Source organism: Aphis gossypii, chromosome 1 (genome assembly GCF_020184175.1).
Source record: "Aphis gossypii isolate Hap1 chromosome 1, ASM2018417v2, whole genome shotgun sequence".
In the NCBI taxonomy this organism is placed as follows: domain Eukaryota; kingdom Metazoa; phylum Arthropoda; class Insecta; order Hemiptera; family Aphididae; genus Aphis; species Aphis gossypii.
The window spans coordinates 38382768-38526946 of record NC_065530.1 but is presented as its reverse complement, the minus strand read 5'-3'; the positions used below and the strand labels follow the sequence as shown (position 1 = coordinate 38526946).

Genomic DNA, 144179 nt, shown 5'->3' with positions numbered 1-144179 from the left:
ATCAAACTATTACAGTATATTTAGAACATTTATTTAGAATTAAACGCAATATATCAATATTGATAATACATGCACCTTAAATAATTGCATTTGTTTGAAATTGAATAATATTTTTAATTTTAATAATAAACCATTAAAATCTTCTAAAATTCACTGTTTAACCCCATGATTTGTTCCTGTGTACAGGGATACAAAAAAACTGTTTGCATCAATTGGTGCAGTTTGACAAGTCTGACCTTTCGCTGCAATTACAATTTATTATTATTCTATTATACATATTTTTTATACTTAATATAATATCTATTTGAATAAAATGACATTTATATTTTAATAATTTTGCACTTTTATGATTAAATTTGCACCCAATAAATCAAAATTGAAAATTCATATCATATTTTATTTCCAACATTGCATTTGATTTTTTTTATAATCTGTTATGATATATATATATTATATTATGCTTTCCTATGATTAAACCTACGTAACATCACTTATATAATATTATTTACTTATATTTATATGGTATTTACAAACTATATTTGTAAAATACAAATAAATATATTACATAAACTATTTAGTTAAAATTTATATTTTTATGTTTTATTATAGAAATTTTATTTACGTTTAACAATTAAAATTTTGTGAAAAATGTTATTATAAAAGTATCTTTTTTTGATTAAATAATACTTTTATTTTCTACTTTACACTAGATAATTCACACGAGAAAACAAGCTCATTCTTTGCAGATAGGTTCAATAACACTTCAATAATTGTTTATTCTTCGCATAGTTACAATTTTTAGATATAACCAATGAAATAAATGCTTTATATTTTTGGCATGTATTTCTAATATTAATCATTGTTATGTTAAAATTAGATTGCTGCTAAGTATTAAGTGACTCATTGTTAGTGACAATATTCTATTGAAGTTTTACTTGTTACTGTTATTAATAATAATTTTGGTAATTTATTTTAATGCTCAACATTTATTCTACTATAAGAAAATATTGTCAGTATTTATAAATGATGCCTTGCTTGAATAATACAATATGTATTTTTTGTACTTACGGACCTTTGTATTGCATATATTCAAAGAACATTTTATTTTTTTATAAAGATTGTATAGTTTGCTGTCTCACAAACACAGCATGTTATTGAATAATTTAATTCACAGAAATAGTCATTTTTTATATTGTTGAAATGTATATAAATTTAAGTCTTTATAAATGTATTGTTTAGATTGTTATATAATTGATGAAATATATATATATTTATTTATTGATAATTTACATTTATCTTATTCACATACATATACTGTGACAAATTTAAAACTTTAAAGTTTAAAAACTCACAGATCAAATAACTATATACTATGTTTTAAGCAATGTGGAACATATTATATAAAAATTGGATTTATGTTTTAAGTATAGTTAATAATTAATTTAAAAAATGATTATTATTCTTACTTTATGTCTTTTAAATCAAATTATTTATTATAGATATTTAAATATTTTCTCTGAGAAATTATTCACATAATGTTATAAAACGTTCAAAATTTAGTTATTCACATAAAAAAATGTGAATTAAACATTGACTATCGTGATTAGAATATATCAATTACCTATATCTTAAAAACATTCTTTAAATAATTTAAATTAGGAACATTCCAGGTACTGTAGTTACTAGTAAAGAACATTATGTGATAATTTTGTGTACAAAATATTGATATGTGACTTACTGTTAAATGTTTATTTCTAAAATATTCATTAAACACTTATCATGGTAATGAATAATGATAGGTTACACATTGTTACAAAAATAATGAATTTACACACTTTTAATGTTCAATTACTTTTCCTCAATGACATAGCTAATTGTCAATACATAAACAATACCTTTAAATACCTTGTAAAATATCACAGTATAAAATTTACATAACAGCTTCATAAATTGAAATTGTAATTAAACTGAAAGATTAAAAAATAAACTAACATTTAAAAGTAATTAAAGTGGTTACAAATTATATATTTAATCCTATTTAATCCCAATTTGGTTTGCTTGAATCTTTTAAACATTATAAACCTCTCACTTAAAAATATCTTATTATTTTTATATGACACTGTTCACTTATACCATTATACTAGGTATGTAAAATAATTGAAAAAGTATTTAGTATCATTAATTCCAATTTAAAATATATTTGTTAACTTAATTGTATTTACTATAACTTATAAAAGTAATATTATTAGGATAGTAAAACCAATGATTATAGAATAATTTATTGTATAGAATGGTAGAACCTAACAGATATCTTTAAATTTTACGACCCATCCATTTTTTATATTGTATTAAAATTTAAAACAAAAGTTTATTATAATAAACTAACAGTAACATTTTGGTAATTCCCTTATTATAAAATAGCAATTTATTTGTTTATTTCATTTATTGGTATTTAGTATTAACTATTAAGTATTAAGTTATAACTGAGAATTAAATTTATAATACGTAAGTGTCATAATTTAAAAGAATTTTTATTTTTTTAACTTAATTTATAAACAAATAAGTTTGAAGTTAGGTATAGTAAGATTAGTGTTTATGAAACTAAACCAAACAACCAAAATCGATTTTTCTAAAAAAAAAAAAAAAATGCCGTGACTATAACAGCTCAGTTCACATTTCGCCACTTGACTTGTCTTTTAATCAATATAATAGCTCGAAGTCAAACGTCTATAAAATATAATACGATTAATACCTAACCATAGAACATATTATGTTCTATGCTATTATAGTAATTAACATTATACAAAATATGATGTTTTCATAGAAAATTATTAAAGAGGACGCCACACCCACATGTGTTGTCTGTCTTATACTTGCGTAACATAATTAAAAACTATTTTGCGTGGATGACTTTACTCCCTCGATATTTATATCAAAATCACCAATATTATAAATCGTACTGGAGAAGAATTTTATCTGTGTCGTAGCGTTTTGATTTTTTTGATAGTATAGGTAGTAACCAATAATTTTTATTTTTTAATAATTAAATGAAAAAACCTAAAGTTCTCAAACCGATAACTTTAATTGCATTCATGTTATCAAAAAAATATTAAAACGCTACGGCACAGGTAAAGTTTTTCCCTATGCGATTTATAATTTTGATAATTTTGGTATAAATATCAAGGGAGTAAAGTCATCCCTCGAAAACAGTTTTTTAACTATGTTATGCGTGTATGACAGAGCAACACATGCAGATGTGGCGTCATCTTAACTACTATAATAATAAAATTATATAATATTATATCTATACTTAGCAATTTAGGCTAATAGGCCACCTCCTCTAAGAATCGTTTTTCGTATTTCGTATATAATGGTTAATTAACGAAAATAACCATTGAATTGAAAGTTAACACATCTGTATAAGCGTAACAATGACCCACTTATACTTGAGGTATTTATACCGAAAATCGACACCTAAAATACTGTACAGTAAACCGTTTATCTAGGTACAGGGGCGTATTTAAGGGGGACATGGGTCCCATGCCCTCTTCCTATTAATCCTATTTTATACATTTTTAATTTTTATTTTATTTGAGAATATTAACCTCTTTTACGCTTCACGTACTAGCACACGGTTAGTTTAGTTTGAATTTTTTGTTTGTACACCATCCTCCCACTAATAAACATTTCTAAACACACCCCTGCCTATAGGTACCAATACTTGCTACCCATTTGCTTTGCTATGATCATTGATCATCTATACTTAAAAAATATAGATACTTAAACTATTCATACAAAATTTGATTTTTCACATCCATTCTCAGGAAAGTATTTTAGCTAGATAGGTATATGAAATTAAAAATCCATGTTATTATTCATTCAAAAAGAAAAAACTTTTTAAAACAAAACAAATGGTTAAAAAATAAATAGACGTATAGTTATATACTTCCAAAGATGTTATTTATATTATTTTGTAATGAATTCAAACGTTTGAAGTATAATAATATTCCAAAACGTTTATAGTGTTCGAAATGAGGATTACCGACACTTAAGATAATCACCCTGTATATTCATTACAAACGTATCCGTTGTCTATCGCGCATCAATCATACCGACGCGTAAACCTACTATTATAATATTACATTAGGCATTGTATTATATTCCACAAAGCGTGTGTACACACACGTGAACGATGTACCTACCTATACACCAGCTATACACAATACAAGTGTCTGTTTGACCGCATATGATAATACACAACGCACAAGTGTTGTGCTCGTATAATACGTACTTATAGAAATGCGTATAGGTTTACTGTGGGTACTTGTCTGTAAGCAGCACTGCTTGAATGGCGAATTTGCATTTTCACGTGACACACATCGTGTCTCGTTCATATCGGCAGCGTTCCATTACTTATCTATAATATATTACCTAGGTAGGCACTATAGGCACTTATTATACCACCTAATATATAGATAATATACCAGCGGCGTGCGGAATATAGGTCTAAAATGTGTCCTCAGATATTGGATAACAACTAACGAATGCGAAAAAAGGTTTGTCTAATATTTATGAAATTCGGTATTGGCGTATCAAATTTGTGGGATGTAAGTATACCCAACTGTGGGTGGTGGGCCGCAAGGCCGGATTAACACTATTTGGCACTGTAGACAATTGCCTTGAGCGCCAAATATTATTATTGTCCATTATATCAATTGAAGCATTGTGTCATCTTTTTTTTTCTTTTTTTGGTTAACTGTGTCAATTTAATCAATACGAGTAGGTACGTGATAGGTCATAGCTATAGATGAGCGTTGGCGTGTGTACCTATGTGATGTATGTACCTATACATCGCATGTTTGAAAAAAAAAGAGGAATTTAGTGTATGGATTGCAGTGATGGAGTCTAAAAACTGAGGTTACCTGGGACGTCAAGAGGACGTCGTACCCGCATATGTTGTCTTCGTCTTACACACGTACGACATAGCAAATTTTCATTCTCCATTTTCAAAAATATGCTGTTAGTTTTGATATTAGAGAGAATGAAAATTTGTTATGTCGTACGTGTGTAAAACGTTAGTAGTTAGGCCAATTCAAATTAATTTGAATTTAGAAAAAATTGAACTATACTTCACTGCAGTCACAGTAAAGTTTTTCGTTGAAATTGCGCTCCAGACACTCCAGTGCATGTTGAATATATTATGATGAATTTGAGATATGCACTACAATCAAGATATTAAAAAAAAAAGCAATCGCCTTCGAGTGGCTGAAATGAGACGATCAAATTCGGTAAATTAATATTTTTGTAAATTAGTTATATGGCTTAAAATAATATGATGATAAAAGTATTAAATAAATATTTCTCTTTGGCCGACGGCCGTATAGTAACAAAGTCAGTAATCACTCATCACTTTTTCATTACACGGTTGTTGTTTTTTTTTTTTTGACGAGATTTACAAACGGAAAATAAAATCATAGGAACTAGGACAATTTGCCGTGGCCGTTTCGACTTGGCTATTAAATATTTACCGCAATAATATGATTATTAAATGTTCTAGATTTATATACTTTTTCTATTTTTTACTTTGGCTACTTCAGACAATGGAACAATACACATGTTAATCGCTTAGCTTCATATCTTCGCAGTAGCTTTTCTTTTTAAATTCGTCACTGCAACATCTGCTTCGATTTTTGACGCTTCTGAGTCGTGACAATATTCATTAATAGTTTTTACAATACAATATAACAGTGCAGTTCTCATTTATTCCCGTATATGAATTCGCGCTTTGCAAAAAATTCGAATACGGCAACGCCAAAACCGTCTATAGTATTAACTTGATCATAAACGCACATAAAATCATTTTACACACAATAATATTATTACAGCGTGAATTTAAAGTCATTTAAGTGACGTACTATATAGGCGTCCAATTTTTCGACCGAGGCAAAATTTCCCGTACTGAAAATTACAAAACAGCCGCGGTTATCTCTTATCTGTACCGTTTCGAAAATCATTTGCGGAATACAAAGTGCGACCGTTATAATCATAATAATAATAACGATAATGATAATGTTATCATTGCGGTTGAACGACCCCCCCGGGCCATTGCTGTCACTCGTCAATAATGGGAAAAATATTAAAGCTCCGTATCGGTCTATCGCCATTTATACAATACACACATACATACGCATTATATAAACACGAGTGCACGACGCACGTGACGTGCGATGACTGCGCACGCCGCCATGATGTCTATATATCATATTATATTATTCTCACGTCATATATTATGTTCTAACGAGCATAATAATAATAATATTCATTATTAGGTATGTATTAATATTATATTATTGTATATAATAGGTACCTATATTATAGTTATTGCAATGTACTTCTACATCCTTAACCCTGTATATACAGCGTACTCATGTTATATAGGTAGGTACATTAATATTAAAGGTACTATATACTTACGCAGTTACGCCTGTCTATCTCAGTGGGCCAAGTGATAAATTCTTAAGACTAGTAGGAGTATGCCATTTATGAGTAATGTTTTGATGAGTACAGTATTTGAGTAGAATATAAATTACTTAAAAAAATTTTTTTTACTCGAATAGTCGTATCTTGCAGTGTGTATAGCATAAAAAAAAAACCGTTAAACAAATTATACGAGCACTCAAAAATGAAATCACATTACACATTAAAAACGTAGAAATAAGCACACTCGTTTTTTAACCATACATTTTTTGTATTTTTTTTTTTTTTAGCGTCTCGTAATCATTAAACAAATATAAAACAACATGGTTTCGGGTTTGTAATTTATAGCTTATTACTATAAAGTGTTGTTATTTAGATGTGAATTTGATAGAGATTTGGTTTTAACTTTCTTAGGAGATTAAGTTAGGCAATTATTTTTAAAAATTTTACGTGTGCGTGTAAAAGTAATCGTGTGCTAAATTGATTTTTTTTTTCGTAAACGTAACAACTATTGTGGGCAAATCTGTTAATGTTTCAAATTATTATTAAACAACTTAAAACACTTAACAAATAAAATGATTTTAATTTATGATATGCGATTACCGATTTGTAAAAATGTGGGGAGCTTAATATATTAAATGACTACAAGCTAGCAGGCTAGTCATCATAGGTACTTGTCTAAACCAGTACCTACCTACTTATATAGACATAGAAACGTAAAACTACTGTTTTCTGTTAACATTTGCGTTTACATTTGGCAAAAAATTCGTTCTGATGGTCATCACGTGGTAATATAATTTAATATTTATATTTGGCCCATGTCCATTGCGGAAAATCCGTATTCAGTTTTAACTACTATGCTAATGCATAATTAAGCTGTTTAAAATGCCAAAACGTTTCATAACTTTAAACTTTATGGGGCAGTGATCGTAAACAATAAAAACATCATAAAATACGTACATAGAGTTAAGTTGAATAATACATTATTATTTTTTATATCAGTCTTAGTGTGTTCTTTGTTAAAACGACTTTAATAAGAAGTAGATGTAGATATATGATTATATATGATGTTTTCTTGTGTTATTTGGTTATTTGTTTATCTTGTATAAAATCAATTTATCATGAAATTTTTTTGAAAAAATTTTACAATTATTATTATCATCAATGAAACCAATTAATATTACAGGTATGTATTGTAATTAAACTTAAATATTATTATAAACCTAATATATTATTTGACTTATAATGAATCGATTAATGGCTGTATGACAAATGATTATGTTTATAATTAAAAGAAAATTATATTTAACATACTTTTTAGACTAACGTTTCACCATTATCTGCGCACAAGGGTTATGATATCTATTTAAAAAAAATTCCCGAGCACAAATGAAAAATGTAGAAACGCCAGATTGAAAGTGTTGTATGACTAAAGTCGTTATATATTCGTACGAATTGCATATCTCTACTATAAATAGTATTATATGCACATAATTATATTACACTATATGTTTCCTGCAGTACAACATCTATACGACTATACCTACCTACAAAAGGGTTTGGCGAAATCTAACGAAACTAAATTCGTAAAAATTGTAATTTCCGTCGTATGCAAATGCAAGTGCACGTGCACTCATATATACAGCTACTAAATATTAACAGCGAAAACAATACGGCGAGAACGCGATGTGGGTGGGCCGATGAAACGCGAATCCTACGTCAATTTGTCATGCCATCAGTCGGCCGTCACGGACGTTATAATATACGATATACCTATCTATATACCAGCTATATTTTGCTTGACACGTAAAATTATGTGTTAACGGTAAAGATTTGAATCGCTATAATATGTACCGAGGCTGAATTCCACGTAGGTATATTGTGACGTATACAACTGTATCGTCGATAGACCTGTCATAAATCCGAGGCAACCGGAAAAACGATCGATAATTGTTTGTAATGAATTGTCTAATGATTCACGTGACCGGTTTAGGAGAATGTCAAATGAAATCGTTCCGATGTAACGCGCGCGCAAAAACATTTCGAGATTGAGTGTTTAATTCTCGTGTCGCGGTTGAAAGTCGGCGCGCGTTTGACATACGCACGTATTTTGGAACATTTTTTGATAAAAACCCGTGATTAGCGCTTATCAATAAGTACACGAAATAACACTGTATAGAGTTGTAAGTGAATTAAAAAAATGTGAAAAACATTGTTCATTATTATACATTTATACACATTAATATATATATATATATGTATAAGTATGTATATTGTATAATGTATTCGGTATTTAAAAAAAAAAAGCAAAACTTTAATAAATATAATGTAATTTCACCTCGGGGTTTTTTAACGATTAAAAATACACCATAAATGTATAAAATAAATCTTTTAATTTACAACGTGAATATTTTTGTTTTAATATGGACTTTGAATATAACATCATCACTGTTGAATTATTGACAATAATAGCAGTGATCAAAACATTTCACTTAAACCTATTCATATTATGATTTATTATGATGTATCATATTAATATTATATCATGTCGACATTTTTAAAACAAATATTATTATAATTTAAATATTATATATAATTTATGGATTTATCATGATGGCGTCACGATTCCTACACAACTATACAGCTTAATATATTGAAACAAACAAGGAGCAAAGTTACAAATTAGTAATTACTAATTAATTATAACAAAAAAAAAATGAATATTATCTTTAATTAAATTTACAAAAGATGTGTTTTTTCAAAACAATTTTAATTTTATAGCTATTAATTTATTCCTTTGAGCAATAGTTAATTGATTAGATATATAGGTGGGTACTTAAAATTTATCAACCTATCTTTAGAAATATCTATAGGTATGTAATTATCTTCATTAATTACCCATTGTACTTATCTATAGCTATATAGTATGTAATTAATTATCTGTAGACATTTTACATTAATTATAAGACCTATTTTATACTCAATAAATAAATATAATACCTACCTAGTATATGCATAAATGCATAATACATATTATATGTATATTGTGTATATCGTGTCAAGTATAACATAAACACACACGCGCGCGCACATATATTTACATTAGTAAAAAAATAACGAGGATCAATTGAAAAACATGTAATTTAATCGTATTTTAAGTATTTAGTTAGTGTTTAATTGATAAATAGTAACTATTAACTAATAATTTAAATAATTATTGACGTATATAGATACCTATATAAGTTTGTTAATGATTTTTATTTCGGCATAGAATATCAAATACGATAAATATAAATTATAACATTTTTTTTTTGTTTTACAATAACTTATTAGTAAGTTTATTTAATAATAAAGAATAATGATATATATTACGGTTTATAACATTCTATATGTACAGTGTACACTGTATGTTAGATTTCTAAATAAAACATTTTATATTATACTATTATGGTTGTATGTGATCAGACATAAATAAACTAGTCGCCTAGGTATCTGTTGGTGTTAAAAAAGACAATTTTGGTTAAGATCGTTGATATTTAAAAATGCCGCTTTCAAAAGATACTCTGGCGATTGGCAATCGGCTCTATTGACTAGAGTAAACTCTAGGTCGAATGTTGTTGTTACCAATTTGTTAATAAGCATGCGGAATTCAAGTCCAATCTAGGCTTTTATATAGTATTATATGATGATTAATGTTAACTGTTTTATATTCGAAAAACTGATACTTATGGCAGTCAATATTTAATCATTACCTATTTATATAATTATATTACATTAAAAAAAAAAAATACTATTTGACGATATATAATTACAATATTTATTGAATGTGAAAGGATATTTTTTATTGTAGTAAACAGATAAACCTAATACAGGTTCAATGTATACATATTATAGGTACGATGTACTCCATATAATTTTTTTACTCGAGTACAATCAACTGAATCAACGACCGTTACCTATATTATGTAAATACACTGAACGAAAAGCAGACTAAATATTAACCAAAGAAAACTATAAAATAAATGGTACGACGCATTATTGATGACGCATGTGGTCGACAAGCAGTTGATGAACGAATATATACACAGCGAATGGAAGTGTTTTTGTTCACACAGACTTGGTAAGGCTATACTATATCCGCAGATTCCACCAACTAAAAAAAATTTAAAAAACACGCCCGTGTGAACTGTCCAAACTATCTGCGGTTTATACGTGCATTGTGATTTGTGTTTATATTATTATTACAACTGTACACCATATGGATGCAAGCATATACAGCACATCACAATTCACAGACAGCTCGTCACTCGAGCCCCCCTTTACATGACATTATTACAATATATTATAATGTATAGTGGACGGTATATATTCAAAACTTCGGAATAATGTTGACTTTTACTCGTTATAAGCACAGCCGTTCTAATTGGCAAGCGAAAGGGAGGAAAAATGAGCAAGTATATTCTACATAAGCCACCACACATTTTAGGGGTGCCCATTTGAAAGATATAATATGATATTTATTATTACTAGTAGAGCTCTAAAATTACAGGAGTTAAAAAAGGTTAATAATTTATATAGACGGCAATATTTGAATTATTTATTATGATATAAAAATTTCAGGGTAAGAAGTTGTTATTGCAGACTCTGTAAAAACTAATATTTGATCAATATATCAAATATTAGTATGATACGTGCGTCAACGGTGTTCATAGACTAGACAAATCTTGAAGATTAGCTAAACGTCGGCGTAATTCATAATTAAGTAATATAATAAATCACGATGAAAGGAAATCAATGTAAGAAAATATCAAATAATATTTCTTAAATTTAGTGAAATTTTTTTTTCAATATAGGACTGTTGATTATTGTGTATTTCAATTAAATATAATAATAATAAAATACAATAATTTTCATAATTATAGTATGAATGATTTCAATTGTGTGTTGTATAGTAATATTTATAAAATTTTAATTTATAACAGTTTATAACAATTTGAGTTTAAAAATTGTTATTTAATTATAGTTAGGTAACCTTTGGTAATCTACAGGTTTGAAGTAAATTTATTAGTATAATATATTTAATTTTATATTAAGGATTAACGTAAAAAGTCATATTATTATTAATCCATAGTTCTCAATAATCAGTTGTAGCCTATAGATTATAATTTATAATAATATATTATAGTATGAACTTATACTAAAATACCTTATATAGTTTTTTTTATCAGTTTTCAATTTATTATCGTGATAAACATAACCTAGGGTTAATTTCTGATTTTCATAAGAAAAATATCAAACATTGTAATTTGTAATCAAGTTTTCAACTATCGTTTTTGTATTCTATTGATTATAATATAATACAGTGTTTATTGTGAAAACATTATAATATGAACGGTTCAGAGTTGTTATAATAATAATATGACATACGTTTACAATGGGCACTCTTTATGGTCTTATGTTGTTTTTTTTTTGGCATGTTATATTAGTCCAGCGGCGACGGTTGTTTATTCATTGAAATCAACTAACAAATTAAATTCTATTAACCATTCGAAAACATTTCATATAATTAATACAATATCGGATGTATGTATAAACGGAGACTGTTATGTTATTAAACAATCGTTTTACAAACTAATCTATTTTACACAATAGCATAGGCATATTTATATGTATCAATCGAATATAAATTAGGGTTAATTAAATACTGTTTTTACGATTATATTTAATTTAAATAAATTGATATTTTTTTATTATTATTATTATATTATACATAATAGGGCACGGCGCCAAGGGGGGGCAAGGTGGGGCTCTAGCCCCCCCAGAAAACAGATCAGCCCCTTCGCCAGCCCCCCCACTAAAAAATATGTACGATATTGTGTAAAATATCAATATTTAGCTTATATAATATATTTGTCACAACTAAAAAAATTGAGGAATAAATTAAATTTATTATTTGTCTAATAAGGAAAAAATTTACTACAATTTCAATAAAATGTGTTTTGAAATTTGTAAAATAAGAAAAAATCTTTTATTTATTTTTTATTACCTTTATTGAGTACTAATTACTAGATGAAAATGAACAAATAAACGTATCCCAAATCATTGCATTAAAAATGATTGAAACAAATTGTTCATTACTAAACACAATTACTTTAATTTATATTTATGAAATGTAGGTAAGTAAAAGAAACATAATTATTCATTCACAAAGGTATGTAATATTTAAGTCATAAAGAACTTATCATTTTTGTGTATCATGTCATCATTATGAATATAGTTGTTGAAGGTCTGTGATTAGACATTTTATTACATAAGGTACAAAAAAAAATATTTGACATTATTCTTAAAACATTTTTAACTATTCAAAAGTTTGTATATATTATCAGTTTAGACTCTTAGAGCATACAATATAAAACGTATGTACTATATAGATAATAGCTATATTATGTTATATGATACGAAAATATTTATATTTCATTAAAATAACCTCAGTATTTGTTGAAAAATTTTAGCCCACGTAAAAAAAATATTTGCCCCACTCTGCCTCCCCTGGAAAAAAATTCTAGTGCCGTGCCTGTACATAATTAATTATGTATTTTATAACTAGATTTTCACAATAGGCACAACGGGTATAGATATTACAGCTAGTATACTTATACTATATAGGTAGTTAATATTATTAACATTTTTCAATTACTAATTTTTATTGTTTCTATTATTGTATTTATATTAGTTTTAGCTTTTCAAACATCCGATTGTATTAGGTTTTTAGTATATTGTATAAAGTTAAAGTAAAATAGTAGGTATCTAAATAATAAGATAACGTTTTTACCATTAAATAATAATTTCAAAATAAATTATGTCAAACGTCAATGCATTACCTATTTGTTTTCTCTCTCTAACCCATATGCACATTAAAAATTTGCGCTCAAAAAAACCAATCTTTTATAGTTAGTTTTAATATTAGAGAGAATTTATGCATTATTAAACTCAAAGTTAAAAGCATTATTTGTGTTAGTTCGTCGGTATTTTAATATTTAAATTTTTCTACATTTTATGATAACATTTTTAAATTGTAATACTTTACATACCCGTTCATAACTTGCATAATTTTGAAATATCGTAAAAAAAGCCAACGAAAACACACAGTACAGTTCCTAATTTAAGTTTGGTTTTACGTAAATTGATTCACTATTTAGTATTCAAGCTAACAACATAATATATAAGCTTAGTTCTGCTAATCGTAAATTGCCATGTTGCGCATTGAACATAGAGGGAAGACATATTATTCTTCATTAATATCCTTTTGATAAACACAATTCTACTAATAAAATAATTATATTTGTATTTACCTACGAACAAATCACTCAGTGCAGCGCTAATCTATAAGTTCCGGCAAAAATATTATAATTGAATAATCGAGGAAAAATAATTTACAACACTACACGAATCAATATTACTAATATTTATTATTCATTGGCAAATTTGTATGTAAAATAAATTATTAAAATAATTATTTATGGCATTTAAATGGTTGAAAGTAATGTAAGTTGTGTTGCATATTGTGCACGCCTACTGACCAATCAGAAAATAAATCCAGTTAAATTTAACATAATATTTAATTAGTTCATTTATCTGTTTAAAACATTCTACTACGTGCTAGAAATCTCAACTATTCTCAACTCGCTATTCAATATATTAAACAGTAAACTAGTAAATATAATATCATTAATATCAATATAATAGTGTGTGTTTAAACCTACCTACCGTATAGTTATTTATGCGTTATATAATACACTCCACACAGACTACAGATTGTGATTCACGAAGCGAAGGCGAACCAGCGGCGATTTTAATTTCTGAAAAAGCGGAGTTTAGTTATAGATTTTTATTGTGTTTATAAACTGTGTACGGAATACCTATTATTCTATTATTATGGCCATTTCCCATTGTGTCCGTCGTGACTTTCGCCGCCACCACGATTATCACCGCAGCCACAGTTGGTTGTACATAAAAAAATTGTTTAACGATATATTTATTCGTTTAAACATTCAACGCTCTTTCTTCAACGGATATGGTCGACTTTCATTGGTTCATCGACACGGAATCAACTGAAATAATACTATTATTTTGGACAACGTCTATCATTTATTTAGTTTATATCTATAGTCTATCAATACATTAGTATATTATTTATTATTACATAAAATATTATACATGATATTTCATAGATTAAACGCGGTGTTGTTATACATGTTGTTTTTGTACGTACTCGTATGTGATTACCGTTTTGTAGTAAGGTCATTTCGGACACATTCATTATTTGATTGGTTATGAATCACATTTCATAAACTAAACGAGTATACGTAGTTACTAATTATCGTAAACGAACCAGGAAGTAAATGTGATCGCCGGTTATAATTTTAATCGCCGATTTATTTTATTTCTATAGGTATACATAGACACTTAATAAATATATTTTTTTAAGTTCAAAATAAAGCCAGTTAAAAAAATGTGTATATAAATTTTATATTGAAAAAAATGTGGTGGTTACTGGTTATAATAATATACGATCTGACAAAAATAAAAAGCGAATTTACAGATTTCACTTTAATATAATATAGCCAACATTAAAGATAACAATAATTTATGAAATGGGTACATGGTTATCTCCTATACCTTAATACCTAAATGATTATTATATACGTTTGTTCGGTACAACTTATATAAGTCGTCTTTCCCATAAACGAAGTAGTAAAAAATAAATTTGTTTTATAAAATTGTGATCGGTATCGTTTTCTAATCTGGTAGTTTCCAAGAAATTCATACTAGAATTTTATAAAATCTATAGAAAGTCGATTAATTGGTGCTCATTGATAGATCTTACTGCTGTTATTGTTGCAAACTTTCTGAGTTTACCATATATGGGTTCAAACAAAATCATCACTTTTGGTTTACAAATAAAAATATTTATAATCACATTATATTATATATGTATTAGTTTACTGATCGTAAATCAAAATGTATAATAAAATAAAATGTATATGTATACCAACTTAAATATATATATTTTTAAATACATTTTGTTAGAATACATTTAAAAATCAAGAGAGAAAACAATATTATATAATATAGTTTAAAAACATTTTATTAAAAATTACTAAAGTAATAAACAGGCACAACAATTTTAAAATGCATAAATATTATAATTTATAAATAAATAATACCAATAGTTTGTTTAAAAGAAATGTTAATATTTTATTATATAGATGTATCTATATTTATATTGATATTTAATATTATAATCAACTGCAGATATTAAAATAAAAAAAATGTAGTATAGTATTATGTCCATTAATGTTCACGAACTATGCGCTGGATACAGTTAAACTATAATTATATATTGTATACTTTTTATTAAATCTATAATTACATAATTTATAAAATATTAAACCGATTGAGATGAAAAGATGACTACTAGCAACTATGGTATACCTATAATCTATATATTAAGTTTAATAATCACTTTTAAAGGTATAGTAATAGTATTAGGTACTACATTCAAAATTTATAATATAAGTACCAATTGATTTGCACATTTATTTTTGATTTATAAAAATAGCACACCTAATTAAATTTGTTATATGTATTACATTTTTTAATGTATCTTCTGCGACGACCTGAAAATTGTATCGTTGATTATATTATTATATATTACAAGATGTTATTTGAGCATTTTTTTAAAAATTTTAAACTTTTAAATAACTTTAAAATCATAGATATAATTAAGTATCATTGATTTTTATTAAATAAATTTCGTTCTAAACACACTTAATGTTATAATGAATTAATTTTATTTTAGAATATGAAAACAACAACACACGCACTCATCTTAACTTTCATACCCGTGATAAATCTATTTAGTCTGCATAACTGGTACAAACAATATATTCGTACAAATGATATAGGCACTGCTTTTATCCATTTTTTAAATTAATTATATTATGCTCAATAGTCAATGCAATGGGTTTAAAATAGTTAAAATTTGTTATAGATTTTTGGACAAAGCTATACTCCATTATAGTTTAAACCATAGGTATCCAACCTTTATGGTTCGCTAACCACATGTGGTCCGAGAACCATACCTACAAAATTTAAAAATATATTTTATATTATGTAATTATATTAATTTAATATCTTTTTGAGTAAAGGTAATGCAAGTTCAAAAATCACATTAACTTGTTAATTTTAATTTTAATTTACCTTTCATAAAAATAATAATATGATATATAATATATAGGTACATTTTTTTGTAATAGTAATTTGTTTTAAATTGTTAATAAATGTAAAACTTTTACTTTAACTTGAACAATAATAAACATTATTATATGACAGCTATAACAAATTTCACTGTATTTTATTTATTCATAAGCTAAATTCTAAAATATGTGAAAAATTGATTTTTGATTATAAGAAAAAATAAGGTCTAAAAATTAAAATTGATAGTGGTCCGTAACGTATCAAAATGGTTGGGAACCACTGGTTTAACTATACACAAATACTCAGATAACATCATTATACGGTATTCTATTATAATATTAATTTTTTATACAATACATAGTATTATTTATTATTTCGGAAAATAAAAATTAATTATAATATACAATATTTAATATTAATTTTTAGATCTATTCATCCAATTAAAACTGGAGTTCATTAAAAAGTTTATAGAAATACTAATTAGAAGCCCATGTCTCGCAGAATAAACTACCGGGAAATAATATAACATTTTAATGATTTATGATTTATCTACCTAATGTGTATTATAAATACATTGCAACTGTTAGTCAATTGTTAGTAGTATTGTTTTATAATATTACAATCTGTTATCGGCGTTACATGCTTATAATATGACTATATGAATTAGTAATATTATAAAAAAACAGTTTTATTTTTAAATCATTCCTTTGATTTACCGTTCTTATCAATCAATATAAAATGAAATTAAAAGAAAATAAATGTTCAAAGGTTATTAGGCGAGCCAGGCGAGGTAATGTTTATCTAGATCGTATATTAATATTCACATCATGAAAAAGTATTAGTAAATATTACCAGTAAATAAATGTTGTGATTTAAAAATTGATACGAGTAATGAGTATAAACCATTAAGCGATCTCAAGAAAATAACGGTCGTAATACCTACATTTATAAATTTATAATATAATACATTTATATTTATTAAACGATTCTAATTATAGTGATGCTCTTGAATATTTAAGTGCAGAAAAATATTAAACTTACCCACCGTATAATTAAACAGCAAGTTGATTTACATTTTTCAGTTGGTATAAAATACTTTGCGAAAATTGTATTTTTGTAATGTAAGTGCTCTTCTTACATTTATTGGTGTAATATATAACCACAATTTTTTTCGTATAAAAGTAATTTATAAGAAAAATAATACATAATTTAACTTCCGTTATTAATTATTATAAATCTGAATTGATAGAAATTAATTATAAACATGTTTTGTTTTTAGCGAAAGGTAATTATTATCATTATTACTTATCATAAAAAAGAAATTAAATTGAAACGATAAATATTTCAATGATTTCGATATTACACTATACGCCGCTAATTAAACATCTTGATAAGCAACACTAGTTTTATAGATATGTATAATTGTACTTATGAACGTGCATTATTTAATTTGACATGATAATTACTCATAATAAATTAAACGTTTCAATTTTTTAGTTTTTAATAAATAATTAACTTGTCGAGTTATCTCTTCATATTCTGAAGAGATATTTTATTCTTTTATTTATTTGTAACTGTATAATATATGTATGTATGTAATATGTTTATATTATACAGCATCTTAGCATCTATACTATAGATAGTAGCACATAGTATAACATAGTAGCACCCATGAATCCATTTATAGCAGAATTCTAAGAAAAATCGCTCAAACATAGTGTTTCACTCGTTCATAAATTATAATTGGTAGTTATGAATTTTGTTAGAACTTATTTTTACCCAATTTAAAATAGAATCATTTCGTATTACTTTATATAAATTATAAAAAAAAGCTTATTTTGTTGAAACGAAGTATTTTTCTCATTGTAGGTATTATGAAAATAACTATAATATATACATTGATAAATTATATATTGCAACTATATAATATAACAGCGTAAATAAATATCGTAATTTGTATTAAATCTATAGTGTTTAGTGTTTACAGTATTTTTCTGTAAAGATCCAAAAATAATCTCTTCTGCAAAATAACAACTTCGTTCAATTTCTGACGTGTGGGACGGGTGGACGTAACTACATAAAAATTTTATTCTTTCTCTAAAATAAGTGTAAATACTTAATATGCTGTCTACGCACACACAAAATAACGTAATAAAAAAATACACATGCACACACAATCAATGTAGATACAAATAAATTCACGTAGATACGTAAAGTAGTATAGTACCATTAAAAATCTATAAACGTAATAATTTTATAACATTGATAAGTATTCTGATTTTATAAATGTCTTATTTATGTTCAAAAAAATTATTTGAAACGTATTATTATATTACTTGTGGTACTTTATGTAATATAATATTATACAACTTGAAGTCTATACTTACGTAAATTATACATAAATTAGTTAAGTGTTACCGTTGATCAAACTTTAAGAAGACTGCGAAGATTGAAGAATATGTGTGTTAATATAAAGTAGGTACTTACTTAAATGTTGATCATATAATTTATAACATATATCATATGAATAAACATTAAACGTTATTTAAAGTATACTATGCAATTTAACTTAAAATAATTTCTGTGAACAGATGCTAGCTTAATTTAACTTTTAATGGAACAAGTTTAAACTTAATTTCCTCGCTGAAAGTATAGTTTATAAACGTTAGTAAACATGGATGGTAATCAGTGTTGAAAATCCGTGTATAAATGTTATCTTTTTATTTTTGCGTGTATATTACACGCAATAATATATGTGGTTACTGGTTATGTACTTTCTCTTTTGTATATTTAGAAATAATCCTAAATCATACTTATAATGTTTGAACTATATATTTTTTAAATGTTAAATTCAATAATGAGTACGATATTCTATTTAAATTATTAGGTAGATTTCAATATTATACCTACAATAAATTAAAAATTCTCCTAAGTACCTATAAAGTTATTTTCAGTAATATACTCACTACTCAGTATACCTACACGTTATTAAATTAGATACGATTTTATACTAATACAATTATGTAAAGTATTTAAAAAAGAAATATTATTGTATATATTATATTATATTATAATATTTTGTATTTATGCAATATATAAATAAATATTATATATATATATACTATAGTATATCCATTAGAATTTAAAATTTGAACTCTTTAATTACTCTGCGTTTTTACATTCAATACGAATTTAAAATCTATTTTGACATTAGGAAAATCTAATAATATTTTAAATAAATTAATAAATTATAAATATGTATAATATATAAAGTATTATAGCATTACGTAAGTTAGTTTGAAACTTAGTTGGAAAGTTTATAAAACCCGCGCGTTATCATTACTGGCCATTAATGAATTTTAAAATAAAATATATAAAGTAACGGATTTTAAATGAATTAAAAATACGTATATTATAATATGGAATTTTAAGTTTTCGGAATCGCATAAAAAACTACGATAATATTATAATATTGTGATATACGAAATAAACCTTAATTTCTTTATTATTTTCTCTATAACTATCGTTAATAATTTACTTATCGTTGAGAAGGGATGTCAAGTTCAAAGTTCCGTCGTGGTAAAGCATATACAGACTTCCGAGTTCCAACCAACTACTGTGAAACTTTCAACGACTAGTCGACTACTTCCGGGTGTAAACAGTGAATGTTGCAGTATTGTCACATAAATTGGTAGTAACGTCTTTACCTTTTTATGCTTACAAGTTACAGATACAATTTTACATATCCAAACGATCGTCAATATACAATGTGAACCCGGAACTGAGAAAAGATTGGACGTGACTTCACTGCAAGACAATTCTCTAAAAAGAAAATCAGCCGTATGTCCGAGTATCATCAAGTATTGTTGGACGTGTAAACGATAAAATATTTCTACATTTACCATAATACTAGTAGGTGACCAATGACCATACTTAACACCTTCTACATCAAGTAATGGATATTTATTCTTTGAAACTTGTGAGAATGAGTGTGTACTGCAGGATACTCGACATACTAAACAATGCAATTAATTACATTGTTTCGTAGAAAACAATTGGTCTTAGCAATTAAAAAATAACAAAGCAATTTTGTCTATTACTTAACAGTTGACACTTTTTAATAGATAAAATTGTTGTTTAAAAATTCAAGTCATTGGTTTTTAAACTTATTTTGGCGAAACGAGAATCCAATTTTTATAATATTTTGAATGGAATTTTATAGGGATATTTTTATTTGTGAATATATAAGTATATGTAGGTACCATTTATTATATAAATGTTTTCCACTCCCGTTCAAAATGCGAAAACCTGAGGTGCAGTTTGTTCTATAATACATAGTTAGGTACTTATACCTATTTTATCGTTTACTAGACTTGTAGCAGCTATAGGTATATTCCTACATACAAATAATTTATAATACCTAAGTAATAACTACGCGTAGTATACGGCATTGGCGGTACGAAGCAGGACGCACAGAAGACCGTCGGCCAATTACTATTGTTAGTCGTACATCTAGATTCTAGGCGGTGAAACAATAGTCGAATAGCTATGTGTTATAATATAATATTATTACGAATGTGATTTCGTTTTTTTTTCTTCTATTTTAAGCCGACTTATTAGTGAAGCTTCCCATTCACTTTGTATTAGTATTATTTCTATTATTGTTGTTATTTGTTGCTGTATTATTATTATCATTATTATTACTATTACTATTATTATTATTATTATTATTATAATGTAAGGAATACATTTCGGTTTCATCGCCGTACATATGACGTACTCGTGCATATGCCGACAAAGAGATGTACCTCTGTGTGCTGAACTTGAACTCCTTTCAATTATGATATAGTTACCCTGTGAACAGTACGATCTCTATATAGCCTGAATATTATATTTACCATACGTCAGCAATATATCATATAATATTGTGTAAAAAAAAAACTAACGATTGCTATAGTGGTCTATCATATCATATTAACGTGAATGATGAATATTATGAATATAATAAAATATATAACATAATATACAATATTCGTAACATACGTGGGTTGTGGGTGAACGAAAAAACAAATAACATATTATTATAATAATATTCTAAACGATAATAATTGTACAAATACTATAAACAATACAATATTTTATACACAGACGACAAACTATTTATGTATGTTAAATAATTATACGCAAAATGACCGATGAATATCCGAAAAGAGTTCGTTATGTAGTACGAGTAAACTATTTCCCGTTTTATATAGATCCATGGTTAGATATAGAAACAATAATACAAGCGTTATAAATTCTTTATTATTATTTATCTACCAATATGGTATGCTACAATTATTTTAATAATAATTATTAATTTCTATTTATATGATTTGTTTTTAGTTCTTTTTGCAAAGTAACATTATGAAAAATTGGTAAAGGCACCTCTTTCAAAGTCTGTGACCTCTAAAGTAGTAAATGGTAAACCGAAGTTGTCACTATTCTGGGGCCACAATTTTTGATTAAATACTTAAACTTCAATTATAAAAACAATTTTATGAAAGGTATCAATACAAAATATATTATACATCGCGTAAAGCGTAATCTAGTTTGACTCGCACTTACATTTTAAGATAATCATGTTTATATTTATATTTTATTACTTTTCTGAAACAAAATACTATATAAAAACTATAATACTCTCAATACTTCTCCTTTATTAGGTTCCCTAAAGAGTTTAATGGAATTGATAGTACGAATTTTATTGTTTTCATCAATAACAGCTTTTTTATAAACTAATTTTCAAAACCCACCACTTCAAACAGATCCTTATTGATTCTCCTTGTTTATTGATCACGTTGTCACTTCCTTCTCTATCAGCATGTTCTTAACCATGTTGATGAAAACAATCCTTTTTAGATTTAATTTCTAAATATGGAAGGTCTCCTTAACGGTGTCTTGAGGGTTAATACATTGCATGTATGTGTGAGCTCTTATAGCCTTTTCCATTCGATGTAAATAGTACTGGAAGCACTTAAGTCAGTCCAATATTATCAACGACTGTGTGAAGTGTGATGTAAGCTAATAGAGAGAGAAGGTTTGTCCAATCACTTTTTAGTATTCAAAAATTCATACCTTTTTGATAAATATTAAATTTTTCATATATTTTTTTCATTTTCTTGACAAAATATTATTTAAATTTTTAGAATTTTTAGGAGCATTAACTTGATTCTTTTTCTATAAAAAAAGTTATATATAAATATTTTATTTCAGTTTAGATAAAAATATAATTTGAAAGTTTGATTCACCTCAAAAACAACGTATTTATATTACTATTGATAACAACAAAAATACATTAGGATGATCCCCTTAATTTTAACCAAAATGTATCAATTTTTTGTCAATAATACTGATTTTAATGCGATTTTACTTTTGAAAATTAATTTAAATTTTTTATTATGTCTATTTGAGATCGATTAGACTACTATTTTGTTCCATAATTCTTATTAGTTTAAGAATATTTAAGATTTATGAAATTTTAAATGTCGTTTATTCGAAATTTTAAAAGGTGGTCTGATCGTTTTCGAGTATATACAATATTATACATATTTATAAGAATTCGAATCAGTTTTCAAAAGTAAAATCATATTAATAATCAGTCGAAATGATTGACAAAAAGTATACATATATAAATGAAAATTTCGACAGCTAACATTTTAAACGTTCATTACCAATATTGGCAATAACCATTCACATACGGCGCATTGGCGATTACGTACAAAAGCATTTCTCTTTTCATTAAATCCTTAAAGTTTTCAGATATTGAAAGAAATTCAATATTGCTTGTTTGTATAACTATATTAGTTATTTAATACAGTTTGTACTGGTAAACAAAAAGTTAGACATCATCACTTGAATACACAGACATTCACTTCCGTTAATATGACTGAATATCTCTTCAAAATTCTATAATCTTATGAAAAATATTATACATGTTAGAATTTTTATTTAAAAAACTGACTATGTCGTCCAACAAAATTGATTTTTTAAGTATATAAATACTAATAAATGTTAATTACGAAATTATGCTTGTCATTTTTAATACACCTGCAATATATTTGGTCTTCGTTTCTTAAAACTGATTTTATATATCACGTCATATACTCATATAGTATAGAATTACGTAGTGTATAGTATTGATGAAGCTTTGAGAAATCCATTTGTATTCTAAATATACATTTAAACTTATTTTTTATTATCATGCGAAATCAGCTAAGAAATTATCAATGAAAATATGTATAACATCATTGCACATGGCAACCTTCCTTGAGTTTCCTGGTACAAAAAAAAAAAATAATAATAATTATAATAACGTAACAACATGAAAGTAAAATTAAAAAATAAAACATCATTGAATATATCCTCAATACCAGTCCTATAGTCAAGGATAAACGATTTATATACATATGCTTCACGCACAGGAATAAAATGTTTAATAGGTAACGTATAGTATCTACACGTCTAATAGTTTCCTCCAGTCTAAAATGCTTGCAGCAAAATCACTATAAAATATTTTAATAATATGATTCACATTTAATTCTGCAATGAAATACGGAAAGCCAAAAGGTTGAAAATAAATTCAACGTTCCTGGTGTTTTAATTTGCCCATTAATTTTTCACTTAAGTAAAATAAAGTTTTTAATAGTGGTGATCATTTTAATGCAATTTTTACTTTCTACAAAAATAAACTATAGGTGCATGTGCATACGTCATATGATAATATAGATTACATTTAATACTTTGATGTACGTTTTAGATACACACAACACACTAATTTTAAGTTAAGATTAATAGTAATTTTGATTTAGATACTTATCTCACCGAGAATTGTTGTACTATGAAGAATGCCACAATGTACACGTCATTATGTATGTCAAAACATTTGCTACACTATACTGTGGAAATTATTTTTTAAAAATCTTTAATTTAGAATCGAGCTAATGCAGTTTATAAGGTTATTAGTTATGTATTGATACTTACCTATACATATAGATTAATGTGATGCTTTGGATTCGCAAACAATTATAGGTATATTATAATGTTGTAATTTTGTAAGATTAAAATATTATCAGAACGAAAATCAAAATAAGACATACATTTTTTTATGACGTGTAATTACTACTTAGATACAGTTATACCATCTTTAAAATTAGGCGAGGTCATATTACATATTATAATCATATGAAAATAAAAGTTATAGCCTATAAGATTTATGTGTAAATTCAAAATTCACAACACATACATTGTTGTTACTTGGTAATATTATATTATAATAGTATAAAACATAAGTACTATGTAGTATGTGCAACTTATATGTATATCGTATATGCGATTTGCACTACATGAAAGTTAAAGCACGTAACCTTTAGTAGGTGGTGGGTAGTTCATATTCAATGATAATAATTATATTATATTATACAAGAATTTATTGCATTATGAATAATTTAAACTCGATATTATAAATGTAACAAAAATGAAAAAAATGTATCTTTTTAAAATGTATAAATATTAAATATGGTAAGTGTGTATAGGTAATACATATTACATAATATAATATATTATGTAAATAATGTTTACTAGAATTATTGTTGTTATTATAGAAAAACAGTTAGATCAATTAAAATTAGGTTTTCTTAAAAATAGGTACATATTTTTGAATTTACTCAAAAAAATTAAAAATTATTTTTTGATGTCTTAACTCCAAGTTCAAGGTTAAATTAGACTATTGATAGATGTGTTTTGAGAAATGACACTTCTACAAATTATTATCCAATAGTAGATAATTAGAATTTAACTGTTAACATATTTTAGAAATATTCAAAAACAATATTTATAGTACCGAAACATCCACAAAACGAGAACTTTTATAGGTACCCTAGATTTAAATTGACAAAAATGAAATTATTAAATGCACGTAAATATATTGAAATTAATTATCTACGTTAACCATAAGTGATATGAAAACCGATAAAATGTATTTCAAAGTATTACTATTATGTACGAGTATATGGACGGCCAATTCATCAATTAATCATTCGGTTAATTCTAAAAAAAAAAAAATACATAAAATTTCCATACCAATGAGTAGGTATACTTTTATTTTAATTTAATAATATTATATACTAATAGGAAATCTATAGATCACTGAAACCAGTTTTAAGCCTGTATAAGTTAGGTGTATTTTTAAAAAGCTGCATTATCTAAATGTATCAAATTCTATGTTGTGCCTTATAAGTTATAATTGACTTTAACTGATGCGGCAGAATACAAATTACATCGATAAAAGCGGATGCGAATGTCATGTTACTCTATATCTATATGGATTGTATTGTATGGATGTATGCAAAACTGTGAGGTCATTGTTTATAATCAATTTTATTTCTACTGAATGGTTGAATAGTATAGGTGACATCATTGTCTTATGCTCTTATAAACGATATATCTATACACGTAACTACTACAGAATATCAGTTATATTTATACAATTAGTTGACTTATTTTTGTTTCCACGAAGTAGCTTTATTTTATCATGTTAAGTACAAATTACTAATAGTTATACTTTGCAAATAATATTATATTAAGTTCTTCGTTCGGTTAGAAATTTATAATATTATACTAAGTATAAATAACTGGTAATTATTCAAGCTAGGATTGCCAGATATATTATTATACTTCGTGTTGAATTAAATTTCTATATATTTAAATATAAATATTAATTAATTTACTTGTGCCAAATGTATTCTACACCTTACATTTTCAACATTTTTATCGTTGGAGTCATTTTATGGGTGGTATATATCTGACTCGATGACTGTGACGTCATTGTTCTCTACCTATAATAATAATTATACTGTACCTAATAGGTATTAGACATTAAAATAATATGTTGTCGTAAAACTATAATATTCTGGCTATAAGTTATATTATTCATACCATGTTAGCACATGCAGGTATATTTACAATAGAAAACATAATAATTTACTTACCAATAGCATAGTTATATTGTATTCTATAACAACCTACAAGGCGATGATAACATATTAATAACGTTTTGGATGTTATTTTGTACATACAATACATTGAAAAAAATGAAAATAATTATTATTTCATTTTACTGAGAAATGGAGAACCAGTACATATCTATTAAGTACCTATATAACATATATATTTTATATTACAGTAGTATAATACTTACCTATACAGCTACTGTCTATATTATAAGTTTCTATATCGTCATCCGTTCTGTAATGAAAACCTTCGGTCTTATTCATTAATCATAATACTATATTTCGTAATAAAAGTTGACTGTACTATATTTATTTTACATTTCTCAGCTTACCCGTTTGAAATCTGATGTTAACTGCATTCATACGATACCTAAACGCAGTATGTTTTTACAATAAAATCTACTCTTGTTCATGAGAATATATTTTAGTATACGATATCTTTTAAATACCGAAGGGAATAATAATATAGCAATCCTACAGAAAACTCGATCAAATACAACAACAAATTGAATAATAATATGTTATGACGCACATAGGTTAAGATTATCTAGAGTACAAGTATTCGATAGACATTGTCATCATATTTCCTATCTAGCTGCGAGAAATAATTAAAATAATTATTATTACACCGTACCAAAATTTTAGTGTTTAACAGTGTATTTACGATGGATTCATACTTTTTTAGTGTGCTATGTAAACTACGATAACTGGATTATCTGCATTGGAATTGCAATAACATAGCTATAAAAAAACCCGTGTTATCGGTCTTTGAGTCCTTGGTATTCAAATAGACGCCCACTCCATACTCAGGGTTTTATTATAATATTATATTATGGTATAAGTATACAATTTAACAGCAATATTAATAAAGGGTATTAAAATAATTTTGTAACAAAAATTAAATATTGTTTACCGTTAGGGTGTTATCATCAATTTCTATAAAAAATGTATAGGTAAAAGTAATATGTATACGAATATATCAATACAAAAACCCTATTTGTATGCACTTATAAAAAATATTTAGTAAATAATTTAATATTTTAAAGTTTTAAACTGAATTTAATTTAACACCACATACTATTATAATAATAAATTTAATAATACTCCAATAACTAATAAGTAATAGTATAGTTGTAATTTTCATTATTTCTTTGGAATTTCATTGAAAACGCGTGTTTTAATAAATTTCAAACACATGTTTTTCTGATTAAGACTCTTTTAAAATATAATTATTATATTTAAAACTTAATCAATCAATTAATTAATATTTATATGTCATCAATAACCAGGTAGGTATCGCAGTTTATCTTGGATATATTATTATATATTAATAGTTATAAGGAAACTGCAGTTACTGTGTAAAAAAAATATGGTATTTAGGGCTTTAGGCCTGATAAAATCGTAGGGTGTAAGTTAGACAAATTTAAATCTCGATTCATGAACTACAAGTTTAATACGTTTTTATTAAACAATTTTTAATACATTTTTTCATCTGAAATTTTAATTTACGAAAAAATAGTAGTTTATATTTTAATTGTTGTATTATACCTATAACATAAACAGCCCTAAATAAAGATAAAGTGCAATATAAATGTCTTATTATTTTATTTGGCGATAATAAAGTAATATATTTTGTATTTTATTTTACATCATTTTGAGTAGCTTGAAAATGGCCATAGTCATAATATACTCAATGAGTAAATCAATAAGTATTACTCATTGATATCTATATGTGCCTATATCATATATAACTGCGCGTACGGCGAGTTCACTGATAGAAATTAATTTATACGAACGATAAAACTTTCCAATCAGACATACTCATTAATGTTTATTTAGGTACTTTTCACATACTAACAAGTCTCCAAAATATTTTTGTATAAATTTGCCTATATTTTTCTCAATAATATTAAACCAACTTCTTTAACTTTAAACTTTTATTCCAAAAATAAAATACAGCAAGTTATCTATAGATTATTATTTTATAATACGCAACGTGTATGAATGTGTGATTGTATTTATGTAAGCTGTAAGTAGGCGACCATGTACCATGAATGTTCTTGAATGCAAATGTGGCTTTATTTCAAATCGTCGTCAATATACGCCTCCCGCATTCTGCGCGTATTCCAGATACCGGTCCCGCGCGTTAGATGTTGGTATTTTATCTAACAACCATCCCGCATAAAAAAAAAAACGTGCATTTATCAACGATGGATGTTTCACTTTATTCCACAACTTCATAACATGAATACAAATTGTATCGTGTGAATTCTCAGATTGGAATATTCAGCATAAATCGGTATTTGGTGAACCAACGGTTCATGAGATAAGACGACAAATTAATGTGTAAAAATATACACACAATATAGATCTATTGAGTTAAAAATATGATTAATATGCATTAAATTTAAATATTAAATAGCCCAATAATTGACGATTATATTATTTTATCAATGTGTATTATGCATATTTTTATGTAATGATTGTAGGGTATATTATAATGATTGTTAATTGATCGAGTTTCAACACTACCGACATTTAATATTTTGATAATATATATTTATACATAGATTTATTGGTTTATGAATTTCGAATAATGTTACTACAAGAAAAACTTTAAATTAGTTTTAATTTTAAATTAAATTTTCAATAGTTTTTCTTGTACAAAACTTAAATGTAAACTTTTTGATGTGTTAACATCTTTACGCGCCACCCCCAAAAAAAGAGCGTGTGCAAAAAAATGGGTCTAGACTCTAGAGTGAATTGGTATTTATTCGATGTCACGAAAAATTGAAACGGAAATTTAATGGTTGCCGTGGTTGCCCACCAATAATTTATTACAATATAATATCTTTTTAATACAATATTATATTTTATTATTATATTATATATTTATATCTCCAGAGAGTGCTACACTGCGGCAAAGAAAACGGTGAGCTCTTATTAGATGTTAACACATAAATATTGAGCGTCAGATACAAACTCTGACACACACATTTTTTTTTATATATAACTTTTTTTTATTGACTAAATTATCAGTTACAAATTTCATTATTGTATAAATAGTATATTCTAACATATAATGTACCTACATAATATTAACATATAGATAATATATATTTATACTATTAATTTGTTTATAACTATACCTTGGTACCTATTAATAGTTTTGGCCCTTAATAGCAACTAGTATTATAATATATGGTATACACATATACTTTAGTATAAGATCTATGGGTACGTATGTTTACTTGTATAATATTATAATACATGGATACAAAATTTTCATTCATAAAATGTTACCTTCTGCATTTTTAAAATGTAGGTCTGTGATGATAACAAGCTAATGTCTTCATTGAAATAGAAAAACGTGATCATAATATACTATAGCTAGTACTTATTGTTTAAGTTAATTCATGAAATAATACATACTTTGTACTCATATTGCAGTACCTACCTATTCCGTGAATACATAGGTATATGAGTCATAAACATTTTAAAGTGTTTTGTTGAGTTACCTACAACAACTTATTATTTTTTGTTCTTAAAAGCTATACACATAATACCTATTACCAAGGTACAAAATTATAAATTATTTAATATTTTAATGGTATAATAGGTAGTATTCTTTATTTATTTTATTTATTTATAAATAAAAATGTATTTTTAATACAAAATATAGTTAGATTGATTATAATGATTTAAATGAATTTAATATTCATTATTTTTCTAATAAAAATAGATTGTAATGAATTAAACGGTAATAATAAGATAAATAATATTAAATAGAATTTTGAAAACATTTATGTAATCGTGTCTTATTAATTATTAATTATTATTATACAATGTTATTTCATAATTAAATACTGACAATTAATGCAATTTAAATAAATTAAATATACAAAGATAAGTATTAATTTACAAACCAGAATGGTAAAAACGATCAATTAAATTATTATTTGAATTAAAATATATTATTTTGAAAATATAATAACTTTTTAAAGATAATTAATTTTTATTTTTAATAATGTTTTAATTAAGTTATACTAATGACCGGCATCATCAAATTATTGTTTCATAGCACAAAAAGAGATTTGTATTGATCAAATGAGATTAAAATTACACTTTAAAAACGATATATTTTTTTTCACTATATAAAAAAATATATATCTCCTATGGTAAAACCTGGAATTATTACCTGCAATGTTAGCAATAATCTTTTTGTGTTTTATGACTATTTTTTGTACGTTAAGCATTTCTTTCATAATGTCACACCAATACTATTGTCATGTTAAATATAGCAATACTTATAATATACCATACCTGACAATATATTATATTATAATACTAAAAACAGTGAGCAGTACCTATGCCAGTATCACTATATACGGCATACGCATATACTTATTGGTATCGGTATGGTTCTTTTCATTTAACATTCATTTTTTACCATACTTATAATAATGCATCAATAGATAAATTCGAGTTACATACTGAAAAAATAATAAATTAAATATATTTTGAATTTTCAAAAAATAATGAAAAATTGAGCCATACTTAATATGATAACTATTGTATAAATCCAAATCAGTGAATTTGTTTTGATGGCATATCAGTTTAGGGAAATATAGTACTACTACGAATAGGTACTTATTCAATTATCACTATTATACAAACATACTTTTTCTACAAATTTTTTAAGTATAAGATCAAGGGGAGTCCACAGAAAATCAGTTTAGTGGGTGCAAAGTTAAATTTAAGTTATACATTATATTTTTACATAGTCACATTTACATATTTATCTATATTATTATATTCTCATAATAAACATAACTTCAAATGTTTATGCGTAATTTAAAAATATAAAGTTATAAATACATAGACACCCTAGTAAAAATTTACAACTAAAAACTTTTAAAAGAAATTAAGCTCATAATTTGTAATACTTATAGAATGATTTTTTTTTTGTTCATTAAAAAATCTTAGTGGTTGCAATGCGGCATCCACTGGCCTCTCTCTCTGCGAGTGCCCCTGTACACAAGACTTTCAGAAAATTCAAATCTTCAATCTGGTATAAGGAATTAAGATATGTTAAAATGAATAAAAATTCCCAGATTCCATTACACCTGTTTTTTTTATATTTGAGATGCATAACTATAGTGAGTGGTGGTTATTTAAGTAGTCGATATTGATCAGAAAGATAACAATACTAATAACTATAGTTATTATATAACTAATATTATAATATTTACTATGCAATAAATTATGATTAAGAAGATTTCACTTGAATAAAAAATAAAAAGGAATACTTAACATTTTTAGTATCAGCGAAGTACTGAAGTATGAAGCTTTGCTATAGGTTTTACTTAAAAAGTGATTGATTGAATGATAATTGACTGATGTAGCATATTATACAATGAATTGTTAGTCGTGCCTAACCAAATTTAATTACCATTATAATATACTATTTTTGTTTTATTTTTGACGTATAAATCATCAACCCATTATTTAATTTTTTTTTCATCTAACTAAATCATGTGATTTATCATATACCTATTATATAAATATATATGTATATGTTTTATTTATTTTTTAAGTTGTATACAGGGCCGGATTTATAACAGTTGCCGCCCTAGGCCCTTTTAAATATGCCGCTCCTACCCCAAGAAAAAAAACGTAGTAAATATTTATATGATTTTTTTTCCATTTCTTACAAAATTTGCCGCCCCCAAAAATTTACCGGCCTAGGCGTAAATATGGCCCTGGTTGTAAATTGCAATTTTAATAGATTTGATTAAGATTAATTTCTCTCTTAATAATAGACATCCAGGAATCGACTTAAAATTAATATTTTATTATATTATAATAATATTTTATGAGTACCTATAAATATATTTAAAATATAATCTAACGTATATAAAATCTACAAAACAAAAAAATAACATATGATACTAATTTTCAATGTGGGTTTGAGAATATACCTTTGTATCTTAGCAGATATCTTTGATTATCTACATGTATGTAGTGAATAATATTTAGAATTATCTGACTGACCATGAATATATTATTTTAAGAAAAAATACGAAAAAATACCTAAATATACATTAAGTGTTCAATAAATTTAGTTAATATAATATATATAAAAAAAAACAAAAATAAATAAAGTTGGGTTCTATCAATGGATAGCCTCCTTCATCATGTGATTAAGTTGTATATTTGATTGTATATTATGTTCAAATTTGCTTATTATGCCTTGTAGCATAGATTGTAAATATTCTTTTTTAAATAATAATAAAAAAAAAATATATATAATATATATTATTATTAGGTACGAGTATGTTATGTTTTTGAACTATTAATTTATCTGATATGTGAAGCTGCAATGGCTTCGTTAAGTCTAGAAACCATCTGTTATTCTGTTATTATCTAATTAAATGAATGAAACACTGACCTTTAATCCACGTAATCATTTTATTTAGCATGAATCATATAATCTTAATAATTTGTCTATTTTCACTTTTCAATGTTTCATTAAACTCTGGATAATGTATAGTTATACATCCAAAATAAATGTATCTGCCACCAATACATAAAAATTATACAATGTTATGAAATTAAATAATATATCTATATCGTGTATGATAAAAACTGTATTTAAATTTAAGGTGTCATGCTGGCATTATTAATGATATTTATTTCTTTCTTAATAATTGTGCCGAACATTAAATAAATAGTAAATTTTAATAAAGTATGTATTTAAGTGTCGAAATTTAAATACTTTTATTATTACTGAGCGAGAAATCAATAAAACAGCTTATGAGTACAATTTTTTAGTATTATATAAACATTTTATTGAATATCTTTAATTTTTTTTATTGATTTAACTTTGAGTGGTATATATATAAATTTATATCGGTCACCAATCAACATGTATTTTTTTGTTTAAAAGAATTAACAGTTAACTAAAAAATGTTTTATTGTTAATCAAGGGGCTATTGAATTCTGGATTTTATTTATCTATCAATAGTTACGTTTATTATTAACACTTTCAAATACATTTAAAATTTAATACAATTAAATTTAGCATTGATTACATAATATATTATTCTGTCTAACCAAAACTGTGGGATAGAAGTGAGTTCTATATTATGGTTTAAGCGTAAATTATTATTTTAAAAATATTTGAATACGGGACATTTCAAAAGATTTTAAGTATTTTTCATATATTTAGGAATGTGTACTTATGTATGCTCAAATACATTTGTTTATTCACATTATTTTTATTGCTTTATTGACTATATTTTTGTCGTATAGTACTACAGTTCTTTATACTTAGGTAAACATAATAAATACACTCGTTTTACGGAATTTCCACGGAGCCACAATGAAACCCTTTAAAATTCCTAAAACATACCCAAGCGATCTGTTCCGATTTCTAAGAAGAGCACGACGAAATACTAAGTATTTAAAACCCATTTTTCAAACATATACATTTCACGATTAACCAGAAATTATTATTATTATCACTACAATCGATTTTAAATAATATCGTCTTTAGACATAATTAGCGTATACATCAGATCTACGCGGAGACATTAAAACTATACTATACTGTACCTACCTAAACTAACCTAACCTATATTACTAATTTGTGAACGTGGAAGGTACCTGTACAAAATATTTTGGATTTGACAGAACAATCTAATTTATTGCGATAAAAATATAATAATATTATATATAATGTCTAAAAATATTTTTATATTTTTAAAATAAATATTAATTATGTAAAATATTTGTATTTTCGAATTTTTTATCCGACTATAAAAACTGAATCCGAACTTTTAACTGATTAACATTTGAAATAGTTTTTCTTTGTATACTAAATACTTTTTTCTTTATAATTTATACCGTTATATTTTAACAATTAATATTTTTGGCAACATTTGTTTCCACAATAGTTGTAAATAAATAAGTAAACTATTTGTCATAATACGAAATATTTGATAATAAGTTTTTATTCGGTCTATTCGAATAGTTATTATTCGGTCTATTCGAATAGTTTTTATTCGGTCTATTCGAATAGTTTTTATTCGGTCTATTCGAATAGTTTTTATTCGGTCTATTCGAATAGTTTTTATTCGGTCTATTCTAAATATTCGAATAGTTGTCGTATATATGATTATTCGGTCACATAAAATAACATTCGAATAAAATATTCGATAGTTATGAATTATTCAATTATTTCAAATTATTCGATATTATTATTATTATTCATTAATTCGAAATATTTATTATTAACTCATTCATTCGAATTACCTTAATTACTAAATTGATACAATATATGATAACAATGAACAAAAACGCCAAAAACCTTTAAACTATAACCAGTATAACCTAACCTAACTACTATTAAGTATTAATTCTGATTGTCAACTATATGAACTAATCAACTAAATGAACTAATCCAAATATTCCAAATTAATTTTATACAAGCTGCAAGCTAAAGTAAGTTAAGTAAGTTAAATTGCTAAATTGGTTAACCAAGTATTTACAAAAACTATAAATTGTATAACTTCACTAAGAACTTATAATACTTAATAGTTATCAATAATCATTAAGTTGATATCTTTTTAATTTTATCATTACTGATGTATTGATGTATTGTGTATACAATTTTTTAATATTCATTATTCTATAGTCTGTACATATCTGTGTGTATATTATAATAAATCCTATTGATCCATTTAAACTTTGATTACTATGCTACAATTATTTGATTAAAAAATAACAATATAAATCTTTGGAATAATATATTATTGCAAATATTTGATAAAAAAAAAAAAATAATAACCAACAACAATCATATAACATTTCATAATACTTAGTATAATATATTAAATTATAATAAAACTGTAAAAAACATAATAAAATAAACAATTTTTAAATAAAAATACAACTGGTTTATAAAATATAAATTCTTTTCTGTAGTAAAGAAAATGTCAAAAATTAAATAAGTAATGATAACAAATACAAATTTACAATTTAAAATAATATAAATTCAAAATATAAAAATATAATTGATTAATAAAATAAAACATAAATTCTTTTCTATAGTAAAGAAAATGTCAAAAATTAAATAAATAATGATCACAATTTAAAATGTTAGAAGTTAACATAAAACTAAATTATATTTCTAAATTTTTATTTAAAAATATTAAAATATTTACATTTTTTGGTGACAGTCTGTTCCTACGTTGACTAACAATTTGTCCGGCTTTGGAAAAAATCCTCTCTGAGGGAACAGACGTGGCAGGAATACATGCATATTTTAATGCCAATTCTGATAATGGATCTAATACAGAAAAATGATTTTTCCAGAATTGCATTGGATCTTCTTTTAGATTTAGATATGGCAGATCCATGTACTGCCTGACAAGTGTTACTGCAGTACTCGTATCAGTTGTTTCTGACCTAATTGTTGTAACCTTGGCTTGTAAGTAATCAAGCAGGTTTTCGTTTTCTGTGCTGCTTGTTGAAACACTTGAAACAGTAAACACAGATTGGATGGAGGTTTGTTGCCCTGTAGATATAACTTCCATGTATTCATTATTTGTGCCTAACACTGAAATAAAAAAAATAAAAATTATTAAACAATATTTATTATTTTCTTTATAGTACAACTAATATTATTTTAATATTGGTTTTGCAGTTTTACTCACAATTAAAAATTAATATTAAGTAATAGCTAATTAGATACCTATATTTTTATTCATTGAAATAAAATATTTAGTTTTTACTTAAGTTTGAGTATTCTAAAATTGTTTACAGTTATGTTTTATGAAATAATTATAATATGTAAGAAATTATTTTTTTAAATTATTAGCTATAGTAATGGAGTCTAGAATACTGGTATTCAATACAATTATGTATTGAATTTATTTTATTGACTAAATTATCAAGATTATTATAGTTTTTTTTATTTACTTCTGTTTCTTAATAATTCAGCAACTTCATATTGAACCTCTTGCTGGGCTGTTTCTACATTAGAATTGGATTCAAATGCAGCTTTTTTGTAACGTGGATCCAATAAAGTTGCTTTGGCATAAAAATGTGACGGGAACATCTCTTCCACTGCACCGTATGCCAAAGAAATATTTTCAAGCAAAGAATTCTTTAAAAATGTTCCACTTAATGTTTTCGGTACTTTTTTATTTATTGAAAGTTGAAGACCTGGAATGAAATAATAATGTTACAAAATAATAGGTAACTGAAATGTATAAAAAATGTCTAATTACCTCTGATCAATGGAATTACTTTCCCTAGAGTTGGTTTTTGTTCATATGAAAGCTGCACGGTCAATGTTTCAAATGGTTTTAACAGCATTACCAAATCTTCTATTATTGTCCATTGTTCATTAGTTGGCATCGTCGGACATCGTTTAATTGATAAAGAAACAACAGTTAGAGGTTCTTTGACCTCTAGAAGACGCTCCAGCATAATTAAGGTGCTATTCCATCTTGTTGAAACATCTTGTTTCAATTTCAAAACAGAAGCACCCATCTGTTGTTGTTTCTCTGCCAATTGTCTTGTGTCAACTTCACTGTGTTTAAAATGGCTAACAATTGTGCGACACAGCTTTGTCAAAGTTAAAATTTTTACTTGTTCATCAGGCAGTAACTTGTCATCAGAATCTAATTTTAAGGACTTTTTTACAATAATATTCAGTTTGTGGGCTGTACATGGAATGTGTTCAATATTCATCAAACGTATAGCTGCCTTAATATTTGCTCCAGAATCGGTAACAATTGCACACACTTTTGACTGAATATTCCAACTATGAAAAATGCCATGTAAAACGTCAGATAGATGTTTTGCTGTATGATTGGACGTCAATTTTTCAGTAGTCAATACAAAAGTTCTCAACTGTAAGTTTGCGTCGAAGAAATGAACCGTTGCTGTTAAGTATGACTCTGTGTTCATTGATGTCCATACATCAGATGTAATTGCAACATGTTTAGCAATTGACACTAATTCAAAAACTTTGGCCCTTGTAGTTTCATAGATATTTGGAACGAGCGTTCTTTCGATCGTTCTCCGGCTAGGCAGTGTGTAGCGAGAATCCAGAAGTTTTATTAACTTCTGAAAACCACGGTTCTCAACAATGGAAAATGGCTGCATGTCTTCTGCAATCATTTCCACTATAGCCCTATTGAACTGATCAACGCCTCTTTCTGTTATCGCTTGATATCTATTAGTAAAAAAAATAATTGTATTTAATCTTCATTTATTTAATTCACTAAAAACCTATTTATATTTGGTGTTTTTATAATAATATTAATTATGCTCTAATATATTATATTAATTAGGTAGTTAATAAATTACCTTGAAAACAATGTCATTTGTTTTAATCTTTTAACTGAAATTTGACTGGTTTCAGTCGTTTCAGTTAAAGACCTTTCATTTATTAGTTTGGCAGGCATTTGAGCAACATAATTATCTAAAGTCCGTCGTCTAGATTCTGTAGTGATACCTATAAAAAAATGTTAGTACAATTATACAGAATACATAATTATAATATCATACTTCACAAAATTAAATTTCTGTATTCATTAAATACAATAATTTTAAAAGTATTTTAATTTAAAAAATCTTTTAAAAAAAGTTGTTTTTATACTATTTTGGTTACAGTATTAACTACTTTGTAGAACTTTATATTAATTTTTACCTATATATTATATTAATTAGGTAGTTAATAAATTACCTTGAAAACAATGTCATTTGTTTTAATCTTTTAACTGAAATTTGACTGGTTTCAGTCGTTTCAGTTAAAGACCTTTCATTTATTAGTTTGGCAGGCATTTGAGCAACATAATTATCTAAAGTCCGTCGTCTAGATTCTGTAGTGATACCTATAAAAAAATGTTAGTACAATTATACAGAATACATAATTATAATATCATACTTCACAAAATTAAATTTCTGTATTCATTAAATACAATAATTTTAAAAGTATTTTAATTTAAAAAATCTTTTAAAAAAAGTTGTTTTTATACTATTTTGGTTACAGTATTAACTACTTTGTAGAACTTTATATTAATTTTTACCTATATATTATATTATATTATATTTTACTTTATATTATTTTCTCAGATTTGTGTAGAAAAGTTTACATATTTTTTATAATAAAAAAAATCAAAAATATTTATACATAAACAAGGTGTAATAACTAATAGAATGACCTGACAAATGAAATAATTTTTATTCTAATTAGTATTTAGCTTTTTTTTATATTTAATTAATAGACAATTGTGTTACAAGTACATCATACCATTTCTTATTTTTATTTTTTAATACTCAAGATTTAAAATTTAATAAAAAAAATTTGAGAGAAAGTCAAGTAGTTTGGTTTTTTAAAATATCAATATTTTTAGTAGTAAATTAATTTGAAATGTAATACATTTTTCCAAAATTTTTTCTTTTAACACATAAGTAAATCTTAAATCATTTAATATCTATATCTATATACACAATTTACATACATTTAACTAGTATCAGTTTTTTATTTTTTATTTGTCATGTCTTTCTGTTACACTTTGTATAGCTCAATAAGAGTTAAAAATCAAAATATATTACAAATTGTATTATATGTAAATTCTACAATTCTAATATACCTAAATACTTGGTAAACTTTTCAAGTAACTACCTTCTACAGAATTGTTTGTCTTGAGCTACATACAAAACATAATCGATTTTATCAAAAATTGGTTTAGCATAAAAATTTTCGTTTTTCTTTAATTTTTTTTTTTTTTTGTTTGTTTTTCAAATGAATGTATAAAGATTTTTTTATAACTCTGATATTAGCTAATAGCTACTAGACAATCTAGCCATGCCACATACCACTATTAAAAAAAAAGTCAAACCTTTTTAATTTAATTTAATGGAAACGAAATTTTTTGTTTTTATTCAAACGAACAGTAAATATAATTATAAAATAAATAATAAATGTATTATTATAATCTTACCAGTGGAAGTTGATTGCTGATCATTCATTGAAACATTTGAAACATCTTCTAACTGTTCCAGTTCACTGACTAATTTTTCTGCCTCTAATATAGTTGTATGTTTTCTTTTCATGTGATCCCACAAATTTGATGTGTTACCGGAGTATTTAAAAAAATTTTGGCATGTTTTGCATTTCACTTGACCCGGCGAATTTGGTTCTTTTAAATAATAATCCCAAACATTTGACCGATTTTTTTTAGGAAACATATTTAAAAAAGTTGCAAAAAAAAAACAAAAATAAATAAAGTTGGGTTCTATCAATGGATAGCCTCCTTCATCATGTGATTAAGTTGTATATTTGATTGTATATTATGTTCAAATTTGCTTATTATGCCTTGTAGCATAGATTGTAAATATTCTTTTTTAAATAATAATAAAAAAAAAATATATATAATATATATTATTATTAGGTACGAGTATGTTATGTTTTTGAACTATTAATTTATCTGATATGTGAAGCTGCAATGGCTTCGTTAAGTCTAGAAACCATCTGTTATTCTGTTATTATCTAATTAAATGAATGAAACACTGACCTTTAATCCACGTAATCATTTTATTTAGCATGAATCATATAATCTTAATAATTTGTCTATTTTCACTTTTCAATGTTTCATTAAACTCTGGATAATGTATAGTTATACATCCAAAATAAATGTATCTGCCACCAATACATAAAAATTATACAATGTTATGAAATTAAATAATATATCTATATCGTGTATGATAAAAACTGTATTTAAATTTAAGGTGTCATGCTGGCATTATTAATGATATTTATTTCTTTCTTAATAATTGTGCCGAACATTAAATAAATAGTAAATTTTAATAAAGTATGTATTTAAGTGTCGAAATTTAAATACTTTTATTATTACTGAGCGAGAAATCAATAAAACAGCTTATGAGTACAATTTTTTAGTATTATATAAACATTTTATTGAATATCTTTAATTTTTTTTATTGATTTAACTTTGAGTGGTATATATATAAATTTATATCGGTCACCAATCAACATGTATTTTTTTGTTTAAAAGAATTAACAGTTAACTAAAAAATGTTTTATTGTTAATCAAGGGGCTATTGAATTCTGGATTTTATTTATCTATCAATAGTTACGTTTATTATTAACACTTTCAAATACATTTAAAATACATTTAAAATTTAATACAATTAAATTTAGCATTGATTACATAATATATTATTCTGTCTAACCAAAACTGTGGGATAGAAGTGAGTTCTATATTATGGTTTAAGCGTAAATTATTATTTTAAAAATATTTTAGTTAATAGATATATTGTATTGGAAATAAACCAAAATCTTTTAGGTACATACCTATAGCTTTCTTTCAAAATTTAGTTAATAATATATTTACTTTTAAATAAGTATGATTTAACAATATTGTGAATTTACAATGCAAACTTCTATATGTATTTGTAAGTATTTTTAAAAATATTTGAATACGGGACATTTCAAAAGATTTTAAGTATTTTTCATATATTTAGGAATGTGTACTTATGTATGCTCAAATACATTTGTTTATTCACATTATTTTTATTGCTTTATTGACTATATTTTTGTCGTATAGTACTACAGTTCTTTATACTTAGGTAAACATAATAAATACACTCGTTTTACGGAATTTCCACGGAGCCACAATGAAACCCTTTAAAATTCCTAAAACATACCCAAGCGATCTGTTCCGATTTCTAAGAAGAGCACGACGAAATACTAAGTATTTAAAACCCATTTTTCAAACATATACATTTCACGATTAACCAGAAATTATTATTATTATCACTACAATCGATTTTAAATAATATCGTCTTTAGACATAATTAGCGTATACATCAGATCTACGCGGAGACATTAAAACTATACTATACTGTACCTACCTAAACTAACCTAACCTATATTACTAATTTGTGAACGTGGAAGGTACCTGTACAAAATATTTTGGATTTGACAGAACAATCTAATTTATTGCGATAAAAATATAATAATATTATATATTAATACATCGATATCAATTGTTAATAACTAATAATTCATAATCATAATAACGTGATAGATTTAAACCGTCGTGCATCCGTAGCGATGAAGCCAGAGATCGCGCCAATTTTTCTTGGCCTCTATACCGCCTCGGATACCGCGCGGTTGTGGTATAATGAAGTGGGGATATCACCGGTGAGCGTTGTGTGCGCGTGTGTATACACACGTATAGGTACAGCAGACCGCGACCACGAGACTGGTTTCCCACTCGTCCGACTGTTGGTTAACCGAACGCCCGTCAGTTGTCCGTCGTGCGTGCCGCTCGAAGTGTAATACAGATCGCAGTATTTTTTTTTTTTTTACATAATTTTTGGGTTTATATTATTATACACGCTTTGTCGTGTACCGTGATTAACAGTGTTGTTGTTGTCTATAATTTTGTTCTTTTTTTTTTTTATATCAGAAATGTTCGTTTAAATTATTTTCCTTGCGTATGACGTGCGAAACTTATGTATGTAGCAGATTTCCACCGGACTCGTTTATCCATATACATAACATGAGACATCTATAAACTGCACGTTGGATGATACGATAACGGTAAGTCAATAGTATAATATTATCAGCTATTCGGAAGTAATATTATAAACCCTTTCATTTGTCGAACGGATCTGCCCGCATAGTATTTTCTTAATGGTTCTTCTAGAAAAAAAATGTTACTTATTATTAGACGACCCGTAGAACTCAATTCATAATAATTTATATAACTTAAAATAAACCATATTGTGTAGCTTAAACATTAAGTATCTATGAATAGTCAACTGTGATGCGTGTTTAGGGTTAAAATAATATAAAAATATAAGTCACAATTCAACTATATAATATTATAATATACCTACGTATCGCGTCATAATTTTATGTGTAATATGTAAATTTCGGTGTAATACAAGTTTGGTGCATGAACAGTATGTATAATATTTAATATTTAAAAAAATTAAAATTTATAATCTGATGACGCCGGCACATATTAGATGCACTATTTTTTTTTATTGCGATTATAATATATTATCCCAATGTCCTCGGATAATGGAATGGATTATTTGACATGGCTTGTGTGCACGCCGCACATATCGTCCTGTACTCCACCTTCCACTATGCGTTTTACTCGATTACTATAAAAATAGTTAGGTGTTAGGAACTTAAGTATTATATATTATTTTTCTTAAAGTTGTTATTCGAAAAAAAGAATTGATAAATCTTAGTCATAAAAAAAAAGACGAAAGCCTTCCGTAATAATACTATATTAATACACTTTAAAGATATTATTCACTGCGTGCAGTGTTAAGTGTTTATTAACTAAGCACTGTGTATACATGTAGTTTTATTTTACGTCGTGGTTGTTTTTAAGGATGTTAACAGCTGGATTATAAGATTTATAATTAATGAATGAGATTTTGTCCTGAACATTCTCAAGTCATTTACATAATAAATCGTTTTGTTGTTTAGTTTCATCATATTTTTCAGACACGTAGTCTTCAGAAATTTATTAAATAAATACGTACATTTTATTTATTTTATGAAATTGAATTACAATAGAAGTTGTAATATATGTATATTATATATATATTATATACTCATTAGATGTTTTAAAACTTTATCTCCTTTTTACCTATACTAATATACATGTTTTGAAAATTATATATTTGTTTATTAATTCAATGATACCTGTAGTTTTTAATTTCTATATACAAAAGTCTATTTAGTTTTCCTTTTTTATTTCATTTTAGAATATATTGTTTAATGTTCATGTTATTTAATCGAAATATTTGCAATTATAATAATATACCTATGGTCTTTCAAATTGCGTGTGATAAAATTTACGGGAATTCGGGAATGTATAATAACTCACCATTTTAGTATACTATACATTTTATCACCAGTTTTATCATATTCAATTTTTGACTTTTATAGTTTTGCTCGTTTTTAAAATACAAGTATACCTACATGTAAAAAATTATTAGTCCAAAACGTGAATTAACATAACAGAGTCGATAGTAATGTTGTAATCAAAACAAAAATTATTTATAAAAATCAAATATTAAATTAAATATTTGTCTACATTTTGAAGGAGTAAAAAAATAAAACAGTGTTATAGGCTCATAGCTGTCTAGTTAGGTACCTGGTAAATACCTACATAAAACCCGTGGGATAAAGTATTATTTACCCATGATACATCACTAAGCATAACATACAATATTGCCGTTTCACCCCTGCAGTGATCCAATCACAACAGTGACCTAAACGACGTGTGACTGTTTCATTTCTTTTCTTCTTTCCTTTGGTGGTATATTTTGGCGTTTCTCTTTGTTCTCATTCAAATATGCCAAACACATGGCCCATATTTAATGTCTTCTCTTGTCCATTACCCGCTGTGTCCTACCCCGATTTTTCTCACGTCTCAAATTATCTTCAGTCTCTCTGAACAGAATAAATCGTGAATTGCTGTAGTCATTATATTACGGAAAGTTAGCTGAGTTGTGTTTATATTTAAATTTTTAAGAAAATGTAAAATATTACTGTTTTTCATATTTATTTTCCATATAGATAGGTACAAGATAAATTATAAAATAAAATAGTGAATATAGGTACTTATAAGTTGTGTGACATGTTTATTGAAATTTCTATATTTAATTAAATGTAGATATTATTCGTCTAATTGTTTACTATTCTAGTAATCGGCGTGTATTGACGTAGTTTCTAATAGTGAAAATTGTAAACAAAAATACATTTTTTTTGTGTACAACATAAAAAATAACTATGTTGACATTTTATATTTTTATTGACTATCTTTTTTTATTTCTTAGAATTTTTTTAGGTCACCAATTTTCAGTTGTCTTATTGATTTTTTTAATATAGGACGTTGTACCCACATATTGTGTTGTCTCATCTTACTAACATAATAAATAATAGCACATTTGCATTTAACAAAATCCATTTTATGCTATTAGTTTTAATATAAGAGTCAATTTAAAATATTTTCAAACTTAAAGATAAAAATACTATCTAAGTCATCATGAAGGATTTTATTGATATTTTAATTTTTAAGTAAGTTATAGTTATGTAAAATATTAAAACTTTAAAATGCTGATTATTTGCTTTAAAAAAAAATATATCAATAAAAATCTACTTGATGCCCTAAATAATATTATTATCTTTAAGTTTTATAGTAGACTCTAATTAATATATTAAACCTAAAATTAATTCCTTCGTTAATTCCGCTGAACTTAAATTTGCTATTTTACGCTAGAAGACGAAGACATATATACGGGGATGACGTTTTCAAGATGTTAACATAATATAGTTAAAACCCCCTAAAAAAATGTAGGGAATAAATAAAGTACATTTGTAATTTATTAACAGATTAATTAAAAATATATTTTAAAATATTTAATATATTATATTGTATACCTAGTACTATTGTGTATAATTTATCGATTCATATGTACATTTTTTACTTACTTAACCTTTAAAAAACTAAAATACGATAATAATCAATATATATATTAAATTCCAGAATAATTAAAATATATTAAATGTTTGAAGTGGATATAAATTTATGGAGTGTTGTCTTTGTCTATTATCATATTATAGGTGCTAAACTGCTAAATCTCGTTTTTATTTTGATTTTAATAGTATGTGAGAGTCATAATGATTAGTGGCTTATTATCTCCTTGAACTTAGGTATTTTGTTTAATTTACTTATAGGCTATATTGAATCATACATGCATGAATTAAATATATTTAAAAAGTGTTTTTTGGTTCTTATGTCTTATAGATTATAATACATTTCTTAAATAAAATATAGTTTAAACTAGTAAAAAGGAAAAAAGTTTAACATAATATCTGATAACACTTTGGGTATAATACATACTGTTTATAAGTATCAATTGCAATCGGTGTGCAATATACTATGAAAGTCCGAATCAACCGAACCGTAAATGTCGGTTGATTATCAACTATCCCAATTTTAATGACTTATGTCCTATAAGCTCTTATAAATACTATATGAAGGAAATACTTATGTAAACTCTCTCAAATATGTCATAACTTCATCTATTCATTATAATTTAATGTCTATAATAATATAAACTTTAGCAGCGAGCAATAATTATAGGGTTAAGATAGGTACTTATATTAAAACAAATAATAATTAAATTAAAAAATATACATTTCATTTTGATTTTTATAATGATATGAATAAAAAAACTAAAAAAATCTAAAAAAAAAATAAATAAAATTTATTTTTATTTTATTTTTTTTGTTGTATGCCATTTCTAATTGTTAGTTTATTTAGAGATAAGGTATTTCTATTGTAGGGGAATTCACCACACTAATTACTCAATTGATTTTGAGTATGGCTAACACTGATTTATAATAGTGGTATGGGTTAATGATATTAAATCTAAAAAAAAAAATAATAGTAATCATGATTATATGTATGTATAAAGCAAATTGGTCAAAACTTGTCCTTTCTGACATTTATTTAACATTTTTCTAAATATAGTCATTGGTTTTTTTTCTTTACATTACAAAAACTGTTGTGAAAATTAAAAATGAAACTCTCACAAAAGGATTTATAGGAAAAAATAGGTGTATGCATTGTAAAACCACTACATTCCTTGCATCAAAGTGAACGATCTAATATTAATACAATACTGCACGTTTGAACCAAGGACAGTATCCTTATGCAGATTTTGAGGGCGCCGCCAATGTAAAAAAAAAAAAAATAAATAAATGATAAAAGACAGTTATAAAAATATTACATTTTGACTATATTGTCATATTTTACATTGTGCGTACAACTGTTAACATGTGTTTATACAATCTTGTTACCATTGAGAGAATCTCTTTTTTCTTGTCTTTTTTATGTTTATTATTCTTAATATCTATTATTTATTCATTTGCTTACATGTTACTTATTGTATGACTGCTGTATGTGAGACATTATAGCAGTAAAGCTAGTGTACACTATTTTTATTGATATTAAAAAAAATATATACATTTTCTCAATAACTGAAAATGAGCTTTAGATCACTGATATGTTTTTTATAAATATACATAATTATTAATTACCCTGTAGAAGTAAGTTAAGAAAAATATATTAACCACTTAATGTATATAATAGTAAGTCTATCTTGTTTTATTTAAGGTCTTGAAGGGGTTGTAAGGTTTTTGAATACCGCAAGTGAGAGTATTTGCACCACTGCTATAATAACTTATAAAAATATTGTATGCAATATTGTACTACCCATTACTTACTTATATGATTATTCAAATTTCATTTTTTTGATACCATAAATAATATATTCCTTTTAGGTTATATTTTAGTTTTACAGAAAGGAATTTTTTTTATGCTTTGTTATGCATATAAAAAATACAACTATAATCTTGATTGAAACTTTCCTAATATTTAATTATATTTCATTTACATTACCACTAAAAATATGATTGTTTACTGTTGTTCTGATTAAAAATTGCGTGTTTATACTGCTTACGATTAATAATTAAATATACTACTTATATATAGTTATATAATTTATCTATTATAGGTAGGTATTATTTTTTTTTGTAAGACATACCTATAACTATAAAAGGTGACAATATTTTAGTATTTTACATTTTTGTCATTATGAAATATAGCACAAATTCTTATGTAATAAGTGTTTTTTTTTATATAAGCTATCGATGTCTATACGACTTAATGCGATAAAATGTGGAATAAACTTTTAAACTGGCTGAACCAGCTACGGTAGGTACGCTGCATAATATTGGCAACACATACATATTATGTTATATTTATGTTACAGTAAATATAGTGTTAACCCATTCATCGCAAGCAACGTAATTCATTTAAGTAATTTATTTTTGCTTTTAATCGTACAGGACATTTGTTTTTTTCCTAAATCGTGAATCCTCGTCTATAAGTTATTAGTCATTACTCACCTCGAGTGCTTTAGAAACGGAAGTTGGAAAGCAGGGAAACTGTGTTGTGGTTGTGTACTTATGTGGCCGCGTGGGTACATAATTAAAAAACTTTATGAAACACCGGGTAATAACGTAATTTCTATCCCAACTATGATGTACACGATGTATCATGTATACCTCTGTGCACGTACCTATACCTATAATAAGAACTCGGTTAGTTTCGTTTCCTGTTGTCGTTTTTAGAAATAGGGTTATGCGCCTAATATTATGTATATATCGTATATATTATACAAAATACAAATTACAATCACCGAAAATAATATACAGCGGCACAATACGCTTCGCGTTGGCCCGGTGTCGGACACGTGCGCGCGCGCGTATAGCATAATAATACTATTATATAGAAGGAAGAGAAAGATAAAAGAGTAGCGGAGAGCCAAGAGGAGAGTTGATGGAAGAGAAATGTACGAGGAAATACACGTGCCCGTCGTCTGTTGTGTTGATCGGCGGTAATAGTGACGGCGGCGACATTGTCGGCAAGTGGGAGTCAGCCGGCCGGCAGATGTGTCTAAAGAATATTATTTAGGAACGCTATAAAAAAAGAAAAAGTCCCGCCAAAATGTTAATGTTTGTGTAACATTGGTGGTGGTGAGTTGGTCGTAGTGACTAGTGGTGGTGTGTTAGATAAAATGTTTTTAATGATTATTTAATTTTTCGAACCCGGTCGGCCGTGAAATCGAGTCTTTTTGAAAAAAAAATATTATGTCTTGAACGATGAACTATTTATCATAAAATATGTATAGTAACATAATACGCATATATAATTATGTCACAGTCACGTATGTCTGTTAGTTGATTTAATTAATAATTAAAATTTAAAACGTTTTATTTACTTTTCACTTTTTTTGTTTTTCTATTTTATTACGATTGTTACTGTAATTCAAATATTTATTTACCTATCAGAACACCATGATGATATTATTAAATTAATACGAAAATAATAAACAGTAAATATAATTGCTAAACGGTATATTAATACATAATATGATTTTTAAGCTCCAGCTTTTATAATATTTTACATATTATGATATGTTTATAACTATTTTAAATAAGAATTGTATTCTTTTTATTTTACTTTTCAATTTCTGTTTTTCTATAGAATGTGTAATTAAAGCCGGCTTTACAATTAAACATGTATAATTTATTATTTATGTATAAATGTATGGTATAAATTTAAAGTGATGATTACTAGACAGTATGCCGCTACACTGTAAACCTATAAGGCTATCAAGAAATAGTATCGATGAAGTAAAGACTAATCAGTAATGACTAATAATATCATACTTGCCAATTATATACCTTTAAAACACGTATAAATTGTCTAACGTCCATTTTATATTCTATTGAATATTAAAATTTATATTTTTTTATGATATGTTATAGACATTTAGTATAGGTAACTAATAAAGTAATAATATTGTTATACATCGTGATGTTTTTGGTATTTTTTTGGATTCCCAAATCCTACCTATTTCAATTTCATAACAATGTCATATAAATATAATAAATTCTAATATCTAAGCAATGGTCGTAGAAGAATATGATACTGTATATTCTTACAAGGAATCATGATTAATTTTAATATAGGTGACTTTTTACATCTTATTTTGACGATCACAATGCGAAATATTTTGAAAACGGGCATCATGTTTTGTTAGGCTATAGACTACAGTTAATTAAGATTCTTAATTTGTGCGAAAACACAATATTAAAAAACATATATCGTTTTCAAACAATGTCTTGAAAACTATTTATTAGTTATATATTCAGTTTTAGATTACTGCAGTTCATAGTCATTTTCGGTTGAACTATTTTTGAGTTAGTATATGCGGAGTGATTGATCTGTATCATTCATATCTGAGTGCGGATATTATTATTATTATTATTTTGTACACTTATTGTGCGGTCCGAATTTGACGAAATTTCATGAAAATAAGTATTGAGTGAGCCCCACTATCATCTCAATTGAGATATATTATCCGTCCTGTCGAATCTGTTAGCTGACTACTCATAAAGATATATAATAGGTAGCACATCAGTCACTGAGTCAGTTACTTTCATTACATTATACGCAGATTTCCTGCTAGGAACTGCTAAGATTCTAAATACTTCTATCATCTATGACACTTGTATTTTATTATACTATTGTGGCCGACAACGGTGTTTGAGGTATAATTGGACTTTTTGTGAATTTAGCAGGTTGAAAGATAAAATTAATAAATGTAGTAAGGGTTTTAATATTTTGATAACGGCTCAAGTATGATTTATATTATGTATATTATTTAATAAAATATACTTTGATTAAGTAGTACTAAATACTAATTGAGATATTTCATTTATTTTTTTACAAACTTTAACTACAAGACACTCGTAATACAAATTTGGTATTAGTGTCGTTCACTCTTACTGTGTTTCAACATTAATAACTTAAAAGGATTATAGATTATATAAAATGTATTTAATAAAAAATATATAATATATATATCAAGTATAATAATTGTATAAAAACAATAATTTTTCTGTGTAAATAATTGTATAGGAATTTTTTATTTATTTCCAACTAGTCTTTACATGCTTTGCCTATAGTCGTGTGTAGATGTGTTACGTGTGGTTGGTGTTGTTGAGTTTTTTTAGTCGTTAAATATAAAAATTATTTAAGTAAATCGTAAAATTGTTAGAGCATGGAACAATAATGCGATTTCAAGAGAATGAAATATAAATACTGATAAACGATATTGAAGTTAAATGTTATTACGTAATTTCCATAATCAATATACCTAATATCATATCTCATCTATACATGAATAACTGATCTGTTTGAAATATAGTATGAACATCATGTATATACGTTATTTCGATATAGTTCACTGCACGCCTATAACCTTCTGTTTATAAGAATAATAATAATAATACTATGTCGTGGACTAAAATATTATAATCATTATTTGTTGTACATTGGTACATATATATTTTGTATTATCATGCCCAATGTTTGACAACTGTCATTTGTCATAAATTCAAAGAAACATAGGTTAATTCTAGTTTTTATATTTATTAAGACTTTATCTACAGTCTATATTTTGTTCATATTAAAAAATGCTTGATTTTAAAAAGTTTTTAAATTTATGATCCTTCGTTGCTATAAGTGAATATTTCATTTTTTTTTTATCTGGTATTAAACTACTTTTATTAGATAAAACATGTCTTTATTTAGTTATAACTTAAAAGAATGCTCGCAAATACATATTGTCACTGTCTTAATAACGTAGTACAATTTGTGTTCAGCAGTAATAATTGTATAGTGTTAGCTTTAATATAAGAGTAAAATCTGTGTCTTCATGATACATATATTTTTAAATATTTAAATTTTGAACAATTTATAAGTACCTATGTAAAATGTTAAAATTTAATAATCATCATAACTCTCTTAAAAATTAAGTTTTGCAATAAAACCTTTACCTACGAAAGAATACAGGTTATTTTTATCTTTAAATTAAATAATAGGTTAATATATTATTTTATTAAAGCTAATACCACAAAATTGGATTCACAAATTTCTCATGCTATCCATACTTATATATGACGAATACAACACTCCATTTAGAAATGTTTTATTATCGGGTACCCAGTGGGCGTCAAACTAAATATTTAAGTAATTGTGTAAAGATGAATAAACTATCAAGAGCACCTAAATCTGTACATATTAAAAAAAAAAAAACGATATGCAATGACGGTGAATATTGTTTTTGGTTGAAACTATTTGCGTTATGCGTAGAATGGCTGGTGGTCCATAGCCGCTTATTGAATCCGATTACGATTATGGAAATCAGATGCGTTGAATAAAACCAGTTCGGTACAATATAATATGTTTACTTCCATGAAATATTATTGGAATTTGTTTGATATCTGTATAACACCCTAAGTAACCATCACTCGGACATTATGTCGGACTTCTATTTGAACGGTATACATTAAGAAATGTCGTTTTAAATAATAATACTGGGTGTGGTGAACTACTACTTCAAGATATAACAACACCATTGTAACTATTGTAAAAATTCTTTTTCACTTGAGGTAAAGTTGATTCGTATTTTTTTTATAAAACAATAATATCATACATATTTAAAGTTTAAAAACTCATTAGTTTATTACAAGTATAATAGATTATGCAAAAAAGAGTAATAAAGTATTGCACTTTACACAATCCTTTATTAATACTTATATTGTTCTATATATTGAGAGATTTTAATTTAATTTAATAATATTTAGGTACTAATTCTAATATATTTAAATACATTTTATACACTATATTTTTACGAACGCTTCATTTGTTGAAATGGATATCGAATTTACTATATACTATACCTATTAAATTATAATTCATTTTCTTTCATATTATACCTATAGTTATAAAAGTTTTAAATATGTAGTTAGTTATTTTTATGACATAGTTTTAAAATGATATATATATATATATATATATTAAGCTATACAATAATATACCTGCAGTATACGCATTAAAATCTAGATTTATCCAGTTGATTGTATGTTAAGATAATGTATGTATAATATATATGTACAATAGGTTTAATAGGTAGGTATACAATATTATTATATTAGGTGTATTTTATGTGTGGTATCATAAATAGTTAGACTAAACGGTTTAGTTAAAAAACATAAAATTAAATGCAGGCACCAATAATCTGTACTCATTAAAATACATCGTGTAAATATGTAATGTAGTAATTAGTGAAGCACAGAGATATTATAAGACGTTTAATATTTTGTTCGTTTTACATTTTTACAGTAGATAAATGAATAAAATACAATATTAAACACACAGTTTTATAATATAAGTGTGCGATGTTGTTAATTTTTAGTAGGTTTTGTCTAGATAAGATAATTAGTGATTACTGATTACCTATACATATTGAAAACATGTTCTTAACAACTGCAGTAGTCTGTTGGCACTCTTGACTCAAGGTGATTTAATGATTTTGTACATAATTACTATAATTTATTTATACAGCTAATATAGATTGTAAATTGAATTTCTCAAGTATACAATATATTATATATTAAATTTATTTTTATTTTTCTGTAGTAAAATTTTTAATGAATTGTACACATATTATAATATATATTATATATTTGTATATATAATATATTGTCACTAGGTATATACATACAACGGTACGCGTGTCCATTTGAAGGTATATCACAGTATAAGTTTAATAGTTATCTGCACTCCGCAGTGTTACATAAAAATATTCCCAATTATTTTACGACATTAAAGTAGGTACGATTTTTTTCGTACTAAATGAACTGTGATAGTGGTTTCATGTGTCGGTATCGGTTTAGGGTGTCATGACCTCTTAACCAAAAACCATATTATTATACATAGGTATATAATATATAGGTACTATATATTATTATATATATACCTATATTTTTTTTTTTTTTGGTAACAAGAATTCCAACGTATGAAATGTGAGATGGTTTGCAGCTCACAATAAAAGCTACAATTTATCTGCCCATTAATCACGAGTCCGAGAAATAAGGATTGAAAAAAGAGCATATATATGTAACTGTCATACGGACTAAAAGTTATATTGTTTTCGTTTGGCGGAAGGTGTGGCTGTTCTTTTATTGTATTGAAAAGGTGAAAAAGAAGTATGCATCAAGCTAGATAAAACGTGACTAAGCGATTTGCAACACTTATGCAATTATTGTATAGGCACCATGTTATTATAGACCGACTTATTATATATTGTATATAAATATATAATACGTAGGTATATAGTGTATATAAATACGTCGTGAATATAGTCTGAACGGTCGTCGGATGTCGTATTTTCCTTTGAAATAAAAATTGTAAATAAAACAAGTTTACTCCGATCGAAGTATTCATAATATATATTATACACATAATAATAATATTATATATAGTGAACAAATTGGTTAGTTATGTGATGTATAACTGCAGTAGTAGTATAGATAGTGATACCGCGATTGTTAAATGCGATTATGCACAATAAATTCGTCTAATTATTTGTAATATAGGTAATAAATATTAAATATACGCTACACAGTTTTACAAAAGAAAAAAAATCATACTACACTCAAATGTTTCAAAAAAAAGAAAAAAAATGGAATTTAGTTAGTATTATAGGTACATTATATAATATATATTATATATTTATACAATGTTTATAATAAAATACTTGTATTATAATAATAAATATTTGATATTAGGTCGCTTTTAATGTTTACTTGTATTTTATCCGTAATATTCGGTTTGTTGTTCTGTGAAAATATTGTTTACCTAAACGTGTACCTAATTATTGTTATGTATGCTCTTTAAGACGACATCGTGTATCGTGTACGTTATTTAATGAGCATTTCGGAAGAGATTACAATGTAAATTGTTGTCCCCGAACTCCGCTGTGCATTTTTTTTGCACCGTTCACGTGGGTCTATTTAAGGCGATGTATTATTTACTATACGTATGATAGATATGGATAATATAAACCAGTGGCAGTGGTTTTTGGGTGGTTCCTTAAATTCTCTCGTTATAATATTATGTATATTGTATATGCGGCAAACACGTATTCGATACGTGTTACAAATATCATACCTACTCATATATTACATAATATTCTAGAGAAGCACTTGCTCGGAAGAATACAATACCGTATAAAATATATGGGTCTATCGTTTGTGTATACTTCTATATGATATAAGTCTGTATAGGTATCTTTCGTTCACCGCTATTGATAATATCGTCAGACGTGTTCTTGAAACGTATTATTGAAGTCGTATATTGTGTTTATATAAGTATGAACACACCATATCCGATTAACTTACCCACCCACTAAAAATACGGAAAAGTCTACTGTTGTCAGGCACGTACACAAAAAAAAATTCGGGGGGGGGGGGTTTCATAAAAAAATTTGCAATAATCAATATTTATCGATGAATGATGATATAAATAAACTACCCAACTATTAATTTTCAGGGGGGGTGAACCCCAAAAACCCCCCTTCTATACGTGCCTGACTTGTAGTCCGTCTTCGGCGTCGGTAGTATGTTATATTACTATAGTCTCTATAGTCTAAATAATAATTTATTATAAATACTATTATCTATAATCAATGTTATACCTATATTTTTACATGTGTACCTATGCATAGAAGTGTGCTAAAAAAAAACTATATGTATTCTGACAAAAAAAAAAAACAGATTGTAAATGTAAAAAAAAAAATATATGTATACCGGCAGTAGTGTATGTTACAGTTTATTTTGGGGGTGGCTTGAAAAAAAAATGTAAATAATTAAATTGAACTCTGTGTGGTTTTTATTTTAATTATACATTGTATTAATTTTTTTACAAGTTTGTACGATTATAGTAGGAATTTAAATAGTTAAATATTTATCTTTTTTAAAACTATAAATGTATGTTCATTTTTAGTTTTAATGTTTTGGCAAGTTCGTCTATCTAAAATGTTGATATTTAATTCTTTGCTCATTCAATTGAAGGTTAAGGAATAATAAAACAGTTAAGTTATAGTTTTTTTCTTTTATATTATATTCTTTATTCTTATTATTGTTGTATTATACATGGTATAGTTATACCAAAAAGTCTTTTTTTTTATAGTAAATTTGTAAATTTTTCGGAAAATTGACGAATTTTTGAATTTGAATTAAATTTATTGCAATATAAGTTTAAAATAATACCATTATGAGCAATACTCGATATTTTGTTTTTTTTTTTTTTTGAAAATTATATTTCTATTTCTATTTTTTTTTCTATTTTTCATATAAATTTTATAAAATAATATTAAAAGGACGCTATACCCGCATGTGTTGTCTCTGTAACTATGTTACACATGTAACATAGTTAAAAACTGTTGAGCGCGGGATGACTTTACTCCCTCGATATTTATATCAAAATTACCAAAATTATAAATCGCATTGGGAAGAACTTTACCTGTGTCGTAGCGTTTTAATTTTTTTTGATAGTAGTAACCAATAATTTTTAATAATTAAATGAAAAAAAAACTTAAAGTTCTTAAACTGATAACTTTAATTGTATTTGTGTTATTAAAAAAATGAAAACGCTACGACACAGGTAAAGTTCTTCTCAATGCGATTTATAATTTTGGTAATGTTGATATACCTAAATATCGAGGGAGTAAAATCTTCCGCGCAAAATAGTTTTTTACTATGTTACGCATGTATAATGCAGAGACAACACACGCGGGTATAGCGTCCTCTTAAGTATAGTCATGAATTTCATTAAGCTACTGTATACTTGTAATATGACGTCATGAAATATTATGACGATAATATTATCATGGCTAATATTTAATTGCAGATTATATGGGTAATATTATATATGATATAAACATGTTTTATTTCTTAAATAGCCTTGAATGATGTATCATCTGTACGATCATCTGTCGACACTGACGAATATTCTTTAGTTTCTTCGAGCCTATTAAATAAGAAAACACAGTCGTGCAGAATGTTTGAGACCAATAGTCTCGTGTTTTTTTTTCCATTTATTGTTTTTGTGGGAGAGATAATGAAGGAAATAATGCTAGAGTGACTAAAAATAAAAACCACTTAGTATAGTATAATATGTACAAACGATGTTTTACCATTGTTGATTACGTTTTCACGTTTGAAATGTAGAAGACCTTGACACCTTGTATTGTAATGATAATAATAATTCTAGTTGGTCAAAGCAAAATAAAGTCGCATAACTCACAAGAAACATAAACAAAGAACTAAAGGATAAAATATTGGGTGATTTTTTTTGATTTAAGATACTATTATACATTATAGTAGATCAATTTTTGGTACTTGTGCGTTATCGTGACTACCACATATTATGGGTTATAACGACGCCGTGTCCCATTCTAATTTTGCATTTTGCAAGTGAATTCTATTTCTAATTATATTAGAGATAATTAGGGCCTAGAGGCCAGCGTTGCCACTCGCGAGCTGCGTTCGTAAGTGACATTCAAAACGAAAATATCTTTCGATTTTCTATGAAACATCACCTAAGGGCTAAGATAGGTCACAGGGTAAAAAAAAACGATGTCCATAATTTTGCTTACAACATTATCAATAAATATATTGACATATGAAAAATAATTCTTGTGAAATTGTTTAAGTTATTCCTTAAAATGTAAGTCATTATAGTAATGGAAATCGTGTTTTAAAGAAATAAAGAAAATCTACTAAGGAAATGAGATTTAAAAAAAAAACATTTTTCTTAGTACTCGTATAAAGAGATATAGTAATATTATATAATGTTTACACACACAATACTGCAGTATGTAAATGCGCGACAAATAAAAATTGATTAGTAAAGGAAGGGCATCTTAATATACATGTGTATATGATGAATATTATGAAAAGTACATGGGAACCAAAATGGTATAATTATTAATAATTAACAAAGAATGCTTACGGCGGAGTGGACCAAAAGTTCATTGACCATTGACAATATTCATCATATAGAACTCACGCGACTGTATAGTGGCGGTGATGACAACGCGATCTCATGCATTATTATTGTTATTTTACGACTTCTGTATATATATAATATTTTTACACGAACACACTCACACACACACACACACACACATATATATATATATATATATATATATATATATAACACATTAAGATAGAGCATTGCATGATAGTGTATGTATATATATAGGTTGTAGATATTTATACTATATATAATATATTATATACAATAATGTACTTGACAATCGTGTTGGAGCACATTATTTTACTGCATGCCACGTGACAACTCGCTGCAGACGAGATGTTAAAAAAATATTTTTTGTAATTTCGTAAGTCGCTTATAATTTAATTTAATTTTTTGTTAACTACTTATATCTTAAACACCTGCAGTGGTTAAAGAATTTTCTATAATTTTGAACCAATTTAAAATTGCTTTTAGAAGGAAGTATTTGTGGATATATGATCGTGATATATACATATTTTCTTAGACTTTTATTGGTTTAATCTAGGTTTAATTTAAAGTTTAATATAGGTTTAATCTGAATAACTCTGAATTGAATTTGATTGACAGCTTTTTGCTATATTCAGCTCTTTATAAATTATCACGTTATCATAGGAAAAATGTATTTATTTTTAATAATTCCGTATCATATATTTATATATATTGATTATAATGAAGTCAATTAACGATATTTTTGAACATCAAACATGAAGACAAAAGTTTACAGTTTATTGTTAAAAAAATACTAACTACTGATCAGTAGTGAGTAAATTATTTTAATTTTATTATGATTTTTGAAACCTATATCATAATATTATAATATATACATTTAAAATTACGTATTAATTTAAAATAGGTGTACCTATTGTGATATATTTTTTATATTTATAGATATATGACTGATACTTATTAGCTATAATTGTTTTTTAATTTATTTAAAATATAAAAATGCACATATATTATTACTTAATTGTATTACTCTTATAGAAATGTATTATAATATGTAACCTACTGTAATACAATTAGTATATAGGTACCTAGGTACCTATATATGAATTTAAAGTAAAAAATAATATTTTATTTACAAGAATAAATACATCTACGTTATTTATAAAATTATTACAAAATAATGTTGATTCAATCAATTTAAAAATTGTTTATGTAATTATGTAATAAGAAACACATTGGTAATGAATAGTAAACTATGTTAATACTAAAATATTTCAAATATTTATACATTTTTTCATCGATTTTTATATTTAACTAATTCAATGAATAGCGTGAATTCATTTTTACTAAAACTCAAATTGGTTATAGATATTAGAATAATTGATATAATTACTGTATTAATATTGAAACAGTGCCTGATTGCTGCAGGTTGTTTTAACAATACAGAAAGATAAACAAATTAATTCGTTAAAAACTGATAATAATCCGCGAATGAATAGTAGATGGATATCTACTTAGCATTTGATTCATAACTCAACAAGGAATGAACTGATATACTTAAATTATATTATATTTTAATTCATGAATTTTATTTCCCATTGGTAGTACTACTATAATAACATAAAATCATTTTAAATATGTTTCTAAAAATTTATATTAATAGAGTATAATTTATAATATCAACATGAATTATCAAAAATAAATAAATTATTTCCTATAATCATAGCACACGGTATCCTAACAGTTTATGTATAAAAATAATTATTATTTAATTAGCCTATATATAAGTACCATATAAGTATTCTTTATAAACGAATTCGTAAATATTTGAAATCTACATAACATTTGTAAATATTCGATTGTAAGTAGTAATATCTACCTTCATCAAAATAATTTATACAAGTGTATTAATAATAATATATTTTTTTTTTAGAACGAATATCATTGACGTTATCGAAATGCTGTCACGGCCGGCTGGGTTGCAAAATTGTTTGCATTTAGATGACAAATCTAGAAGCGCAGAACGAATAGCATATTAATATTATAATTATAGTTATTATTATATTATAATTGAAAATATTTTGGTAAGTGTTTAATATATTAGTTTTACTTTCTTAAATTTTCATTCGATTTTATCTTTACTTAGCTCACATTAAAACCAGCTACTTATATGTACCCATGTAGGTATAGTGTGTATGGTGAAATAATAATTATTTATTTATTTATTAATACGGACAAAATGACAAATTCATAATATATTTGTATAAATAACAATAATATAATATAATTTAAGATCAATAGACTAATACATAGTGCAATAATAATAATACAGACAATATTTTTTTTTAATAATTTACTATTTCCAGAAGACATTAAAATATTAATTAGGTCGTTTGACGTATATTTTTTAGAAAAATGAGGAATATAAAATAAATGATTGTTACGAGTGTATTGGTTATCAACTTTGAAATTTAATTGACTTTATAAAAATGAATCATCAACCTCATTATTCAGCAATTTAGATAGAAAGGTGTTATATGATAAAGTTCTACATATTTTTAAAGTTTCTAAGTTTAATAATTTTAAAGTGTTTTCGCAATAAATATTAGAAGTTCTTAGAATATTGTATTTATGAAATATAAATCTGAGGACTTTACTTTGCACTTTTTCAAGTTGATCATTATGTCCTGATTGTTTTGGTCCCATAAAATTAATGGAACGTATTCTAATAACTAATAAGGAATGGACTAGTGATGAGGTATAATGACATTTGAGAGCAAGTGCATCATGAAAATCGGAACAGGTACATTAATATTTAATACTATAAATAGGTATTAGGTAGGTTTACACAAATTGATGACTTCTGATGTTTGATGAATCATATTGATGTGTAACTTTATAATATGGTATCTACTATATCATAAGAGGACTGTGTGAAATAAATCAATATCTCGATGATAAGTACAATATACAAAATAAATACTGAAAAGTGAAAATATCTAATAATTTGTTGTATTATTTCATTCATCGCTTAGTTTTCGGTTATTTTTTGATAGGTATTTAATTTATTATTATTAGTTTATTTCTTGTTTTCTTTGTTTAATAATAGGTATTATATTGATAACAATTATAACCTTAATTTTATAGCTTATTGCTATCAATGCTATCTATATCGTGACATTATGCATATAGTATTCTGAAGCATAGAAAATTTTCTATTCATATCCACTTCTATTCCAAATAATCTGAGAATGAAATCTTTTAAAGTTTTTAAATGTTATAGCTTAATTTGATAATTTGAAACATTATTCATGCATTCAAATAAAGTATATCAATTTTCAACATACATTTTTAATATAATTTATTTTATTTTTACATCAGTGTATATTTTAAATTTCCATGTTTGGGTTAAAACATTTTATTTCTTGCAGGTTGTAATTGAAAAAAATTGACGTCTAAAATTATTATTTTTATTGTTATATTTAAAGCTAAATAAGCTAATTTACATAGACATGTTGTGTTATTTTTAGTAAAAGTACTACTTTAATATTTAAAAAATTTCTATTAAAACATAATTTATTAACATAATTGTTTATTTAAGCCAAACACTTTTAGTTATAATTCTAGTTCTTTTATCCCAAAGTATTTTTTAAACAATTTATATTATTAAACATTACTATTGTAACGTTAAGTCTGAAATAGATAGATTAGGTATATATATTGATATTTCAAGCTTTAAACCAGTTGAAACCTATGAGTAATTTATTAAACAATTTATTACCTAATACAAATATTCTATAGATTTTAATTATTTGTATAAATATTTGTCATTTACTTTTAAAATAAATAAATTAATCCTAAGAGTATTATTCGATATCGTATAATATAGGTAAATTATAATATTTTATTAGATTAGATCGAGTAACTTCTCTAACCTTGCCTTGTGTCTGATTGAACGTTGAAAAAATGTTACTTATCTTTTAACTATAGCCAACTCAACAGCAATTATAAACTATAATATAATAATAATACATAAGCACGATATATATCCTAAGTTATACTTTTAGAGAAGGGGTTAATGATTCAAAAAATTAAATAAATGTTAGTTAACTTAAAGGTAATGTAGGTATTTTTAAAATACTATTGTTAAATAAAAATTACCATTACGGTATTTTTCGGTATTTAGTTTTATGATCTTCTTTATACAAACCTAATATTAATTTATTTATTTAGTCCAATTTTTTTCATTATTTTCCATTCATTTTTTAACTATTATTATCACAGAATAATAATAATAATAATCACTGATTATTTTGTGTTATAATGATGAACATTTATTTGTATGATTCAGTCAGATATTATATTATAAACAATTTAATTTATGTAAAACCTCAAAAATGCTTTGAAAATATTATATAAATTATCATTAATGGTATAATTCTGATTTATATTTGAACGTTTAAAACATGCGAGGGGTCATTAATTATTTCCATAGAAGTTAATCTATTATTAAGGGTTTTAAATTTTTAATACTTAATAATATACAACGCATCATGATAAACTTTGAACCTTCTCATTTTGAATATGAGCATATGTGTTTTGTAATAAACAAAAATATGTCTCGTTTCCATGTAAACATTTAATTTCATATAGTAAAAACACCAATCATGGCTTTAATTTTTTTTAAATATAATTATTCTACATGCATGTGTCATAACAATTTTTGTATACCACATTGTAAAAAAAACTTATATGCTATTACCCATGTAGGCAGTTTACGTACCTATGTTATAAAATTTGAAAGTGCACACTTTAATCTTAAATTGCCTATATATAATAATCAATGAACCTAATTTTGTTCAGAGTATTCATTTGGTGTGCTATATTATATCCTATATATTTATTTATTAAAATGTACTAAAAAATAATTTTATTATCTTTCATAAGCATCGTATGTATATATAACACAATAATACTATAATTTATAAGGTATGTGGACTACCCATGTACTCTCCGACATTTGCCTTGAAGGCTCAATAGCACTACTGAGTGCGGCTTATAAAATTGAAGAAGATAAAGTTTAGGTTAAAAAAAATACAATTATTATTATAAAATATTTAGGTGTATCGTGAGCTGTCTAAATTACATTAATGATTATTACATGCTATATAGGTAAATACTTACAGTCCTTTTGTGCAGCCAGTAATTTTGCTTTGAGGCATATGTATTTACCTATACATAGAGTTGACATAAAAAAAATCCCTTTTGTTCTAATTCATCACATGCATCCATCCATCAATATTTCTCTACTACCATACAGCTGTCTGATTTCCATTATCGTTTTACATAAATTAAAAATGAAAACAATATACCTTCCATGATAGAATCATGCTGTGGAGATTCATACAATATTAAACGTTTAATTTTCAAAAAGTATAAATAGACATATTTGAAAGGTTCTATATACTTGGGTTTGTAATGTTTTATATTACGTAGTACACGTACATTATGTTTTTTATAGAAATTATGTATATTATGATTAAATGTAATATTCAAAAAATAATCAGAATTTCCATTCGAAACATTTTATCAATAATTATAATATTACCTATATGTTGTGTACTTCGGACTGGTATTTATATCAAACGCGCGAGCGAATACGTGTGTATGCAAATGATTGGAATATTATAGTCGTGTAAGTCATTAGTATATTGTTCTAAAATTTGTTGTTATACTATGCGATCGGGATTGCTTTCTATCACCGTGTGTGTTTATCTCGAATATAATATACGTAATTGTTTTAATTTTTAGATTCGTAATAACTTTTTATGTACTATTCGATTTACACACTGTTCTGAGTTAGTTAGTGCATATTTTGGTTTCATTTTCTCGTGTGTATCAAATATCAATATAACATTATGTTACGTTAAAAATTTGTTGCTGTATTTGATATTTATATATGCTTATTGAATTATGTATTTTTATTGTTATTATTATAACATGATTTGTTTTTAAATTATATTATTATTGTTACTTAGTAGATAGTCGATAGATATATATTTGAATATTTCGTTAACTATTGGCAATTTAAAGTGTATGGACGTTCATGAACTGCTTCCAATAAATATAAGTTGTTAAGTTTTTTTTATACATTAAATCTATATGTGCATTGTAGTAGTTATTTCTAAATTATTAGTAAATAATTTTAATTTTATTTATATTGTAGTATATTCTTTTATATAATTTATCATTATTTAAAATATATTTCCATATTATCATAGCTGCGACGAATTGACCTTTTCGAAATTATAGATTTTCTTAATTTATAGATGATAAATTAATACATCTTTGTTATATACATCGCATAATATTTGTATACCTATTATCTTTGACTTGATAAATCATGTTAACTTTTTAAAAAATATTATTACCTAGTGAACGTTTTTTTATTGATATTCAAGGAACATAAATTATGATAAGTTTCGTGCACATAGATAAACTAGATTATTTTCAAATTAATTTTTTTTTTCGATAAATATTAGTCGAATGCTAAATACAATGTGCTGTAGGTATACCATTTTTTAATTATCTAAATAAGTTTCATTTTAAACTGATTTTGAGTGAATTATGTGTTTTTTAAATGTATATATATTTTTAGTAAGTTTATATTATAATCAAAATATCATTACATATTTGCAGTATATTATTATTATGATAGTCTAAAATTATTAAAAAAAAAATTTCCTGAATAAAATTAATTAAAATAGTATATTATTAGCTTGATTATGATGTGCGTGAATCTGCATCAATTCATTTTTATAAAGTATTAAAATATAATACTATATAATTAGGTAATATTAGTATTATCTATAGATTTATTTAGCTATTCCTTGAACATAATAGTTTTTAACAATACATTTTACAAAGTCTGTATATGATAAGTTATTTTCACGTTGTTTAAGAAGTAATATAATCATGATTCATGACTGCGAAAGACTACACAGATTCACAAGGTTTTTTTTTATCTATTAAGAATTGCAAAATTGCAAAATTTGTTGATGATAACTACCCAACGCATGAAATCACTGGAACGTTTTGAATTTAAGTACGTTCTACAAATGCGTTTTATAAAGCAAATCATTCCATTATCATTTTAACTCATTCTGTGTTTCACATATAATACGTCATAAGAATATTATATTCACCTATTCTGTTGTTATAAACTACCGATTCATTTTAAAGTCAATATATAGTATGTACGAGTATATAAATAGGGTAAAGTTATTCAAATTTTTCGTGTCTTTCATATGTATGCATGCGGCCATATTATATTGTATCTTATACATTCTCTTGTTGTATTATTAATAGTCATGGATTCCATTTCGTTTAACAAATGAATTGTAAATCCGACAATAAAATAGTAGGATTAAAGGTATGATGCATCAGGGGGTCGTTAATCGGGTATGATATTTTTGAACGTTCATTGTTATGATGAGTTGTTATTAACATAATATAGAGTCAAATAAAGTATAATCATAAATACATAAATATATATTTATAAAGGTATAGGCATGCATGCATGATGTAATACCGATTATATACATGTCATCCGTTATACTGAAAAAAAATTTACAGTTTGTTTGATATATTTTTTGGGGTATATTAATTTTGACCATTTAAGATTTCCATTTTTTGTGTTTTTTTCGCAAAATCCATTATGTAATTATAAAAATAGTCTAATGTGTTTTCTGTTAGTGTAAATCTCTCACGATATGGATTATAAGTTAAGCATATAATAGTATAATATAATATAAGTTTTTACTTTAAATCTCAGTGATTTGAAAAAATAATATAATTTACGATACACCAATATTTATTGTGAACAACCGAACAGTTTAAATATTGTTATTTGGATGTGATGATTTTTTATCAATATAAAATGTATAATAATAACAGTTAATATAAATTTATAAATGCCCAACAATAAATATTTTCTATGACTGTAAATTTTGAATTTAAATTTATAAAATTATTATAATTGAAACATCTGCTAAGCTTAATTCGATACAGATATTTCAAGGGATTGAACCCTAGTTCTGTTTTTATATGCTTTCATATTATAAAATTGTGATTTTATTGTAGTTATCGAAATCATCATTGATATTTTAAATATTTATACAACTTTATAATAAATATTTAAGACAATAAATAGTGTGTACTGTACAATTTATAATGTAGATCCCAATGTAAAATCACTAACCATTTTATATTTATATTCAAGTTCAGAGTTAAAATGTTTACCTAAATTTTTGTAAGCAAACTGACTTCAAATAATAATCTAATGTCTTAACGTAAATTAAAATTACTAGTATTCCAAAAAAACAACTTGCATTTAATTATTAATTAGTAAAATATTTTATTATTGCGTATAGTGTCAATCAATTATTTAATATAAATAGGTACATTAAAAGTACTACTAGTTTGCTAATTTTACATTTTATATTTGGTTTTATTTGCTTTCTCTCCTCTCAAGTCCCAGCCGATGTAGAGCATATTTACAAATATGTATTAAACATATTATATCAAGCTTTATGAACAATATTCGTTGAAGTATTAAACAAGTATTTCCATAAGTATTATATTATTGAAAGGCAAATAACATAATCAATATCCATGTCACGTTTCAAAATTGATACACTTGAGATCCTGAATCCTTGAACTTGGACAGTTTTTTACAAAAATATAAAATACTCGTTTTCGTAAAATTTTGATAAGTCTGAATAAATATGGAGATCGTAATGTGTTTTTTCATTTGAACCTGTTTTGTGTGTAAATCGCCTCGAGCCGTGGCCACGGATAGACGAAAAATATTTTGGGACAACAGCTCGTTGCTTCCACTGCTGCAGTGTTGCACTACCGGTGTATTACGTAGAATAACCTATATTATATATAATTACCCTTGTAAACATGTAATGGAATAATTATACCATCGACTAAAAGCATGCATTCATCTCATGTGAAGATACACATACCTACATATATGCTTGTATAATGTATATATATATAGATAGATACACCTACGTATAGTGTATAGACGTATAGTCTGTCGAGGGTTTATTTTTTTTATTTTAAACGCCTCTCAACATTATGACCGAGAGCGAGTACGTTCGTATTAAAAGAAATTAAATCATCTCGTCAGATTTGGAGTAGAAATCGGTCTTTATACTCTATACTTAAATTATTATCACTTGACGCGTTGTCAGTTTGTTGTTATTATTACTTTATAAAACACATAATTGTTATTATTACATTTTAACCGATATTATTTGAATATACTTAATAGTAGGTACTAATACTTATGTTTATATTATGTATGTATTTGATAATGAAATAAAATCTGCTATTCTTCAAACAATTATAGTTATAAAATAGGCATTGGTGACAGACTGGAGATTAATAGAGAGGCGTACTCCGATAAAGCCGTTTCTATCACATATTTTCTGTCCGCTAGATTTCTTTTTTTTTTTTTGCCAGTTCCGGTATAAAAGCTGGACATTTTTCTAAATTTAGCAACAATGACTATTATATAGACGATTTTTAAAATAAATTCTACAAGATCTCTATTTACCATGTCAAAACTATGACGTATTGAACAATAATTTAATATGAAATATTTTTACTTGGCAAATGGCAATATGTTTCTATTAAGGACAATTATTATAAGAATTGTTGTACCAATAATATTTGTAATCAAGATTATATTTTTTTAATTTGGGTATTTTTTACTGTCTACTATAGTACTATTATTACTTATAAAACCGTTTTGTTTATTTAACTTTATTAAACCTCAAAATAGTTATTATAAAATTATTAACAGAACATGTAATAGTAATAATTTTAATTTATCGTTTTAGTAAATAATATTACGAGCTGGTAACGATGATAACACAAACATTTAACACTAAAAAATAGTCATTAAAAAAAAATTTGGTGGATTAAATTTCTAAAAATTTGCCCAATTTTGATTATAATTTTAAATATTTAAAACATAGTTGGTATTTAAGGTACTATAAAATGATGATAGATGTATTAAAATGAACAACAAAAAAAAATTGTTTTTCTATATTATTGTACCTACTATATACGACCTACGTCGTGTTATTATTCAATTTATTTTGTTCTCATGAATCCGGTTAATGTATGTTGGTAATTCGACAACCGAATAAACGGACGACAATGAAAAGTATTTCCGCGCCTTGTGTAGTAAAGATTTATCCACGGGGCATTCGAAACAATGTTTTTTCCCATCTTCATTGTAATGTAAATAATAATAATAATGAAAATGGTTTCATATTTTCAGCAGTGTTCTAATCGCATAATATCTACACAATACTATTAGGATGAAAAATAACAGTTAAATTATACTTAAAAAGAGCCGTCCTAAAAGTGTGCATCTATTATTGTAACCTTCTGCTAGAACACCTGGCAAAGGATTACAATATAATATCTGTGAACCGGGAATAAAAAAAAAAACTTTTTGCGTTTTCGCGCGTTTTTATTAACTCTATAGTATGAATTGGAATATTGTCAAGCCAATATATGCAATACATTTGTACGTATAAAGCCAGAACTATATGTAAAAGTGATAAAAAGAAACGTAAAAAAATAAAAGGAATAATATAGACTTTTTTTCATTGTAAATACGTACAAATGTATGATCGCTATAATAAAGTCTAAACTCGATTAAAGTACAGCGCTTAAAAAATGTTATCTATATATGTGTTATGGCTGCATTTTATGATTTCATTGAAAGTGTTGTTTATCTTTTATATTTATACTTAGTGTGTTTTAGGTAATTTAATCAATAACATTCTTTCAACATAACTAATTGGCCTTTTGAATTTTAAACTGTTTTATATGAATTTCATATCTTATTAAATTAACAAAATAAATTTGTTTTTAATTGTTTTGCATTTCATCGTAGACATTGTGTATGTACATTACAATACTGAAATAAATATAAAAAAACAGTTATTTCTGCCTATTTCAGCCATGGAGAACTGTCAATAGTCATTTATATTTTAAATTTGCATATAGATAATATGAAATATATAATATGCATAAATGGTGACGTGTCGTGTTTTGAATACTAATCGTTTATTAAGAAATTTGCAGAATTTAAATTTTTAGCATAGTTTTAGTCTTACGCGTTTTTAAAATAACTCCTTATTTTAATAAAGATTAAGATTGAATTTGTCTTTATTAGAAAAGTGCAATCTTATTAGAACAAAAAAATAAAAGATATTTCATCGTAATAACCAAAATGTCTTACATTTAATATTATAATAATACAATGTTTTCTTGAATAAATTGCATCATAATTAAAAAATAGTCTTAGTTAGAGCAAATTATTATAAACTTTTCCTGAGAAATTTCGTGTACTAATCGAATGTTGGGCGAATATTAATTATTTACTAATTATAACTATGAGTATTTAAAGTTTAAATGAGCTGAATTTTGCGAAACAAACAAGATTAGGTAACAAGAAGTAGGTATAGATAGGTAGATACCCCGCAAAATGATAACTACTACTCCGCTCATTTAAACTTAAATACTTATAAATTACAAGTTATAACTTATTAACTATACTCATTCGAAATTCGCATCAAACTCATGGGTAAATTTGCTGCTGCAGAATTAGCAAATAAAAATTTCTGTCATACAAAAATTTTTAAAAAATTATAACGATAAAGACAGAAAAGCTACAATTTAATTTTAAAAATGTTTTTCTAAATGATTTCAAATTATGTAAAAATATGCTAATCACTTTCAAAATAATGAGTATATTATATACTGCTTAAATAGTCAGCCAAAATATATCTTAGTTAGTTACCTACATAGGTTTCCTAACTTCTAAGAAGTCTTATAGATAATAAAATATACACATAAGTACTGATAACTGATGAGGTAGGTACCTGCCTAGAAAACTGATACTTGTATATTTTTAGAAGAGAATAGTTGATAATTATTGTGGATAAAAATATTCAATTTAAAATTGTTTTTTTCGTTTTAATGCAGACCCAGTTGAATACAAACAATTTAAAAATATATATTAAACTCAATTGTGCAACTTAACAAATATTATGAGATGATGATTTAGATTTAAGCTATCGATTTTCCATATATAATAATATTTTAACCTATATCAGTAATTGTAGGTACCTATAGTACAAACGAAATTAACTAACCGACTCAATTGCCACGATTTTATGTATGTTTGCGAAACAAATTATTTATGATCAAAATACCTTTATGAAATATTTTGGCTTAATGACAATGCTTTGTTATTGCGTGCCATCAGAAAACATAGACATTATTAATATATCGTTTATTACTCAAACGTCACGAGCTTATAACAACTATAATAGCTGCAGTATACAATTACATTGTATAAGCATAAAAATATTATCAATGTATAATATTATATTTATCCATAACCCAAATAAATGCGATGAGCTAAATAAAAAATATACTTTTTGTACTTTTGTGATATTTATTATTAATTTTGGTATGACGATAAATGTTGTATTCATAGTACATTATATGATATAGCAGACGCATGTAATACCTACATTTATGAACATAAATATGTTTCAAAATTATTTCCAGTCAACAAGTATCACAAAAAATTATTTAAAAAATTTAATCATTGTTATACATAATTTTAGCGGGTTTATCGACTTGACTCATAGGTGACTAATTATTCCGTATAAATGTTAAATAATTAAATTAGAATAACGTAGTTCATCGAAATCTAAACTATTCTTACCTCTATATATATGTTATGCTTCACAATTCTTGAATTATTATAATATGTATTCTATTCTATTGTAATATTCATACACTGTGGTAGATAGTTCTAATGTTTTTTTTTTGTTGGCCTTACGTCATTATATTTATTATTCATGAGTTATATAAGTTATAACAAAAAAACCACAGCTATTATAATTATTTAGTTTTGGTAAAGTTATTATTCATACCATTTTCAATGTTAATATTTTCTCATTTTTTTTTTTTTTTTTTTGAATATCTGTAGATAATACAATCGTATACGATACCATCGGATTTACTATCCAATATCCATTATCTTTGAAATAATTAATATTATTACCTAATCATATATTTTGTAAACAACAAGTAACAAAATATGTCGTGTCATAAATTATATTTAATAAAAAGACATTGTAACATAAATTTTATGTTTAATTGTTTTTTTTACTTTAATTTTTAAGATTTTAGAAACAATTAAAAAACACACTAATTCAATTAAATCGGTGTGAATTTTCATGATAATATTTATAATTTATTGATATTGAACAAATATAATTGGTAATATTATATATATTATATAAGATAATAAAAAATACTGTAATAATTAAATAATTTGGATTTTTTTTTATTACTCTAATATATATTAAGTTATACTACTCAATGAAAAACATTATGTACCGATGATTTGCTAAAATAATAACCTCTTTATTACACATTTAGGTACATAAATAATGAAGCTACTTTTTATTACATTTCTTGGTTAATTTTTGTTTAGATATTATTATTATGTAGAATATAGGTACATATTAAGTTATATCATTATTCATTTTATTGATCATTGAAAATTCAAAATTGTTTTGATTGATAGATATATGAAATGAAGTCTTTAATTCCGTGCTATTTTTAACGGTAGTACTGTCTATTATTTTATTTAATACTAAATATTATATAAATATTTATGGATTATGAAATATAAGTACTTTGATGTTTTTATTTATTGTTGAAGAATGATTATAAATTTTTTCTGATTTTATTGTGTGTATTATTACAGGACGTCAGACTTTGTTTAGATAATGGCTTCCAAAAAGTTGACCGCACGATTTGATCCGTACCAGGAGATGGAAAATTATTTAGAAAAAGTAGCTGTAAGTTTGATTTTATGAAACTACTTTTTTTTAATTTGTCTCCAATTTATTTATTTTTAAAATCTAGTAGATTTATATATTAATTAATTTTTATTAAATACAAAACATTTACAATTTTAGACATGTGTAGTGATTATACTTACTTAAGTAGTTTTAATTATAATTGTTCCCCGTGTTACATAAGTTATTCCATACCAGTAGATACTAATGTCATATATTATGCCATGTGCTTCTCGATATTTTTATTGTTTTTTATGTACTGAAATAATGATGGGACTTCTACTGTAGTTCCCATACCACCAAAAATACAAATATTATAAGGCCGCGGGGAGGAGGATAATATATACTATGTGTGTGTGTGTGTGTGTATTACTCGTTAGTATTTTTTTAACGAAAAACTGTAACCTATAAGAATGAACGATTATTATGATATTGTAGTCATGTTTTTATTTTTCATTATGTTTAAACTTATAATATTTTGTTTTTCGGCTTTCAAATTCAATATTAGTGTTTTTAAACAACTAATAACAAAATATACGGAGTGCCATTATACATATGATTTTTTAGAATACCTAAATCTTTCCTTTTAAAAAATAATCTTGAAATACATACGTATTATTTAATATTTCGTCTTATATGTGTAATAAGTATTGTGACTTTTAAGGTATAAAAGATTATTCTAAACGTGATTTGTAAAAACTATATAAATACATCCAAATTATATATATTCTAAGTACATTCAATAAAATATATAGGTGTAATATCATAAAATTTGTATACGTATACGTATGATTAACAATAATATATAGAATTTAATGCATTTTGTATAATATTTGTAAATGGTTTATACTAATATTAAACTTTTAAATAATGTAATTACCTGTTGTACCTACTTTGAATAGGTGGCGACGAAAAGAGGTATTTCGGTATTGACTTTACAATTAAATATGTGATTATTTACTTATTTGTTTTTTCGGGTTACATTTTACAAATTATGAAACTTAAAAAGTGTCATGAAGAACGTATATAAATTACATACAAATTTTACTTCAAATTAAAATTGTATAATTAATATGATTAGTAGTTTTAGAGAAAAAAGAAAAAAATATTTCTTAAAAATTTACTTAAGTAAATATTCGTTTAAAAATATATACACAAATTTTTGTCTGTCAATAATTTTTTATAATTTTTTTAATACAACCATTCTTGCGTTAACTCGTTTATTAAATTGTTTTGAATTTAAAAATTAAAATTTCAGTAAGTAAAATAGTTAAACTAATTCTTTAGTTTGAAACAATTAAAGACATTTTGTTATATTTTGTATTATTTTACTCGAATCTCCTTGTAATAAAAAAGTAAAAAATAAAAATATTGCAATTAAATATAAACGCATGTGAGTATGGTAGCCAACTGTGTATACACAAGGCGTAGCATATAAATAGTATTATTTAAAAAAGTGTTGCACCTACTATTATTATGAGTGTAATTATAAATTTCAAAATAATTAAACATTAAAACATCAATGACTTAAAAATTTAAAACGTAATATATTTTTACCAATTTATCATTTATTTTATTATTGAGTATTAATATTGTTTAAATGAATAATAAATGACTGTATAGTAGTAAAATATTTTTAAAACTTTTTTTGACGAGTAACATAATACTTCGGCCGTCAATAGATTATTGTACCTAATGAATAATTTAAATATTTTATTTATCGAAAAAATCTTCATATGGTCTTTGTTAGTATGTTTTATTATTTTTTTATACGAGTTTTCTTAATATTATTATTATATAAAACATGTAAAACCATCGTCGTGTGTCGATATAAACCGTTTTAAAATAATAAAATAATGTATTCTTGCAGACTAAAACAGTGTATTCGTGAGATATATCTTGTTTATACTAGCTCTGAATTCAACTTTTTTTCGTTATTTACTTGGGCACATATTTTATTAAAATCGTTTCGTGAAAAATAATATACAGGTATACACAAAAAAAATTATTCCGTTCTGTCTTGTACGGATTAATGTTATTACTTAATATATGCTGTAAAAAAAACATCCAATCCCATTAGCCATTAGTTTAAACATATTGACATGTGGTTTAGCCGCATGACGTTAGTGAGAATCATTTTATAAACCATCTTTAAAATATATCTACTATTTGTTAATAATATATTATTATGTTATTATTAGTACTTCGAACATAATATATAATACACATGAAATAGGTTTTGAAGTATTGTTCTATTTTAAATTTGAATAACCGTATAGTTAAGCTGTCACGTCGTTAAATATTGATAATTTCAATATACTTTCTTTGTTCTGATGAATGCTTGCTTGTAAATTTATTTTTTGTTATTCTATTTGCTTAGTAAAAATATCAAAACATTTATTTTGGAATAAGAATTTGACAAGGGTTTTAAATAGTTTAATGCGTTTCAATTTTGTGCTAAAAATGTTCTTTGAAAAAATCGTAATTTGTTTATAGTGAAATCGTAAGGGAAATAAATACCTACTTGTATAAATTCATGTTCATAACATTTTCACGTATTCATTAATTACAAGTCAGTCCCCGGTGCTTTTGTATACTTGATAACAATTATTACTATTAACTAATATTTTCGGTTCGCGCAGTAACGCACTTTTTTGTCGATTTTTGTATGCAAAAGGCTCAAATAAAAATATATTTTTCAAATGTACTTCAATGAATATTTATATAAGAATATCGTAGTTCAGTTTCAATCTTTACATGTATTAATGAGATAGAAAAAAATGTATTTATTTATTTTATAGGTACTATGTATAATAAATAATAATATATTATTATACATAATATTATTTACAAATGTTCAATACATGGTAAATTTCTATTTATTTATTTTATATGTAGGTATTATAAAGTTATTTTTAACATTTAAGTAAAGGTGATGCTTGTATAAACTTTGTATTAATCTAATTATGATATAGTTGATCGATCTGTAGTTTAAATATTTTGATCATCGTCAGTACAGCTAACTTTTATAAATTGTTACAACTGTTGAGCACATGACTTCGTTTCTAAATTTCAGATTAATTTGTAATTAGATGTTGGGATTCAAACCAATTATTTTTTTTTATACGAAAAAAGTCGTATTTAAATATTTATTTTATTTTTATAACCTACTAGAAATTTGACAATAAATCTTAAAACATACGTATTTAAATGTGTATAAAGTTTATTGGAGAATAATCATCATCTTAGTTTTTAATATTTCGACTTTTATAATTTTCCCCTTAAATTTAATTTTAAAATGTAAAAATTTAAGAATTCTTAAGCAGTGACTATTACGAATTTTTAAAAAAAAAGTATCAAAATAATAGAATAATCAATCATAAATTTACTAAGGAAATAATAATAAACTAATAAATAACAAATTTAAATAATACATTTAAAGATTTTTTATCATATTTTATTGCATTACAATCTTTATGTCGATTTAAAATAAAGGCTTTTAGTGAAAATATTAGTCGTTGACTACACACATTTATGATATGTGCGTGCATGATTAGAAGCGAAGGTGATTTCTTTTACACTACATTTCAGAAAAAATATAATAATCATACATCCTGAAATGCAACAAATACACAACTAATTAGAAAATTGTCTATATTTACCTAATTTCTTAAAAATGGACGGTATTAAGTCTACCTAATGTTTTCGTTTGAAATTAATTTTATTACCAACAAACCAAGATCTTGATTTTGAGGTACGTATGGAAAAAAAATTATTATCTACTTCAATTCAATCGCCAGTTTATTATCGTTTAAAAATTAAAATTACAAACAAAAATATTTGAGCGTGCTAGTTAACAAATATACTACCTAATTCTATTCTCGGCAACTGTCAAAAACATATTGATTCCATATCAATAACATATTATAACACCACGCGTATCCAACACAATAAAACCTTTAAAATAATACATACATTGATTATTGTTAGATGGATATGATTAATTTAAGTGCGTTATTATTTTATGTACATAAATTATGCATGTACTCGAAGTCCTTGAAAACATTGTTATACTAAGTATTTTAATGATATAATTGAACAAATAGTTAAGAAATACATAATAAGATGAAATAATAAAAATGAACATCATATTATCAGATTTGTATTCAAAATGTTAATGTTATACATTGAAACATAATATGTTTGTATGGCTATAATATAATATTATTATATCAATTCATCATTCCGCTTTGACTGTTGTAAGTAATTCCTCAAAATTTTAAAATGTTTTCTGTAGTTTGATAATTTTTATAATTTTCCTGAAAACTAATGGAAAACACAAATAAATAATAGTTAACACTCAAAAGTTTTGGCGATGTATAATATTTTTATAGTTTTTAATAAACATGTTATTATGAATCACTTATCTGTTTACTTGTAATGTAATTTTTTATAGTTTGTTCTTATAATACTCGTAACAGTTGTAACTTACTTTAAATGGTACAATATAATGCTTCATATTTGTACCAAAAAAATCTATAATTATAAGTGATTAATATTTCTAGATTCAAAATTGAAAACAGATGGTTTCACAATTAAAAAAAAAAAAAAAACTAAATGAAACTCGTTTTGCAATAAAATTTTAATAGAAATTGAAAACATGTAGTTATTTAATAGATTGCTGTTGTTGCTAATTACTTATTGTAATGTTTAATGTATAATTCATATAATAAAATATAAATAGTTAAATAGTTGTCGAAAGGTATGTATTGAAAACAATAATTTTATTTTACAAGTATTATCTTTTAACTTAAACCAGTTAAATCTCAATTTGTAATTTAATTGTATAGCACATTATTATTTATTTATTTTGCTTTAGTTGGGCGTGCTTGCGTTTTGCGTACTTACACTTTTTAAATTTGATAAAAATATATTAATTTGAATGTACCTATTTTGATGTATTAAAAGTTGAACATTTTTACACATACAATCATAATATTATCTCGAGTTGTACCGTAATATTTTCTTTTCTTTCATGGTAATATTAGTAGTTACTTATATACTTTATATATTATATTTTAAATACTTTTATGATTTTAAAATTGTAATTTTGTAAATCGAATACTTGATGTCCAATAAGAAGATTCAATTTTAATTTTTGTTGAAGATTTATTTTACTATAAATCGGGATAATTTACAAGCAAATTATTTTTTAAAGGTCATTATAAAGTATCTTTAATATATTGTAAAGCATGCGATTGTATATACATCTTAATATTATACCATTGTATACCAATCAATCAAAATTTGTAATCCGATGAAGACACAATATTACAATGCTGGTAGGTTACAATATTTTCTAGTGTCTGTGTCTCTATTGACGCGATGGCGGTGGACTATGATAGCCGAAATCGGGCACTCGTGGGCACTCCACGATGGAGGGTAAATCAAAAAAAAAGAACAAATAACTGGTAAATATGTCAATCGCTCGACCGCCGCCATATGACGTTTGGCACAGACAAGGCCGGACTTATGCCCACTATAATACTTACATGTTGTTCGTACCTAGTACCTACTTCTACTGAACGCACGTAGGCCTCACTATGTAACCAGCATATATACGAACGCCAACTCTTACCGATATGGTCATACGACTTCCCACTGCGAAACGATAATAATATAATATATAAGACCGTGGCAGTAGTTACCAAACACGCACTACAATAATTGTACCACAATATACGTACCTATGCTCATTACATTTGTGCATTATTGTTTTTAACGACGTTTATTAGGTTATATCTATATTATATGCGTATCTATAAATACGAATTTCCTCGGCCGTCTGACTGTAGCTGCATTTTTTGAAATTTTCACCATTCATTTCGGCTCGCAAACGATCCTAGCTAACTGAAACAGGCTGGGTGTAACTGGTTTTGGGAACTCCTGAACGCGTTGTCTCTGATTAGAATAATAATAGTAATAATAATATGTCATATACGACTTGGGACCATATTTTAGACGACACTCGTGATTTGACCGGCATACTAGCGTGTTTAATGTGTTTGCATTTCGAGTTTGTTAGTTATTTTGTGAAAAAATACTATATTTCATCTCAGTGTTTCATAATATATAACTTTTACGTTTCGTGCTATAGGAAGAGCTTGATGAAGTCTTTAACCAGTTGTCCAAGAAATCAGCAACGCCACCCGGCAAGCTTGCGACGAACTGGCCCCCGAACTGCTGCGGCAATGACGCCAATAAAGACGATCGTTGCAGCACAGAAAATGGCGACTACTTGAGGAACGACTTAGGTGGTCGGTTCGATGACGTTATACTAGAATTGCAATTACCAGAACGAATTGTTTGCCAAGCATGTGCTGAAGGAATAGGTCAGTGTGCTTTTGAATAAATAATCGTTTGTTATGTTATATAGTACTTAAATATAACCATCTATGATTTATAAGTACGCGATCAGACCTGAAGTAATCACTAGCCAGATGGTTATTTATCGATTACTCCAAATGCGGATTCGTATTTATTTTCATATATGGCTACGTCGATAGAAAATCGCACGACATTTTTTTTTTGTGATCTTTTATTGCTTAGTTTAATATCCCCCTAAATAGCCTTTTAAAATATATATCATTATTATTATCGGTATAAATAAAAGTCTCATTGAATTTACAAAATAATTCTGACGATATTTAGATAGGTTTATATAAATAAATATAAGTCCTTATCTAAAATCATAATTTTTTATTTTTAAACTTAATTGGTCTTAAATTTTTATTAGAGCAAGACATGTTAGGTATTTATACAAGCGTAAAATTAATATTGTAAGTATATATTCTAGAAGAAAAGGTGTATTTCGGCGATAACTGTGACAGTGGTGTTTTTTCTAACAACATGCGTTATCGTCTATCACCAACCAAACGAAAACGATGTCGTTCTCGATCTTTGGATCAAAGTAGTCTACAATTGCCAGACTGTTATGAAGACAAGTCAGCTGTACTGCTTAAAGTCAAGGTACTCAACACCACGCCACCTACACCCGTTCGTCGGTCATCTCTTAACCGATTTCAAACGATCATCTCACAACAGAAACAGGTACTATGCACCCATGTGTTATAAATTATAATAAGTATTATATTTATGTACCTACATATAATGTTCTGCGCTCTTGTTATACATATTATTTGACTCGTGAAAACAATTTTTTTTTCTTGTACAATTTTATGACTGAATACATAATTGTATACAGTTTTTATATTTTATAATACTATATAAATACAACATATTGTTTGATGTCTCTACAGTTTGAACGACAAAATAACGATGGAGGCCCGCATCTAGAAGTGGCCACACAGACGTCACCGACTTGCAGTAGGTCTTCGAGCTTTACGTGGTTATCTGATCGTTCGGACACTGGTAATTGTTCTTCAGCTGAAGAAGCTGTGACACCGTGTAGTTCAACCGACGATTCAGTGACCGATCATCATATCAGTTGTGGATCTTCGACCGAGTCGTCCATCACCCCTCCGGGACGGTCCGACGAACCCGAATCCGGTATAGGAACTGCATCGCCTCCACACCATCGGTATTCGAAATGTAAGTATCAAAAAGTTACAATATTATCGTTTTAGTAAATGTTAGTACATATCTATAAATTATTTTGTTAATTAATAATACTTGAAAAAAAATGTTACCATACAAATATTCTATTAAAAAAAAATATGCAATTCGGTAAAACCAATATGCTTAAAGTTAAATCATAGTTATGTAAATCTCGTTTTTTATCTGAAAGATTTTTTTGTATAATATATCCTGTTTTCTTTTGTAGTGAACTCTTTAAAAAAAATATATCGTGATAGCATTCGTTTCATCGGACTTATTTTTCACATTAATTTGTTTTATTGCTTGTTGAACATTTATGTCATATGTATATTTATCATTCAAACGATGATTTTTATATTTGGATAAACACTATAAATAACACAAACCTAGTAGGTCAGCTGTGTTTTTCTATGGTTGGCAATGTTTATATTTATTATTTTCCCGCTTTAGATTTTGTTATTCCAGAGGAAATTCGTGAATATTGAATACAACTACTTTTAGAAACTATTTCGATGTCAAAATATATTTTTATTTTTATTTCGTAGACCAGAACTACTCGTATAGTATAATATGTGATACTTCAATTATAAAATCCAAAAATCAGTATTTTTCTAAGTATTCAAAATCGTAATGCCTATATTACTTATAATAATTATTAACTCACACTAAAATGTTTTCTTTTTAATAAAATACTTGGTTATATATTGTAGTATAATGCAGATTTTTATGCAAGGCTATATATTTATATAAAATACATGATTATTACGGTACGTAAATTGGATTAATTAAAAAATTATTTAATTTAAAATAGTATAAAAAACATTTTAATAACAACTAACGTGTTATGATGCTCATTAATTTTATAAAACATTTAAAACTTGTTTTTGTTTTCTATTTAAAATAAAATATTATTATTAAATAATATTATTTATTGGATATAACACGGTACTGCTCACGAATATTAATTACATCAATCGTCCATACCAATCCATACCATTTCATTTTACATTTAAAATACACATCCTATCTGATATCTCACGATAATAATATGTCAATACTTTCATAATATATTAAATGGTCTTGTCGGAAATGTGAAATGTATGAATGATATACATCTGTATTTATAATACAGAATGTGTAATATTAACAAGTGTTTTTTTATTTGTCTTATACAGCGGGAAACCAGAAATGCCGAAGGAAAGAGACGTGGGAGAGGCTGCAGAGACGACACGCCGATCGTCGTGCGACCGTCAAACACACGGAAAAATCAGTGTGGGTACCTCCTACAACGGAAATAAGCGACCAATTTCATCGACCAGCAACGCGACCGAATCGGTTGCCTTTGACCAGTGAATTCCCGGTGAAAAACGTCCCTTACGAGCTGCCCAGTCCGACAGCCGTTTCACTGGATGGTGGCGGTGAGAAAGTTACCTCAGAATTATCGGGCACTTGCAAAAGCTCATCTGCTCCACATCTCATCAAATCCACTCAAACGTTGCCTCATAGGACCAAATATACTGGCGGATCAAAGGTATTTTTGGAGGTTGTTCGTAGATGCTAGGGCGTCGGTTTAGAAATTTCGATTTTATGTAAAATGTCCAAAATTATAAATTTTAAATGATGAGTCTATAATGAATGTATCTTGGTCTTAATATCAAGTTAATACGTCTTAATGTGTTCTGTAAAAAGTAGAAAAATCAACTTAGTGCTAAAATCGGTTAATGCAGGGCTCACATTCTAAATAAATAATGGTTGTGTTTTATAGGATAAATACATTTAATAAAAAATAAGAAAAATTTTTTAGTGAATTTGGCCATCAACCAATTTTTTGCACTAATTTAATCAAAAATTTATTATGAAAATTGAAAACCATCAGTAGTTAATCGTAATAATAAAATGTAAATTAAATTGTATTTATAAAAAAAAATACTTATAGAATAATAATATGAACCTTTATTTTTCCCTGAGTATTGTGGGGTGTATAATATATTAACATGTATATAATTGGTATTCGATCATAACTTAAACTTAAATCTAATATTTGTCAAGACTCAAGACTGTAACTAATTTTTACTTGTCATTGGAATCATAAATGTTATAATGGAAATAATTGGGTATAAGTAGCCACTTACGCTCTTTACCCATGCCCTAAAACCACCACTAATTGATGACTTTTACAACTGACGCCTGCAACATTAAAATAAAGAAAAATATGAGGAAATTCGTCACTTATAAATTCCTAATATGCGTCTTGTTTGTTTATTATTTAGGAATGGAAACATCCCAAATGTCATTCAGAACGTTATTTAGAAGGTAAGCTTTATTATTATTATTCACTTGTTATGTTCCAAACTGTGATATAGTAACAAACTACAACTGTATATGGGTTACACCTAGACGACGCTAAATCAAAATTTCTAGGCTATTAAACGCCTCGATACGTTTATTATCGCGATCTGTTGACGACTATTACGGCTTATACGTTGTAACGTGACGCTGACCGATTAGCAACATAATTTTTATAAGTAAATACCTAAGTATATTATAATGTTAACTACTGATACGATAGTCATTACATAAGACGACACAATAATAATATTGTTATTGCGTTACTGCCGTCCAGGTATTTATATTTTATCAATTTTCTTGTACAGTTTTAGGCCGGTGGAATTTGATTTTAATGCTAGTGCATATTAAAGGTATTACTACACGTACCTGAATGTTATATCAATACAGCGCTTAGGTTTATATAAAATGTGGTATCGTTAAATGGTTTATATTATAGATTCTATAAAACGTATATAGTCTACATATTTAAAATTGTATCAATTAAAATTAAACAATACATTTTTTTCTTTTACTATATTTATTTGTTATCTATTTAATGTCATTCATATAATACTGTCAATTGCAAAGTATTGAAAATGACTGCTGAGATACAATTTTTTTTGATATTTGATGACTATTTATCATTTGGAAATTTAGAATACATAAATGTAAAAATTATAAATTATAATAACAAATAGTATATTTTAAGAAAATTTGAAAAATTTATAATACCAGCTACAACTGCTAAATATAATCTCGATAAAGGATAGGTAGGTATATGGGCATACCTAACCAAACCTATAATCAATATCGTTCACGTGACATACCATTAATTTTTCAATAACAATAATGAGATAGTCTTATCAGAATTTTTAATTATTAAATAATAAATAATATACATTATTTAGATCGTAGGTACTACATATCTAATAAGAAATTGAAATGAAATGCTTATTGTTGAAAATTAAAATAACAACAATCAAATAAGTACTATATTTCTAAAAGAAAAATAAACTGATAATAACAACAAACATTGGATTTAAAAAAAAAAAAACAAACAACAACATAATCAAATATGTAGATATCAAATATGATATGGATAGTTTACGTAACACGTTTATAATTCAAAAAAGGTTGGACAAACATTGTTGTATACGTTTGTGCCTTTATATTTTAAAAAATATCAAATCAAATAAGTAGGTATTTAGCATAAAAAAAAATCAAAATTTTGATATAAGGTATCATTCATGCTACGTTCGGAATAACCTTTAAATGATACCCTCTTCAAAAATATTTATTTTAAAGTGTAGTCTTGATAGTATACTTATATTTTTATATGGTGTTATGGATGATTTGTTTTAAAAGTTCACAAATAATCATATCAACTATTATTTTTTTATTGTGATTATTGATTAATATCATATTTTAATTTTCAAATTTTCATATTTTAAATATATAATGTATCGTTTATTTATGTAATGATTATTTTAAGATAACTTTTTTATGAAAAAACATTCATAATATAAAAGTGTTTAAGCGCATATTAACAAGGTGTTTAACAAAATACAAAAATTTTTTGAAGGGAAAAAATAACCATCTGTGAGTTTTAACTATATTCGAATTAAAAGCAATGATTTTAGATGAATCATGAATAAATATGATTTTTATAAATTATATAGGTTTGGACGTGCATAGGGTATAACTACTAAACGTAGAGAATGTTTAAAGTTCTTGCATTTATAAACTTTATGAATTTACTAAACTGTTGTACCTAAAATAATTATTTGTACTCTTTATTATTGTATGGTCACAGTATTAAAATGAATATAATACTATATATTGTCAAGGTATAGATTGTTGTGTAATAATTTTAAATGTTTTGATAAAAGTTATGTACTTTATAGAGTTACACCTACAATTTTCCACAGTAATATAATTTTATACAAAAGATTATACACATAATATAATATTTTGGCGTTAGTAAATTAAAAACAATCAATATACCTGTACCTATACAATAATATTTCATTATACGTTTACGAATTTGTTTGAATAAGAGATTCCAAACGTCTGTGTTTACTCAACTGATGATTAGACGAACAAAGTAGGTAAATATGCGCAAACGACTATATAGTGCTGTATTATATTACTATATTATACTATTTTATACACAGATAATAATGGTATTCAGTAGCGTTTAGCGTTATTATCTGTGTGCTGTATAATTTTTTAGCGTTAATTGTCGCTATTACGGGACAGGCACAATTTTTTTCATAGGTTCATTATAGATATAGTTTACATTATTTTTTTTTAAATTGTCACGTTAACTGTTAAAGATATAGTTATATAATGCTATAATATGGTACCCATTTGATAATCAGTTTATTAAATTTCGACGGCAAAATTAAAATTATTCGTACCCGGATTGCGGTGAGTAATTTTGTTTGCGTATAGGATTCGGCGTGAACGAATTTTGAACCGTTGCTGCGGCGGCGACGGTGGGCGTTACGGCTGCGCGTGTAGCGATAGGAGTCGCAGCGCGCTTGCTAGAGATAATAATGTAGAAACGTTTGAGCGACAACCGTCCGCGGACCACCTGCAACGGCACGGCGTGCCGGACGCGATCGAGTACCGAATGTTATGGCCGGCGCCGGCGATAAGTTCGGTTTCAAGTTTTTCCGTAGTGTGAGCGTTAAATTCGAAAAACAATGGAAAGTTGGCCGGTCGGAAACATTTTGGAACAAATTGAGGGAGAAAAAAATTGCAGGTCAGTCACGGTTTATTATACCTATACTGTTAGTCATCTTACTCGATTTTCAATAAAAAAAAAATACCACCCTTCCCCTCCTACAATCACATCCGAAATAGAAAATAATACAATTCTGTTTTTATATCATCGACGATTTTAATCGTTTTAAACGATTTTATATAACTTATAAGTAATAACCTTTGTGAACCATAAAAGGTAATTGTGAATTCATTACAATATTTTACAATTTCTAATATACTACGAGTATGTTACCACCAAATTATAAAAGAATAACTGTTTACATTTTTATATGGTTATTAAAAAGTATGATTTTAAATTATAAAATAACAAAGTTAAATATTAAAATGTCTCCATTGGATATTGTTTTTGGCTATAAACTACAGAGTAAACACAGAAAACCCTTTAACTTCTCGGTCTAACTTATTTTATTAAGTACTCCATTTTTTTGTTTCATACCTACCCCTTAAGTATAAAAACTTGAGAAATTTAGTGAAATTGTTGATATTTAAATATTATTATGTGAGTATCATATTAATAAAATGTATTATTATCCTGCACTGGACCATACTCAGCCTTGTAAGCTACTCGACCACCGATTGTCCCCCATATATGAGGTAGATATATTAACAGTATAATCAATTCGTTTTTCTAAGAAACGTATGGTTATATTATATTAATCCGTTTATATTATTATTATAATGTAAGTTCTCGAAGATTTATTTGCTTGAACACATTTTACGTAATAGTACTATACGTGTTTAATCCGCACGCGGATGATAAAATGTCACAACCACGAATGCCGATCATTCTCAGACGACGGCAGTAAACAATAATTTATAAGTCTCCCATTTGAATACTATAATCAAACTCGATGACGCTTATTATTATTTTTCCTTTACGTTTATTTCAAACTGTATTCGGCGTATACTATTCCGGTGAGAAATTCAGCTTCAATAGACTTGTTAAAATGTAGTATTTCTCTCTTGCTGCCTCACGGGCTGTTGATTTTCTATCGCTTTAGGTTATAGGTTAGTAACTTTAAAAATAAATTAAATACGTTAATGTAATGATATAATATTCAAACCAAAAATCATAAAAAAAATTCTAATTTTAGTACTTTACTTAAAATCAAAAATTTAATCGTTTTAATCAAATAAAAGTACATATTAAAATATAAAAGTATTACCCGTAGACATAAGGTGGTATACATTTAATAACAATTGTTTTAATGTATAATACTTAAAAGTGTAACCAACAATTATTATAAAATAATATCCAATGAACAAAAATTCTGTGCAAATATTTTTATGACATCAAAGATACTTTCATCATTCATGTAATAAAAAAACACATTTAACCTTTTTAGATCATATTTCTTGTATTACGATACATTAGTTTTAGCTAGTCTATCTGTAAAAGATTAGAAAAACAAATTTGATTTAAAGTAATAATTTGTGAACTAGAATTTGTGATTCTATAACTATACGTTTATACTAATATTCTATTATTGTCATAGAATATCTATCAGTACTTATATAAAACTGTGTCATGAATATATTGAAAAATTACTCATTATTGTATTACCTACCATTACCATTAGAAAATAATAAAAATGAACTAGCATTTTCTTTTTGGATATAGGTACCATATGTATTTTATACCTACATATTTTAACAAAATACGTTTTATAGAAATTACAGTTAAAAATATACAGTTTTTAAATTAAAATTTATAAAATATAATTGTTTAAGCTATCAATTATCATAGTTTATTGATAAAATTTAATTATATAAAATGTAAAACGAGAATCAAAATTATTATTATTATTAATATTATTTTTTATTAGCAAATTACTTATTTATTTACTTTTAGTTTAAGAATCTGATATTATTCTGTATAATATAAAGTAGGGCCTGTTCAGCTTGAAATTTTAACACTATAAATGACCATGATTCATCTACCATGTACAGTTTATTTTTTAAGTAAATTTAACAACTATCGTCTATTTCTTTTTGCGTTTTGGATCGGCATTATTTGATTTCGTTGTCTGTACTTAACTTTCTCGAGTAGGTATCATATAAAATAACATCAATGCAATGTTCTACTATTGTGATTATGAGTCATTGGTTAAGTTTTAAGAGTACAAACCCATTTCATATTTCATAAAATATCAAATACTATAGGTTAATCATATCTATCACGACTTATGGTTTATCATCATAATTATTGTAATTTTATTTCTGTGGAGACAATTCATTATAATTAAAACTGTTTAAAAATTGTTTAACGGATTCAAAATGGTATAACAATAAAATATTATACAAGTATTGTCTATTGATTTACAAACTGTATTTGTTATGTAGTGTTGATCCTACATGTAACTACATAATGAGCTTTCCACAAACTAATTGTATTTTATTTTTGAATTTTAAAAAGTTATAAATTGTGCTTAAGAGTACTAACTATTAATCATTATAATATCTGTAGTTATTTTGCCTTTTCTGACAGAAAAAAATAATGTTTACCTGCAAATTCACGAAATTATTATACTTAGTAGGTAATAAATATAAATAATAATAATATTTAGGTTGAAAATCGTTGCTGTAACTTTTGCCTAATATCGTTGTAATATAGTAATGAATTCGTTTTTTTTTCTCAAATCTTACGCGCAAAATGTATTTATGAATATCATGACATTCAATTTCGGCATCAAAATATATATGTACCAATTGTACCAGATACCTACGTAATAATAGTAATAAAAAAAATTATTATCATTTATTTATGGTAAATTGATAGCATTCTTCGTATGTATCGATTGTTGGCTATAATATTCAATTTATCTATAGGTGGCTGTCTAAACTGTCCATTTTTGTTACTTATGTTTATTTTGTTTCTAAAAATGCATTGTGCTTTATCACAAATTGCCAATATCAACTGCTAGCGGGTTCGTCGTAGTTATTGATTATTTTTATCTCTCGCTCCGAAGTTTGAATATAAATTTTTTTCATCGTAATACGTGAAAAATATTAATAATGTAAACGAATTAGTTCATAACATGTATTAAGGTGGAATAAATTAATTAAATATCGGATACTACGCAATGTCCGCGTGCAAGTAGGTAGGTACTTGTATATTATGTACCTATACTATTGTACTATTGTATAGTGTATACGTATTATTATACATAAATACGTATATATTCTAGGTTCAATTCTCTGTACAGTGTTGAAAAACGCATTTATTTTTTATTATTAAAATACCTTATGTATCCTTATACCATTTTATTCATTTAAAATATATTGTATAGTACATACAATAGTACCTATAAAGTATTTCTGCAGAATATGTTAATTTTTCACATTAATTCTATAATAGAAATGATTAGAATAGACATATCTATAGTATATAAGTAATAGGTGTTATAATGAAGAGTGCATTTATTTTAGTGTGCATCTTTTTCGCGAAATCGACTAGTTTATATCATTCGTAAATTTTCACTCCAGAACATTAATAAGTCTAATTAAATAATTAATAGGTATCAATCAAACCTAATAAATTCATACACAAAAAAACAATGTTTTGTGCAACTTTATAAACATATATTATTTTATATATATTTACTTTTATATCATACATTCGTTTCTCAAAATATGCAATTCTACCTAATATATTGCATATTTTATAAATTAATAAGAAGGAAATTTTAATATTAAACTAAAAGTTTCACATCAATCCCTTTGGGGATTTGGACATCACTCTGCATGTTTATGTTACATGTACGATATCTATGTGTATACGGACGCAGTATTTGTGCTTTTACTATTATTGTAAAGCTCACAAAATATTCATTAAAACAGTATTAATAAAATATTTATGGTAAACACGATGTTGTTGTTTAATACAATTTTTAAAAGTAAATAATATTACATTATCATCATTAACAAAAAAGTCCAAACTATATAGTTTGTCATACAGTCATACAGTCAATATTATAATATAGTATATTAAAATGATTTGTCAATGTTTATTGACATTTTAATTAAAAACAAAGTTTTTCTAGAAATTAATATAATTTAGTGGCATTCCTGGAAAAATACTCTCTAATATTAAAAATATTTAAATATGTAGATTTATACATTATATTACGATTTATATTCTCTGCAGTATTATTGTAAGTACACAACGTTATATTTTCATTTCTTAAAATATTTTATAATAACACCTCCTTATGCAATATTATGATAACCAATAAGTGATGACGAAGTAGTAGACACTTAGTCATACCCACTGTATAATATAACCATGTTTTAAGGAAATGTTTCTGGAAGTTTTCGTAATCCATTATATTTAAAATAATACTTATGTAACTATAGGTATATAATAGCTGGGGGTAGGATTACCGCAAGGAAAGGTTCCCCCCAAGTGACTATACGGAGAGCACATACAAAAAAAAAAGGTTAGCTACTGTATAGTAATTATTATAACATTATTGAGTATTATATTTTCAATTTTATTGAGATTTCTTTAGATTACGCTTTAATGATAAATTACACATATACAGTAATATAAACAAATTGATTGAAAGGCGAGAATCTCGTTTTGTTTATTATTCGAGCATTTATTAGAACCGATAAAACAAAACTGCAATTTAGACTTCAATTAATTAAACAAATAATGTATAGGTAATGGCTATGTATTTTTATGTTATAAATACAAATAGATAGGTACTTTGTACTGTGTATATATACAGTATTTTACTCTATCGCTACTATAAATAATAATATATTCATTTTATATTCATTTAGTTAAGTTAAAATGATAAAATATATTTCACAAATTATTATTTTAAACGGTTAGATAGAGTGTCACTTAACCTCAATCTAACCTCGCCATAGTTTCTTACTCACGATACTCGTATCTATAATCTTACACCATCATTACATTATCATGCTAATTTGTATAGATTGTATATTTCATATAATAAAACAAACAAAAATAAGATAATAATTACTATAATTTATGTACTCTCTATAGGTAGGTAGAGTTAAGGTATACTTAACTTTATAATCAATCAAAAAATTTAAAAATGATCTTACATTTAATGAAAATTAGAAATAAACTTAAACTACTGTGATGTACATATACTTGACTACAGTATAACTATACTATACTAGGTCATAAGCTGCAAAAAAGTAGGCATGAATAATTTATATCACGCGTAGTCATTTGAATAATTTTTACTTAATCGTCGCGAAGTATGTTGGGTGTAGTATAGATTTTATGTGCTTTATATACTATAATATTATAACATCATTTGTTACTTTTGCATGAAACTTGTTTTGGAATAAACATGATCATCTTAGTGAGTTATTTCGGATGATATGTGCAAAAATAATAACACATACACTTATCATCAATGCCGCGTATTATTATTTGACCGAATTTTTTCGGTACTATTTACTCGTTTAAAAAACTAAATAGTTATTTTGAGTAAAATGAAGTGTTTTGTTTGATGTTCAAATACTTATTATTACAGTCTTTCTGACGTCACTAATGTGTTGTACATCGAACTAGATTTAACCGTGCGAAAAACTTGATTCAGTGTCAGGCTTGTTTGAAAAAATGATCTTTGCTCTATAGTATTAATTTCATGATATGTGAAAAAGACTAAAAGCATACACAATGCACACCCGTGTACCACACTTAATTTTCCATCCTCGTATGATGTTAATGTATGATATTACAGTTTATAATATTATTATCAAGGGAAATATATATGTAACAGTATAGAATATCAGCTAAAGCTAATCCGACTAGATGTCATTAAACGTCATCCGATATCGTGGACTTAAGACTTCATAGTAATAAGCCAGTCCTCCGGCATGTAATAAAATTTGAATTGCACAGTAATTCTTTAAAAACATTCAAGATCTGTGATTTCCTAATCGAATAAAAATACTGTTTATTTTGAGCATATCCACAATAGAGGTGTTTGATACATATAATAGATTATGTACAAATGAAATAATAATTCCTTTTATTCGAGTACCTACTGCAGTGTGTTCTTTTTTTAATCATCTCATCATATTTTCCATAAAATGTACATAATATAATAATTATAATATTATATAAGTGCTTAATATAATATAGTTGTACCTATCTAGTAGTATCTACCTACAACTTTCGTTATAATTACAATCATAGCAATTATTATAAAAAAAAGGAGAAACCACAATGGCGCTATAACAAAATACTATTGTAGCGTGTTTATACATAATATAGGTATATACTGTGAGTCTGTATGAGTACAGTATAAATTTCCTGCATCACTCTAAACAATAACAAATAGATAGGTACTGCAAAACCAACAGTGTATATTATTATTTTACATGTATTATTCTATTATCCTTAATACCGTTTATTTAAAATATCATTTCTTAACAATATCCATCGCACATTTGAATGCGCTCTACATTCGAATGTGCGATGGACGTCTATCTGATATAATGATATAAATCTGACCATTCCATTCGAGAAACGATCACAAGCAGCCCGAGACAATGCCGCGACCCCCCGATGGTGGTATATAGGTATTTCCATTGTTTGCTTATTATTATAAAATATTATAGTCGGGTCAGAGATGTCGAAAAATATTCTCTCGTACTAAGGAGCTGTAAAATAAAGGAGGGCTGCGTTTGTCAACCTCGGACCTTCGATATATAATCGGCCGATCCCCGCCACTATCAGTTATTGGTACATTATAGATATGTTACTGGCGCCATGTCCGGTCTTCGGGAGATCCACTACTTAAGATACTGATCTGGGGGCTAAAATAAAAATAATATGGACCACAGCAGAAGATATAGGCACAAGTATATTACTATAGGTATGGGTATGATACGAGATATCCCACCCAATGACGCCACGAATGACGTGCGCGCAATGTTTTCGTCTTCGGCACGACACTACAATAACGCCGCGTTTATATGTACCTCACCGAGTCCATTATAATATAGGTTCAGGTTACGTCTTTGGTGTACGCAATAAAATGTTAACATATTTTATAATGTATTGTACTCATACATGTTGTAAATCGGTTTCTAACGCTTTTCTTCTAACCGACAACCCTACACATGTTATCGTTTCGTATAGCTATTATTCCCGCTACTATATAAGTCTATCATATTTTTTTTTTTATTTATTTTTTTAACATGCAAGTATATTTACCCTTTAAATTTGTACTAACTATTAAAAAACTATCTCTAGAATATAATCGCATATGCTTTACCCGATTTACTTTACTATATGTAATTAACACATTTAAATTATTAATATAAAACTTATGGTGTGCAAATATCTACTCAAGCCAATTTAGAAAAACTTCAGAGTTTGAGGGTTTATGCAAAGAGGCCGAATCTAAATAAAATTCAGATATTTCCTTGAAATGAATAGTTCCGTTGAATGTATTTTTTTACATTTATACACCATTTTATTATTATTATTTAATGAGATTTTAATAAAAATAAATATAGTGATCTCAATATTTATTTTAAGAAAAAAACAAACACAAAAAAAATTAATACTAATAAGGGAAACGAATTTATACATAAATAAACATAATACATAGATACCGATTTAAAATTTACAACAATAAACGAAAGAACCAAATGTTTTTATAAAATATACTATATACAACTACTTAATGTATTACCTTACAGCTTTTCATACAAATCATCTAAGGCATCAACTCTCATTTGACTTTTTTTACAAAATACAGATTTACAATAGCCGTCATAAATTTAGTCTTCCTATAAGGTTCTTGAAAGAAAATGGTTTCACGAATTTTTACAAAAAATAATGCAAATTTTGTATATTTTTATGTTAGATTTAGAAAATGTTACCTATGGCTTCTTTCATGAAATATTTTATACTTTTTGTTCACAAATAATATTTTGTTTAAATATAGCTTACACTCTTATTGTGTCAAATAATATAGATTTTATATTATATGTCAGCCGATTGTTACGAAAATAATCGATTAACTGCTACAATACAATAGCGTCATATGGTATCGCGTATGGAAATCAATTATCATTTATGTATTCAGCAATAATATTAATAAAATAATTAATATAAAATATTAGTTCTATAATTATTTTTAAGCGAAATTTAGTTCATTCGGTGTTTATATATTTATGTACATATATTATATACACATTTTTGTCTATATTAAAAAAACTGAGAAAATATCTTCCCCGGGGTGCAAAAGTATCTGAATCTGACCTTGCCGTAATCGATTAATTATTATTATTACTTAACATCGAACATCGTCGTATATAAGTAATAACAGAAAGTATATAATAATAATTTATTAGTACAATCATTACAACGCCTCGAAATTGTCGAATGTCATCTAGTTTCTTATACAAGATTTTTTTCGTCTCTCGAAACGCTTCCACGCTCGCCGTTTTTTCGCCTGCCGTAGTCGCCTCGGTTCGTAACTACAAATGAGACAGTTTAACCCGATTGTGTTTTTTTCTTGTGTTTTACGTTGTGTTGCGTCGTCGCGGTGAACAATAAAATAATTATAATTATATAATTAAATGACAATTCAGTATTAACCGTTCGAAACGCAACGGTTGCCGTGCGAGTTTATATAAAAAGAAAAATATTGATGTCAGCCTGTTGCTCGTTTATTTTTAAAACTCGTCGTCTGCATATAATTTAATATAATATATATATTATACATGTATTTTTGTGTACAGGGTGGTCCATTCAACTGGCGTAATCTATACTAGTTTTTTCACAGTTGGATCACATTATAATTGTTATTTCATTTTGTGCAAATATCTATCACTTTTAAGATTATTGTCAACTGAAAACGCTAAATGTTTGCTAACCAATTTGATTTTTAAACGGTGATTTATTAAATACACCCCCAAAAATTCGTTCTTAAAGTGTTAACGTTGAATAAATTTTTTTTCGTTTTTGAGCGCTTGATCATTAAATATATTGGATAAGAAAACAAATAACGTGGCTATCGTTGTTGTATCTTTCAATTTATTTTTGAACAACTTTGAGAGCTCATAAGTAAATAAAAATAAACACTCGTTCAATTTTACAATTTACATTTTATTTAAAAAACATTCTACGCCTACACAGCAAATAAGCAATTATAACTCAATAAATAATAACTTTTAGTTAATTATATTAACCGATATAGATAGATTAGATTTTTTCAATACGTATTGATTATACACATTACTAAATATACCTATAGGTAGCTATACGAGTATCCAAACCCTTTTTTTAAAAAAAAAAGCGTAAAGCATCGATCAATCAGACTTAACTTATTGAATGAACCACGTCAAGCGGATCACTCTGTATATATCATATGTCACGTCCACTGCACAGTGAATACTACAATTATAACATGCGACCGCTGTCGTGATTGTAATGCGCGAAGTGTGTAACAAACGGGGACCGAATGGTCGTCGGGGTAGACAAAAAAATAATAATTATAATGCACGCACGTGCCGATAACTATGTTACAGGTAACCGGAGAGTGTTTATATTAAATTATATTTATTACGGCTTCGCGTAACCATTATAACGTTTATTGGCAGATAGGTATAAATTTAATATTATCGTCTTCGATGCATTACAATATAGTACATAAGTGGTATGTGCCCTTAACGTTTTTTTTTTTTATTATTATTTTTGATTTAAATATTTGTAAGTTAATAATAATAATTCATATCACCCCACCCCATTTTCGTTTTAAACCACAAGACCAATCTTTATAACGTTTCGTTATATATATAAGATTTTATATTATGAATTTTGTTTTCATAGTTCCTAATTTTTTCCAATAGGTACGCCCTACATGGCCGGATTATGGTCATAGAATAAGGGGGTTATTACATTTGACGAGACCCTTTCACCCAAAACAATTTCATTTTTTTATTCAGATCTAGTAATTTTTAATAAATATTAATTAAATAAGTATAGTATATTTTTGTATTGTAGTATAGAATTTATATTATTATATTAATGTTTTATTTAATTTATGCCATTTATATGTATAAAAAAAGAGTTGACACATTGTGCCTTTTTCAACTTTCAGCCCGGAACTGTAGCTTCCTTGCCCCTCCCTGATCCAACCCTGAATACATATGTAAATAGTTAGAGATCTGCATATTTTGAAATAACTGAATTTTTGTACTATCCAAGAAATTTTCTGTATGGCTTATCTTATAACTGCATAAGACTTATTTTTTCAAACGAGAACTATAACTCTTTTTTTATCATAAATTAATGAGAAGATGACTTAGAAAAAATGTTAATGCACCTCAATTGAAATTTGAACGATAGTAATTTCTAAGTTCTCAGACTTTCTGGTATACTTTGATGTATTAATAACCCGTAACAATATAGTTACGACATCAAATTATTTCAAACAAATCTTGTATTATGTCTAATTGTAGTGCCTACTTAATATAAATATTATTAAGAGGATGGCACATTCACATAATATGTTGTCTCCATTTTACATTCATACTACATTATGAAGCACCCTACATTGTAAAGAGTAAATTTCCATTCAGTAGAACATACTATGTGTTGTTAGCTTTAATGTTAAAAGGAATTTACCCTATCATCAAAATTAAAGGCTAGAATATTATCAATTTCGTAGACTTGTTTTATTTTTTATTTCTTAAGTTAGATATAAGCATTTTCAATTTGTAATATTTTACATACGCATATTATTATCTTGCTCAAAAATATCAAAAAAAATCAACTCTACAACACCGATACATACTGTTTTAACCTTTAATTTTTATAATAGGTAAATTCTCTCTGATATGAAAATTAATAACTGAATGCAAAATTTGCAATATTTTATGCATGTAAGACGGAGACAACATACGCTAGTGTGTCATCCTGTTTAGAATAATTGTTTAGATAATAAAATTGTAGGCTAACTTAACCCAACTATCACCGGCCGGTTTATTATACGTCTTCAACTGACTCGTCGTTCTGACACAATACTGCAGTCAAATTAAATTATAATATTTTATTATTGCATTCGATGATTTATTTATATTACATTTATGATAACGACTTTGGAAGAATATTTTACAGTGGTTACAGAATTCAGTACCTAATATGATGTATAGGAATACTTAAACTCTGCAGAGCTCCAAGTGTCAGTTGTAAAATAAAAGGGTTCCTATTCCATTTTTTCAGGTTGTGTGAACAATTATTATTTTGAATGTGGTTTTCTCGTGTCTTTTTAAATAACCGTTTTACACCCGTATACTATATACGCAATGCGCATTGTGATTTACAATGGGCGAGAGAACCCGTGCGTCCTCGCGACCTTGCCAAGGACCCTCTGCCGCGTACACATATTATAATATAGTATATTATAAAAGGGGGTTGTTACACAATACAATAACATTCGGGACGCATTCCTCCACTGAAACGACCAAACAATTTGATCGGCCGGTGTTCTCTTCCCGATAATAATACTCCGCTTATATCAACTAAACGCAATCCCCGGCATAATATGTATAACTATAGTACGTTATCACATCCATAAGTATATAATATGTTACCGCGCAACTATGTCTAGAGATCATCGTATTCGATTCGTAAACGAGATGGTTATATGGGTGGGAGGAAAGGGCAATAGAAAATACATCATTTTAATATTTATTATTATTCGAATTAGTAGATACTCGTTTTCATAGGTACCTATAATTTATACTCACTCAATGTCGTTGACAAACAAATACAGTGAGCTAGTTATTTTTGTTATTGTTATTACAAACAAAAGTTGTACAATTGCTTACGAATTATGCAATTTTAGTTATTCTGTCTATCGGGGGACGTTTCATAAAATAATATAATACAAAAAATATTATACTATCAAGGCACACCTTAGCTTGTAGTTAATCACGATGTGCAGTAGTACGTGTGTAATATAATTCGAGAGTATATTTTATTAGCATATAGCAATAAAAATAAAAAGCGTTTTTTCTGTTTACATAACCTATATAATAAAATTTGTATACCGTTCAAAATGCGTGAATGTTTTCGGAATCGGCCTCGAAGCTGTTATCGTTCAGTAATCTGTATCTGTATCTGTATCGCTAAAATCTGGAGACTATTAGTAACTAATATCGTGTAATAAAGAGATTCGGGTCGATTTATCAGAATTTTTATTTCAAACAAATATCTCAATTTATGTCAGTCCAGTTTGATAAAAAAAAAAAAATAAATAAATAAATAATATTGACGTTTTGGGTAGGGTCGCGTTTAAGCATATAATAAATATCAACTCGACGACGACAGCGATAAGGATAACGCTAGGACGAAAAAACCATTACGTTTATTATCATCCGGAATGAGCTAGAAGTTTGAGTATCGCGCTGGGTTCGTTTAGGACCGATTAAAGATTGCATTAGACAAACAAATCAGAGATAAACTTACGCACTATAGGGTTAGGCTAAGGACTAGATAGATCACAGATATAATATAGACTACAAACGCGCTGTATATTTGTATAAATATAATATACATGCGTTGACAAGACGCAGACAACCGACCAACAAAACTATATGCTCCTACGTCTCTCCCTTCCATCCGCCAACTAGTGTATGGATAGTGTGTACATACATACACACCGTGCAGACCTCCCACCGGTTAGTCAGAAGCGGAGGACTCGCAACACCGATTCGATTCGTTCGACGAACTTGTGCCAGTCCGTCGCCGATCGATGTACGATTCACCGCGCGTTATCGTTTTCGTTATAATTTACAGTATTTTCGTCGAGAATATACCTATAACAGCCACAACGTGTTTCGAGAATTATAGTTATTTTATTGTATGATATGTTCCGCGGTCGTCTCTGATCTGGATCGCGGGTAAGTCGTTATTATTATGATAGTAATAATATTATGATTATAATATCATATAGCTGACAATACATTATATTAACGTTTGTAAACAGTCTAAATGAATTTATCTCGAGTGAGGTTGGGCTTGCTGTAGGCGGTATCTCAGCGATTTAAGTTTTTTTTCATACCATAATGGCATGATATAAATTACATTAATATATTGAAGGCTGTAGTGTTCGTTTAGTATTTGAGTCACGGGTTTCGCTCAAATTTAGGCAATACTCTAGCCATATGGTTATAAACAAATGAAACGAAGCTTAGAGAATATTTTCGGATAATCGGGCAACGTCCTTAAATAATTCTAGAATAAAAAATAATAATATGTATAAGTATTTAGAAAAAAAATATCACTGACATATATTTGTCGTTGAGTATTTAAGTATTTAAGTAGTTAAAATTTTGTAATAAATTATTAGGAAATCTTAAGATAATGATTATGCATATTATATATATATATAATGTACCTACATTATTTTTTAATATTCAAAAAGCAAATTAATGTGTCATATTATGTTTATCTTAGTTTAACGTGAAAAAATATATAGTGCACTATCTGTATAGTATATTTAGTTATTATGAGTAAATATTCTCCGATATATGCGAAGCAATCAGACATCCATCTGGATTAAAAAAATAATTAATACTTTTATGTATATTGTATATAACGTCTTCACGATTTGTTTGATCCTTATTATATAGTTTACGTTAAAAAAGAAACAAATATAAGCTAACGTTCTTTTTATAGTTTTCGTTTGTACTTTATATTCATACAATAAAATAAAAATGTATTACATTTTTATTTAATATTTGTCACGAAGTGCAAGTACGTGTAGTAATATAAATAAAAAACCATAAACAAAAAATATATATACCTATACAGCAGATATTATAATATGCGCGCGTATATTACATAGATATACATAACCGGAAATGTTTTCATGGACCACAGCTCACACTTTCATGAATTTTTTTATTATTATTTTTATTTTTTTTATAGACATAATTTATACGGATGTTTCATTTCCGCTTCGCAGAGTATATTAAACTTACGAAACTCGCAATAATAATGGACGTACACTCGAAAGTAGTTCAAAGAAATATTTCCGTCTACGTTTGGTTTAATTAAAATTTCCACTTTATCAAAAATTAGTTTTTGAAATGCATCACTAAATCAATTAATTATTATTATTGCTCTGGTCATATATATACTTACGTGCGTACGCACATTACATAATATATATTATAATGATACTATATAATATAGTATAGTACAGCGCAGCAGTCACATTTTCAAACAATTGCCTTGCAAACAATATAAAATATAATGTAATAATATATCGATTTCCGGACAACCACCGCACTGTCTTGGGCTCACGTGTTGCGCCGAGCTGTGCATGAAATGGTTGTTGTGCCGAGACAAAACGAAATGAAACGAGAAAAGATTTTAATGAAACCGCATTAGTGCATTATACGAACGTAATTGTGCGTGTGGAGAGGAAAAAGCAAAGTAGTAATAACCAAAAAAACGTTTTACGCTCAAGGCGAGAGTACGCGAATAATATTTATTTATTTTATTTTTTTTTAATTTCGTTTATTCGTTTATATATCGTTCTTCCGAGCGATATATTGCTTTTCGTATCCCCTCTCTCCCTCTCAGTATAAACCAAACAGCTATAGTTCACGTTTTGTGCGTGATTACATTTATAAAATATGAATAAGTATGTCAGGTGCGTGTGTTAAAATCGGATATTATTTAAATCCAATAATTCAATTTTATTTTTCGTACCCAGAACCATTGACTAAGTTATTTATTATAAATAGTACTTAATATACATAATGATTCTATTATCGTTATTCAAACTATATAACCCGAGGAATAATGTTTATTATTATTATTTTTAAATTTCAAATAAGAAATACTGATATTCGTAGAAAAATATTTGAGTATAATATATTCTTTAAGTTTGAAAAACGATGTATATACTCACTTCTATTTCCTGAAATTTTAATCAGTATAGGTACATTTTATATAATAATATTATATAATATACTAATAATAAATTAACTTGACATAAAAATATATTACAAAATACTGCATACAGATTAAAATTAAAAAGAATAATTATTATTGTGTTCCTAACATAGGATTATTGATTTTCGTTATTTTTATTATATAGGTACTATATAATTTACTATCATGTTAATTTTATTTTTTGGGAAATGCAATTAACGTATGCAGCCCTTTATTTTATTTTATTCAAATTATTGTCTATAATGTTAATGATCAAAGTATAAATTGATATCAATAATTAGGGCATTATCAATATTAAATTAAATATCATTTAAAACTACAACAGTAAACAAGATAAATGTTTGTATAATTAGCATTCCTTATTTTGTTGAAGCGATTTAGGAATAGTCAACCATATAACTAAAAATCTGGAAAGTGGATCATTTATCACTTCTCTCGACCAAGTTTTTTGTATTAGTTAGTTTGTCCGATATCTTCCACCCATCGTCGTCCTCATTGTCGTTATCATTGTTGAGCGTGGTTCGATTATCGTATACATATTTAATTAAAATATTCTGCACATTTTATACCTTATAATTCATAAAACATCTTATAATAATATATTAACCATAATGTATACATTAAAAAAATTAGAAACAACTCGTGCGTGTTATTATACTTATCACCAAAATCATAAACATACAATACGTAATACTCGAAATATAGTTGTCGGAACACGGAATTATAATATTACTGTAGTTGACTTCATTGCTGCTCCTGTAGAATCAGTTACGAAACTTGCACGAGGCCATCATCACACAATATTATCTTTATAAACCACAATCCATCCCACACCGACACTAATAAAGGTATTCGTAATGCAGAGAGCTATTCAAAAACCGTGCAATGATCGTGTTTTTTTTTATATAATAATAATTATAATGCTTAATTGACTAGATCAGCACAAAAATAATCATTATAAGTTTTTCGTTCAGAAAATTTTAGTAATATTACTATCATGAGAAATGGGCAATAGAAAAGGAAAAATTATCATGATTTTGAATACGACGCTACGTTTATTCCGAATAATATAATATAACTTTTATTACGAAATAGTTTCATGAAAAACGTTGATACGAAAACCAGTACACTTATATACACATAATAGTAATAATACATTATAGTATAATATACCTAATTCGCTAATTCATTTCATCACATTAAGTCGTGTCTCGATGTAGTGCATAACACGAACCTTAATACTTAGTATACTTATACCCACTGCAATAAGTTTATTAATTTCGTTTTTAAATGAAATGGTTCATTCATAATGTATAATATAATATCATAACTAATCGATATAAATGATATAATATAGAGACGGACAGGCGAAAGCTAACATAATATTATTATTATTTATTTTTATAAAAGCTACCGACCGTTTGATATTCTCTCTAGAACTCTGCAATATTATATTTACAGTACGGTTGAACGATTAAACAAACATTTTTCGTAGTTATAATCAAGTACCATTTTATTTTGTATTCGAAGTTCGAACCCAATGGTCATGGGATTGATCATTAATATAGTGGTCGGCTTTATTATAATTGTTATATTTTACTCCTGATGTTTCGTTTTTACTATTGTGTGTTTTTGAAAATAAAATTTATCATTTTTGAAGTAGGGACCATTTATATCTACCCATTTCTTCGCAAACGAAATCAATTTCGGATTTGGATTATTATTCGTATTTACGAGTTGGAAAACGTATTATAATGACAATTTTTATAGCGTCATATAGATTTCATCACGTATGATACAATATCGTAAATTTAATATATAATACATATAAATATGTACCTATATATGTCATAAAAATACTGAAACATTTTTGAAGAGTTCGAAAAAATATTGTTCTTTTTATTTCAACAGATTTATTATTTATACGATTAACAGAAAAGGAAAAAAGAGTATTGCAAACATATAATTTGAACGTAGTTACTCGTTTATATATTATATCCACGACCTATATAGTTTACGGTTCTAAAATGGATCCGCTACTTTAATGTAATTAATTCTGTCCCTAATCAAATTCAAAACGTTCAAATTGACATTACTAAAACTGTACATATCAAAACGCGACACGTGATATAAATGTATACTATTCTAAAAAAATACATGAAATAAAACCGTAAAAGATTTAAATGAGCAAGAACATACACCATAAGGACTTCATATAGTTTCTTATTGGATGGGCAAAACGAACTAGAATGATTTAATAATATATAATGAGGCGTATTTGGACTGAAATAGAAATCTAAAAACACTCGTATGAATTTAGTTAAAAACCTTGTCGCCTTGGACTATATTGTTTTATGGTGTGGACAATTAAGTTGTTCAACGAGAAAACGCTTTGGTTTTTGTTTTTACTATCTGTCGATTGATCGTAGATTTCAAATACTTATAGTATAACAAACGTCAGGTGTACAAAAGTGTCTCGCGTCTATCGAGACTTTCTGCAATACGACCGTCCCCAAGACCAACACCCAGGGCGCATAATCATATATCATATTATATTATACATCTACGATATGATGACAGCAAGTGTTTCTCATTTTAATTTAATTTATTTAAATCGTACAAATAATGCAAAGACTTGACGTCTTCGACGGGGACAAGCTGGGCTCGAAAAAGAGAAATTTGACGGAACGTATATAACATCGCGTAGCGGAAACGCGTTATATATATAGACATCTTTCGCTGCACTCTTTAACGCGTCTTCTTACGACGAAGAAACAAAATAATATTATAATCATGACGTGGGAACAAAATCAGCCCGTTTTAGTTATGCATTGTTTGGTTAATTATTAAAATATTCCAACACGCGTAAATTGTAATAATAATATCATTGTTTAACAAACGGCACACGCCAACCGCGGAATAAACATAAAGATTTCACCGGTTTTAACTCGGTGCAGATACTTGATGCGTTTGTGTTACTCTCGTTTTTTGTGACGCGAGCGACTGCGTTCGATTTTGAAATAATCGTATCGAAAAAAAAAACCTATGTAGCTGTATAATAGACGTAGGCCGAAGTATAATATTCGGCGAATCCCACGTCGTAGATTATTATAATATTATGCGCTCGCGACTTGTACGTCCGTCGCGCGTGGAACATAATAAATCCGTGCAATTAAAAAGTCGTGTGACCCAATGGCAGTACATTAAATACACGCACTAATTATCTCCTATTACGTCGTCGTCGTCGTCGTCGTCGCGTTAGCCTTCGGATAAGACGCGGTTATAACCATATTATACTTCGATCTAGGATCGGGACACCCGATTCAACACTCTATACTATACGACGATAGTATAATAGGTACTATAATACTATCGTTTATTGCGATTAGCCGTATGACGGTAAAGGTCTTGTAATTAATACACTGTCGCGAGGTATATACCTATCGTGTACCGATCGTACATACCAGTGTACCTATGTATAAATAAAATTCCGCGTTGACGATCGCGAATGCTGTCTCAAACGCCCGTGTTGTCTGTACAATATATAATATCGCAACAGCGCACTGCTAATGCCATTATAATTAGTGTTTTAATGGCCAAGGATCTGTGCCGGGCGGCGTATTCAAATAATAACATCGTAATAGTCTATACCGGACAACGTAGATGTATTATAACTCCTCGTATTATACTTGTCGTATTTTATTGACTCGATAATAATATTACGCGGAGATCCAAAGTCTTGTAGATTTACTCGTCGTCATTGTCGATCCGCCATCTACACCAAACCGATTCTGCACTCGAATCGTCCAATATTGGAAAATGACCGAAGCAAACGAACGATACAAAAATATTATAATGTTATTGTAATGACTCGTTTCTTTTGTATAATATATGTAAAATATACGTTTAGGACACTCGTGTATAAATAATATGTAGGCTTACAAGTCTTGTACAATTTATCGGCAGGCCGTGATCGATGATTTCGTGTAAGTATTTACTCGTATACTCGTACACGGGTTGTTAGTATGTGTAATGTGTATAGATATATCTTCTACGTCGATCACCTTAATAGATTTTGTTGTTGTTGTAAACATGTACCTATAAAGAAATACGTCGCTTATAATAATATATTATAATGATTGCAGTTGATTATTAATTTTTAGTTTTTTTGTAGTTACGTCTGAATAATTATTATTTCGTTTGAATTCGCGAGTATTGTCCAAAGTATCACGTGAATGCGTGTATATATATATATAGTATAAAATACGTATTATTATAATTATACGATGTAGAAGTATTTTTTTTTTTGTATTTAATTTAACTTTACTCTTATAACGTTTTTGCTTTTTCTCTGTCGAATTTCGAAATAAATGTCAAAGAATTTGAATAAAGACCTTTGAAACATTTCGAAATTAATTAAAAGTTTTCTTTTCCTAGTAATTTGTGAAAGTAACGATGAATTTCAACAAGGGACAAAAAACAAAACGTTTTTCGCTTTTTCATTGATCCTATAGAATTGGATATTAGTTTAGAAAAGTTATTTAAATCGATCTCGAGTTGCTATATTATTGTTGTATTTTAATGATAATATTTATTATGATTCGTACCTCCTACAGCTTCTGTTATTTTGTATGACCAACAAATATAATAAAAATTCGTTTGCATAACTCTGTATATTCTAAATCCTACTCAGATATTGACCCGTAAGACGTAATTTTCGTGGTCGCGTTATTTTCTCCATACGGCATTATACATGCTATATTATTTCTATATCTATATAGAATATGCGTAACGGGTGTCTTAGTGTATATCCTTAAGTGTGACTGTATACATAACTATTTATATTGTATTATTATTATTATATGTTTTATGCCTACGATATACTTGACCCAACCTAAAAAAAATATATACATAATGATAATATCCTCATCGAACCGATCGTTTAACAGTACTGTACGCGCGTAAAAATGTGTTACACGCGCTGTTTGTCTTTTTCCGCCCACGGTTTAGCGAGAAGCGATAAAAATACGATGTAATATAATAATAATAATAATGTGGTCCCATATATCGATATAAACTGCGTTTTAAATGACCGTCTAAATTGTTTGTTTCATAACGCAACCGCTAGTCCGTTATACGGTCAGAAGTGTTGGATAAAAAGACTTTAATCAACTGATGATTAAAGTTTATAAAAACATCTGTATTTTAGACGATTGATATATTTTAATAAGTATAATATAGGTACAATATATGAGTATATTTTGTAACTTGAATTGGTGAACACATATGAGTTACAAATCAAGATTATTTAATATTGATGTAAAAATAAAAACTTTTCATCATTTACAGTGATTATTGTAAATATATTACCCGTATTACCTTACAAACTTAGATTTCTGGTTAATTGTAAGTTTTTATTATCCAACACATGTCACATGTATATATATATATATGTATTCAAAAACATCGTGCATAATTATGTTGTTAAATATATAGAAATTTTATCGAGTTCGAGAAAAACTGTGTATAGTTTCCCTCGCATACGTATAATATACATTTTATATTCGTTATATTATTGGCACTTGGCAGAACACAAACCGTCATCGTCTACGTTTGTATAAATCATGTGTATATTATTACTGCATCAGTCTCTCATCGCGTGCAGTCTGCACATTATATCATAGCCGTCGTACTTATATCTATTTTATCGAATTAGCAGTCGGTCATCGGTCGGCGATCACAAAATAATATGCCCCGAATAATGTGGGCGCGTCTGCTTGTACGTTTTACTTTTCGCTCCCTATTCAGCCCGTAAGTCGTCCTAAAATAATCAGTAGCCTTTTTTTGGATGCGATTATTTTTGGATTAGCATGTTGCGCCCGAGTTCGAAAATAGATTACTGTACTAAACCGGGAACTGTTAAACTTGCGTCGAACCATCCTGCAAATCAACGCCACCGCCGTTTATTATCAATTTATCATATCGTATTAGCATCACGGAATAAATTAAATTAATTTGAATTCGTATTTAAAGTTTTATTTTATTCTGTGCTATTGGTAGGTATATGACGTTCTATATAATTATAAATCGGAAATTGATTACAACTTGAATATGGCGGCGCCTTCGATTAAAAATTCGCTTGTAAAATGTAATACTAACGCTGTAAAAATAAATACCAATCTTTTTTTATCGATTCGAAATTTGTCGTTTGCACATTATATGCTGCACCTATATGCACAGGTATTTATTAAGAATGACTAAACCACGTAACTAATATACATTTCCCACCTGCAGTTCTATTACGATCCATAGACGGTTCATCTGTCTCCGTTTATCCATACGGTCATATATATATATTATACTAGAAAATAAATAACGTTATGTATACATTCCAGCTAAGTGTATAATGTGTAAAATATATTTCTAGTAACATTGAGTGTATAAGATATAGGCTACTTATACTTTCATTCCTAGGTAAAAAAAATATATAATATTGGCATAAGTTTCACAGGTGTTGGCGGTTTAATATTATTATAACATAACATTAAACAGTGACGTAATCTGAATATTACTAGTAATTGATATAATCACGGGGGGAAAAAACCGGATATACTATATTATGTATATTATTATAATATCATCAAATCATAATAGTATACTCATTATAATGGTAAATAATGTAAATTGATACAATATATATGACTTTGAGAGAGAGAGAGAGCACACAACACGTTTTTCTTTTTCCGCTTCGTTCTATATCGTTTTATAACATCCTCGGGCATCCGTACTGAGAATAATGAACACATGAACTTCCAAACAACGTCGGGATAATATATACATATTATTTTATAATGGTTAAAGGTTAACATTCTAATTATTAAGGTACAGCAATGTACGTATCCTTATGCGTAAAACGCGATACGTGTTTAGACCTGGAAAGTGTTGCACGCGTCGTACACTATATCGTTTCACTGGTCGTTGGATAGATTTAATTCATAGAGCTTTACTGATGACACTTAGCAGCAGAATTCGTGCTAACAAGTAACAACAATATTATAATAAAATATATAGGTTGCGAGATAAACATGTCTACTGTACAAACGACGGATCCTGAACTATAAAAACGATTAATGACGTCCGCGACAAAACTTGTAGAGCATAGAACTAATGCGAATATAATAGTTCTAATAAGTAGTTTTGTACTTAATATACGTATCTGAGGCTCTAAACTACTGCTGTAGTAACAGTACTATAAAGTATTATGGAATATATAATATTATTTTATTACCTACGTTCAACACAATCGTCGTATAGTGATGTAATCGTTAAAATAACACAATATAATATTAATACACGTATAATAATATGTACACGGAGTAATTATATTAGGTATTTTTCGTATACAATCGATTTACAGAGCCAAAAACATTCGAAAATTATTTTGTATAGATTTTTCACTCCACGGCAGACTGTATTTACGTAGGTACACAATAATAAAGGTTTTATTCGCCGTAGCACGAGCACATTTTACCACTGTGCGATCGTTTGGAGTTTTTGTGATATCAACGGTTGTTGCTTGTTAGAATATTATTATAATGCCTAATCCTTTATGATTTGCCGTTCCCTCCGATTTAAAACAAACTATTTTATAACGTACGATAAATAATCTTTATTGTACGCACGCGTACATACAGACACCACCAACGCTGCTGCAGCTGCAGGCGGTCGTATAAAGTGTATAATATAGTTATGCAAACGGTTCGAAAAACAATTCCTATATCTGAACTTTGAAAAAAGGGCGCAGTTCGCGGCGTATGCGCACGGCGTGTACGCTGCGTACGCGACGTATTAATATTATAATGTGATATCCATTATTGTCTGCGGAGGACAAACTCTCCGCGATGTTGATAAATGACTATCGGGATCGTCGTCGCGTTTTTGACACCTGTTTATCAAACGCGATGCAAAAACTATGTATGGGTGCGGTAATGCTGGCTATATCAACTGCAACTTTTGAAATATACAATTCGACCGTTTTCGAATCTTAATCGGGGGTAACAGCTATGCGTAATAAATAAATAAAAAAAAAATTTTGATTTTTTGTAATTAATTATTATTATTTTTTACTCTTTAAATCGAATTGATCTTTAAATCTCGAAGTGATACTTTTGGAAATTATTTGAAAACAAATATGAAAAATATGCTATCAGTTTACCATTTATAGCTTACTCTGCGATTTGTATCTTGGTTCCATAATAATTAGAAAATATTATAGTATTTGAATACTGGTTATTTATAATATAATGCAACGTTCGTCAAATATTATACATATAATATAACTGCAAACACGTTGCACAGGTACCTAAATCGCTTATGTACAGAATTCATATTATAATAATATATTAAACGCGCGTAATCGTATATAAGTAGTATCACTACCACAATACCAGAATATATTATATTAGATAAACCGCGTGTATGGTATATATGTATATATTTGTGCACACAAGTAACGTCATATTATATTATACGAGTATATACATATTATAGCAAATCCCGTGTGCTCCTGTCGGGTTACCTTCGGTTCGCGACCCCCGGGAGAAACAATAAGACAATAATGAAATGATTGTGCGCACGACAAACAACGCCACGTACTTTATACTTAGACAAACAATGGGCGATGTCGGGCAGGGCGAACCGTGGGTGTTAAAATGTCGTATGGCACATCTTTCCGTAATAAATTCAAGTGATTTATCTGATACCCATTGTGCTTACATATATATATATATATACATACGCATTATGACATAAACTCCAATGTGCGTGTGTAATATACATCGACCGTACGCTGGGGCACAACACTCCACAATTCCCTTGCTCGATGACCCACCCCCTACCCCTTCACACATCATTTCCACAACACTCGAAGTTTACAGTTATTACGTACATGTCATATTATTATAAGTATAGGTAGGTATGCAGTATACAGTTTACACACAAACGGTCTGCAATATTGTATTCTATAATAATATTATGTTTGGACCGTATGAGTGCAGTTTTGTTATCATTATTTAGGGCTATAATAAATATAAATTTATATTATAGTACCTACTTATAATATTATTTAATCGAATATTACGAAAAGTCTTTCGATAAAATGCACAACTAAAAGTAATTCCCAATTTAGTTTTTCTTGACATGCCTACTTGTTTAATTTTCTCTTACGTAAATATTGCAAGCATCTTAGACACTCGATATAATAAATATTCTAAATAGGGTGATCTTAATTTAACCATAAAAATGCTTTAATAATATCCTGGCATTTTAATGCAATTTTAAAGGATCTTACTAAAGTTTAGGTGGTTTTATACTTCTATGTATATGCCAGCATACCGTAGTTAATTTTGGTGCTTAATTACAAAATCATATAGAAAAACAGTTTCGTACGGGAATAAATACCGAGAAAAGGCCATATCAGAGAACTCTGTACTCTGTAATTTCGTGGTATTAACATCCTTTAAATTTCTCAACATCGTATTTACAATAAAACTATCCAAATTCTAAAAACAAAAATAACTTGACATGCGGCGTTCTCTTTAAGGCCAAACGTGAGCATACAGCAAGAAAAATCAAAATATTTCATATTACTATTGTTATACCTATATTATGGTCTTGGAGACTTTTTTCTATCATTTTTTTTCTTTATTATGTCAAATCATGATGATGTTGATTTGTCTAGAAACTATTTAAGTTTAAAAAACTATTATTTTCAATGTTATTCCGATTTTATTCAGGAATAGGACATATTTTTAATTCGCGTGTAATGACCTAGTATAGTGTTATTAATATAATATTCTATATAGGAACCCATAAAATAAAAAATAATATATAAATAAATACCACCGTCAACCTTTATAATAAGTTTATTTTATGTTATATTCACAACTTTGCGTTTTGATCGTATAGAGATTATTGGATGAAAAAATATATTGTACCAAGTGCCAACGTGGTCTTTGAACTATATAAGTTTGAAACACAAAGTTTTGGCAATTGACACGACCAAATTAAATTTAACAGTTGAATACTCGAGGAAATTAGATTTCCCCTGTTTTCGCGTATATTTAATATATATATATATACCCGAAACAACCGGAAAACAAGTCGATCGGAAGCTAGTGTGATAGATACTGTAAGTCTCTGTAGGTATATAAGACAGAGGTGACATTCAGCACGTATCCTTTATAGTATATATAGTACACATGTTAACAATAATGTTGGATTCTATGTATATTAACAAGCTGAAATCAAATAAACTACATTACGTTAGTAAAATTAATAGAATATAAGATCGAGTCTTACACGCGTTACATTAAGACTTATAGTAAATAATTTAATTGTTGGGGTCATCAACTGTAAGATGAACTAATTCAAAATGTTCATAATGGCATAAAATGATTATAAACGAGTTTGAGCGCTAATACAATTTTTAAATTAATCCAATTTGTGATTGGCGTAACCTGTAATGTCACTTTACTCAGACACGTCGCCGCGTGGTGTATAGTTATAGTATAGTATGCGTACATATATATAACTTGCAAGTTGCAAGGACATTCAACATTTATGAGCACAATTGATGTGTATTATATTATTTTCTACATTTGTAATGCAATCTTACGAAACGGTGCATCGCTTATTATTTTTCCATTTTTATGTCTGCAACGTGGACCGGATAGCCTCGCTAGCTAGGGCACAATTGAAATTCTTTGAACAACGACGATGCATTGAACAATAATTATCATATAATATACTTTCATTTCGAGGAGACCGATGCAATTCTGGTGTTGTACACCAATAAGACTTGCACAGAGATCATCGAATTGGAGGAAAAACGATGTTTATCTCGCGCTTGTCTAAATGTAGGTAGATTATTATACATGCGATACCAGCATCGCACACGCACTTTGCAATAATAACAATCAACCATAATTATCACCCCACACATGTATAATACATTAAGTCGAAACTAACCTAGCCTAACTGCTGCAACAATCGAAATACACTGAATAATAATAAAAAAAAAAATCATTTTAAAGTTATACTGTTCACGAAATATTATATGTTGTATTTTTCTACAATTGTCAGTAGTACATTTGTTTATAAAATTAAATTGTTTTATACTTTCTGAGATATTGTTTTACTCAGTAAAACGATAAAACAGTTGGTACGCATTCGATTTGTTTATTGAAATATGGAGTTCACGAGCTGAAAGGAAAAACACGAATAACATATTTATCAAAAAAATCAAATCTGTTTCTATCTATATATATGATTATACACCAATGTAACGCCGATGAGCTAGACATACAGAGACATCTAACTGCAATTCTCAAAGAAATATATTAGATTGGAGACTAACTATATGAACTGAACTCGCGTGAAGTAAATACTAAATAGTAATTATTCGAATTGAATATTTGGGAAAGCCTCGCAAGTAACATAATTATATACTAAAAAGGAGTCTGCAAATTATATTATAATCGAAAATCGTTATGTCCGTGAGAATAGACTTATTAAATAGCTCCATTTTATGTAAGTATATAATATACAATACGAACATATTTAAAAAATATTAAGTATAATAAATATATTATATTACATGTCCGTTATTTACGAATGCTCTCTCACTCACTGTCATTAGCGTTCATTTATATTGTACATGGCCCAACGATGCCGTTATGAAATTATTTATAGTCAGAAGTCGCCTATTGTAATATATATTTTGTAATATATGCGATATGCAAGTCCAAAATGGTTTTTATAGACCATCTATTGTACAACAATATTTTTGTGCATTAGCTTATAAAACAAAAAATTACTAATCCGAATGAATTTGACGTGACGTATAGTGTGAATGCATGTTCAGAAATCCAATATCGATAATGCGTATTATTATATTGTGCGGGCGATCGACGATTAGGTTTTTATCATGGAGAAAGTCGAACGATTGTAATATTGTTTTTTTCGCAAATATTGTACCGCGTGTTCGGGTTATCACTGGCGGGCGGGTGTAATAATAACAACAGGTATTAAGTATATTATATTATGTGCGTATATATATATATATTATATTCTATACAGTATACATTATACCTCGCAGTCTACACACAGCGCTATGACGATAACGAATATCGAAAGGTCGGGACCCCGAGCTTTTTCTGCGGCGGCGAACGCTTTTTCATGCGCTTCGTCCTTGGACCTATCGGGCACTTATTCTCTCCCGCGGCGGGGTGACGGTGGAAAAAAAAGTAATTATTGTCAGACAAAAACAAAGAGAAAAAGCAATTGTATACTGGGAATAACTAGGTCACATCACTCGGCGAGCGCCAGAACCGAAAATCATTCCCAGCTGCCGCGCGTACTGTGTTGCACACGCATAATAGTAATAATGATGATAATAATATGTAGGTAACATAATATTATTATACCTATAACCCATCTATATATATCGATAGGTTGGAAACGTATATACAATCACGATAAGTCTGGTTATAATATTAAAATATCATACCAGTGTTTATTGTCCGATACCTACCTATAATAATAATGTTGATATTATATTATTCTGTCACGTATATTCAAGACGGGCCAAGGATTTTCGATTTCGCCTCTCCGTTACTGTCGTCAAACTTGTCGATGTATATAATATATATATATGGAATTGCATTCTAGCCTGATACAATAATTATAACTAGGTCTCAAAGTTTATTATATTTGTGATTTTTTTTCTTAGCACCGTAACTTATAAATGTGTTTTGTCAATAGTACAGTTTAAAATAATATATAAAGTTGTTATAGGTATTGATGCAATTTTTGGATATTTTTATAGTTTATTTTGTATGCAATTGTGCAATGGGATTTTTATCATAATATAATAAATTATATTTTTTGGAGATAAAACAATTCATTTTCCCCATTGAAATAAATCATAATGTGTTGTGTTTTGTACATGAAACACCTAACGTCAAAAAGCGCTAAGTGCCAAACTATACCTACGTTATACTCTATTATAAACTTATAATCGTCACATTATTGGAAATAAACGAATCTGGTAAATACTTTTTATTCATATCGGTAATACCTACTAGAAAAAACTAATTTTTTGATAATTTCATCATTGATATAAGAATAAAAGAATCAATATAATAAATCATGTTTTATAAACTTTTGATATTGAATGCTGTAATTTTTATTTTTGTATTAGAATTTTTAAGTCATTTTATAGAGTGATATGTTAGCAATTTTGGTCAAAAGTTCTAGTTCTATAATAATACTTACATAATATAACCGGTCATGTACCCAACATTGTTTCGTACGTAGGTCATTCACTACGCTTTTCATTTAGACTATTTATAATGGTAATATTAAACATTGTCGAAATCGTAATCGTTGTATTTTTTTTGTGACGTTTCGATAATTTCTCGCTGCCATCGTTTAAATGTTTACCAGTCTCATCTGTTATTTTAATATTACGAAGCCTACAGAGTACAGACTATCTGATTATGTATAAATGTATTAGAACTCGCGCGCATTCTCCAATGACTTGCTTTTTACGGGATTTTCTTTTTTAGCGTTATAGCGGTTTGCTCGCGTGTTTATGGAAATTTACATCGTTATCGTATTAAATATACGTTTCCGTATGGGTGTACGCATCGTTGAACAATGCGTTCCGAGAGCAAATATATTTACTGTATACTAGTATAATGTTACGAGCACATTATTGTAAGTAGTTCTAAAATCTTTAACGACAATTTTTGATACCATCACGCCCATATATGTTATTATATTAGCTTCGAAATATTGTATCATGACTTACGTTTTTTATTAGAATGCAAATTTTCAAATTATAAAAAATATCACGTCTGACTGTTTCTTCTGATTATACACCGAACTTTGTAAATGCACCCTACAATCAAAGTGAAAACGCACATTTCGTATAATACCTATACGAGTGTTTTCATCCATCCTCTCGATTTTCGCTTTAGAAATCTGCAAATCGACTCGGCGACGCTCCAACATAATATAATATTATGTATGTATATAGGTATATTTGTTTTATTATACGCGTGAAGTATAATGTATAATTATAATATGTATATATGTATTTCAATTTATTGCAACAACAGTGAGGCGAAACTACTATATAATTCAGATTTGATTATCATCATCATCATCATCATTATTATTATTATTATTATTATTGGTGGTTTTTTTTTAATCGTTAATTTATTGTGTTTTCTCCATCCCAAGGTCCTTTAATCAGATGTATTTTAGCGTTTTTAGTTTCGTTCGGCTTAATTACGAAATCATTGGAAGGATCGTGGTCTTTCGGCCGTCAACTGGGGCCGATAATGACCGAAGTAAAGACAAAAACACCAATTATTATATTTTGTTTTGTTATCATCGGCGCGTACACACACTCAATATAATAGTCACTGAATAATATGTATTATAAAGTCGGCATGATATCATTTATATTATACGGGATGGCCTTGCGCGGCTCGTGATACCGTAAAATATTATCAAAACATTTTATTGTTAACATAATATAATAACAGAAGTACTCACCCGTTGTACCTGAATCAATCGTTATTAAAATTAAGTAATATTACTCCGTGCACATAAATTCAATGTTTGTCACCATTAAAACAATAATGACTTAACTAAAGTTGTCAATCGAAATATATAAATCCATATTATTGCCGTTGTAGTTCCGTATTATTTTTAACCACTAAAGTTCAAAAAGTAAAAGTTGTGGACATAAATTCGATAAGATTTTGTATTTCTCAGATACTAAACCACAATAACTTTTATGTCTGGGTAAAACAACAAACACCTTACCGCAATAGACAAAACGAGTATTATAATTCGTTATAAAATATTGAAATACATACATTTGTCTTATTTTTATAATAACTATTGTTTTTTTTTCTAAAAAAAGTATATTTGAAATAATTTTATATTTGTTTCAAAAATCGTTTTTAATAATATTTTTATTATTGTCTCGTATACCTATGATAGGTTACAAAATCAAATTATTGACGCAACACTTTTGGAAAACACTACAGTAGCGTGTGTTGAGAGATATTTTTACTTCAAGCGAAAAAAATATCTATTTTATAGATTTTTCGTATTCATGGTAAACATTATTATTACTGAAAACTATGTGACTACAGTGCTCCAACACTAAAACTGCTGCCTTATAATAAGTCTAAAAACACGAAAAAAAATTTGACATCTCATTCATCCGTCAATTTTCCTTCCAAGCTGCGGACAATAAGTGCAAAAGTGTCAAGTGCCCATTAGATTCTATGCGCATATATCTTAGGTATCTATATTTTATTCTTTATTTCGAGATCTAGCTAATATTATATATTACATATTAATCCAATTTTATGTTAATTGAAACACTTGTGTATTTACCATGTAATAACACGACTATCGTAATTTCGTAAAAGTCGTCTAAAAACATCACTCATACCATAATAATATATATTCACTATCAAATTACCTATACATATTATATCAACTGTTATAATAGGTACAGGTGCGATGTATATACCATTAATAACAATTACCTTGTGAGAGGTGTCATTTCGGTTCTTATAATGTATTATAGATATAACACCGTCCCAATCAACGCCACTCTTATTTATTATTACACTGTTCGCAACTTACGCCACTTCGATTTTCTATAGACTTATAACAGTTGAATTTCCACTGCGTAACATTATCTTTTGGTAACGCTGACATTTTATACTTTCTCCGTCGGTGTATACGTATACCTAATAATAATGCAACCGCATTTCGTTTTCCTGGTGAGTGTATATTTTAAAATCTATCTTTTATACACTGCTGAGGCTGTGTAGTGTATAAAATAGTATGATATATATATACCCATCTCCAGGAAATTAGTTCTATTGTGCGCATCATACTCTGGCATAAATCCAAACGGGTGCGCCGTTGCTTTTTAATCTCATCTTTACACCAGTACTTTATATTATTGTTATTATTACACATTTTAACGCGTTTTAATAATGTGTGCCCTCACCCCCCCCCCCCCCCACGGGTTTAGATGAAATATCATTTTTATTTTTGGTTTTGAATTTTCCTCTTGTCAACACGTATTACGCGTTTTAACGTTTTATATTATTGTTATTTATTATAATAGTAAATTTTATACGAAAACCTTTCGTGTTCATATTCAGTACCTAATCGTATATCATAAACAAGCAATCATGTTTAACAGGGTTATTGTATTGAGGATAAATACCTACTTTTTCAAAATTCATTAATATTTTTATAATCATTATAAAATACTAATTTTTGAAAAGTTTTGATAGAACCATAAAATTAACTATGCCCTATACGTATATAATGTATGATACGATTAATTCTATGTATTTATAGTTTAATATGTATACAACTGATTTTTATAATTCGCAGTTTTTGAAGTTCATACGTCATTTAAAATATACACTATAATATAAACAAAATCATTAATTGAACAATCTAATTTTATATTTTTATCCGATCTTAATATTATTGTTCAAGTTATACATTCAACTGCATTCATCGGTCTAACATAATGCGACCAAAGTGTCGTCTGCAGTGTCGATCTCTTCCATTTCGAGCATACTAACACACTAACATAAAAAAGGATTATTTTTTATACTTGTCGACTTCATATTATTTATACACACGTTATGGACGTGAGAATTTGAATAAATGACACCTGCTTCAAAAAAAAAAAAAAAGTAAAAACCGTCTGCGCGTTATTGTGTAACAACAATCGCGTCCAAATTATAAAAAACTACGTTACACAGGTGTGTGGGATCAAAAACCGAATCCACCGAGTCTCTGGTGTCGTTGATAAATTACTCCTTTGATTTTATGTAATTTGTGGTCGTATATTATAACGCATAACGATATCATTTTATATATAGCTTATCTGTATAGCCACACTCGCTACATATAGGACCACAAGTGAAGAGACATATAATCAATAAATTCATGACTTATATATATTTTTTTTAACTCTCTACATTTTTCTCGTGATCATAAAATATTGACATGTGACAAAAATAAATTAAATTGCTCACAAATTCAACTATATGTGTCGCATCTCTTTACTACTGCAGCCAATAGTCACAATTATAGTTTTACGCGCAACCAAAATCAATTACCGTCGACACTTACAACCTCGCAACTGAGAATTTTCATTTACTGGACGTAATTTTTTATCGTTTAATATTTTCGAGTATAAATTGCGGTAGTTATAGCAGAAATTACAAAACATACGAACTACAGCAACGAAGTCGATTATTTCTATAATATATCCGTGACAGCTCGACCCGTCGTCTGATATTTTTATATTATCGTGCGACCTCCAATTGACGATCTGCAATCATCTTAGTAAAAACCTTTTAATAACAACTACTACACAATATTAAATCGATGCAGCTTTTTTTCATTTGAATTCCTCCCTCCTTCGTTGTTAAACTTGTATCCGCCAGTCACAAGACATAGGTACGCGCGTAGGTGTATTATACTGCATACCTACTGCAACGAACTGCACTTATTCTTATTCAATAACTCTGACCGCAGCAACAGCAACGGGGCAGTCTATACCAGTAGCAGTGTTTACAATAATATATTATATATACTTACAGACAGTCTTGGACTAAAAAACGAAAAAATAATAAAACGTTTTTAAGCGTTCCCATTGTTTATTGCCATTATTAATCAGTCAAGTGGGTTAACCGACCGGTCGACCGCCAATGTCGCCATGCTTGCGGCTCGGGTTCGCAATACATAATATTATCATGGCGCGTATAAAGTACGTGACTCGCCTGTTTAATCGCTCGTCCATTATATGTACGCGAATTGATTTGTTTCTTCATTATAATAATATATCGAAAACCTCATGTGTCGGCCGTTGCACTGAACTGCAGCGCCGGACAATTTTATAACAACAACATTACAATAATATTATTACGTACAAGACGTATTGTCATCGGGTTACGAATCCGCTTAGAAAATTGTAAACGCGTGTGCGGTGAAAAACGGACGAAGAACGTAGCTTACTCACGACTATTATTATTATTATTGTCGTCGTCGCCGCCATAATGTCCGTGTAGTTATATAATACATCCCTCGGAATATAACCTGGTAATATATATGCATATATAATATAATTTAATTACATCGTACAGGACTACGGGGCGTGTCAGTGTATAAAATACAATGGGGCTCTAACGTCGAGGAAAAAAAATATTTGTGGGTGGTTTAGGAGACACAACGAGAGTTTTTAGGTCTATATAACCGCTGTTGATAGTAATTATCATTTTTCCAGCAATAAAATCTGAACAAGAACGAATAATAATGTATTAAGAAAAAAAACCATCACTGGGATGCAGTATGTTATTATGTTATCGAGACCATGATGAACTTTAATTCTCGTATTATTATATCTGTACTCATTAAATGAGTATACTTCCTCAAATATTATAGCGACTATAATTTATATTACTTGCAGTGGTATACGAATAGTATATTATTTTATTTTATAAAAATAGACTGAAATCCAAAATCAAAATGATAATTATTAATAAACAAAATGTACTACATAATACTTAACTATCAACTTATATATTAAGAATGATAAAGCTATAATAAAAATAAATAAATACGAAGTCGTGACTATAGTGAGAAAATTTTAATAAATAATTAGAAGAGAAAAGGGAACTTTGAACAGAATAGGGGAGTTGGTGTGGCGATGACACCCGAAAGTTTGTTAATATAATAGCTAGTGAGTCAATCTCAAAACTTATTCTAGGAATTTTAGAAAGAAATCTGCACCGTATATGCAAACGAATAGAATGTCTGGTATGTTCTATGGCGCAAACGTATAGAAGTCGAAAAACGATCAATGACATCATACGCGGATTGTCATTAATATTGTACATATTATTCAGTTTGCGTATAGTGTACAATATAGTATCTGTTCGTTCGTCTATGTTTATATATTTGAAATCTATAAATCTTTCATCATAGGTACAATATAATTTATTAGAGGTATAAGTACCGACAGTAATAGCAGCGTCGTTCTTCATATCTGTCCATACCATATATATTATTATAATATGTTAGCCAATTTATATTCGCACTTGTTTTCGGTCTTCTTCGCCAAAAACGCATACGCCGATAGTATAATAGTATAATAATTATCCTATTTACTGCAAATATGACGTTCTGAAGATAAATTTTTATTAATATAATTAGCCATATTTTTCGACTTTCCATTTTTCTCATTTATACCACAATCTAAGTACACATAATATGTATGGTTTCTTATTTTATTTTTCACTAATATACACGTCATCGTGACATTAACATATACATCTTTTGGTAAGTATGTATATTATAATATATAGGTATACATCGATCACATAATTTTATTTTCACTTTCACTCCGAAATTCGCACTCATCGATTGCAACGTTTTAGGGGGCGATACCGGTGCAGTATTTACTCATACGATACACAAATTCAATCGGTAGTAAGACATAGCCGTTTGGCTGTATAAAAATATTCTTAACAAATGAAGACATTGATTATAAGTATAGGTAATAGTATTTTTCGATGATTATTAAATTTAGATAAGAAAAATATCTATGTGAATAGTATTTTTTGGCTTTTTAGTAGGCGAACAAATCAGAATACAAATGTGACACTGCTACGGTATATATCTGTATACACTATTGTGTGTGAACATTTGCCTATATTATTATCGCGGTGATGAAATATCAATATTATTTTTGTTTATTTATTGCTACACAAGCAGTCCGGGTGTATTTCCAAATGATTATGAAATTCGAAAATGTTTACCCGCTCGAACTATTTACGACGCTATCGATCAATTCGCACACGTTTCCAGGTAAACATTCCTAGATATACAGTATACATATTACAATGTCCTGAACATATAGATTCATGCTCTAGAACATGATATCAGAAACGTGTAGTTGTAGGTTGTCCAGGTTCAGATAGGTACAACTGTATTTTCCCCGCGGGGGTCATGGAGACCAAGCACTATTCGAATTTTAGATCAGTGTCAAAAGATATTTTTAGGAGGCTATTGAGAATTTTAGAATACTATATTTGCCCTCTAGTGTGCCTTCTTATTGCGGGTGAAAGTTGTTTTTATTTTTGTTTTCCAAAGGTCGTTGGTAGCTTATGTTTGAAATTTGGCTGTATCTATACTAGTCACAGTGTATAATGTAGAAATCCTTAATAGAAAAATGACGTGTTCTGTGACAGCTTGAACTACTTCGATTTTAGATGGGCACCGTTTTGATCTAATCGACGTATTAAAATTAAAAAAAAAAATTAATCTTGATAAAACGGTAACACCTATATGTATATATATATATATATATATATATTATAAATACCTACTATATAGATGGCGTGTAGATTGCTAACGTGTTTTGTATATTAATTTATATAATTATTTATTCATTAGACCGGTGGTATTATATCCATGGCTATTATACTATATCGACGATTGTTATTTTAAATAATATTTTTTCCGTATCTTTAACCACAGTAATATATTAGAGTTAAAAATTCATAAGCATCACTTCACTCATAATATTATACATTATTAATAATACTAATGAAATAAACTCTAGTTTACCAATAGGTACGTTAAACCTCAAGAATTAAGTTAGTTTATACGTTTGTGATTTAAAATCATACTTATTAAGTATAATAATATTTTACACTTATACCTATTTTGATATTTGTTTTTCTTTTTATGCTTAGACGCGAAAACAAACGCTTATGAAATACCTATATTTTATTATAATTTATGACTATCGAATTAAAAAAGCACCTATCTTTAATGCAGTATAAAAATACATATATCTATACGATTTATACCATAATACGTAGGTATGTACTGTGTATCTACGATTACTTTGTCGTTGAGATAAATCGTTTGACAATAATAATACTACACACGCCGGTCATCATCGCCCGTAAATATACTGAACAGCGCGTTTAACACCTACACGATTTTATACTGTAATACGCGTGTACGAGTAAAATATTTTCCTTTTCATTTAACCGATGAATACAATTTTATTATTATTATTATTATTATTATGTTCTCGGGTGACGGATCCCATTATATTTATGGGGGCGACTATCAACAGACGCGAGGCTGTGTAGTATATACGTCATACACATGGCTGATATATTATAAATACTATATTATAATATATACAGGGTGATGCATCAAGAATACATACCAACGTGATTTCTTATAATAACGAGTTTTTAGATTTCGATTGTTGGAATTTTTCAAAATGTATACTTAACACTTAAAAATCATATTTTAAAATAGTTAAAATATCTTTCATCTATCATTTAAGAAGTATTCTGTGGTTTCGTGGTCTCGAAAGATAACTACTATAAGATACAATAAGATACAATAAGTATTATAATTTTGGTCGATATTCCAGTAGGTACTTGGATTTTTTACCCCCTCTCGTGTTAAAATATTAAAGAGAGTAGGTTATAACCATTAATCAGCTGTTCCGAAAAATCATATATATTATTGTCAACGAAAACGAAACGATCTTGCAAGCTGGTCAAACTTGAAGTGGGAATTCAAATGGTATGAATGGATATTGGATACAGTATAAAGGCACGGATACACTTTATAACTCCCAATTACATATATAGAACAAATATTAAACCATGATCACTGTTTTTTCTAATGTTAATAAGTATAACAAAACATTTATGGGATTTTTATGGGACGATTTTCATGATTTATATACTTAAAACCGTGTTTGAAGTACGCAAGCTTATTATAACCGGGGCACTGCTGCAGTTATGTATATAATTTAGGTATACATGTGTTTGCAATAAAATCAAATATGTTTTAAAATTTATTATTTATCACGAATAGTTATTTTTTATCGAGTACCCACATGTTTTCGAAAATGTATAGATTATTATTTCAGGAACGTTTAAAAATTAGAATGAGCGAAATGGTACAACGCGAATATCAAAATTTCACAAGTTATCTCATTTCATTATCTATAATGCCTAGCTATATTCGATATCTTATAATATTATATTAGTATAAAGCACTAAATTTTTGTTTTAACTTAGGTTATAAAAGTTTTTACAAATGTTCAAACTTGAAAAAGAATAAATAACCATAGAAAAAGATCCTCTGTAACACTAATATTGCGATAAAAAATGTGGTAAACTTTTAGATTACCTGTAGATACCACGATTATCATTTGTAATGAAAAATCGTTTTTACAAATTACAAAATACAATACATTACATACATAACATGCAAACATGTGACGCCTCGTGTTTGTCAGTAACAAATGGGTGGTTATTCAAAAATAGTTGATTCATAAAAACGAATGCGGTTAACATACCCAGCTAATTTTATTTTCGTCTGTATTCGCACATTGAACTTTGAACTGCCAAACGAGTTGATTTGAACTCATCGTCCATTCCCAGGTCCGTATCGTAAAATATTACGTTACGTCCACACGTCGTAAAATGGTATTGATTTTCATATATTGCATGTTTTCCCCTTTTTGCGCGCTATCGACTTTTTTTGAACCCGCGACCAGAATACATCGCCGCCACGGAAGTCTGCTCCGCTGCAGGATAAAATTTTGTGCGTTCGGTAAATCGTATTTCGCTCCGATCGTTAAAAACATTAAAAAAAAATTTGTTTACAGGCTATTTTTTTTTTTTTTATTGTGTACTCTGTACAGTTAAACCCGACCTACAGCGCGTTGCTTACTCGCGCGTTATACACGGTTGGAAATTTTTTTTCACATTAAATCCGAACGCGTTTATTAAATGTTCTCTGGAAATAAACGTTCTATCCATATAGATATAAATACATGGCGTCGTGTCGAATCGTATATACTTTTTATATTATATTCTCACAAAATCATACTGAGTGCAGCAACGGTCGAATTTCCGAGTTCATCAAACTATATTATAATAACTCTCAATAATAAAAATACATATCGCTTGCAGTGCAACACGACGATTCAATGACAATAAATTGAGTTATTACATTCATGTCATCATTCATCATCCCTGATAATCGTTATATGTTATAAATATCAAAATATCTCGTATTTCGTCGAAGTCGAATGTATGCGATTTTTTTTTTACATTCCAGACGACCTATGTCGATTTACTGCGACTGTTTTTAATTTTTCTGCCAACACATTTTTATTTGAATAAAAATGTAGCTCTGTAGTTGCTGTTACGCATCAATAATAATTATACTTTTTTAGATTGAAAAATTCTAAAACCCCGTTATTGTGACGGTCCCGTAAGGCATGCAACATGCATTTACTGCGTTTTCTATGTTTTGGTTGTGTACAGGGAGGCGTACCTATATTTGCATAATGATTTATGATGTAATATGTTTATGTAGAATTATTTGTAAGACGTATAATATTATGTGTACAAAACGCCAAAAGCGACGACGACGGTGCGATACACGGCGGCTCTCGAATCCGGACGTGTATCCGCGCTTATTTCCTGTCATGAGCTATGGCACGCCGCCGCCGCGAGCAACAGGAAAACGCGCGGTCAGTGCCTAACTAAACTCTTATTTTCAGTGACGTGGTTATATTAATTTACCCACTCACTTAGTTGGTTGTCAAGGATGAGACAATTTCATTAAAATTAAAATAAATCATGATAGTATATAAAAATTAAAAATATTATAAAAATGTATGTTTGAACAAACCCTGTACCCACCCACCACCACCACCACCACCATTATTAATAAATAATGTAACTGCTTCAAAATTATCACACATGCCAACCACTGAGTGCTAATATATATAAATAAATACAAATATAATGTAGCGCTTTATACACCAATAGGCTTAGCCGTGGATATTTGGTAAGAGTTGATAGAAAATGTGCCTGCTGCAGGTCAAATACATTACAATATAGATTTAACGATCATAACTTAAACTTCTTAAACCCAACGCTGAAAATGGATTATAATTATTAATATTTTTTTTCCTATTATGTACTTACAGTTGCGTATAACAGACATATATATTGCGTAATAACTGCGTACAATATTAATAACTATATTTTTTCAAGTTGTATATATGCGTTTTATACGGAAGAGCTCGCATTTCTGTCGACGTACGAGATAACGCGAAATTTTACAGTTGTAAGTTTATTTACATGTTGAACTGTGGGTGAACGAACTATATTATACCATATTGTAGTTTGGTACAATATTTTGTTGTCGAGTCTGCTAGTTGAAATCGAGTTAATAATTTACTCTATAATACCTATATCTCTCTAATCAGTTCATTAAATAAAATATAATATTTTTACCGGTATTTATATATGTGTTTATACTTCAAATATTTATCAAAAAAATACAATAATAATTATTCATTCTATCGATATTGAACATTTAAATAAATCTATTACTACGCAATCATAATGTTATTGTCTCTTCGTATACGCTGCACAGTTGATTTATTTCGATGAATCATCAATACATCATACACCGATGAATGATGATTTTTTATCTCGCAACTATCGTTGCTGCAGTTTTTATAATATCATATTGTCATACGACTGCGCACTACAATTTATTAGTAATATATTTATAATGTTTGTATATAAATTAATATGTTATACCTATGCTCTCTCAAAGAATTTTTTTCCTGTCTTATTTACAATTGAAGTAGATCACCGTAATAATGCACCATCACCGATCATTGTCCGCTATAGTAGTCTTTGATCGCATTCGTTTCGCGAATTTCAATTACGGACACAAGCCACTAAACCTATAACATAATAGGCATATAACTACACATAATTTTCGCCTTCACCGAGTGACCGCACATTTTCTATACCTATACCTAATATGTATTTAAACGGTTTATGGTTTTTGTCGGTCCGTTGGACCTGCCGAATTCGAAATCGAAAGAATATTATTATTGTACATACGACAAATGCTCGTCGGTAAACGTGCTCAATCCAGTTTTTGAAAATGTTTGAGGGGAATTGGTACTAGAAATCACACTAAACACGTTTTTTTTTTTTTTTTGAAAAAGCCGAAGAAAATATATGTATCCTGTTTCGACCTACAGCGCGCATTGTATAATGTGTACAATGATAATAATAAGTCGTCTGCACTCTGTATCGTATACAAAATTATATTATATGTTAACTGCGCAGCTACCATAATAATAACTGTCCGTTGTTTGTCGACCACTGCAATTAAGGAATATAGAATAATAAAGAAAAAACAAACACACTCAATTATGACCTGTTATTTATTGATTCGTCTTAATTAATTCCGCTTTTCGAAGAACGATCTTTGATTTTTTTTCAATATTTTATTTACACAGATACAATAATAAGTCTTAACTATTTTAAATTATGAACGCGCATGAGAAGACTTTTCTCCTAATTGACGCATTTATAATTTGGTCGTATCTCGTACCCACGTCATAAATGTCACTTGTATTGTTTTTTCTGTTGGACGATATAATACATGGTTGAAGCTATTTAAATCAAATTAAAACCAACTATAATCTCACCAATGTAATATAACCATTAAAATTCGACTGTAACTCAAAATATTTATACCACCCACGTGTGATGAAACCGTGATGATGGTTTAATTTTGTATATTATATTTGTTGAATCATATCTCAAAAGCGACATTATTATACATATACATTAATTGAACGCCAAAAATGTAACTATTAAAATGTCGTCCGAACGTTTTTAATATTTTTATAATATATTGTAATAAATACAGGTACAGCGCGGGCTGCCACTTTTGAGTGAATTTTAGTTGTTTCATTAGAATGCGTATCATCATAATATTATATACCTACCTATAGTACCTTATTATCATATTTATAATGTTATATATATAACGAGTATGATATGCGATATAATATATTATATAAGTACTATACATTTAAGATGTATGATTGATTGTGATGGATATAACGTCATATTATGCATATATTTATAATTTACATAAACGATGTCATGTGAATTATTATAGATTATTGGAGATAAAACGTGTTCGTCCGTAAGGCGTAATAATAATAACCGATATTGGAAATACAAATTACGGTTTTATATTGCACTTTCGTTTTTTTTCAACACACTAGTTTTTCTCATACTAATAATATTCAAATAAATTACCGTTTTGTGTACCGCCGGAAGTTTAACAATCGACTTTTATAGTAAGCGTCGATTTCTAATAGTGCGGATACATATGATATATGGTTATAATAATCGATTTTGTTAAACTATATTCTTGAACGCTCGTTTTAAGAAAAGAAAAAAACAATTCGTAAATTACCGTTATTATACCCAGTAATACAGAATACTAACTGTGATTTTCTAACACAGTTCACCTATATACCTGTTAAAACCACAGTCAATAATCCTAGCTGTTATATAAATAATAAATATATAAGAGGTAAAAAGTTGATCAATAAATATAACATTTACATTTTATATTTGAAGAATAATTACATAACATTTTGTGATAGTATTTTATAAATTTACCTAATATATTAATTTTATAACTCTCTTCTTGTTGATAACCGCATACAATCAATTAATATTTTTCTAACGATCGACCTATGTGTGATCCTGACCGTTTTGATTAGAATAGTTTTGATTCAGAACAGAATAAAATGTAACCGTTATAATCGTTATCATATCATACACTTAGAAGAAATCACGTCAAATTCAGAGTTAATTTTTATTGAAATTAGTATGCTACTCACTCATTAATTCCTCTCTCCACAAACCACGAACCGTAAATTACCCACGCGACCTGCAGGGTATGTGATCGGAAGTAAATCCTCGAAAAGAAATGTTTAGCGTTTTGCGTACGAGTAGTTTTACCGTACTATACGATGCACATTTCGACTGAGTATAAAAATGAAAACGTTTATATGATTTTGTATCGGAAAAATAGTTTGTCTTTAGACGAATTAATATAATAATATAATATAATTATATCGACCTTGCGCTGCAGCATCGTCGCTGACAGACGGCTTGCCGTGTAATTCGTGAAATTTAATCAAGTATGCCGTAACGCCCGTAACTCTTAATATACCTAGGTAGTATATATATATATATATATATAGACATCACTGGACATCGTAGCTTCGGTGCAGAAATTCGTTTAATATTATAATGACTACGAATTCCGTACCGAAAGTGAATAATATGCGCCTACGCGCGTTCATGCATATACACATGTCAACGATGGATTCGTATTATAGGTATTGAAATCGAACATAATTGCCTATAGTGTACACGTATACGTGGTATTTCTATGTAATATTATGTTGAATTTCGCGAGGACTTTCACCGCGAGAGTAAATTACGGGAAGAACATAATAATAGTCCTCTGTTCGAGCCGCGGGTCTCCGAAACAGAAGACAAAACACCCATCACAATGCTATATCGCCGTCGGCGCACGTACCACGAGGAGACAGTCAGACAAAGTCTGCGCGTGCTATCGAAGATAAATGTATGTAATACTAATGTGTATACTGAATAATAATATACATGCAATGTATGCATATTAAAATTGCGTGATGATCAATGGCAAGCGCGTGAAATGATGAGTCATTGGGTTTTTATTGAGTAAATCGTTAGTATTATTGAATACCATTATCGGAGATCGTGTATTATAGTGAGGCACAGTAATTTAAAAATATCTAACCCCTTATCTCAAAAAAAAAAAAACTTATATTATTTAAACGAATAAAACTAATTGCACCATAAAGTAATAATTAGTTCTCAAACTTTTGAGCTTGTATGAGGTATTTTATTGATTAGCACGTGATACCTAAATTGTCGTGTTACGTGCACGAAAAGTATTAAGCATTAAAAATGTTTACGCCTCTCCTGTAATTTTTTCATGCCCACCCATCTAGGGTGACAACCCCCAGACTGAGAATCCTTGATATAGTATATATAGGTAGTAATATTATACAACAAAAATATAATAATAATATCGTCTTTGTCTTGATTATTAGAGCGCGTGAATATCATTTATTGTATTTTAATAATATATTTCGTGTACAAGGACAAATTGTGTCGCGATCAATAGATTTACGAAACAAGAATTGAAAAAAAAAATCCCTCGCCAGACACAATACCTGTACACAATAAATATCATTATCTTTAGGTCAGTATACTTTATGCGACATGTACTCGTACATAGAGTAAGACTATTACTCTACGGTGTCATATTTTATAACCCCCGAGGCGGCGTACGTAGAAATTTCCGCACCTATACTGTCCGACAGACCGAAAGAATATTATGAAACCGGCCGGTGGTCTACCGCAGCCCATATCGCGCGAATTTAGTTTCACCCGTCTCGTCTCTTCGTAGTTAGTCTTCGTCGTCGTTCGTCGTGTCTCCATTGTCTCGTAAAAATATAAAATGATTGTCTCATTATTGTCGTGATATAACATCGTATTATGTTATTATTTTTATCATAAAATTTATCATACATTTACGGCTGGTTATAACTATTGTACACGACTTACGACGAGTGGAAAAAAATTCATAGGATCGCAAAATAACGATAGAAAAGGGAGTTAAAAACAAGCGTATTCCATACTACGATTTATTGATTTTTCTCGTTATGCTTACAAGAATACTGAAGTTAAGAACGTTATTTGGACAGTATAAAAATGTCGTCGATTTTTGATGTTTTTCTGTTCCTACAGCCAGTATACGTTGAAACATTCGAACACAGAATATATTATGTCATATTATTGAAGTTCCTAAGTATACCAATGTACCGTTAAACCAATAAGGTTCAAAAATACAGTTTTCAAAAGACTATTCTGATGACTGACAGTATATATTGAAAATTCGAATAAAAATCCAAGAAATGAGTAACGTTATTGAACACCAATAACAGGTAAATTCTTTTTTTTTAATTCAAGAAAAAATAAAAACTTTTTATTTCGAAATAATGTTGTCTTTTACTCTATTACTTGAATAACAAATATTTCTCACTAGGTAGTATTTTACACATAACCTAACCTACATTATTACACCAATTATTATACCATCCCGTTTAATACTATACTATTTCAATATTTCAGCAGTACGTACTTTGTTGACGTAGTTGCTGCTATTCGTTTTCTGTTTCAATAAATGTAATTTTAGTGAATAATTACGGTGCGAATAGTTGATGTATTTACATTAAATATGGTGTCAAAAACAATATATTTCGGTTAAACACCTAAACAGAACATTAAATTTTGTCATTTTATTATGTTCATGTAATTATACAACGGGTCTATATATATAAATATATTTTTTTTGATTTTAAAATCATTAATTTTTAACTTTTCATTCATAAAGGTTCGAAAACATAAACATCCTTTTTTTATTTTAAAAATATACGACCCCTATATAGAGTATTTCCTACGATTCGTATGCTACTAATTATAGGAAGAACTGAAAATTCCTTAGGTACAAAATAAATAGTAAATCGAGTAGGTATAATTATTACATTATAAATTATAAATTATGCCATTTTATAGCTTTTTTTTCTTGTATATAATAGTACTCACGTTAAACTAAAAAATAATAAACCCCAACACTATAACAATGAAAATTCTACTCGTCGCAATTGAAACGACTTAAGCTACTTATTTGAATAGTAATATTATATTATTATGTCGAATATCATAATAATAATATATTATATTAATTCGTGACCTACTATATATAATATTATATGTCAAGTGGACCGGTCGATTGTGCCGTTCACAATCATGCGAATAAAATACGTTTCCGTTCGCCGGTGTTGAACTGACACGCCGCGACCCTCCTGAATATATTTTATATATTTGCATTGTTATGCACTACCTCCATCACGAGTTTCGATCGACGAGATACGCAATAAATTGATTTATACGTATTAAATAATGTTTTTCGTCTGAACACTATAATATTAATTTATATTATACATTGTGATTGTGATGGTTGTAATTTCACAAAATTATTTTGTCCAGTAGCAAAAATTCGAATTATCGCAGTAACTAAAATGATGATATTATATTCGTTGCTATAGAGTCCCGCGGTATATACATATAAGATCGCAATTAAAAACGCATCGTTTATAAGGAGTTCTGTATAGGCAATGTTTAGGATAATTAATACCATTTTTATTTATGGACTAAATATAATAAGAATTTATTCCTTCCGTCATACCATTCACGCCGATCACAATTCGACGTACGATTTCGATTTTGAGCAAAATTTAAATGTCTTAATATATTTACTTCAGATACTATAAAATACGAACAACTTTATTCATTTATCTGAAAAAACTTTGTATTACATTTTGAAAATCAAGTGTTGATAATTTTAAGCGCAAATTTGTTAAAATATGTCGGTCATGTTTAAATAATACCTGGTGAGCTATCTAAACCTGTTTTAAATTCGTAATTAGGTAATAAGACATAATTAGTTTGGATGAAAACAGATTTTTTTTACCAAGGAAAACAGTCGGTTGCGAATCGTCCGCGTTAAGACACATCTCCTCGTGGTCATGTCAAGCAACGATCTATGCGAAGTGCTCGTGAGCACGTGACATTAATGTATAATGCGATTAAAACAATTATTAATAATACGCCGTGGATCGGGAATCTCGTGGAAAAAAATCTCAACTCTTAACGGATCGAATCTTATAATATATAGGCCACATCACGTCAAAAATCTGACGACCTAGACGTAACACGGTTCTGCACGTGGTCCTCAATAATACTACTCACACGTCCTGTAGCGAACGGTGAATCGATCCATAGATCATCGTCCTTGACAAAATATACAGACAATAACGAACCGCGGTGGCATATCTTCGGCGGCGTTCGGTTTCGGAAGCACATGACCCCGATTTATCGCGCGTTCGTTGTGTTTATACAATGTACACAGTGTTAAGGTACACAATAATTAACATTATAATACTTATATTATTTTATTACGGTACACGCGTAAATCGATAAACACAATAATATTATAATATTGTCGTACATAATAATATAATATACCGTTTTTTATTTTTTTGTTATTATTATTATTTTAAATTGTTATTATTTATTAATCGCGCGTACACGAAACCGTTTCATGGCCATTAGCCATATAAACATATTTTCCCGAACTATGCGACAAACCCAGTCGATAAAAATGTCTACTTCACAACACGCTGTTTACGCATTGACTTGCACCCGCCCGATAGGCGATAATGTGTATGTATAGAGTTATTTATTATGATTTTATGATTAATGGTTATTATTATTATTTAGTCGACGTACGGGTACTTTAACATCGCGATCGCTTGTGCGCCGTTTGGTTTTTTATAATTATTATAGGTATGCATTAAATACCTATATATAATAAACAGCAGCTGTATATATATTACTATACATATATATCAATCACCGCCGAGTTTGTTTACCATCGTAATGGAAATTATTATAACATTGTACCCACCTTTAACGTGTTCGATATTATTATCGTTTTCTGAAATCACCTTCGAACCGTATTAAAAAGGAGATTCTTTGTTTTTTTTTGTTACAGAAATAGAAGCCAAAGAAGCGTGTAAATGGCTAAGAGCCGCCGGATTTCCACAGTACGCGCAAATGTATGAAGGTAAATATTATTATTATTATTATTATAAAACAATCACGGTGGGAATTCGATTTTCCAAATATTTTCATGACGTTTTTTTTTGTATTCTTTTCACTAGATTTGCAATTTCCAATAGACGTGAACGGCGTGCAAAAGGACCATCCTTTTCTAGACCTAGACTCTCTGCAATCGCTATTCAGAAGACTGCACGCGTTGAACCGTTGCGCAAACATGAAATTAGATTTTGTGCCAAAACACGCAGTGAGTGTACTACCTATACATTATTGTTTTAGTTTTATTGATCGATTCGATGTATATTATCATTGTGTACGAGTTTTGATCGATTAGAAATGCTAACGTAGTCGTTTTAATTAAAACTGACGCCATAACATTATTCATTATTATATCGAATGCGGAGATAAAACATGCGAAACGTGTTGTACTATTTATTTATAACAAAACGAAATGCATAAATAATCAAACACACAAGCTGCAGCTATATACGATCATACCCTAACAACATACTGTACATAATAGAGTAATATTATTATGTTTATTTTAGTAACGATCGAGTCTCTAAAAAAATATAATTATATTATATATATTTCGTCCTCCGTTAATGCAAGTGCACAAGTCAGTATTAAATCATTCCAGTCACTTTCCAACCAAGACCAAAATCAACATCTCATAGCTATACAATATCAATTATAAAACCGTTAATATCTTATACGCCGACTTTGCCTAAGGCATTCTCTTATTATTACCTATCGATTCATGGTTCATCACTTAAAGTGGATTGATTAAAATCAGGATGATCCATAGACTTGTATATAATATATATAATAATATAAAGTGAAAAAACAAAAATCGTAATCTAAAATATAATGTATATAATATATATATTTATAATATATCGTAAGTATATGCAGTGTTTTCCAACTTATGGATCGTGAATCCTTTTGATACGTTACAAGCATATTACAAAATTAAGTCTTAATCAATGAGAGATTAAAATATAATAGGTTATCTATATATATTTTTATAGGCCCCTGTACGACAGAAGAAGTATCAATTATAGTGGGTCATCATTTATTACATAAATATTAAAAATACCTATTTAAAAATACTATTAAAGATTATTTATTCTCTTCACCTACAATCACGATATTTTAAGGAACATTTCTTAATTCTATCGCAGTATTTATAACAAAAATACAGCCGTCCTGTTAAATTTTGCAGCGAAATCCTAGTGTCGATTTATGTGCAACTTATTTTGGCATCATCACATTATTATGTCGATGATTACTGACATGGTGCCAATATAAATTTTATCGTGGTTTTTTGAGCCAAATTTGGTGCAAACGTCACTTTGTTTCCACACCAGTATACATTCCCAGCTATTTCTTAGCCTGAAATCATTAATGTAATTTATCACTTACGATATTTAACTAAAAAGAGGATACCTACACGTTCTAAACGATACCTTATTAGTTAACATACCTTATAGGTAAACTATAACTTTCATACTTTATTTGAGGCTTACTTTATTTAGTTAATCTACATGAAACACGCTGACAAGAAAAGACAGAGCCTTCGGTTAAAATAACCAATAACTATTGTATAATAATATATAAAGATAATGAAAATTTATTCATATCTTTTTCAAATTTTTCCTCGTATATTTATATGTTTTTCCTACAAAAACATCTTAAAAACGTATATTTTTAAATCCTGTCCATGTGGAACATTCCTTTATTTTTTCTGAATGCATTCCCCCTTCTTTTCTATATTCTTCACTTCACTGAAGCTGTAATTTGTGATTTTGAATAATTTACGAGTATTATTTTTATTGACCTTTTCTGAAATTCAACTTCTCCGAAATTCTTACACTTTTCCTGTCATAGCCAATACTATTTCTTGCATCAGTGACTATCTTCTTTTATTTATTTATTTTTTTTTTTAAAGCAAATTATAATAATATCGTAATATAAAATATGTATTAATTATTAATTATTATCTACGAGTAGGTTCAAGGTTGGCAAAAAAAAAAAAAAAAAATAATAAAATAAATTTCAATTTTGTTTTATCTTATTAACAAATTACTATCGCTTGAGGCTTTTAGACCCAAAATCCTCCTTCTTAGTCCAATAATATTATATACAGAGCTACGCGAAAATTCGTCGAAAATATATACTATTGGACTTTGGGGAGGTACCTATACTTACTTACTCAACAGCAACGTGTCATGTGTTCACAGGGTGATGACTCGGACTCCGAGGGTGAATGTGCGCTAAGCGAGAACTGGACGTTCCAGAGAGAGTCGAGAAGGTGGTCTCGAGTGGACGACATCGTCAACACGGCGATGATGCTGCAGCAGCAGCTGCAACCGTCGTCGCCCGTTGAACACCATCTATCCGGGAACCAGCTGCAGCAGCAAAACCATGACCTCCAGCCATCGCAGCAGGGTTGTGGAGGCAAATTTGGAAGTAACACGTTGCCACAGCCACTGTTGCATTCAGCCGAACAAACGGCGGCGGTAGAGGCCGATGCATCGGACGTGGCACTGATCTCGCGATTCCGTCGGTCGGGTAGTGAGCGGATCAGAGATGGGGCCAAAGCCATCCTACGGCGAGTGGAAAGCTTGAAGACAAGACGTCGAAACAGCGCAACCGTGACGGTGTGGTCATCGGTTCACCACAGGTTTGTACTTAGTACTATACATATATAATATATACATAGATAACTATAATATAATAGAATACAATATATTATGAGTTATGGCCCTGTTAAAAGTATATCCATTTTATCTATCATGACATTTTACAAGAAAATCCACTAAAAGAAAAAAACGTTTATAATTATTTTAGTTAATAATTTGAACATAAATTTTGATCGTATACTGTGTAGATACTTATAAAAAGAACTCAATGGAAATAAGATGAATACATAATTCAAAAATACAACTATTATAGGATTTGTTTTATAAATAGGCCCATAAAATAACTAACATAAAAAGTAAATAATATAATAAGGTTATCAAAAAAAAAAAATAATAATAATAATAAACGGTTAAACATTAATGTCGTAAAAAATGTTTAACCATAAATTATAATACGAATTTCTCCCAAATATTGTACTCATGTACGCACAGCAGGATCTATATAAACAATATGACGGAAGAGCTGTAGTTAAAGGTTACTGTTACACGAATTTCCGTCAGTAGTTTTAATAAAATATATCCCAATGAGAATAATTATCATAATTATTTTTAATTTACGAACCTAGTAAACACTGGAATTACAAAAACATTTATTACTTTAATATCAAAATAAATTATTGTAACTACGTTTAGTCTTTAATACAATAAGACTTTATATAATACTCTCATTAAATAGTCATTTATTTATATCGATGGATTTGTTTAATTCCTCGTTGCTTGATTATTTCCAAAAACCAGATGTCCTTGGACCCGAGATTTCTAATTTTAATGTATTGCCTGGTATTAATAAAATATTAACGCGTTAAATTTTAACGAATGCAACGTGGCCATAAAAATAATATTATTAAATGCTTTAAACTCTTAATTACTTGAATACGATTTGTTTCGATAGCATTACCTAATACTTAAACTTTATTGGTATATATTATGGTTTTTTTTTTTTTTTTAAGGAAACTATGTAGCTATTTTGAAATTCGATTAAATAAAATGTAAAATACTTCGACGATGGTGTATAATAAGTAATTTGTAGTTTTATGCCTACATTTAGTTGTAGCATAGTCAAAAATATTAACTTTAAAAATAATATAATAATTCATGCTCATTATGCCATTAATCATTACCTATGCCATGGATTCTTGCCAACTGATAACAATACGGTACCTATGGGTAAATCCTGTTTTGTTATTTAAATTGTATAGGTAATAAATAACACATTATATTCTACAAAAAAGTGTGAATTCTTAGTTAGAAAACTTTAATGTTAGAAATAAAAAACCAAATTTAAATAATCGATAATAATATAACACTCAATAGTTTCATAGAAATTGTTATAAAAAAAATATACTAACCATGTCTATACACGTGCTTATCTATGAATAATATCTATGTGAAAAAGTACTTTGTAATTTGTTTTCTTTTAACAGCTACGTATCTCATACTTTCGATTAGGCTGATTTTTTTTTTTTTTTATTAACACGCGTACATAATATTATTTCTACTAATATAATATACCTCAATACCTACATAATATGTACATTGTACATAATATTATATTGTAAAATATATTATAACCGTATAAGGACCTTATTCTATTTATATGATATCTCCGGTAAAATTAAAAATATTTATACAAATGACTGTCTTAACGTGTTTTAATCTATCGATTTTCCTCTTCTTCATAGATCATAGACATGGCTTCAATGCAACAGCGGATGAAGGAACTTAACTGTGTGGACGTGACACCGCCAGATTCGCCGGTGACCGACGACTACATGAAGTCCAAACGGTTCTTAGCCAAACCTGAGTCGCTGGACTCGTTGGCATATTCCGATTCAGAACTGTCGTGGAGAAACGAGTACACAGACGCCAACAGCAATAACACCAAGGTAATAATTTCGATTAATTATTTCTATTTTCTACCTAAGTATAAATATATATGTGTATTTATATATTTATGTATATTGGCGACTATGTTATCACGTCGATTTTTGTCTGTATTTAGCCATTGTTGGATTTCATGGCCTTTGACAGAAGTAACGACTTTTCATCTCCCAACGGCAGTCAAGATAGCCGCACATACAAAAACAAATGTAAAATCCGAATAAATCATCACTTATAATTTTGTGCTTGCTTCAATAATATTTACGTTCATTATTTTTCTAGACAACGACAGCGTAGATTCGGTTTCGAGCGCAGTGCAAGACAGCGATCAAGAACTAACCACCAAGTCAAAGTAAATATAATTTGGTTTCACATTTATTTTATAATACAAAATGTTATTATCACAAAGGCGGGATCAACATCACTTTTTAGTTAAACATCAGTTACGTTTTCGTAAAATGTCTGCACTTTATATTACCGGTTATTTTGATATACATGTGAAGTGTTTTGTTTTAAAAATTGTAATATTTAATTTTCCAAAAATAAAATTGTTTATTAAGACATATATATATAGTTATAACTTATGATTATATTTCATAATTTACAGAGGATCAGTTGTTCGATGGCATAGTTTTCAAAAGACCAAGCATCGGCCAAATGCCTTAGCCGGACAAATGGTTGGATCGCTCACGGTTGGCCAGCTGTTAGTGTTACGGAAGTTCGCTCTTCTCAAGCTGACCGCCATCATGGAACGGTATTGTCCGACACACAGGACAGGATGGAACTGGGAACTCCCCAAGTTTATGCGCAAAACCAAAATGCCCGACCCCAAAGGTACGTACGCATAGGTGATAGCCTGACACACGATGAAATAAAACAAAATATAAAATTCTGTCCAAAAATAATATAATCTTATTATTATTATTATTATTTTTATAATAATTCTCAATTATTTGTTTTAGATAAAACCGTTTTCGGAGTTCCGCTGATTGCCAATGTGCAAAAATACGGTTCCTCACTGCCACCGTTCGTCCAATCTGCTTTTCGGTGGCTCGAAGACAACGCTCTCGACCACGTAGGGTTGTTCCGGAAGCCCGGCGTCAAATCCCGAATACAACGCTTAAAGCAACTGGCTGAAGCCGATCCGGACGACTTGAAATTCGAAAACCACCAAGCCTACGATGTGGCTGACATGGTGAAGCAATACTTCCGTGAATTACCAGAGGCCTTGCTCACCAATAAACTCTCCGAGAGTTTCATCGCTATTTTTCAACGTGAGTACTATTTAGTATACAGGATAATTTTTTGTGCAACTATTCAAGTCGTCTAAATTGTAAAAACTTATAAAGTTATAATAAACATGGCTATACTAAATTGTATTTCTATAACATAGTATTATAGTAGGTACATAAATACCTTGCTCAAAAATATTCTGCTTCGGAACAGAAAATTAAAAATTTATATTTTCGTTGCAAAATATTAAACGCTTAAATAAATAATGACGATAAAACTTTTAATTTTTGATGAACTAAAATTAGACGAAAAACCATTTCTAAATAGTTTTAAAAAAAACTTGTATGTTTTACGTTTAAAAAATTAGCCCGCATAGTATACATATTAAGTACCTACTAACAGTACTAAGATTAGCGTAAGTACTTACTACCTACTTATACATAATATTATGTTATTACAAAGCTCTTCATTCGTAAAAAAATTTTAAACGAAACTCATATACCGTATCCAATACGAGAAGTGTAATAACCTTCACTCGCGTGAGATCGCGATATACGAATCGAAAGCTCTGCAGTCGTGATTCAGTACTCTATATTTAAGTACACTTAAAGTAGAGTTAAAATTATGGGGGGGGGACCTCCGAAAACCGATAACTTAAAATAACGCGTAAATATAGGAGGTGCGCCCCCGTCTATAATACTATATTATACGTATAAACTAAAATAATATATACTCACGTAAATTTGCCTTTATAAACTGCAGACGTTCCGGTGTACTTGCAAAAGGAAGCGGTCCACTACACGGTGCTGCTGTTGCCCGACGAACACCGCGAAGCCCTGTTCGCCCTGCTCGACTTTCTGTGCCAGGTGTCGTCCAGGAGCGACGTGAACCAGATGTCCGCCAGCAACCTGGCCGTCTGTCTGGCCCCGTCGCTGTTCCACCTCGGCAACGGCGGCGCCTGGTCGTCGTCGCACCCGCACGGTGGATCCGCCGGCGGGTCGACGCCGTCCAGCCCGGTCACGTCGTCGCACAACCGTTCGTCGTCCGTGTCGCCGCGCCGGAACCACCATCAGTCGTCGGCCAACTCCGCCGCCGTCGTTGGTCTACCCGATTCAAAGCAGCTGGGACAGAACAAGGCGGCGCACGACTGTCTGTTGTTCCTCATCAAGCACTACCGTCAACTGTTTGCCGTAAGTATTGCACACTCGTGACAATGTAATATTATTATATACTTAGAATTCGTCTCAAATACTAACCTAAATTAACCAATAACCATAGTAACTGCATTTGTACCAAAAAAAAAAATCCCATCCAATTTACGTATAGGGTTTATGTATCTATTATACATCAGCTGTTCTACAGTATTTTAATATTATTCGTTGCTTTTTTATGTAAATATTTTTTATCGACCCGCTGTTGATCGTAAACATATACTTTTATTTCATGACCGACGAACACCATACCTATAATAATAAATCTGCCATAGTTATTATAAACAATAATGTGAAATCGACACGTCTCGTACCAACGATGGCCGACCTCCTCGTCCCCTCAAATTTCGCGCTCGGTTAACTATTGTTTATAAATCAGTAAATCACTAACCGGTGATATGGTTTTTGTTCTCTAAACAGATGTCAGAGGACATTATGAGCCAGTGTCACTTTAGCTATATGGACGAGAGCATACCAATAAGTCTAGAAGAGCTCGGTGCAGAAATGGGTCACGACTGGAGAGGATATTTGAACGCGTGTACCTCGGCGTTGCTTAAAGAAGCCAAAGACAAGTAAGCAAGACTTATATTTTTTATTCCTAAATCTAATAAGCTTTCCGTGATAATATTATATAGGATTTTAATAACCAAAGTCGACAGCTAATAAAATAAAAAAACATCTCTATAATGACTACTATACATACATAGATAGATATGAAATCCTAGTTAGTAAACACTTAAAAAGTTTAAATTAACTTTTTTCGAATTTTACTTTTCGCAATAAAATACATGCGATTTGACTTTGTTTTATATTTCCCAAATACTTGAATGTGAGAATAATTTAACTATTGTTTATGAAGTAATAATAGTATAATAGTAAATAGTAATATATTAAAAATTATTCACCTGTCTAAAGTCTAAACTTCAAATGCTGATTAATAATGAAAAAGGATTGTGAAAATGTTAAAATCGCCACACATATTTTTTTTAAGTAAAAATTAAATAAATATTACAAAAAAACATTTATGTTTGCAAAACAATTTCAAGTTTTAATATAGTGATACAAGATGAGTATATGTCGTCAAAGTACGTTTTAACTTCACACATTTCCCTAATAATGTTTTGATTATTGGACTCCCGGCCCTTGATCTTATGATATGCACAAGACTACGAGTTGACACAAAACCTAAAACCACAGCCCTCCTTCCTTCTTCCACCGTCGATCAAACATTTGATTTGTATATAATACCTATCCACAAGACATAAGGTAAGATTACAATAATACTCAATATCGTGTAAACAGATAGTTTACTTTTTTATATTATCATAAGTGATTTTGCGCCTCATCTATCTTCAAGCGCGTCTATACTCTACATAGAGGTAGTTTTTTATAACGTTTTTACTGAATTGTATTTTAGATCAATAATAGTCATCACTAAAAATGATAACATATTATATTCATATTTATACGACATAAATATTTGTCTAAAAATCGTATAGGTTCCCACCAACATTCAAATCGGTTATCTTTTACAAAAATAATTCATAATTTGAAAAATTAAATGTTGAGTTTTTCGTAGTAATTAGTCAATTTAGTCATATTGACTGTTGATGGTCATCCCTTTAATAATTTCCAAAAAATATTCTTGGCTGTTTTAAGACTCTCAGTCACCTCTACACCGCTTTAAAAATAATAATAGAAACTATAAAGTCCTGCAGAAAACCTTTCGGGTGACTATTATTTATAATAAGTATGCATACGTTAATAATTTATAAGCTACAATAATTGAATATGCACATAAACAATCGACATAAGCCATAAATATGTCAAATTAAGGTCACTAAGAGGGCTATGCCCCAAGGCCCTCAAAAATTATCCCCCCCCCCAAAAAAAAAAAAATATATCAATAAACAAATAAGCACATATTTTTTTTGTTGTATAATTAGGTCCCCAAAAAAACATAGCCCAGAACCGTTATTATTACACTATAATTCACCTCTACCGGTGTTGACATAATATTATATACGTATGACTTGTTGTAGGTATAAACATAGTATCCAGTACATAATTTAAAACTGAAATGTGACAAAATGCTCAATCAAATAATAATATACGCGGTCCTTGTGTTTTCAGGAACAGAGGATGGGTGGCCGTGGGCAGTTTCGAGAACGTCGACATATCGTACAAGAAGGTCGGCGACGGACACCCGTTGCGACTGTGGCGGGTGTGCACGGAAGTGGAGGCGCCCCCAGCCGAGGTGCTTGCCCGGATACTGTGGGAGCGACACGTATGGGACGCGGACCTGATGTCGGCCAGGGTGGTGGCCAAAATGGACGCGCGCGCCGATCTGTACCAGTACGCGGACGCGGAAATGTCCCCACATCCGGCCAAAGACTATTGCGTGGCCAGATCGTGGCGGACCGACCTGAACCGGGGAGGTTGCGCGGTCGTCGAAACGTCCGTCGAACACCCGGACGCCAAGCAACCGGCGGCGGGCGCGGTCCGCGGCATCGTGCTCGCCTCCAGGTACTTGATCGAACCGTGCGGATCGGGCCGGTCCCGGGTACTGCATTTGTCCCGAGTCGACACAAAGTGAGTGTATTTTGGGTTAAACGTTTTTTTTACGAATCTCGATATTCTTGCACCTACTCGTACAGCTAGGCATAATATAGATTTAGGTATCCGATTAGTACCGACAGGACAGGTTTTTTTTACGTCATTTTCTCAGTTTTATCGGTTTTAAGTTGAAAATACATTTAAATTCGTTATAAGGTGGTTTTATTGAAATCGAAAAATTCAAAAGTGCATTATTGCCTATTAGATTAATCAAACAATTGAGTAATATATCTATTGCACTGTGAGCTTCTTCAATACAACGTACAGAAGATATATGCGTGCGTTTTCGTTAAAAGAAAAAAATGTCTGCATCAAATTTGTCTAACCCATCATATTTTTGAAAAACGGTTACTAGCTGTGACTCAAATTTTAAGAGAACTATACAGTCGATCACGTATATTAAATACTTTATAAAATATAAGCAAATTGATATGACGGTATTCTGGTGACTTGTCGGTATGTCATATGTAAGTAAATAGTGATGTATGTGCGTCTATTATATTTTTAATCGGTGTACTATGTGCTTTACAAGGTTCTATATAGATGCGATGGTTTTATATTTTTTCCTTATCAAATAATAAATATAGTTACCTATGTCTCAGAAGTATTTGCATATTTTATTCATTATATATGAAACCATATTGATGTCAGCATTAAAATATTTAGGTGTCTTACAACTACAGTATTAAATATATTCAAATGTTATCTAAAAATATTTTAATAAATACCTTATTATAATATTTCTCATGATACTGCAGCCGATTTAAAATATTTATCATGCAACATTACAGTTTTTGAACTATAGTAGGTAGGTAGTCTGCTATTGTCTTACATTTTAACTAAAAAATGTAATAAGCAAAATAACGATAATATTTTTAATTTAAAAACTTTTTGATTATTAACATACGAGTAGGTAGAGGAAAGAGATAATTTTTTAAGCCAACGACCTATTCCGAAAATAATATTTAGATATAATGTGTATTATATCGAACAATTAGTATAAGACCGTGAGCCATTCCAACGTACAAAAATATTTTCATGAAACATAAATAAATTAATAAATATAATAATGACATGGTTGTCATTTTTCAGGGGCAGGACGTGCGAGTGGTACAACAAGATATTCGGACACATCACTTCCAAATATTTGTCCGCGATACGAAAATCATTCGAACACTCTGCTGAAGGTCCAGAGAGCAAAGTATAATGACTCAGGCGCCTATTATTTTTGTTTTGTTTTTCGTTTTTTTTTTTTTTTATATATATACTATTAATTATTATTATTACTATTCGTTCTCCGATAAACGATTTCCGCGTCTACGTCGACACAATATAATAATAATATATGTAATTTAATATTGTACATTATTAAGTGTTACCTATACGATCGGATGACGAGTACGTATAGACGCGTTCAAATATTATATATTTGTATGTATCATTGTATATTATTATATAATTTTTTATTATTATTATTATAACTATTTTATTTTGAATGTTCTAACTGTACACAATATAATATAGGCCAGACCGCGTTGTTACAAAACAGTAGACTGATTGGGGTACGTAATCGCGTACCCTCCCCCCCCTTCCGACCTCCTAGAAAATACTAAACTTGTATCGGTTTTTTTTTCAAATGAATTCGTAAAAGTTATTATTATTATTATTATTATGAATAATTTTTGATTACGAATAAAAACACTGAAGCAGTGATACGATTATATTATATAGTGTTGTTATCGTAATATTATACACTTAATTTATATCGTTCGCGCGAGACGTCATAACTTTGCGGTGTCTACAGCTGCAAAACGGCAATCAAAACAGGGTATAGTTTTCGATTGTATTTTAAAAATTAACTCGCGTACCAATAAAAGTTCCTATGATGTTATGATTTATATATTGTTCAATTATCAATTATTATCAGATAGATCGTTCGATATTATACTTACCGCGATTTGACTTATTACTATTATTACACTCTACAGTACTTATATTATTATATAATCCAAAAACGATATCAAGGACAAACACTGTTAAATACATTTTAAAACACAATGTTGGCAACGGGACCATAATATATATTGTTGATTTATATTGAGAGAAAAAACACATCACATTATAATATAATAGAAATTTTACTTAATTTTTAAGCACTTAAAATACATAATTTACCATTTTATTTCTTTATTATTATTTTTATTATTTTTATCATCATTATATATTGTGTTTGTTAATAGCTTTATTAAGTAAACTGTGTATAGGTGCCTCTTACCTTATTTTTGCAAAAAAAAAAACGCACATTTTATGTTTTGTAATATTATTATGCGTTTTTAAACGTATATAATATTGTATTTTTCGTCGCGTAATACTTACTGTTGTGTATAATAACTATAATATATTATTATTGTTCAGTGTTAGAATATAGTTACCTTATTATTATAAATGTATTTTGTGTGTGTGTTAAATTATGATTTATAAGATACTATCAAATAAAAATTTTGTTCTATGTTCATTACAAATCGTTTATATTATGTTTTAACCCGATACATTTCAGAACACGAAAATGAAAAAAGTTTTTCAGAACATGTTGAATACTAATATATTAACCTATATTAAATACGTACACATTCAATAATAGGTACGTACATTGAGCAAATATTGTTCATACAAGATGGTTGACTTAATTTAATATCCTTGTAATGACTGGAATTTTAATTATATGTATAATTTCAGCAAAAGAGCTCAAGTTCAATTTTTTTAAATTTATTTGAATTAAAAGGACTCTATTACGACACTACCCAAACAAGCCAAATTGCTCATTTGTGCCAAAGTGTTGCAAATGCGTTATTTCTACGTGTTTTTTAACATACATAGTTTTAGGCAAATCGTAACCCACATAATATGTCATAGATTAAATGTAAATTCATTTAATTTTAGTTTATAGAATGCTTTATTTATGTTTAAGAGTTTAAAAATGTTTGATAACTTAATCTATACCTACTATAATATAGTTTCTTAAAATGTATTTAAAAATACAAAAAAAAACCCTGATTTTTAAAAGCACATGGAAAAAAATAATTTGATCCAACAAATAATTCACTTGCTATAACATACATAATAATATTCTCTTCTATTTTTTCATGAATATTTGATGATTTTAGTTAGTTTGCCCAAAACATATTTTGCCCCACAAATTACTACCTCATTAATATTTTATATATTAAGATAAATTATCATTTTTAAATGATATTTATATTGATAATTATTATTATGTTATTATGATATATTAAACCATATTACCTATGCATAATTTTTGACAAAAATGTACAAAACATCTATTGTATTTCTAAGAGAAAAATAAATATACTTTTAACTATTTATAATAATAATATAAATTAATTATAAATATCTTCATCGATGTATGTGATAATTATATACAAAATATGCATTGTCTATTTTTAAAAATTTGCTAAATTCTTAGTTAGTAGTTTAATCTTTATATGCTAACACACTGTATAGTATATACTTATTACTTAGTAATTATTTGTCGCTGAGTAATGTGTTTCAGTTACGCAAATACCTCTAAAAATTCATTTTTTAAAAATGCGTTATTATAAAGAATATTAGTTATAACTTATTATAATTTATA

The 144179-nt window shown here is 27.7% G+C and overlaps 3 protein-coding genes across 5 annotated transcripts in view; 2 read left to right on the top strand and 1 right to left on the bottom strand.

Moving 5' to 3' along the window:
• Positions 1 to 1285, top strand: part of LOC114119155 (isocitrate dehydrogenase [NADP], mitochondrial) — a 5518-nt gene extending 4233 nt beyond the window's left edge. The window contains exon 11 of one of the 2 annotated variants that reach the window (XM_027980643.2): positions 711 to 1285. In XM_027980643.2, coding sequence (XP_027836444.2) covers positions 711 to 714 — 4 coding nt within the window. In that variant the 3' untranslated portion in view covers positions 715 to 1285. Of the gene's footprint in view, positions 1 to 186; positions 388 to 710 lie in introns of those variants that run through there. The other variant, XM_027980642.2, reaches the window with a different exon arrangement.
• A 34630-nt stretch (positions 1286 to 35915) lies between these two features.
• Positions 35916 to 38426, bottom strand: LOC126548885 (zinc finger BED domain-containing protein 4-like). 2 transcript variants are annotated; one of them, XM_050196937.1, is made up of 2 exons: positions 36771 to 38426; positions 35916 to 36408 (listed from the first exon to the last, which is right to left on the bottom strand). In XM_050196937.1, exons 1-2 carry the CDS (start codon positions 36907 to 36909, stop codon positions 35972 to 35974), a joined length of 576 nt encoding a protein of 191 aa, XP_050052894.1. In that variant the 5' UTR covers positions 36910 to 38426; the 3' UTR covers positions 35916 to 35971. Both variants share the same exon structure in this region; 1 of them encodes a protein (XP_050052894.1).
• Positions 38427 to 42096: 3670 nt separating this feature from the next.
• Positions 42097 to 143045, top strand: LOC114119161 (rho GTPase-activating protein 7-like). The gene is given in 21 exon segments (XM_050201753.1): positions 42097 to 42432; positions 59307 to 59457; positions 71256 to 71349; positions 77507 to 77741; positions 78206 to 78459; positions 78669 to 78960; positions 80142 to 80497; positions 81237 to 81279; positions 130817 to 130888; positions 130986 to 131128; positions 133125 to 133521; positions 133524 to 133567; positions 135269 to 135472; positions 135589 to 135676; positions 135750 to 135819; positions 136075 to 136301; positions 136430 to 136741; positions 137463 to 137890; positions 138332 to 138483; positions 140045 to 140503; positions 141620 to 143045. Coding segments are annotated over 19 exon segments (3963 nt in total). The 5' UTR covers positions 42097 to 42432; positions 59307 to 59457; positions 71256 to 71277; the 3' UTR covers positions 141735 to 143045.
• The last annotated feature ends 1134 nt before the right edge of the window (positions 143046 to 144179 follow it).

Coding starts and splice junctions, on each gene's coding strand:
- LOC126548885 (XM_050196937.1), bottom strand. CDS start 36,909: ATGTTCCCGTCACATTTTTATGCCAAAGCAACTTTATTGGATCCACGT. Junction 36,409..36,770: donor TGAATTATTAAGAAACAGAA/GTAAATAAAAAA, acceptor TTTTTATTTCAG/TGTTAGGCACAAATAATGAA.